The 144179-nt window shown below is 38.4% G+C and overlaps 2 protein-coding genes and 1 long non-coding RNA gene across 3 annotated transcripts; 2 read left to right on the top strand and 1 right to left on the bottom strand.

The window, feature by feature from the left end:
- Positions 1-35873: 35873 nt before the first annotated feature.
- Positions 35874-66312, top strand: LOC137045905 (transmembrane protein 164). Its single transcript, XM_067422866.1, has 6 exons — positions 35874-36855; positions 41756-41805; positions 51308-51374; positions 53192-53270; positions 59777-59877; positions 64876-66312. The coding sequence occupies exons 1-6, from the start codon at positions 36418-36420 to the stop codon at positions 65080-65082; spliced, it is 942 nt and encodes a 313-aa protein (XP_067278967.1). The 5' UTR covers positions 35874-36417; the 3' UTR covers positions 65083-66312.
- Positions 66313-70483: 4171 nt separating this feature from the next.
- Positions 70484-142417, bottom strand: ammecr1 (AMMECR nuclear protein 1). Its single transcript, XM_067422865.1, has 6 exons — positions 140881-142417; positions 119791-119901; positions 96881-96995; positions 88321-88411; positions 88086-88182; positions 70484-70907 (listed from the first exon to the last, which is right to left on the bottom strand). Exons 1-6 carry the CDS (start codon positions 141345-141347, stop codon positions 70793-70795), a joined length of 996 nt encoding a protein of 331 aa, XP_067278966.1. The 5' UTR covers positions 141348-142417; the 3' UTR covers positions 70484-70792.
- On the top strand, positions 136826-138008 carry LOC137045785 (uncharacterized). Its single transcript, XR_010898840.1, has 3 exons — positions 136826-136994; positions 137389-137468; positions 137756-138008. It is a non-coding gene; the product is annotated as an uncharacterized lncRNA (long non-coding RNA).
- Positions 142418-144179: the final 1762 nt, after the last annotated feature.

Raw genomic sequence — 144179 nt, 5'->3', positions numbered from 1 at the left:
ATGTCATTATCCAAGGATCACTGAATCTGTGGTAAGTTATGAGGAACACTATATCGAACCCAAACTTTAGTTTAAATTGATAATCGTTTGCTCAACTTGCGTTTTCCCCCATTAACTCCAGTCACGCAGCAGCTCTTCTACCACTCAGTCCTGGCTGAGGGGGCGTGTTCCGGTGGGAAAGTGACATTGTTGCATTCCCTTTATTCACTGGGTTTCTTTGTTCTCCACTTAACGATCTGGAACAGGATTCAGGTGGCACTCATGAGCCTGTCAAACAGACAGTAGGAGGAGCAAGAGCAACAGAACACAAAAGCACAGAAAACAGAATCCATGCAAATCACTAAGAAAATAAAATAGATTCCTACGTCCCTATGGACGTAACAATTGTTTGTGGGATATCATTAAGCAAGATGTAAAACACTGCTAAAAGTGATAAACATGTAAGTATATGGTGCAGGGTTTTTCTTTGTAGAGAAGTAGGGTTGGTTCTTTGCGTCCCTGTATCGACTATCGAGGGCTGAATGACATAACATTCAAGAACCGATATCTCTTGCCTCTTATGTCGTCGGTCTTTGAGATCCTACAGGGCGCAAAGATATTCACGAAATTAGACTTGCGTAATGCCTACCATTTGGTGCGGATCAAGGAGGGGGACGAGTGGAAGACCGCGTTTAACACTCCTGTTGGGCACTTTGAGTATCGCATCCACACGTTCGTCGTGTCCTGCAGCGTTTATTAGAAAACCACCTATTCGTTAAGGCAGAGAAGTGCGTCTTTCCAATCGGTCATGTTTCTCGGTTCGGTGATCTCTACGGGGGGGCTCAGCATGGACCCTAACAAGGTCCGTGCGGTTCTCGATTGGCCAGTCCCAGATTCACGTGTTGCCCTTCAAAGGTTTCTGGGATTTGTCAATTTTTATAGGCGCTTTATTCAAGGTTTTAGCCAGGTTGCCGCCCCCCTTACCGCCCTCACCTCCTCCAAGGCCAGGTTCGCTTGGTCGGAGGCTGCTGAGGGTGCGTTTAACCGTCTTAAGAACCTTTTTACCTCCGCGCCCATTTTGATCACTCCCTACCCGAGGCGTCAGTTCATCGTCGAGGTCGATGCCTCCGACATTGGGGTGGGAGCTATCTTGTCACAGCGCTCGTCCCAGGATGACAAGGTACATCCGTGTGCGTTCTACTCGCATCGCCTCTCACCCGCGGAGCGGAACTACGACATGGGCAACCGAGAACTCTTAGTGATCCATCTGGCCCTGGGTGAGTGGCGACATTGGCTTGAAGGAGCCAGTGTACCATTCATAGTCTGGACGGATCATCGCAATCTAGAGTATATCCGCTCGGCGAAACGCCTTAACGCTCGTCAAGCCCGCTGGGCATTGTTCTTCGATCGCTTTGACTTCTCTATTTCGTTTAGACCTGGTTCTAAGAACCTCAAACCCGACGCCTTTTCTCGGCAGTTCGACTCATCAGAGGTTGCCTCGACCATAGAGGGGATTTTGCCTCAGCGATGTGTGGTTGGGGGAGCCATCTGGGGAGTGGAGCAGATGGTTAGGCGTTCTCTCTTGCAGATTCCCAGACCACCGTGCGCTCCGGATGGAACATTATTTGTACCCGAAGACGCTCGTCCTATGGTTCTTCGTTGGGGGCATTCGTCGAAATTGGTCGCGCATCCCGGGGTTAGAGGAACTTTAGCGGCCATTCGTCAGAGATTTTGGTGGCCCACTCGTGAGCGCGATATCCGGCAGTTTGTAGCAGCTTGTTCTATTTGCGCCCAGACTAAGTCTAGCAATAGTCCTCCGGCGGGTCTTCTTAGACCTCTTCCTATTGCTTCTTGTCCCTGGTCTCACATCGCGTTGGATTTTGCCTTTGTCGGCTGGTAATACGGTCGTTCTCACCGTCGTAGACCGTTTTTCTAAAGCTGCGCACTTTTTCCCGCTTCCTAAATTACCGTCTGCTCTTGAGACCGCATAGATTATGGTTAATTACGTGTTCAAGATCCATGGTCTTCCTTCGGACGTTGTGTCTGACAGGGGACCCCAATTTAACTCCCAGGTCTGGAGGGAATTCTGTCGTCAGATAGGGGCTTCCCCCAGTCTGTCATCGGGTTTCCATCCGCTGACTAATGGGCAGGCTGAGAGGACCAATCAAATTCTTGGTCGCATGCTACGCAGTCTCACGTCACAAAACCTGGCTTCTTGGTGTGATCAGCTGCCGTGGGCCGAATATGCTCACAATTCCCTTCCGTCGTCCGCTACTGGGTTGTCTCCGTTTGAGAGTTGCCTCGGATACCAACCTCCCATTTTTCCGGCGCAGGAGGCTCTGGCCTCGGTCCCGTCCGTCGAGGCTTTCATTCAGAGATGTAAGCGAACCTGGAGGAGAGTGAGATCTGCATTATGTCATTCCAGGGCACGTACCCGTCGAGCTGCCAATCGTCACCGTGTTAAGTCGCCAAGTCTGTGGTCAGAAGGTGTGGCTTTCCAGCCGCAACTTGCCTATTCAAGAGACGTCTCGTAAGCTCATGCCTCAGTTTATCGGGCTCTTTCCCGTGGTAAAGGTTATCAGTCCAGTCGCTGTTAAACTCAGGCTCTCCCGTCGGTTGTGTTGCGTTCATCCAGTTTTTCATGTGTCTTGCATTAAACCGGTTATTTGGGCGCCCTCCCGTCCCTCCCTTCCTCCTCCTCCTATTGATGAGGAGGCCTCTATCTATAGAGTTTGCAAGCTCCTCGACGTCCGCACTAGGGGGCGTAGCCACCAGTTTTTGGTGGATTGTGAGGGGTACGGTCCTGGATCACGGTCCGGGACGTCCTGGATCACTCGCTGATTGATGACTTCTACCGGTCTCGTCAGGCTCCTTCCTTGGGAGCACCCGGGGGCGCTCGTTGAGTGAGGGGTACTGTCAGGTCTCAGGTTCTATCTTCTCTCATTCTCATTTGTCACACACACACACACACAGTCACACACATACTGTTTCTCTCTCTCTCGCTTGTTACGCTCTTCTCTCTACCTGCACCTGTTAGTCATCGCAATCAGCGCTCCGCTGCCATGCGATGACACCTGTTCTCACTTTGGTGTGAGTGCTTACCCTTTATCTAGTGTTTGTTCATGCTGGCCCTTGTTGGATCATTATTTCATGTCTTGCGTTACGACTGCTGCTTCTTTCATGTCTGATAAGTTTGGAGGTTGTCTTGATTGTCTGTTACAGCCTTGCGCCTAGGTTTTGCCTGCATTTCTGACCTTCATGGTCCCATACCTGGCTGTGATCTTCTCCTTAGCACTGCCTCTCCCTCTACAGGTGTCCGGTCCTCTCAGCTCTTCAAGACCGGATCAGCTCTGCTGTTTTCTGAGTTTGTTTTTACTACAGACTGCCTTGTTTTCATTCTCATTAAAGACTGTTGTTTTCCTGTCAACCTCTGCTCTTGGATCCATTATTTATATCCGTGACAACTTTTTCCCATCTTAAACTTAACTTATCTTGTAAATACTTGTTTAAAAAGTACTGTAAATAAAAATGTTTAGAACTATTTATTGTTTCATCTTAAAAGTTTAATTTGCATTACAAAAATAAACAATGCAGAGAAATAACTTTCATTTACAAATTCAAACTTGCATAACAAAAATAATGTGTAAAATGCTAATGTTTTACAAATTTTAATTTACAAAACCAAGATTGTAGTCCTTTTCCGTTCTTTTCCAGTTTTTTAATTCTCTCACGTTTTCTCTGTCTCTCTCTGAAACTTCATGTCCTCCCTCAGTCTCTCGGTCTAGCTTCCTCTTGGCTGGTACGAGCTCCTCCTCATCCTGGTCATTCACTGCTGAACTTGGCCCTGGTGTGTCCTCAGGGGTGGAGGCAATGAGGACAGGGGGGTTGTTAGAATGCCTGTCCCAACATCTCATCAATGAGGACAAACCATGGCCAAGTTTCCCAACAACCAAGTTACACAATACTTGTTCCCTCTCTCAGGGAACCAGGGTTACGTGAGTAATCGAGTACATTCCCTTTCAAGAGGTCTCTTGTATACATATCACATATGTGAACCCCTTTTAAAAACGCTGTGCATGCTTACCTGCCCCAAACTGAGGTCTGAGGAAAAAACCTGAGGCACATAGGATGGGAAACAGTGAGCCCCAAGGAGGCTGACGAAAGTGGGCCTCGTATGAGGGCATGCTACATATAGGCTGGATAGAATCGGACCATGTGAATTATAAAACTATGACCGGACATAGTCGGGCTTTAAAGTGTGCAGTATAAAAACATATGCTTGTGAACAAAGATTTGTAAGTGTTAAGTGGGATAAAGCTGGAAGTAAATTGGGCCTGAGAAATAATGACAATAACCATTAAATGGACAGGATCCCGGCTTGTAAAGCAGGGGTTTCCAAATTATAAAACCTTATAAATGTGGACGGATCGGCCCAGCCTGCCGCCACACAGATATCTTCCAAATGAATGCCACATGACCAAGCCCATGACGAGGCCATGCTTCTAAAGTGGAAAGCACTTTAGGAATATTACCATGTCTTGGTTTGAGGACGACCCTGGAGTCGTTAGGCCCAAACTTGAGACTATCTTAAATGTGAAAGTAGACATCTTTCAGATCGACTGTGAAAAATCACAGGTGCTTGTGGTCCGCGTAGAATTTAAGCTTTTGTACATTTTTTGGAGTGGTGCGCTTCAGGGTATGTAGTAGAGTACGCGCGCTACACACAGCCTACGGCGTAGCTACGGCGTACACTCGACACAGAAGTATAAATTGGGCTTTTAAAATTACATAAAACATGAATAGGAAAAACAATAGATTCACAAAATACATTATCTGTAGTATATCTGCATGCATGAATCAGGGGGAGGGGAGGAGGGAGAGGGGACAGGGTAGTCAGTACCTAGGTGTAAGACTGAAAAAACTAGTATATGCCGAAATGTCTGAATGAAGAACAAGGACTCTCTGAGAAAATAAAGGAAATTAACATCTGAACTGTCCCTCACACAGCACTGGAGACGCAAGTCTCACCTCACTATCAGCTAATCTACATCTTTCCCTTTTGACCCACTCTCCCCCAATTCCTTCCCTCTCTCATGCTGAGATCACTGAAAATACACCCCAGAATCTCTATATTACAATGTCAATCCACACGATACAGTCTTATATGTGTTTGATATCGTTTGAAATGTCTCAGTGCGACTGGTACAAATATCTCAACTCCACAGAAGTTAACCAAAAGATAATCAATGTTTTAAGAGTTTAGAGATATCTTGTCTTAGTTTGGTGGGTGTGGCTTTCAGCCATTTGGCCTTTACATCAATACAAGTCTTGATCAATGCAAATTCCCATTGTGCACTCGTGTTTACATTTGAAAGAGTTTGTGCATTTGTTTCTGGGTATTTAAGGAAATGTTGCAAAGAGCTCAGGGCTTGACACTTTAAACCGGTCAGCCCGTAATGCTGGATGTCTCTCAAGATAGCCAGCATTATGTAATTTCCAGAAGTCAGGTATATATTTCATTCTTTACTTCAGAGTATTTGATGTTATATATGGATTACCTTTGAATTGACTATGTAATTGGCTTTATACATTTACCTGACTGTAAATAAATTGTTACACTTTTATTGATTCTGACTTGCTCTGGAATTATTCAGGTTGGGTATAATTTCAACAAAGGGTTAAACGGAATAATTAAATGTGTACTTAAACTATTAAAAATGAATGACCAAATAACCAATTGGCATTCTAACCTAAATTCTAAATTATAATTAAATATGGAGTCAGATTAAGAGGAATTTGAATAAAATCCCCTTTGCCCCGCTGAAAAGACGAACGCGCAGCGAACTTCACCCGCCGATCGTTAGCCTCCATTGGGACGATTTGGGCGGCCTTACATAGGGTTGTTTGTCTTTTCTTCTAACAGAGTCGAGAAATAAGCAGATCTAGCAGTCTTTAAGGCCTTTCTGTACGTAATCATGCTCTCTTTCCGCAAAATCCGAAAAACATCCAGTTTTGTTTACTTCCAGCAGCGCTCAATTTTTCTGGCTGCTGTTTTAAGGGCCCGATTGTGCTCATTGTACCACGGGGTTGGACTATTGTCGTTGCCCTTTTTATAAAGACAGAAGACACTAAAGAGGAGTCAGAAACATAAGATCAGGAATGGAAAACTTGTATCTCTTTAATGCTCACGTTACACTCATACATTCTCTCGAGCGCACCTTGTCATCTGATGACATCACATGACTCCATCCATTACTTATGTATTAATGTAACAATGCCTAATACACAGCAACTATTTTCTTTAATCTTCTTTAAGTGCAGAGAAGCAAATGTGTCTAAAGTGCTTAAAAAGAGAAAGGCAACAGTTTCTGTTTCAACATCGAGTTCCTCTAGGCTATCTGAGGGTGTACTCACACTAGGCACGGTTGCCATGAACCAGGCCCGAGTACGATTGCCCCCCTCCCCACTCCCCCTCTGGCCTGCACTCACATAGGGTTTCAGCATTCGTGCTGGAGCATGCTTACGTCATTATGGTGCGACGGTTTCGGGTTTCAGCATTCGTGCCGGAGCACACCTACGTCATTATGGTGCGACGGTTTCGGGTTTCAGCATTCGTGCCGGAGCACACCTACGTCATTATGGTGCGACGGTTTCGGGATAAACAGGAAGAGCGGTGCTCTCTGAGTCTGAACACAATGTCCATTGCTTTGTTTTCTTTGTCGATAATTTTGTGTCGTTTGGTCCACGGTGGTCCACAGCCCTCTCACAGCCTGTTGTTAAACAGATGTGTCGCCTTAGTAGCGCGAAAATGTTTACGTAATCGTGCTACTCGTATGAGGAGGTTTGCAAGGTACCAGCTGAAGTGCAGCAAGGACTTTGCAGCTTTGATTACGGACTCCAGCACGGTTAGCGCTCACACTGCATGCGAACCGCGCGTGAGTCCAACTGAACCGTGCTCTGGCCCACCTCTTCCAAGCGGGCCAAGGCCTGCTACTTGAGCCGCGCCCGGGCACGGTTCGGAGCACTCACACTAGTCAAACTCGTACTCACACTTTGTCATATTAATGACTCACCCTAATGTTGTTCCACACGCATAGGACGTCGTTCAAGACCTCGTTCATATTCGTAATAAGAACATCATCAAAGTAGTCCATATGTGACATCAGTTAGTTAGTTAGAATCTCTTAAAGCATCGAAAATACATTTTGGTCCAAAAATAACAAAAATGACGACTTTATTCAGCATTGTCTTCTCTCTTTTTTTCAATCCTAAAATAAAGATTCAAATGGTCATGAATCAGCAGATTGATTCATGATTCGGATCACCAGTGTCACGTGATTTCAGCAGTTTGACGCGCGATCCAAATCATGAATGAATCCGCTGATTCATTTCCGTTCAAATCTTTATTTGAAGTTTCTGGTGTCTCTATTTTCACGTTCCATGTATTAGAATCGCCAATAACTATGGAACTTTCAACAGGATTCTCAGAAGGGGCATTACTGAGTGGGGAGAACCTGTTTGATGTTCTAATCAAAACCGACGAGTGTTTTTTTGATTCGCTACTATGCCGTCTCACAGTCAACCAGTTGTCCTTCTGAGCGGGCCCTGCAACCAGAATGAACAGTGTACAAAGTTCACTAAGCTAGTCACATCCAAATCAATGTCTAAAACTGCGGGCCGGTGACGAGTGGTAATGAGAACCAGTTCCGTGACGCACCGGTCTCGTCTCACGGCCAAGTGACGGGACCATAAAAGGAGGAACCAAGGCAGCGGAAGACGCGAGAGGACCAGGTCTGGACTTTATGTTTAAGTTTTATTATGTTTGTGTGGGCAGTCGTCCGTGAGGGGCTGCCCACGTTTTATTTTGTGGGTATTTGCGGGCAGTCCTCCGTGAGGGGCTGCCCGCGCTTTTACTTTCGTTTTGATAATTTATTTGTATATTAAAGTTTGTTGAACGTTCGCCGTTTCCCGCCTCCTTCCTTCCCATCTAAGAACATCGTTACACTGGTGCCAAAACTCGGGGGGAAGGAGGGACATGCTGTCGAGGAGCCCTCGCTGCTGAGGGGGATCGCGGTGCTGAGGAGGTCGGGCAGCCGTCGCGGTCCTCATTCATCCGCGCTGCCCGACCTCCTCAGCAACGCGGTCCCCGGTGAGAGGCGATGGTGCTGGAGCGAGGAAGGTGGGACAGAGACCTCGCTGCTGTGCCCCTGGGTCGAGGTGGGGTGGCTGCCGTCCGAGAGGGAGCGGAGTAGTCGCCGCGCTTGCCGTGAGCCGGAGCCTGCTGCCGTCCACCTGATAGGGGAGGAGCAGGGAGCGTGGGGCTCGCTGCTGGGTCCCTCAGTAGGAGGAGTCACCGCCGGCCGCCAGGGGCCGGAGGAGGATCGAGCTGTCCACCAAGCGTCCAGTGCCATCGCACAGCACCGCGAGGAAGAGCCTCTCGGCGGGCGGAGGGCCGAACGGCAGTGTGTCTGCGAACCGGACCAGATTTTTTTTTCTTTCTTTCTTTTTTCCCTCTCTCCCCTCTCTCGTTCTCTTTAGCTTGCGGGCCTCCTCTTTCTTCTTCTCCTTGGCAGCTTTGGCCTCTTGTTTCTGGCGTTCTTTCTCTCCCCTCTCCCATTCTCTGGCTCCTCGTGCTCCCGTCTCCATTTCTCTCGCTTCTCTGTCCTTACCCCCAGGTGATCGCCCCCATCGGAGTAGAGCGCAGTCTCGGGAGTGCCCCCCAGCCTGCGAGGGGCGATAGGGGTATGTGGTGTGGCAAGCAGCGGGGCGAGGGACCGCGAGAGCGGGCCGGTGACGAGTGGTAATGAGGACCAGCTGTGTGACGCACCGGTCTCGTCTCGCGGCCAAGTGACGGGAGCATAAAAGGAGGAACCAAGGCAGCGGAAGACAAGAGAAACATAAAGTCCAGGCCTGGTTCTAAGTTTTATTATGTTTGTGTGGGCAGTCGTCCGTGAGGGGCTTCCCACGTTTTATTTTGTGGGTATTTGCGGGCAGTCGTCTGTGAGGGGCTGCCCGCGATTTTACTTTCGTTTTGTTTATTTATTTGTATATTAAAGTTTGTTGAACGTTCGCCGGTTCCCGCCTCCTTCCTTCCCATCTAAGAACATCGTTACAGTAACGCTAATCATTTAACAGGCAGTGAAAGTGACAATAACAGTTGACTTTTTTTTTGAGATTTGTTGACCAATCCAACTCACCACAACTGTTTGATGGACTCGAAAAAGGCATGAAAGAGAGAAACAGGAGACCAGGGTGGCAGGCTAACAGGCCAGCGAAATGCTAACAGATTGTGATATTGATTTGGATTAAAAGTTAGTGTTGACAGATTTAATGTGATAGGCAATAGAAGACAATATAAGTTTTAAGCAAGTTATATTTAGCAGTATAAACAACTGGGAATTATATCCAATAGTGATTCAAAGTGAAGTTAATAAACGTAATTTCGGGAGAAGTACACCCATCTAATCTTTCAATTACAGTTTTTCTCAATTGCTTAAACCCTATTTCTGAAACCTTGCTCCATTTTCTGAAACCATGAAACACAAAACCTCCTCTTCAAGCACATTTCACAAAACCTCTGACTCCTCTTGCAAAATGAAACCAATCTCAAAATGAAAATCAAACACTTCTCTCAAATCATAAACAAAGTGATCAAAATGATAAACACTATCAAGCAGTCAGTAAACAATACAGCAAAAAATAGAAAACACATTGTTCAAAACATAGTCCTCAGGCAGAAGTACATTTTTAATCTGAAAACAAATTTCATATTTTTCTGTCTGTGGCAAGGGGGGCGTGGTTCCGCGAGGTCTGCAGCGGGAGAGAGAGCCGCGGGACGAGCGGTAAGTGAGTGGGTTGGACGCAGATTAATAACACCTGTCTCTTGTTCCAGTAATGAGCGTGGAGAGGGTATAAAACATCGGTGGAACCGGAGACCAGGGAGAGAGAGAGGGACTGCTGACGCGACACACACGGACACTGAGAAACTGAGCACGTTGACCCGGAAGCGGATGTTGAACTGGAACCCGGAAGTGACTGAGAGAAATACACACTCGCTGAGAGTGTACAGAGACTGAGTTTTGTTTTATAAATAAAGAGCGTCAGCAGTCAAGCCGACCCCCTTGTCCTCTTCCTTCCTCACAAAACAAACTTTATCACACTGGTGCCGAAACCCGGGAAGGAAGTAGGACCGCGCCGCCGCCATGCAGACGCCCTCCGCCACACCGTTTGCGGACATCATTACCTCCCTCGCGGCCCTCCACCAAGACCAACACCAGGCGATGCTGGACCTGCGGGCAGATCAAGAGCGCCGCTTTGAGGCGATTGGCCAGCAAGAAGACCGCGAGAGGTTCCGGAGCTGGATGGATCGGGAGGTTCGCGCCGAGGCCGCCGGGCTGGCCAGCGCACACCGGTGCACGTGCCCCTACACAAAATGGGGCCAGAAGACGACCCGGAGGCCTTCATAGACTTATTCCAGAAGGCCGCGGAGGCCTGCGGGTGGCCCCGGGCACAGTGGCCGGTGCGCCTTATTCCATTACTATCAGGAGAAGCCCAGGCGGCCGCACAACAGCTGCCGGTGGCGAACCTCCTGAAGTACGACGACCTGAAGAGGGCCATCCTTCAGCGGGTCGGCCGGACCCCGTAGCAGCACCGCCAGAGGTTCCGCTCCATGGAATGGGGCGAGGCCGGCCGACCCTTCGCAATGGCCCAACAGCTCCGGGACTCGTGCCGCAGATGGCTCTTGGCCGGCGGAAGCGACGTGGACCATATCGTCGATCTGGTGGTGCTGGAGCAGTTTATCACTCGGCTCACAAGGAAGACCGCCGAGTGGGTCCAGTGCCACCGGCCCACGTCGCTGGAGACGGCCATCAACCTGGCGGAGGACCACCTGGTGGCGTGCCCGGGGGTCGGCGAGCCCCCATTAACTTCTCACTCTCTCTCTCCCCCCTCTGTCTGCAGGGGCGGCGGGTAGGCCTGGGCTGGCCTGCTGGCGGTGCGGTGATCCAGATCATTTTGTGGACCGATGTCCGATGATGGACATCGGAACAATGATCCGGATCCCGAACGTCCAGCGGGCCACCCCTGATCAAGCAGGAGAGTACCAAATTCCTGTGAGTATCAAGGGGGGTACATATCAGGCTTTGGTGGATTCAGGATGTAACCAAACCTCGATCCATCAAAGCCCGATGCAGCCTGGGGCATTGGATACAAGCCGCATGGTTAAGGTGCGGTGTGTGCACGGGGATGTGGTGGAATATCCGGTTGTCCCAGTCACGATACAGTTTCGGGGAAAAAAAGCATAATGTAGAGGTGGCGGTTAGTCCCCACCTCCGGCATCCGCTAATTCTGGGGACGAATTGGCCCGCCTTTCCGGCTTTATTGGGGTCGCTATGCGCGGATGCCGCTTGGGAGAAAAAGGTGAGGAGGGGGGCGGCGCGAGTGCAGCTTGGAGAGACTGAGACGGGACCCTTGGGGACAGCTTCAGAGGAACAGAGCGGGATCGAGAGACTGATTCTCTCGGACCGCGATGACTTTCCTCTGGAGCAGTCACAAGATGAGACCCTCAAAAATGCCTTCCAGCAGGTCCGATCGATTGACGGCCAGCCTCTCCAACCTGCCTTGCCCGTCTCGTATCCGTATTTTGCCATAATAAAGGATCGGTTGTATCGAGTGGCCCAAGACACTCAGACAAAGGTAGATACAACCCAGTTGTTAGTACCAAAGAGCTGCCGGGAAATGCTTTTCCAGGCGGCTCACTCTAATCCAATGGCGGGCCACCTGGGACAGGCGGCCACGCTGAATCGCCTCATGACCCGATTTTTTTGGCCAGGCATTCATGACAATGTGCGCCGGTGGTGCGCGTCTTGTCCAGAATGTCAGTCCTGGCCCAGGAGGTGGAGGGGGGAGAGCGGCCGGTGCTGTACATTAGCCGCAAGCTCTCAAAGAGAGAGGCTAAGTACAGCACCATCGAAAAGGAGTGCCTTGCCATCAGGTGGGCCATTCTCACCCTCCGCTACTACCTTCTGGGGCGGGAGTTCACCCTCTGTTCGGACCACGCTCTTCTCCAATGGCTCCACCGCATGAAGGATACCAACGCGCGGATCACCCGTTGGTATCTAGCTCTTCAGCCGTTTAAGTTCCAGGTGGTCCACAGGCCGGGTGCTCAGATGGCTGTGGCCGACTTCCTCTCCAGAAATGGGGGGGGGGGCTGCAGGCCGGACGGCTCCCCGGCCTGAGTCGGGCGGTGGGGGTATGTGGCAAGGGGGGCGTGGTTCTGTGAGGTCTGCAGCGGGAGAGAGAGCCGCGGGACGAGCGGTAAGTGAGTAGGTTGGACGCAGATTAATAACACCTGTCTCTTGTTCCAGTAATGAGCGCAGAGAGGGTATAAAACATCGGTGGAACCGGAGACCAGGGAGAGAGAGAGGGACTGCTGACGCGACACACACACGGACACTGAGAAACTGAGCACGTTGACCCGGAAGCGGATGTTGAACCGGAACCCGGAAGTGACTGAGAGAAATACACACTCGCTGAGAGTGTACAGAGACTGAGTTTTGTTTTATAAATAAAGAGCGTCAGCAGTCAAGCCGACCCCCTTGTCCTCTTCCTTCCTCACAAAACGAACTTTATCACACTGTCATTGTCTCGTGATCATAGTAGCTCAAAATTGGTCAGAAATTATTACTACTCTGCTTTGCTTTGCAATTTTTTGTTCTTATTCTTGCTTGTAGCCCTATTTTTACCAACTCATTCTCATGAAATGCATATACATCACAAATTGTATTTATTGTGCGATTTATACGGCACAATTATTTTTAATGTGCATATGATTTGCATTGTCACCTTATTGGGTAGGTTGAGTTGTTTGGAGTATGTGCACATAACACAATATAAAGTACATATCATATGCACATGAAAACTGCATGCGTAACATATGCATATAAAAACTCATTTTGGCATATAAATCGCACGATAAAAACAATTTGTGCTATAGATATGCATTTTCATTAGATTAGGCTGATTTTTACAAACTTGTCCTTTGTTGATATGAACCTGCAACCAGTCAAAATCTATTGAGCAGTCAGTAGCCTACTGTAAACAACTGGAAAGCAACATGTTCAGGGCAATACGATTTGTTAATTGTACAGTATACAGCCTACAACGCACTGTACTTATATTGGTTGTGTCTCATCATTTGAAAAAGATTAAATCAGTTTTGAGTGGTTGTTCAATCAATGACATTGTGTTCTCCATTTGTATTTGATTGTTGCCACTTGTGTTAACCCGTATGAAGGCATGTGCATTAGAGAGCAGAATGTGTCTTGACAATGAGAATGTGTTTAGAGTTTAGCTGAAAAGCCTAAGCGAGATCTGAAAATTGTGTTTTACCATGTGAAATGGTTTAAGGTATTGACAACAGACTGCACAATTAGCTAAATGAGTTCAGGCAACTGAGAAATTTGTTCAGCTGATGGGTTTTAGTGTTTTAGCAATTGAGAAAAACTGTAATACCAAGGTATAAAACCAGCAACTTACCTCTTCCCCTTTTTAGTTCCTGAAGCATGCCTCCTCCTCCCCTGCTCCTCCTTTTGTACAATTTTGTGCGTCACACTGGTGGTGGTTGAGGAGAGATCCCCGACACAAGTGTAAAGTGCTTTGAGTGTACAGTACATATGAAAGCACTATATAAATTACTCATTCATTCATTATTTTATTCATTCAATTTGCCTGTTATAGGGGGGCAATCGGAGCTCGGGTAGAATATCCTCTCCGAGCCCCTCTATAGCAGACAGCAAGCCAAATCTGTTTACCACTTTCACTAAGATTATATGGGCACACAAACTCCTGAAAGTAAAGCTGTATGGAGCTATGGCAGTTGCTTCTCTCTCTTGCTCACTTGTTCTAGATTCCAGGAGATTTTAAAGGGGTGATGAATTGAGAAATCAACTTTCCCTTGAGCTTTTGATATATAACAGGTCATGGTAACATAATATTATCCTGTAAGTTTCAGAGCTGAAAACTTCCTTTTTAGTCAAAGAAAAGCTTTTATAGACACCAGGCCCAGAAAACGATTGTGAGCTTCATTCTTACATCATCGTGCGATGAAACACACCTCTACAGAATGTCTAATTCAGTAGCCCCGCCCACCGACTCATGGAGCTATTCTGATCACTAACCAGCAGCAATAAACATGTAGAAGAAGATAGCAAGATATTGTGTAAGAACACAGGCGCATAAGCTTCCTTCGGATCATAATATTAAGAATATGTGATCCCAGCTCACGTGGGGAAGACGTATACGTGTTTTCGCTTCATTTCACCTCATTTCTATAATGGATCCGACAGGAATGGTGCAACAAACTTATGTGAGTAAAACGTCTTTTTTATGTAGTAATTGTAATCCGGGGACTGTGTGTTTTCCAGATGGGCTACAAAAAAGTACGCCCGTCAGCAGAAATTCTTTCTTTATCTGGTTGCGCACGTGTGTGTGTGTGTGTGTACACACTCGGTTCACAATTATATTAACCAATCCTGCGGGCCATGTATTGCAGAAATTATATTTCAATCAATAGCGGGTGGATGAGAAATAAATCATTGTGTTTGCTTGATAAAGACATTTATGAGCCCTGTGGTCGAGATAATCTTTGCAGTTGCCACTTTCAAACTAATTTCTCCCTCATGTGAACTGACAGGGGCATATATATGACAGCGGAGCTGAAGCTCATTAAATATGCAAATCATATCCAATCCTAGCAGTGGGCTTTTAGTGCGTTAAGGCTCAAGTGCGGCACACCCATCAAAACCCAGCGTTTAGAAGACAGCCTTAAAACCAGTGTAGAAAATAGCATATTACTTATTAGTTATGATGTTTTTGAATGTAAAAACCACTCGAACGTCATTATTTGACCTCAGACAACAGTATAAAAAAAAGGAAAAAAGCCAGTTCATGACACCTTTAACTTATTTGTGGGCATCGAGGCGCTGCTATCAATATGCAAGAGACTCCAGTAACTTCCGGGAGACTTGGGATGTCTAATAAGGGCTTTGGTGACAATATATGCTGTGAGTTTGTGAAGTGGGATAGCTTTGGGAAAATGGATTGCAATGCACAAATGGTTAGAACAAACTGGTTTTCAGATTTCTTTTTTGGCAAAGGACCAACCTAGTCAACAAGAATGTGTTTAAACAGTTCACCAATCACAGGAATGGGTACAAGCGGAACTGGGGTATTACCTGATTCGGCTTTCCAGTCATTTGGCAAGTGTGGCATGTGTGGCAGTACTCAACTAGAATTTTTTTTTTTTTTTTTTTTTAAATAGTATTCAGTTATAGGCCTTTTTAATTCTCAAATGAACTGACAAATGATAGTAATGGGCACACAGAACCTGCAGTTGATAAACATTAGGCATGGCAATCTGATAAAGAGCCCTGCAGTCTAAATCTGTAACACTGCATAAAGCAAACCATAAATAAACAATCCTTAATTTACTTAAATTAGGATCTTTTTGTTATGCTGTACTCACTTGATCTCGAGTGACAGCTAATGATAAAGAAAGGGCTACCTGACTGAACTTTTGGTTGGAAAACTGAGGCAGACAGAGTAGATAAATATATTGTCATTTCGTCTGCAAACACAGGAGCAATAAAAGAATCAGATAAGGCCTTTTCGTCGCCCAATCTATGCAACTGTGCTCATGTGACAGCACATGCTGAGAATATCTCAGGATAAGATTCAGTTAAGACATCTGGTGAGGAAGACAGTATGTCTAACACTTCTAAAATGGGCATACCTTTCCCTCCTGCCAAGTAATTTACAACTATAAGAGTGACTCCCCTAACAAGTAGTAAAGGGCACACCCACAAATTTCACAAAGCCTGTGACTAGATTGCATTTTAAATGTACAAGTTGCAGTTTCACGCATTTCAAACTTTTTACCAAAACCCTGGCAACACAATATGATTACTCTGACAAGGACAACACATCAGAAATAATAAAACTCTGCATGGCACCAGTATCACACAAGATTTGAACTTCCTTCTGATAATATAGCTTTCCTGTCAAGGAAATTAAACCCTTCATTAAAAACAGCATAAAGATCAGAGTAAAAAAAGAATAAAGAATGGTGGGGAAAGAATGAAGGATCAGAGTAAAAGTTAAAGTGAAAAGATTATTATAAAATTATGATGCTTTTAAAATCTTGTAGAGGGTTCACCCAACTAAAATGCTTCCATGGAAATAGAACACGAGCATGCCAAGAAGGAATGAGAAGGAACACCCTGTTCCTTTCACACAAGGCAGTGTAGCACAGTGTTCCAGAGTAGTTACACCCACCCTAACCCAAGAGCGATTTCATAAGTTGATCCTTACCTTCATCCAAGGACTGCATCCACTTCACACTGTGGAGAGACCAGAGTACACAGATTTGTACAGAGATTTTACCCTTGAGGCATTCGATGTCCAGGAGAACATTATCAATGTTATCAAGTATATCAATGAAAAGCACACTGTCTAAGATTTTGTCCAAGCATATGTGTGTGCCATAACAGAGGTAAGGTCATCAAACAACAGAAGCTTCCTTAGTGCGACTATCCACTGGATAAACCAAGAAACATTAAGCATCTTCTCTGGGGCATTAGCTTGTTGCAGGATCATAGGCTGCCACACATATGATGTTTTGGCTGAGATGTTGGAAGACATGAACAGAGATTTTAACATAAAAGACAAGGAGACCGTTACAACCACAGATAATGGATAAATGGTTATATAATGGTTATAATAATGGTTAAAATTTTGTGAAGGCTTTCATTGTCTTTGCATAAGTTCAAAGAACAATTAAAGACAGAGAAGAGGAGGAGGAAGAAGAGGCACAGACATTTTTAATAAAACAGAAGACGACTACAGTCTCCTACCTCATCAGTGATGAGCCATGAAACAACAGACCTCACCTTTATACAGTGGCCTGTTGCACAAAGCTGGTTTCAGTTGTTACCCAGGTAAGTTCGATATAAGTTTGAGAAAACTCTGGTTTTTCGGGCTCAAGAAGGTGGATTGTTTTTTAATCAGTGTTCATCCCCATGGTAACTTACACTAGGGCTTTTCAAACCATTTCTGGAGCCTCCCCAGCACTGCACATTTTGGATATCTCCCTAATTGGACACACCCAGCTCAGGTCATGGAGTACTAAACTAATCAGCTGATGAGTTAATAGAACTGTGTTAAATAAGACACTCGTTCAACATATGCAGCCCCCTAAGAAATGCATCTCAATACATATGTTTACTTGCACTACTTTTCCAATCCGATTTCAGATTCTTAAAGGGTTAGGCTTCTGTGATATGATGGATGGGTGTCTTATTTAACACAGCTGTATTAACTCATCAGCTGATTAGTTTAGTACTCCATGACCTGAGCTGGGTGTGTCTAATAAGGCAGACATCCAAAATGTGCAGTGCTGGGGAGGCTCCAGGAATGGTTTGAAAACCCCTGCCTACACCACTAACCTGTTCTGGAGCAGGTTTTATTCTAGGTTAGAGATCGCAAATCCAAACTGGACCAATCAGCTGCAAGTAAAGATGCAATAAAGCCACACACCCCTGTATCTCTCATTTCAAATTAAAGCAGTTTATAATGAAGAAAAAAAAACGTTTGAAATAAAATTGTGCATCTTTTGGTGATAATTATTTATTATATTTATATTATATAAATTATAAACACTTTGAATTCATATAATATGTTCATATAAATATTATGTTAATTGACAAGTAGCCAAAAATGTATATAAATATAATGCATTCATAATTATTTTAAACAAGGTGTATTTATTTGAGCTCTTTGTGAACCTATAATTATTAGGCATATTTCTTTGATTTACATCATGCATTGATATAGTCAGAAATTCTTTCAGCTGCCTTATCAAACTGTCGCTGCAGCAGCAGTGTTTTTCCTGCCTTGTAAATGCATTTAATTACATAATGGTTTTCAAAACCATCTCTCAATCTTCTGAAGAGAAGAGAATCAAACAGACACTGTGATCCACACGTGTCACACTTTCAGGTGCATACGCTTCAGAGTAAAGGCTGCAACCAGGGGCGTAGCCATCTTTTCAGAAGTGAGGGGGACAGAAATGTCGTAATCCCCCCCCCCCCCCCTTTTGGACCAATATAATTTATCACATCTCTTGCTTTTAATTGGACAAGATATCAAATACACTGCTGAACAATAACCACTAATTAATATCTATAATATTATTCTCCTATTTTTTATGCCAATTTTATGATTGGTTTATATACTACAAACAATTGTGCATTAAGATTCCATAGATTTTATGCAATGTAAAAAAATATAGATATATTCTGATGTAAACCAGCTGTTCTCCATGTGAATATATAGTAAAGTGTAATTTATTCCTGTGATCAAATCTGAATTTATAATCATTACTCCAGTCTTCAGTGTCACATGATCCTTCACTAATCATTCTCAGATGAGGATCTGATGATCAACACACATTTATGATTATTATCAGTTTTGCTGCTCAAGGTGCTGCTTAATTTTTGTGGAAACCATCTAAACATTTGTGGTAAAATTAAAAAAGAGAGAAATTAGTACTTTTATTGATCAGGCATGGATTAAATTGATCACAAGTGATATTTTTAATATTAAAAAAGATAATGTATTTAATAAATGCAAATAAATGCTGTCCATTGAACATTCTATTCATTAAAGAATCCTGAAAAATAACATGTAGGCTATCGTGGTTTCCACAACATTTTTAAGCAGCACAACTGTTTTCAACACAGATAATAATTATAAATGTTTCTTGATTATAAATTATTTTTTATATCTTATATCTTGATTATATCTTGATTATTATATCTTGATTATAACGATTAGTGAAGGATCTTGTGACACTGAAGACTGGAGTAATGATTATAAATTCAGCTTTGATCACAGGAATAAATTACTATATATATTCACATAGAAAAAAAGCTGTTTTAATTTGTAATAATATTTCAAAATAGTACTGTTTTAACTATTTTTGATTACATAAATGCAGCCTTGGTGAGCAGAAGATACTAAACATTAAAAGCTGCATTATTCATATAGCCTACTTTATTGCCAATAAATAGCCTACATTGAGATGACTTGAAAAACACACATAAAGCATATATTGTCGCAATCTTCTGATTGTCGTCGTCACGTTTCATCATCATAACGATTATTTTCCTTCAGCTGCAGCGCCAGCGTGACAGTATTACCTCTACGAATCCGCTTTTGGACTTTCTGTGAGAGGGCGCCCTCCTCATATTTAGATTCGAATAAAATTACAGGTCCTGCATAGATAATTTTTTGTCTCTGAATTTAAATCTTGATGTATTCACTTTGGTTTCTATGTAAATACATTTGCCGGTGACCTCAAGAAGCGCGCTCTCAACCAAGATTAGAGAAAGCTGTTTTTTAGCGTCCCTGTTAACTTGCCCGCCCTCGCGCAGGTTCGAATCCCGCTCGGAGCGGGTCGACTAGGATCGGTGAGACCCAGTAAAAGTGCGGGGGACGAAAATACATTTTATTAAAAGTGAGGGGGACACGTCCCCCGCGTCCCCCGCGTAATCTACGCCCATGGCTGCAACATACTTCGCAAGAACAGAGAAAAAAGTTCTCGCTACCAGGGCTGCGTGAACAAGATTACGTCATTTTGTTCTTGCAGCCCTGGTTTGGGAGTTCTCGCAGCTTGTTCTCGACACATCGCCTGAAGCTTGGGACATACTCTGCAAGAACAAAGAAATTTGTTCGTTTTCTCGAGGTGGTAAGAACAAGAACAAAGTTCGTTCTTGCCAGTGCATTCATTAGCCTGGATGCCATCCGAACTTAGTCCCGTCCACAAAGTCGGGCAGTTCGGTCTGGCCTTGCTCCATAGAGGAGTAATTATCTCCGAACAGAAACTGTTCGAACCAATGAAATCATCAGGGCGGGCTTTAGACGATGATGGACAGATGATCAACAGTAACGTAATTATGCACGTCATCAAAGGGGCTTGGATTATATTTTTTCGAATCCTAAATGGAGAGCTTGTTTGAATATGCATTCATCTTCACAATTTCTCTCAGAAATGATGATCATGTTGGGTAATTACTCTGTGTATCATTAAATTATTTTATTTTTTTACAACACCGGCAAAGATCGTGTATTCCCGCCTGATTTCAGCGCGTGATCAGACAGGGTTGCCAAGTTTTTACAACAAAACCCCGCCAACTACACTGTAAAAAATTTGTGGTGGTTTTTGTTGGTTTAACTTAAAAAAGTAAGTAACCTGGTTGCCTTAAAATTTTGAGTTTATTGAAATTAAAAATTTGAGTTGATACAATGAAGGAAATTAGTTTAATAAATAGAAACTCAAAATATTTTTGTATCTGAACCACATAAAAAATTTGATAAATCATGAAAATAGCACAATTTAGCATGTTTCACTGCGTAATCAGAAATAACACACAAATTATTACCCAATATGCTTATAAAATCTTTTAAAAATCTTTTAATAAAGGTTGTCGAATCTCAAAAAATGTTCATTGTATTAACTCAAAATTTTAATTTCAATGAACTCAAAATTTTAAGGCAACCAGGTAACTTTTTGTCTAAGTAATTTTTTACAGTGTACTAGCCCTAAACAATAGCTTCTCGGGGGGTTCTCCGGGGGGGAAATGGTGTTTGGGGTAAAATGTGTGTTATTTTGGCAAGGATGCCTGCTAAAATTCGCACTCATGGGTCTATATATCACATAATCGTTCCTTCAACCCGCGGACATAGAAAACAACCCGCAGAGAAAAAACCGCGGTCTTGGCAACACAGTGCAGTTGACCTCTGCTGACCACAGAACCAGGTCCCTTTTGAAGTTATAGTCACACTGTTAAAAATTACCAGCATTTCACAATAATTAACAGTATTATTTTACAGTAACTAGTTGTAACTAAGTTTCCCTGTAATATCCCAATTAATACCTGTAAAAACTACAGTATCCTTGGATTTTACAGCATTTAACTCTTATTTTACAGTAAAATATTTTAATCTAAAACCTGCTGTTATATCGCAACAAGGTACAAAACAGTAAAAAAAAAATTAAGGATTTCACAGCATTAGACAGTATTATTATTACAGTGAAATATTGTATTGAAATATGCCCTGGGAAGTCACATGACATAACCGACCAGTTTTGAACTGAAGGCATGTCATCGTATCCCTCTTCTATTCCAGGCTGAAGGAGAAGGTGAGCAGCATGCATGTTTGTAGCACTTACACCCATGTTATTTTAATATAATTATAATATTTATTTTCAAATAAACGTTTATCACATGACACAGTTCACATTTTGTTAGCAAGTGCCCAGAATTGATGAAACTTCTCTCACAGCATCTGCTAATAGTAATGTTAGTAATGACGAGAGTTTAGCTAACGTTCTAATTTTTCTGATGATTTAGTTATCAACAAGGAACTGACAACACCTGATATCACTTTATCTTTGCTTTCTCAGCCGGCACTATTTTGTTTCACACACACAGTTACAGCAGCCTAAGAAAAGCTAACACACGTGAGGGGACCAAGAGCCCAACTAAAGCAAATGCTTCCCTCCAAAATGGTGACTACAAATAAAACATAAATCCTCAACATCTAAAGCTCCGTTTATTTTGTTGACATGGTTTTTGGATAAACACACATTGTCTGTGAGTTGCTTTGCAATTACAAATAGAAAATATGTCCACAATGAGCACATTTGTTTAACCTTGGTCCATGAGCGTCTATATCAGACGTGCAGATCACGTCCAAAACAGACGTCATAAAAACTTTCATTCTGGCTCCTCAGTGGACGTCTTTTCAAAGTCTGCCTCTAGTTGCAAAGATGTTGAAAAGACGTCTTTTGGACATAACTTTGCTTTGTGGGATTAAACAACTCCACAAACAGCATTACCAGCTTCACACCAGACTGACTTTATTTCTGTCAGACGTGTACAGAAGCTCTTACTGAGAATTAATAAATGATGCTTTATTGTTTCTTCTGAAGTTACCATTGTGGTGATCAGTGTTTGCTTTAGTTGGGCTCTTGAACCTTGACATAATAACATATTTTTTTCTTTAGCTGCTGTAATGGTGTGTTTACAATACATTTGTTATAGCAAGCAAAGCTGGAAAAAAAACATGAGTAGATTATGTTGGCTATTTACAGTATTTCTGAATTGCTAAAACACTTTTTTTTAATGTTTCTCTCGCTTCCTCAAAACCTTAAACACAAATCACAAAACTTAAGCTACAGTGTCAAAATATTTGACTTGTCTTATTATATCAAACAATTGCTTCAGAACTATGTTATCTTAACCCAAAACAAAACACTGTTTTCAAATAACACACACATCCATCTAATGTATAAACACTACTCAGCATTTACACACTACAGAGATAAATGCAAAACACTGAACTCAGGGCAGAGCAGGGAAAAATATAAAAATATTTTTATTATCAAGTGCTTGCACACATAAAATGTAGTCACAAACCAAATATGCAACAGACCTATTGTAAGCAGTGTCTTGAAATCATTCTGCTTCAGCATCATGCCTCTGGCCATGGTCAGGCCACAGGACCTCATTGATGTCACAGGCAATCCTGTCCCTCGCTAAACAACAAGGAAAGAATCCTTTAGCATGCCGAATCCAACCTTGAATTGCTTCCAGTCCAATGTTGTCACATGCTGCATCCATTGACTGAAGGAGATTTTCCTCTGCATAAGGATTTCTGTCATAGACCTTCCACCTCCATGCAGAAAAAAATTCTTCAGTGGGATTAAGGAAGGGCGAGTATGGTGGGAGGCACACAGTTACAGTTTTTTTCAATTGTTTACACGCAATTTTGAAAACAGAGTTATTTTTGTCAAATTATAATCACAATTATCCAAACAGCCCCAATCAATCAGCAAAATTCCTAAGATTGTTTGCAAAATGACACACTTCAGTCAAAAAATACACACATATTTGTGAAAATGCTATTTGTTTTGATTTATCCAACACAGTCAATGATCATACACTTTTGCAGCCAGTTTCACACTGCTGTGATTAATAAAAAACACATTTGTAAAAAAAAAAAAAAAAGTTTGGCCAGAAATTCTTACTGTATGTAAGAGATAATTTAGGTGACAAAAAATTCATGATTTGTTTTGAGATATAAGGAGAATGTAGACAAATACTGTAGGCCTACTATAACCTTACCAAGCACTCCACAACACTTGATGCTGCAGACTGAATATTTCAAGTATTTATTTCAATACTTACAGTATTTCTTACCGTAATCAGTTACAGTAATCAAACAACAATGATATCAATTACTGTAAACAAATAAAATCTATAGACAAATAAAAATAGCTAACTATCCGTCTCTCCGTCTGGCTGGATCAGGCCATAAGATTTCATCCACATCACATGTCTTTATTGGCAATTCACCGTTGGAAGAATCGCCTTGTGTGACGAATCCACCCCTGCACTGAAGCTGCTTCAATAAGATCACATGCCTGTTCCATGGCCTGAATGGGCAAACGATCATAAGGCCGCAGGTCATATACCTTCCACCGCCACTATTTTGTGAGAAAAAAATTCTTCTATAGGATTCAGGAAGGGGGAGTACAGGTCCTTCTCAAAAAATTAGCATATTGTGATAAAGTTCATTATTTTCCATAATGTAATGATAAAAAATTAAGCTTTCATATATTTTAGATTCATTGAACACCAACTGAAATATTTCAGGTCTTTTATTGTTTTAATACTGATGATTTTGGCATACAGCTCATGAAAACCAAAAATTCCTATCTCAAAAAATTAACATATCATGAAGAGGGTTCTCTAAACGAGCTATTAACCTAATCATCTGAATTAACTAATTAACTCTAAACACCTGCAAAAGATCCCTGAGCCTTTTAAAAACTCCCAGCCTGGTTCATTACTCAAAACCGCAATCATGGGTAAGACTGCCGACCGGACTGCTGTCCAGAAGGCCATCACTGACACCGTCAAGCGAGAGGGTAAGACACAGAAAGATATTTCTGAACAAATAGGCTGTTCCCAGAGTGCTGTATCAAGGCCTCCATAACATCTCAGCAGTGCCACAGGCTGATTGCCTCCATGCCACGTCGCATTGAAGCAGTCATTTCTGCAAAAGGATTCCCAACAAAGTATTGAGTGGATAACTGAACATAATTATTTGAAGGTTGACTTTTTTTGTATTACAGTTTTTCTCAATTGCTTAAACACTATTTCTGAAACCATTAAACACAAAACCTCCTCTTCAAGCACTATTCACAAAACATCTGACTCCTCTTGCAAAATGAAACTTTCGCTTCAAAACAGTTTTACCTGTGTTCAAAATCAAACACTGCTCTCAAATCATAAACAAAGTGATCAAAATGATAAACACTATCAAGCAATCAGTAAACAATACAGCAAAAAATAGAAAACACATTGTTCAAAACATAGTTCTCAAGCAGAAGTACATTTTAATCTCAAAACAAATTTCATATTTTTCTGTCATTGTCTCGTGATCAAAATTGGTCAGAAATTATTACTACTCTGCTTTGCTTTGCAATTTTTTGTTTTTACTCTTGCTTATAGCCCTATTTTTACCAACTCATTCTCATGAAATGCATATACATCACAAATTGTATTTATTGTGCGATTTATACGGCACAATTATTTTTTTATGTGCATATGATTTGCATTGTCACCCTATTGGGTAGCTTGAGTTGTTTGGAGTACGTGCACATAACACAAAACTGCATGCGTAACATATGCACATAAAAACTCATTTTGGCATATAAATCGCACAATAAATACAATTTGTGCTATAGATATGCATTTTCATTAGATTAGGCTGATTTTTACAGTACTGTACTCTGCATCTAACAAACTTGTCCTTTGTTCTTTGTTGATATGAACCTGCAACCAGTCAAAATCTATTGAGCAGTCAGTAGCCTACTGTAAACAACTGGAAAGCAACATGTTCAGGGCAATTTAATTTGTTAATTGTACAGTATACAGCCTACAATGCACTGTACTTATATTGGTTGTGTCTCATCATTTGAAACAGATTAAATCAGTTTTGAGTGGTTGTTCAATCAATGACATTGTGTTCTCCATTTGTATTTGATTGTTGCCATTTGTGTTAACCCGTATGAAGGCATGTGCATTAGAGTGCAGAATGTGTCTTGACAATGAGAATGTGTTTAGATTTTAGCTGAAAAGTCTAAGTGAGATCTGAAAATTGTGTTTTACCATGTGAAATGGTTTAAGGTATTGACAACAGACTGCACAATTAGCTAAATTGAGTTATGTAACATTATATATAACATAATTATAGCAATTTTCCAAAGTTTTTTCCAGTGTATAAATGTTGTCTCTCTGTTTATCCCGAGGTTTATCCCGGATCTGGGCCCTGTCCGGATTGGATGGTGGACCTGCCTGGACATGACCAGCTCATCCTGGAGTGTCTGCTGAGCCGTGTCAAATGGTGTCTCCTCCGAATTTGCCTCACTGGCACGACATGCTCAAAACCCGTCTTCGGCGCAATAATTCCGATCTTTCATGTCTCCGATCATACTCTTGTGTAATCGACGCACCATCCCATCATTTATTTCCAAATAAATCTGTCTCTTCCGTTATACCCTGAAATTTTGAATATTCCAATCTAATATGATTTCTGACCTGTAAGGTTGCCAGTATAATAATCTTACACGGTGTGTTAATAGGCCAGAGGAGAACTGGCACCCCGACTGAGTCTGGTTTCTCCCAAGGTTTATTTTTCTCCATCATGCCCTGATGGAGTTTTGGTTCCTTGCCACTGTCGCCTTTGGCTTGGCTTGCTCAGTTGGGGACAATAAAAATATGATTAAAGTTATTCAACTTATTATACAAATAAAATGTATGAATTAGGTCTTATTTAATTCTATAAACTTAAATACTGATCTGCCAACATTGTTGCTATATGATAAATTAAACTAAGCTGATAACATTACTGTTTTCTCCAGTACGACTGTACAGCCAAATCTAATTTTGTCGCAATATTATCCTGTTTGACACTGTGAAGCTGCTTTGACACAATCGTGATTGTAAAAGCGCTATATAAATAAAGTTGATTGATTTGTGTCAGATATGAGAGGCTTCAACAACATTACAATTTTACAGTTGGGCATCTGCAAACAATATTCCCTTTGCTCTTTGAAAAGCTTCATGATTGTTGTTTTGTTTGTTTTATAATGCATAAGGTTGACTTAAAAGGTTTTGAGTGTAAATAACATCAATGCCGGTGCTTAATTCTTTTGAGTGATCTGACTGGCTCTGTTGCTCTCAGAATGGTTACACTCACTGATTGGACAGGGCAAGCCACTATAGAGGCCATAGATAGTCAATAACAGCTCACTTTGTGAGTGGCCTTTTCAGTGATGGCCTTCTGGACAGCAGTCAGGTCGGCAATCTTACCCATGATTGCGGTTTTGAGTAACGAACCAGGCTGGGAGTTTTTAAAAGGCTCAGGAATCTTTTGCAGGTGTTTAGAGTTAATTGGTTGATTCAGATGATTAGGTTAATAGCTCGTAATTTGCAATCCGGTGCTTTGTAATTACAAGGAAGTAACCTCACAATCCTTATCTGTGTCTAAGGTGTCAAAATGTGTGTAGAGTTTTACAAATCACTGTGTGTAATGTTTTGCAAAAAGGGTGAATTAGACATTGTGTGTAATGTTGTGCAAATCTGTGGAGGTGTTTTGCACATTGGAGTAGTAAACAATCGTAAAAAACTGTATAAAAGTGGGTTATTTTCAAACCACTCATGAATTATAGGACCATGGTGAAAGTTCACATTGTCCCAGATTACCACATACATGGGATGCTCTGCCTGCTCATCGCCTCTCTGTTCACGTCTCAGTAGTGCTTCCTGTAGAGCATCCACAAATGTTAGAAGATGGGCAGTGTTGTAAGGCATGTGGCAGTCTTTCAGTTCTATCAAATAAAACCTCTTGTTAGAATTGTACAGACAGGCCTAATGCATTAAAATGTCACCAAAAATGTACAATACATAAAATACTATTATATAAGTATATCACTGCAAGAAAAGGACCAATTTTTAGAGATATGTTACAGTAATTTACTGAGATATTCCACAACTGTACATACTGTACTGTAAGTTTGAGGGACCACAAATGATAGTACACTTACCTGTTCTCTTCTCTGAATGTCCTGACTAATGGAGGCCACAGAGAACCTGCTTATATTTGGTTGAACACGCAGCCCTGCTTCCCTCATACTCATTCCATGAACCAGAACATGGTGTATAATTATTGCTCTAATTTCATTGGAAATGATGACTCTTGTTCTTCCTCCTCCTCCTCGATCTCTTCCTCTGTCTCTTCCTCCTCCATGAAAAAATGTACATAAATATAGCTATGAAAGAATAAAATAAAATTAAACTAAAAATATATAGGAATAAAATATAAAAAGATACTGTAGAATTAAAGGAACTCTATGTAAGAAATGTATTTTAATTAATCATTAAAGGACACCTCTGGGGAATTTTTTTTTAGTTAATCTTGATCGTCATACCTTTTTGAGTACAGTCTATAGAAGAAGAAGAAAAAACGAATTGGTGCTTAAATGGCAGCTAAAATGGCAGCTATGGGGGCATAAACGTAAAGGGTGTCTTTGTGCCTTTTAACAGAGAAAAAATGCAATTAAAATGTCTGTCCGACATGAACAGGGCCCTTACATGACAACAAGATGCGTTTAGCCACTTAGCCATAGTTTAAATTCACCTAAATAGTGTTTTAGACGGCAAGCTTAATCTCGCGCTGAAGTCCCGTGGGAACTCCGTTATAGCCGCAAAAAAAGGCAAATAGTTCAGTTGGGAAGAGCGTTGTGTGTGTAAAGCATGATTATTTTATTACTGCACATCTTCCCTCAAGCCGTGTGTGCCCAAATGAAAGGATAAATAAAGTTTGCATTACCTCCACAGTGGTTGCACCCGTCTTCGTCCACGGAAAGACATTTTTCTTCAACTGCCCACTGTGTTGTGTCTGTGTAAGTTAGTTATCCTTGTCTCGCTTTCACATTCTGTTGCCAAAATTTGGAAAGGCACATACATGAACCATTTCTTCTTCACTTGTGAGCCTGATCGGATCATCACTCTAGTGATGTCCGGTTCATGAACAAATTGTTCTTTTTAACCAGTTCTTTTTAGTGAACCGGTCAAACCAGTTCACCAAATCGGACTGAATTTTTCTAAACAGTTTGCGTCTCAAATCAGTGCTGATCACACAAGTTACTTTAGTTTCTCACTTTTTGACATGAGTGACAGTCCCTCCGAATTAGAAATAAACTATGTCTCTTCATACACACAATGCTCTTCCCAACTGGACTATTTGCCTTTTTTCCGGCTACAATGGAGTCTCTTCAGCGCGAGATACAGCTAGCCGTCTAAAACAGGTGAATTTAAATAATGGCCAAGTGGCTAAAATCATCTTGTTGTCATGTAAGGGCCCTTTTCATGTTGGACAGACATTTTAGTTACATTTTGTGTCTGTTAAGAGGCACAAAGACACCCTTTACGTTTATGCCCCCATAGCTGCTGTTTTAGCTGGGTGGGGGCTCTGGACATTAATTGTCCTTGCAAGCACCAAAACGGTTCTTAGGGAACAGTATTTTTTTAATCTTTAAACAAAATACAAACAAACTATTTGTTTATTGTACAGTATACAGCAATATAATCAAATTCAAAAAGGAAAGGAAAGGAGTAAATGTAATGATCATTGTGCTTCTTGTCTTTGGGCTGGGTTAGGCCAGCGCACGTCATCGACACAAGCAATATTGTCCCTCCTGAGGCAACGGGAGAAGAAGCCTCTTGTGTGTCGTATCCAGCCCTGATATGATTCCTCACCTATATCACCACCATATAAATCCATGGCTTGCAGCAGATCAGTCTGTCATAAACTTTCCATCTCCAAGAGGAGAAAAACTCCTTAATCGGGTTCAGGAAAGGTGAGTATGGAGGGAGGTTCATAAACTGCCCATTGATGTTAAACAATTTCCTTACCTGAGCAGCTCGGTGGTGTTACAAACCCAATTGGTCTAGGGGCGGAACGCAGCAGAAATAAATATGGTTGGTGGTAAATCAATGTGCAACAGCAGAGGAAACCCCATCTCCCAGCCCAGAATGACTACAATAAGCCCAACAACCAGTCAGATGTAACATAAGAGAAGTTTATTTACATAATTAAACAAACAAAATAATAAAGAGGGTATCAGCTTCAGAAGGGGCCAAGGCCAAAACAAACAAAGCTAACTCCTACCTAAAAATCAACTAACTGCTACAAAATAAAGACTAAACTAACTCCCAATCTAACATAACCAGGAGAAAAGAGGTAATACAAAACAAAAGAGCAACCACCTTCCTACTAACCCCAACAAAGGAAAAGAAGAGACATTATAATAAGGCTAGATCAGTATTTACCTTAGACAACTCAAATTAGGGGGTTACTTCTCTCTTTGAAATCTCAATCATATATGTAAGAAATAAGACAATGGACAGAGGTTCTACTTAGGCCCAACACAATGAAGACAGACACAGCAACTCAAACTAAAAGCTTGATCACAGCCAAAGTCAGTCTGGAGATGAAGACGAGACCTCACCCATTGCACACCATCAGGACACCACCAACACTGTTCTAGCTGCCGTTTAAATATACTCTCCTCTCTTCCATCATCCAATCACAGCAAGTCTCCAATTAGTAGCATCAGGTGGTGATAATGTTTCTGCAGGGAGAAAGAGAGACAGAAAGAGAAACAACAAGAGCAGAGTTTGGCCCAACAAAAGAACCTTACGGCTCTGGACGTAACAGTGGAAACTGACATTATCCCACACTATCACATAGGTGGGAATGGGATTCTCATCTAGCTCTTGACCCTGCTGCTCTTGAACATGCTGCTCAAAAAAAATATCTCTAAGATATTTCAATAAATCTCAGAAGAAGCTGGGTATTATATGGCCCGAGTGTAACATGGTGATGCAGAACAGCATGGCTGCTGATAGCAGCACAGATAGTGACATTGTCACCTCGTTGACCAGGGCCTTAAACAATGGCCCGATGTCCAATTATGTTTTGGCCTCTCCTTCTCCTCTTCGTTGATTGATACTTCATCGACAAAGATGAACTCATGGGGTCTGTTCAAGGATTCCAAGTCAAATATTGTTTGTGTAGAAATAGAATATACTGTATTTAGAATTGTGTAAGTTGTACAGAGACAGTGCTATACTGTAGGGTACAATTAGGCCTACTGTCTGATTCACATACATTGTATGTACTGAAGAGTAATGTCATTCACACAGTATGTGTTAGTAGTACTTTAAAACATCTGAATTACAGTAAATGTTTCTTACAGTAATGTACACTTACTTGCACATACTGAGCTCGCAGTTCTTTCACCCTTGGTGTGTTGCACTCAAAAGGTACTCTGTATACTTGTTTCATTTGCATCCTGATTCTATGGAGGACACGTCAATTATGGAAATGCTCACACTGTTGATTCCCTGGAAGTGCGTGTTGTCTTGTATCACTCGTTCCTGGATGCCCATGGCCACTATAATAGCCTCTTTTTCCTGAGTGAGTCCTTCCACCTGCATGTGGCAGCCTTGCAATTTTACAAAAAGCAGATGTGCAGTCACTAACAAATAATCATGCAGTACTATATACAAGGATGAATTTTACAAATGTCTATTGAAACAGCTGTGTAGTACAATAAATTTGCAGTTAGTAGTGTACTGTACCTGTTCTGTTCTCTGAATGTCCTTACTATGGTGGACACAGAAAATCAGCTCAAATTGGTTTGCTTCCCTTATTGCCAGTCCATGGACAAGAACATGGTCTATGACTGTTGCTCGAAGTCTTTGTCTTCCTCTTCCTCTTCGTCCTCCTCTTCCTCTTTCTTGCCGTCCTCCTCCTCCTCTTCCTGTTGCTTGCTCTCCTCCTCCTCCTCCTTTCTCTTCCTCTTTCTTGCCATCCTCCTCCTCCTCTTTCTCTTCCTCTTCCTCTTTCTTGCCATCCTCCTCCTCCTCTTTCTTGCCCTCCTTCTCCTCCTCCTCTTCCTCTTCCTTGCCCTCCTCCTCTTCCTCTTTCTTGCCCCCCTTCTCCTTCTCCTTCTCCTTCTCCTCCTCCTCTTTCTCTTTTTTGCCCTCCTCCTCGTCGCCCCCCTTGCATATGCACTCGTCCTCTTACATTGTTTCTTCTATCAATTTTCAGAGTTTCTTCTTCCCACCTTCAACAAAGCTATCTGCTATCTGATCTGGCTTATATTGGTTGTGTCTCATCATTTGAAACAGGTTAAATCAATTTGAGTGGTTGTGTTCAATCAATGACAAATGTTCTCTATTTGTGTTTGATTGTTGCCACTTGTGTTTACCAGTATGGGTGGCTGTGCATGGAGAGCAAAATGTGTTTTTAGAATAAAAATGTGTTCAGAATTTTGATGAAAAGATTAAGTGAGATCTGCAAATTGTGTTTTACCATGTATAAATGGTTTAAGGTATTGACAACAGACTGCAGAATTAGCTAAATGAGTTCAGGCAACTGAGAAATTTGTTCAGCCAATGGGTTTTAGTGTTTTAGCAATTGAGAAAAACTGTAATGCATATTAGTGCACCCATATTGTAAAGTTTTACCGGCAATTCTTTATGTATTATACTCAGTATACATAAAACGTTCGTACAACAACACAAAACACAATTAAATAACACACAATTATTATTGATCATTTAAAAACATAATAAGAGCAGGTATGAAGGAATTTTTGTATTTATTAGATTTACCCAATGGAAGCAGTTGAAATTCAGTGCACAATGGGTGGGTAACATCAGAAAGGATAAGCTGGCCTACCCTCATAAATTTGTGTAATGGTCCTTAAATCAGTTCCAACACTCTTATTTTACAATTTTACACTAACACTTTATGGAGAATACATATTCACTATTAACTACGAATTTTGCCTCAATAAACCCCTAATTTACTGCTTATTAATAGTTAGTAAGGTAGTTTTGTAGCATTTAAATTGGATGGGATTAAAGGATTAAGGGCAGTAAGGGATGTAGAATAAGGTCATGCAGAATAAGTCATTAATATGTGCTTTATAAGAACTAATAAACAGTCAATCCTAGTAATATGCATGCTAAGCAACTAGTTAATAGTTAATAACTGAACCTAAAAAAAAGTGTTACCATTTTTACAATACTTATCAACTTACTCCTATTCCTGGCATTTAAATTACCATACCAGCAAATAATAGAGGAACTTAAGACAGATTAAATAAAACGGCTATAAAACATTGTCATAAAAGAAACAAAATTTAAAAAAAAAAAAAAAAATTCTCAAAAAAATACATTGAAGAACTTTTCCTCTTATAATAGCATTATTTGCTTCAAATTTTAGTTTGTCATCAAGCACAGTCTAAAGGTATTTATACTGCTTGACCACATTTACTTGATGTTCCTTTATAACAACAGACAGCACAGGTACAGAATTATTCTTATGGAAATCAATGGACATCTCTTTAGTTTTAGAAGTATTAATGCTTAAAAAAGAATCTTCACACCATTGAATAAAATGATCAACCACTGAGCCATGATTCCCATCTGACTCAGTGAGGAGAGGCACAATCACAGTTGACTGCGAATTTAACATTTCTCCCTTTAAAAACATTCCCACTCTAGCTGTTCATCAGTGTGTAAGGAAAACAAAAGACTATGTTAGTTAAGAAATTCACCAGCCAACAAACAATGCTTAAGTCTAAATGAATTTAAAAAAAGTTTCTTAGCCGAAATAGAGGGCTGAACACAATTAAAAGCAGAGGAAAAATCAACAAAGAGCAAACATATATCATTTTTGTGTGCCTTCTGAATGTTTTAAAATCATATTTAGTAGGGTACAAATGGCATCTTCTCCTCTACCTGATCTATAGCAAACTGCATAGGATGAAGGGATGACTGACTTAAAGCTAAAATTTCCTCCCTTACTAATTTTTCAAAAGATTTAATAACCAAAAAAGTAAGTGCAATAGGCCTATAATCATTAGGAGAAATGATTTGTTTTTTTCACAAATTGGCACTACTATTATTCATCTACAGTACTATAATAATAATTCCTCAATCCTCTATAATTCTAGACATATGGCTATTAATTTGGTAGTATATACTGAAATATGATCTGAAAATCTTTTTGCAATTTTGACTTTGAATGTGGGTATATGCATAGCTGCTGCTGTTCTATTTCTTTAAAAAAAAACTCATACAAAGACATTTTTTGCCCCATATCTTGAATTTTGGGTGATTTTAATACATTTTCAGGTGAAACAGCAAAGGCTGCTACTGTTAAAGTTACATCTCTACACCTACATCTCTTTGTCTGTTTTCCATGCTTGATGACTGATGATCCGGAAGCTGACCTATAAAAAAAAATAACAGCTGAACATCAGTTCACAAAGAAACTATATTGTTTAAATTATCACTGCCTTTTAGTTTCATTTCAATTTATTTATAAAACATAATTAAAAACAACTATTGTTAGTTATTATTTAAATGCTAAACTTTGACTAACTAGGGCCCAGGTCAGGAAGCAGACAAACATGGCTTACCTGACCGTCTGCTAGCTGTCTCATGTCACCGGAGTCTGATAAATCTCTGCACATAGAGACTCTTTCACCTATATATTATCACATATATACTGTGTCTGTTCTTCGAATTAATAAATACAAAAAAATATCAAAACCATTCACCAGTATAAAATTGATGTCAAATAAACAACAGAAATAATACAGATGAACAATTGATAAAGCTCGGGTTGCTAAATATTCAATTCCATTTCCCAAAAGCGCTTATTGATTACAGATAATAATCTAGATGTGCTGTGTTTGACAGAAACCTGGCTAAAACCTGTGGACTACATTACTTTAAAAAAGCTCCACTAGTAGTAACCTAGAATACTGTCTAACACTTGATGACTGCTCTGTCAAGCCCTCGTCGTCAGTGAGGAACCTGGGTGTGCTCTTTGACACCAATCTTTCATTTGAAAGCCAGGTTTCTAGCATCTGTAAAACTGCATTCTATCATCTTAAAAATATATCTAAATTATGGCAAATGCTTTCAACACAAAATGTTGAACAATTAATTAATGCGTTCATGACCTCAAGGCTAGATTATTGTAATGCTCTACTGGGTGGTTTCCCTGCTCGCTTAATAAATAAACTCCAGCTGGTCAAAAATGCAGCAGCTCAAGTTCTTACTAGAACCAGGAAGTATGATAATATTAGCCCATATTATTGAAATTAGCTGGATGACATCACCACTTTCACCAGAGTGGCTGTACAGCCGAATCAAATTCTGTTGCATTATCTTCCTGTTAACACTGTGAAGCTGCTTTGAAACAACTGGACTTGTAAAAAAAGCGTTATATAAATAAAGGTGATTTGATTTTGGGGGGAAAAATAGAGTGAGATTGATAATGGCAGTGAAAAGAGAGAAATATGTAAATTTTTGCCATCATCAGATGCTAAACACCCTGGCAGCGGTAACTTGTTTTTGTAATTAGATGCAAAAGTAATATAATACAAAGAGTATTAGTGTTATAATTGCTCATCCATTTAAAATAAAAATAAAAATAAAAAATACAACAATTCATATAGGCTATACTGACAAATCTAGCCAATATAAATGTATATGTTTATGTGTAAACTATGTCATATGTGTCACATGACATATGTCTTTGTATAAATGTGTAATGTAAAAATTATAAACAATATACATGTATGTCTAATTTTTACATATATAATTATTATTATAACTATAATTATTAACCTACACATGACATCTTTGTATGGGTACAAAAGCAGTAAAAATACTTGTTTTTGGAAAACACCACTTTTGAAGAAAAACATGCATATTGTTATGTAGTGTGAAGTCTGATGTTTGAGAAAATATAAGGGGTTTGTCCATTTTTTTCACAGTTTTTTAAACATTTTAACTGAAATGTGTCCTATAGTATAATTTAGAAATAATTACGCTGTCACACCAAAGGACAACAGAAATGAACACATTTGTAGTGGTTCCAAAAAAGTTAAATATTTGAACAATTCTGAGAGAAAATCTTACCTTGTAACATGTAACAGGACCTTGAATGGGGTTCTTCAACTAATTAAACTTGTCAGTGGAGTTGCACAGGATATGGTGTCAGACACGGTTTTCAGTGACATAGTGTATCAAGTTCCTATGCTTTTAGAAATATATGAATGAAAGAATTTACTAAAATAGACACTTGTAAAAGGAATTTTTTAACATGTTTATGCTTTTCTTTTTAATTTATAAAAATTAAATGAATAGCTCAAAAAATAAAGCAGTTATTATATGAATAGGGCATGTAAGAAAGAAATGTTTAACCATATACAGTGTTTTAAAAGATGACAATATATATATATATATATATATATATATATATATATATATATATATATATATATATATATATATATATATATATATATATATATATATATATATTTTTTTTTTTTTTTTTGTGTGACAGTGAAATGTCATGTCATGGCAACAACCCATGAACCCATGAGGCTATAACATACAAATACAATACAAATACTTTTTATCAGGCTACTCTCTTGTTATGTCCATATTTTTATTTATGGGAATACTGTATCATTTTATAAAATGTGACCAAAACAAGCACACATACATCGGCAATGAGAGAGTTAACAAGTACATTATTGTGAAAAGAAGGAGGGGCCACCGCGCTCGACCAGTCCCTTTCCAGGAAACGCTCGGCTACATCATCAGTATGCTGATGGTTTTCGGGGGAAACTGAGCGCGCAGGCGTGTTGCGGTGTGGGTGGATGCGGGGGCCCGCGTGAACAGGGCGGCGTTTCTATGGTTTCTCTTTAATACGACGGCACATGGACCTGATCACATCGCATCTTCTGCGTCTGCTTTTAACGCGTTTTATCGGATGATATGTTGCAGCAGCTCGCTACACCGAATTGTCACATATCGGCCTCGGTCGTGTTGTTGATGTTTAAGGCCTCTCGCTGTTGAACAAGAGCCTCTTTGAAGCATTTATGTAATGGTCCGCTCTGGCCAGGAATATTCTGGACTCTCCTCTTAGCGAAGAATACGTTTTCCAGTGAAGACTTTTGGAAATGCGCCTTCCTCCTTGCATACAAACTAAAGCCAGGGACCATCTGTGAATAACACACCGCATCAGTCTGTAGGTCTCTCCCACAGGTGTCTTTTACATAAAGGATGCCGATCTGTTGAAGCGACAGACTCTGCCCACCTTGAGCATTTCATTATTCTTACACCGAAGACAGATTTGAAGTTAATGTTTCGCCAGGAGGTTGGTGTCCTGTCCTTTATACCGTCTTGTTCGTACCTTTTTCAATACGAGCAGAGGAACATGTCTCGGTATAATATCTACAGTCTGCTTGACTGGATATATGGAGGCGTGGACCCCATGTTTGAGGGCAACGGAGGGCCAGAGTGTGCAGCCTTCCTCTCTCCACATCAGAGAATATGTGAGACTCTGATCATTGTATTGTTCTCTATTGTGGAAGTAGTGGTGGCCACCAAGAAGCTCAATGTCCCTAAAGAGGTCAGAGATGTTGGGAAAGATGGCAGGAGGAGTAAGGAAGACAGCTGGGGCAAGAACCTGTTGCTTGTGGCTCTGTGCATGACTTTTGGAGTTGAGGTTGGGTTTAAGTTTGCTACAAAGACTGTGATCTACCTCCTCAATCCATGTCATGTGGTCACAATGGTGCAAGTAAGTATATTTATGATAAAAATCAAACAATTATTGTGCAGACGTGGAGCTGCGTTTATTGCAGATAAGTTTGGGTTGTTAACTAATAGCCTAGGGTGTAGTTTAAAAATTCCAAAAGGTTGGTTCACTCACCACTGTGGCCTTGAACAAAACAATCAACTTCAGGTCACTTGACTTATTTGAACCCATTTTCAGTATGTCATAATTTGATTTGGGTAAATGATTTTAAAGTAGTTAAGGTTTGCGGCAATATTTCCTTTGGTTTCAAAGCTTTGAATGTCATTGCATGCACTGCTAATTTTCATTGCATACCACCAGGTAACGGAGCAAATCAGAACTTGTTTTATCATTTTCAATGCCTCTCCTCACCCTGGTTCTCAAAACAGAGGAAGGAAATGAGAGCTGTCACATTTAAAACAGATCAGTTTAAAAAAGGAGGAAGTACGTACATTTTTTGCACCGCTTATTTACAGCTGTTCAAACTGGTGTACAATTTCTTCCTTAGATATTGTACTAGCTGAATGAAGAGGAATCAGTTTTGCATTTAGTTTTGCATTCCGTTTGTGTGTGTGTGTGTGTGCTTTTTTTATTCAAAAGGATTAAACTTGATGTATCTGCTTACACATTTGAATGAAAAATTATATCTTCAATATTTTTACTACGCAATAACTACTGTCCAAAAGCAATAACACTCAAGACATAACTATATTCGTGCATAATTGTGCCTCTCATTCTTTATGGTTATAATAATACTCTTTCATTTAAAGTTTTATTTTTCTTCATTAAAGGGATAGTTAACCCCATAATTTACTTCCCTTCAAAGCCATCCAAATTTGTAGACCAAAAAAGGTTTTATCCATTATTTATAAAAGTGATCAACACAGCTCCGGTAGGTTAATAAAGGCCTCCTGATGCGAACCGATGGGTTTTTGTAAGAATATATACAAATATATTTTATAAAGTTGCAGCTTCCGGCAAACCGCCTTCCGTATTCAACTTAAGAAAAAAGCATAACTGGCATGGCGATGACGGTGGATGTAGCGTTAGCATTTTAAACTGCGAGAGGCTTTATACTTTCTTCGTAAGCTGAAACAGATGGCAGTCTGCTGGAAGCTAGATATTTTTAAATGACTTATTTAAAGTGTTAAATATGGATATTTTTCTTACACAAACCTATCGATTCGCTTTTTAAGAAGGCCTTTATTAACCCCCCAAAGCCGCATGGAGCACTTTTATAATGGATTGATACACTGTTTTTTTGGTCTACAAGTTTCGGGCAGCCATTCACTGCTATTATAAAGCTAGGAAGAGCAAGGACATTTTTCAACCAGCAACTGGTTGTATTTATCTGAAAGAAGAATGTCATATACACCTAGGATTTTTCGAAGGTGAGTAAATTATGGGGTAATTTTTATTTTGGGTGAACTATCCCTTTAAGAACAAAAAGAACACTGTACATTCTAAAAATATTATTATAACAATAAAGAATGAGAGACACTTTTATTCACTAATATAGTTATGTTCTCTTATTATTCCTGGTTTCTAACAGCACTCACAGTGTTCGAGATAACATTGTGCTTTATGTTTTTCATCTTTACATAATCTTCAACCAAACTTGGGTCTCCAGCCAACAAAGTTTAAAACCCATCTGGCTAGTGTACTTCTCACAATGTTTACACATTAGGTTAGCAGGCGGTCTTTAGCTATTCGACCACATGATGCTACAAAAACAATCCAGTCGAATGCGTTTTCGACTACCTCTTGTAAGTGGTCAAAAGTGGACAAGCTCAAAACATTTTATACCCCATTTGCACCTGTATTTAGTGTTTACCACTTATGAGCGATCGACCAAAATTCATCCGAATACTATTACCATGTGTAAACAGGATCTAACAACTAGATATCATTCCGCTTTTAGTGTTTTTTTCCCCGTAGAGCTCGCAAGTGTACAAAAACACCAAGTCATGGCATTTAGATTTTTAAATATAGTAATACTATTAATAAATTGGTAATGACCAATAGCTACCTATATATAATAGCTATCTACAATATATTTTTATCTGTAGACTTGTTATATGGGGTGAACAACTATGCAAACAAATGGTTACAGAAACTTTTCCTATACTAAAATTGTTATTAAAACTTTAACACATGCCACATGGATTTTTTGCCACATGTGCAAAAAACAAGTTTTGCTGATATCCATATTATTACTAAAACATTTAGATACATTTTAGAACATATCTCTGTCTTGATGTTCTCATACTGATCACAAAGATTAGGAAGACACCGTTATTAGGAAATTTTGTGCACATCAGAAGCACCATCAAATTCGAATTGTTCTCAATTTTATATCATCAGCCATATCAGGTGTAAATATTTAATATGTTGCCCAGCCATACCCAGACACAAGCATTTTTATTGTAAATTATTAGTTTATGATAATATGAGGCTTTCTTTAATATTGAGCAACTCAATCAATAAATCCTTGTTGTATGTGTACCAGGTTGCCTGCACGCTATGATGCAACTCTACTAGGTCTCCGATATTTGAACACAAGTACCTCGTAGAAACTCCCTAGTTCCACTTAAGTCAATAAACTTATTTGTACAATTTCTTACAGTATTTGAACAAGGTCACAGTCTTATCATCTGGTAAATAAAAAAAGCAGCGTATTGTAGAGAATTGTAAACAGAATCAATGGAACACACGCGCGCGCACACACACACACACAAGCACTATTTGAGTGTTAAACCAGTAATACTGTATACACAAAGACTAATGGGAAAATAGCTTGCATTATAAATTCTTCTGTGCATACAGCATGTAACCTAAAGTCAATTATTTCAAGTAGCTCCTTCCTGCAAGCCTTATTGTCCTGATATTTTCTCGTCCCGTGAGAGCATTGAGAGTTTTCTATTTTAGTTAAAAATGGTGTCGTGTAACTGCCCCCCCGAAGTAAATAACTAATGATTTTTTTTTTTTTTACAATGGAAATGAATTAATCAAAAACTTACTTTAGCTGGACTTAAAAGCAGAATAAAATAAAGCAGAATTATACTAGCTTCAGCATAGTAGCATTAATAAGTGCTGTATATAATCGCTTTGTGTTTTTTCTTTTTTCGATGAGATCAGTATGGTGTACAGCATTAGCTTTGTCAATCTCTTCAGTAAGACAAAACAAAATAAAAAGCTTGTAAAACTGGTTTGTTGCCCAGATATGCTGAAATATGTGTATTTTGAATGTCAATTTCATGATCAGTGAGATGACACGCCAATGATGTTTGCATCTATTTGAATTTGTGCAAACATGATGGATATTTCAGAGCTTTGATGAAGGAGAAGATTAGATGTGAATAGTGACAAGAAAGTTATCAATAGCCCTGGTCTACATTCACTTTCATTTTATGGAAAAGAGTATGCAGATTCTGCTAAATAAATTTTGTGTTCCGGGCAAGAAAGATAAACAACAACAAAACATGGTTTGAGGGTGAGATTTGAGAGAAATGATGTTTCAGATGTATATGAGGCTTGTGATTTATGAGACCTGTATGACTGCTGTATAGACCCCCCATTTTTTGTTATAGGCTGTATGAAAGTATTTCCTTAAATAATCTAGGTGTAACTCAGTTTAGTGTTTCTACAATCTCCCTTATTACACCCAGAGGAATTACATAATACTTCCTTTTTTAAATTCATATGTAATATATTTCTTCAGAGTAATGCTATTGTTGCATTAGTGGAACAAAAAAGAAGGAACAAATTGCAGATTGCATCAAACAGTTACATGGTAAGACGTAGTGAACAGAAAGTATTTCCACATAATCAGGACACGTTCAAATTACTGTTAGTTTTAAAGGCATTTCCTTTGAAGCTGTTCACTGGGGATTTAGGACATTCATGAAACTGAGGCATATAGAAACCACTCCAAAGCAAATATTCTTCAAAAAATGTCTAAATCAAGTTTTGGCTATGATTGAATTCAAAATAAGCACTTGAAAAATGTCAAAGGAAGTGGAAACATTTTTTTTTATGATCATCTTAATTGGAGTATTGCTGTAACCGTGTTATCCAACTTGTTCACCCCATCTCAGGATGAGCATATTACACAAGAAAGTAAAAGCGGTATCATCCTGTTACGTGATGTCATTGTGCTATAGTTTGCTTTACCTGGGACGATGAATCTGCTGACAGGATTCAAATTCCTTTCTTCCTTCCTTTCTTCCTTTCCTGTCATCCTCCTAGACTGATCTTCATATCCAAAGAGGGAAATGTTGGCTACCCTCCCAAAAGATACTAAACAATGTCAATCTGTGATCTCTTTAACCCTGCTGTAGATGCCTTAATCGCTGAAAAAAAAGACTGCATAGCGTTTGTAACCAAAACACTTTTTTTTTTCATTTTGACATTTACCTGAAATGTATAAATGAACATCTGAAATAATTCTTAAAAATATTGTTTAAATGGCTCAGTTACAAATGCAATTTATATTTTGAGATCTGTCATTTTAACAATGAATGATGGTGTTGATGAATCGGTGTGTTTTTCATTGCTACATAAACTATATAATTGCTACATAAAATAATAAATACCGGTAAGTAAAATGAAGATGATCAGAGGATGTGTAGGTATATTTCTGCCATAATCAAAGCGCCACATAATCCAAGTTGGTTTGATAATAGTTCTAAATGCAACACTGAACTGGTCCAAAATGGTGGTTATCTTCAGGGATCCATTTTTCACATTTCTCAGTGTCTCTGATTAACACCCAGCCACTGAAAACGTGATAAATTTGTTCTGATAACAGCTTGGCCCATGGTTCAAAGTTTGCATTTATCTATTTATATCCGCTTTGTCTGTAAAAGTCGGTTATTGAGCTTTATCACTTCCTCTTTTGCAGATCTTCCTGCTTGCATGTCCCCCCTGTAAAACTGCCATGGTTATCTTTAGGTAAGTACTCAGAAAGAGGTTGCACTGCAGAGAACTGTGAGCTCTCTTTGTCACCATCACTCTTGGTCTTGTGCAATTTGAGTCTAGTAACTAATGTAGTGTTTGGCCTCTTCAGCTTATGAGGAATTCAAACCAGCCTATTCTTAAAATAGCCTTTGCAACTTTCAAAACCTTTTTCTGTGAATGCTTGGGATAGTCAGTTAGCCATGTCAGAATGAAACAAATAACAAATTACTACAACAGAGCATGAAAAACCCCTGATTATTTCTGTAGCAATATTACATATGTGTTAAATATCACTAGTAATACCAAAATTATGAATTATATTGGTGTATATGGTGTATGATGAAACCCCAAAAAATGCTCATTAACTGGAGCAGTCAGTGTAGGGCTGCAACTATGATTATTTTAATGATAAATCTGTCGATTCTTTGTCCGATTAATCGGGGGAAAAATACATATTATACATTAAACAAAAATTTACATTAAAAATGAAATACATTAATGTATCTTTTTAGGCTATACTGTAAATTATAAGTGGGAAAAAGGTTCAAATACATTCTAAAACTAACATCTAAACTGATTGGTTAATATTTTAAAGCAGAATTAAAATGACTCAATTAAAAATTATAAACAAAGACAAAAGCACAAAATGTTAAATTGTACGAACAACCCACATTCACACTTATAAAAAAAGTAATTATTTAACATGGGCTATTCCAACAGTACTGCTCATAAATATGATTTCTTGTGTTATATGTATATTTTTAAAGGCACTCTTAATTTCAAACCAAAAAATATTTTAGCAATTTATATTTTAGTCAGAATTATTGCCCTCCTATTCTACTGTGCTCTCTGATTGAAACGCATCATTCATTGAAGACTGAAGGGTTTGTTCACCCAAAAATTACAATTCTGTCAATAATTTGTGTTCCACAACCATAAGACAACCAAATTGTTTTACAGAACACAAATGAACAGACCATCATTTCTGTAGCATCATTTTAATCAAATCTGAGAGGTTTCTGTCCCTCCATAGAAATCCAACACAACGATCACTTTCAAGGTCCAGAATGCTAGGACCGACATCAATAAAGTATTCTATGGGACTCCAGTGGTTTAAACTCAGTGGTTTAAACTCAGTGGTTTTCAAACTTTTTTAAGAGTGACCATCTTTTATTTTATTTTATTTTTTAAATTGTCGTGACCCATATATAGGCCTATGTAACCCCTACTGTTCGGACCGGGACTCGAACCCGGGACCGCCGGCATGAAAGTCGGACACTCTAACAAGGAGGCTAAAGGCTGCAACCTCTAGCGTCAGTCGCTAGAGTTGCTGTGCAAGTAAACCTCACTCCTCTGACCTCAAGAGACTTGAGGTCAGAGGAGTGAGGTTTACTTGCACAGCAACTACTACTAGCTGGCCTCTGTTACACTCACCCCCCTAAACCTCACTCCCATCCGGGTCACGGCACCAATGTAACCCCCTACTGTTTGACCGGGACTCGAACCCGGGACCACCGGCATGAGAGTCGGACGCTCTAACAAGGAGGCTAAAGGCTGCAACCTCTAGCATCAGTCGCTAGAGTTGCTGTGCAAGTAAACCTCACTCCTCTGACCTCAAGAGACTTGAGGTCAGAGGAGTGAGGTTTACTTGCACAGCAACTACTACTAGCTGGCCTCTGTTACACTCACCCCCCTAAACCTCACTCCCATCCGGGTCACGGCACCAATGTAACCCCTACTGTTTGACCGGGACTCGAACCCGGGACCACCGGCATGAGAGTCGGACGCTCTAACAAGGAGGCTAAAGGCTGCAACCTCTAGCGTCAGTCGTTAGAGTGTCTCTCGAGGTCAGAGGAGTGAGGTTTACTTGCACAGCAACTACTACTAGCTGGCCTCTGTTACACCTACAACCATTTACTTTCAAACAAGTCAGGCCAAGCTCAGCACTTTTGCACACAACCGCAGTGATGCTCCATCTGACATACTAGCATACGACTAACTTAAACTAATTTAAATACTTGTATATAAGTTACAAAGCTGTTGTCACTTTAAGGCCGAATGCACGGATCCAATACACTGATGCACATCTGATATTCTCCCAACTTTACCATTCTCTTTCTCCCAGACGTTTATATTTTTTATATTTTATAAGACACGCACCAAGTGTATGCCAACTAAACAAATCTTGATTTAAAAAAAAAAAAATGAAACATTTGAAACAAAATGAAACAACACTTCCATTTTGCTATGAACAGATCAGTGTTCAAAAAAAGTTCGGGAAATGTATATGACCCTATAAGAGTGATTCCTGATAGACTGTCTGCAACAACAACAACAACAAAACCTTTTAAAGAAGGAAAATATCATCCACCGACTTTCAGAGCTGCAACAGAAACGATTTTCGACCTAGATAGAAATGTAGTGGAGTAAAAAGTACGATATTTGTCTTTCAAATGTAGTGAAGTAAAAGTCATAAGTTTCCAGAAAAAATAATATTCCAGTAAAGTACAGATACTCAAAAAGTGTACTTAAGTACAGTACTCAAGTAAATGTACTTAGTTACTTTCCACCTCTGGATCTAGCTATATATAGCTGGTTAACTGTTTACCAACAAGAATTTTAACAAATCAATTGTTTGCTGCATTTAAAAAAAATACACTACAATATATAGTAATATATAAATTGGGGCTGTCAATAGATACATTTTTTTTTAATTGTGATTAATCGCAGGAAATAATTTTATTTATATGTACTTTAAAAAAAACTAAATGCATTCGTGACACACTACAAATTGGTATACTTAAAGTCTGTTAAATTGGTAAAACTAAAAAAAACTTTTGTACTAAATGCATTTTAGTTGTACAAAAGCAGTGCTAAAGTTCAACTAACGTTGTATTAAATATACTTCTTTGTGCTAAAGTGGAACTACTCCAAGTATACTTAAGTACAATTTATATATACTCTTGTATAAATGCAGAATTCACTCAGCATAAATTTCAAATGTACATTACAATTACAAGTAAATTACACTGTAAGAGTGTTGAATATTATAATGGAGGCAATGGATGCAGAGTCGAACTGGTGAAAAAACTAAGCCAAAATGTATTTAAATAGACCTACATTTATTTCATACTAACTACTACAAGCCCATTAGTTTATTTACTGACATATCGCTTGAGTCTTACTGATATAAATATTATAATTAAACTTTATTTTGGAGTTCTTTTTTTATTGCACAATGCATTTTTATATATTAAGCCTAAAATGTGTTTAATGTCACTATTACTAAGGATAGTATGATCACTATCATTTAAATACAATATATTTAAAGTTTACCTATAGTACATTTGCAATATTTCCTCCGCCCTCTCGTTTTAAGTGCATGGACTTCACTGTATACTATATGTGAGCTGCTTCCTTTCCGTGAGAAAATATCAAGCACTTCCATTTCAGAGTCCCTGTAATCCGATCTGTTGAAGATGCTGTTCATGTTTGTTAGCCCAGGACATTTTACAACACAGTAGGCTACAGTTAGGGTGATATGACTTAACCCGTGATATTAGATTTTGGCCATATACATATCCAAGTCCTTCATCACAGACAGTATCAACATCAGTAGGCTATACTTATTGTATTTCGGTAATAATTAAATGTATAAAATAAATAAATGCATAAATAAATATATGAATAGATAAATGTAGAAAGGAATAAATGTGGAAATAAATAAAAATAAAAATAAATAAATGTAGGAATAAATAAAATAATAAATTATATATATATATATATATATATATATATATATATATATATATATATATATATATATATATATATATATATATATATGAAAATAAATGTATAAATAATTATTCATTTTTGCTTTTCTATGTATATTTATTTATACATTTATTTATATATTTATTAATTTATTTTTGCTTTTTGACATTTCTTTGTTTATTTATTTATTTATTTTTAATATTTGACATTCCATAATTTTCAATACATTTAAGAAACACTAGTCTCTGAACAAATAATGACACGTCAGTTTAACACATAAAGAATAAAGCAGTTACTTTTCGCCCAATATTCTTTGAATTGTTAGTCTGTTTATTAATTTACATCATTCTATTTCGTGTAGCAGAATAATCTGTTCTGTTGTACGGTTGTATGCGTGTCCTTTACATTTAATTGAAGATGACGTGATGAAATATGTGCCCATACGCTGCTGGTTCATGTTTAGAGCACTAGAGTATATGAAACCGGTCCATAAAAAAACGTAACCGCATTTGCTCCGCTCTGATTCTGATCTGGAGACCGTTGTTAATCTCACCGCGGCTCTCTGAGCAGAAACTGCATGAAGTTTGAATTCTCTGCTGTAATCAAGGGCTGAATCCAAGGGCTGGTGTCCGCGACCGTAGTGGATGTTATTCAGTGCACTCATTCAGTCTCACATTGCACCGTAATAAAGAGTGTATAGCCGATGTACAGACAACAGCTGTCCGATTAAACACGCTCGTTTTCATTCACTCCTTCAAGCGAACAATATAAGTGGATAACGTAGGGAATAGTAAATGATGCTTCAGTGGGCCATTTCGGATTCAGCCTTGTGATCTCAGCTGTGCTCCCACAACAGTGCAACAGTGAAAAGCGATCCCTCTATAAACAGTCGCTGCGCCGCGCTCCTACCGTTGTTTAAGCGACATATGAATTTTAATGATACCGCAATACAATATCATAAAAATAAATACCGTTATTGGGTATGAACCGGTATAACGCCTAGCATTAGCGCCAGGTGGATAGGCCAGGTGTGATTGGTCCCTGCAAATTTGTAACAGAAGCTGGATAAAAGTATGTCCAGGTTTCCAGCCTGAGCTGCAAGGCAAAAACATATTGCCGGCAGGCAGGGCTGGGTTGACCTAGTCTACAACCACGCAGTAAAGCATTACAATAATGTAGCCTTGTCATGAATGCATGAATGCATATGACATATGTCGCACAGAGCATATGCCATAATTTAGATATATTTTAAAGATTGAAAAAATGTGATTTTAAAAATTATAGAAATCTGGCTTTCAGATAAAAGATTTTTAGGGTCAATGGAAGAGTTTGCAAGAGTTTGGCCCTCCAAGTAGGTTCAAAAACCTATTCTATGCTTATTCAAAATTCAAAAACCTATTCAAAATTCTATGCTTTACCTAAGAATATAATTTTTGGGGGAAGTTAATGCTTTTGTATTTGTATTTATTATGTTAATAAAAAAATATTTTATTGTCTTGTGTTTTTCTTGTGTATGCTTTTGACCATAACCCTAAAACTGACCGGCGGGAGAATAATTACAACCACCACTCATGCTGATAGGATTACTTAATTCCTTTTGGGGGTTTTTTGAGCTTGGAGCCATGCAAATGACAAATAATTGGACAAATGCAAATTAAATAAAATATAAAAAATAAAAAATTCAGCTACTGTAGGTCTATTTAACAGTAGTATTCAAATAAGAAATTGAATAATCAAATGTGTGTCATGACGGTATCGATTTCGTCTCCATACCAGTGTGATGAATCCAATCTTCAAGCAGAATGAACTGGATTAAATATTTTGAGTTCTACCAATTTGATTGCACCGATCTTCTGACTTGTGAGTCAAGTCAAGTCACCTTTATTTATATACTAAATTATTAATATAGTTCATTAAGTGATTTACTAATCCCCTTTTCTAATATTTTCTATTTTTTTATTGAAAATAAATACCTTTCCGATCTGATATGTGATGGGGAAAGGGAGTAGAGCGAGTGTGGCAAAAGGCGGATTCGAACCTATGCTCGATATGCGTCAACTTGATGCCATGCATCTTACCCCTACTCTATAGCCACGCTAAATAATTTGGTGATTTCTGTAATTTTGTCTGGCCCAATCAATCGTTTAGTAAACGGCACGTTTTCTGTCTGGACACGGAGCATAAAAAACATGCAACTTGTTCATTATCATTATCTGTGAAACTGTTGATTTCTATGGCAGTTAAATGAATATAGCCTTTTTATTAGACTATTGGTATTGACTGGTTTGAGGTCTTTTTTGGTATAGGGGGATATGGCCTAAAATGCACCATAATGCAGGAAATCACATCTATGAAATAATTTTTTTTAATCATATTTTGCCTTAACCGCTACTGACCCACCCACTTTTTATTTGCTTCCGGAGCCCATGCAATATACACATGAAAAAATGTACATAAATATAGCTATGAAAGAATAAAATAAAATAAAACTAAAAATATAGGAATAAAATATAAAAAGATACTGTAGAATTAAAGGAACTCTATGTAAGAAATGTATTTTAATTAATCATTAAAGGACACCTCTGGGGAATTTTTTTAGTTAATCTTGATCGTCATACCTTTTTGAGTACAGTCTATAGAAGAAGAAGAAAAAACGAATTGGTGCTTAAATGGCAGCTAAAATGGCAGCTATGGGGGCATAAACGTAAAGGGTGTCTTTGTGCCTTTTAACAGAGACAAAATGCAATTAAAATGTCTGTCCGACATGAACAGGGCCCTGACATGACAACAAGATGCGTTTAGCCACTTAGCCATAGTTTAAATTCACCTAAATAGTGTTTTAGACGGCAAGCTTAATCTCGCGCTGAAGTCCCGTGGGAACTCCGTTATAGCCGCAAAAAAAGGCAAATAGTTCAGTTGGGAAGAGCGTTGTGTGTGTAAAGCATGATTATTTTATTACTGCACATCTTCCCTCAAGCCGTGTGTGCCCAAATGAAAGGATAAATAAAGTTTGCATTACCTCCACAGTGGTTGCACCCGTCTTCGTCCACGGAAAGACATTTTTCTTCAACCGCCCACTGTGTTGTGTCTGTGTAAGTTAGTTATCCTTGTCTCGCTTTCACATTCTGTTGCCAAAATTTGGAAAGGCACATACATGAACCATTTCTTCTTCACTTGTGAGCCTGATCGGATCATCACTCTAGTGATGTCCGGTTCATGAACAAATTGTTCTTTTCAACCAGTTCTTTTTAGTGAACCGGTCAAACCAGTTCACCAAATCGGACTGAATTTTTCTAAACAGTTTGCATCTCAAATCAGTGCTGATCACACAAGTTACTTTAGTTTCTCACTTTTTGACATGAGTGACAGTCCCTCCGAATTAGAAATAAACTATGTCTCTTCATACACACAATGCTCTTCCCCACTGGACTATTTGCCTTTTTTCCGGCTACAATGGAGTCTCTTCAGCGCGAGATACAGCTAGCCGTCTAAAACAGGTGAATTTAAATAATGGCCAAGTGGCTAAAATCATCTTGTTGTCATGTAAGGGCCCTTTTCATGTTGGACAGACATTTTAGTTACATTTTGTGTCTGTTAAGAGGCACAAAGACACCCTTTACGTTTATGCCCCCATAACTGCTGTTTTAGCTGGGTGGGGGCTCTGGACATTAATTGTCCGTGCAAGCACCAATCCGGTTAGTTTTTTTTCTTTCCTCTATGTACTCCCAAAGGTATAACGATGTATAACAAATGTATAAAGAAGATTAACTTAAAAATTCCTTGGAGTTGTCCTTTAAGACATCAATGTGTTGCCATGAGCCACATGGCATGTTGCCATGTTGCCATATGGATATGGATTTAAATGCAGTCATATATAAATGCAGTCCATTTACCATTATTGAGGATGACGTGCCCGCATGTACTAACTGCATGTGCCCTAATTTAGATATATGTATCACCTCTCCCCCTTCCCCCGACTCGAGAATGCAAGATAAGATGCAGGATAAGCTGCAAATGCTAAACCACACCATTTGTATTCCCAAAGTCCCTCCTTTGAGAGTTCTAATAACTCTTCACACTATGCAAATTTAACACTATGCACTCAAAGCGCTTTACATGTAGAAGGGAGGGATCTCCTCAACCACCACCAATGTGCAGCATCCACCTAGATGATGCCATGGCAGCCATATTGTGGCAGAGTGCTCACCGCACAGATTGGTGGAGAGGAGACCAAGTGATTAAGCCAATCGTATATATGGGGATTATTAGGAGGCCATGATGGACAGAGGGCAATGGGCAACTTTGGCCATGATGCTGTGGTTACACCCCTACTCTTTATCGAAGGACATACTTTTAGGATTTTTAATGACCACAGAGAGTCAGGACCTTGGTTTAACATCGCATCTGAAGGATGATGCTTGTTACATTATAGTATCCCCATCACTATAATTGGGCTTTAGAACCCACACAGACCACAGGGTGAGGGCCCCATGCTGGCCTCACCAGCAGCAACCTAGTTTTCTCAGTTGGTCTCCTGTCCAGGTACTGACCAGGCTCAGCCTTGCTTGGCTTCAGTGTGAAACCAATGCAATTTTCAATGCAGAATTGCTCCGTTGATTCTTTTTGTCCCTCATGATGCTTGATCATGGATGTCTAATGTGGTATTCTACCTAGGTAATCAACCTCTCTTAGGGCATTTACATTTTTGTTTGTTCTCTGGGTTTGCTTTATTCAAGGATGGTGCTGCAGTCTTTACTTTTGCTTTAACATCTCTTTCCCAAGTAACCAATTTGAAGTTAGTTTGTGGATTTGCTACAAAACATGCAAGGTTTATGAAGGACAGTGCATTCTGTACTCTGAATCTACATCAAAACAAGTAGAGACAAATAGTTCCATTGACCATTGTCAATAGATGTGTTTCCACTATTGGGCGAGTATGCTAATGTGTGTCAGGGTTCTTTTGTTTTGTTTTTTTGACATTATCGCATGAGTAGACATTTTTCATTATGATAGATAATCATAATAGGTTTAATTTCTTTAGGTTCCTATGGTTTAACCCTTTTAGCGACGTTTTAAAACCTATAGTCAAGAAGATATAATGTATTTGTTGTCGTGTCTAAAATCAGGGGGTTTGCTTCTGGTTCTAGAGTTCTGAAGTCTTACCTGTTGAAATCGTCATCGGGGAGCTTGCAAGCTAGTCTGCCTAGATCACTAAACCACTCCCCATTGCAACAATAATGTATTCAATCATCCCGGGCAAAGCAGAGGTTAAACTTTATTTACTGATGTGCACTGTAACTGCTGTTAACCTTCTCTGGCAAAGCAGAGGATCTATCACCATTTCTCATTTTATACCACCATCTTGAATATATTTCTAGCTGAATTTTTTAATTTTAACACCTAGTTGGTCTATCACTTCTCTGTGCAGGATGTATATTTTGCTGCTTCAAGATAGCATAATTGTGCTGGCAAATTGTGTTTAAATATTTAAATAGGTTTGTTTGTGATTGTATTTTTGTGGTACTGTTGCTTCTGGCCTATCATAGCTTCAGATTTTGAATGATATTTCTGATATTGTCAACTTGATATTTCTTTATGTCACTGTTTTCCCTTGTTTGATATTTAGAACTGTGTGATCATGTAGTCTTGTTTTAGTTAGTGTTGCTGTGAGCCTTCTACTGTTTTCCTAATGTCTAACAATCTTTTTTCTATTTTGAAGACTCCAGGTCCACATGCTGAATGGAGCCCTTCTAGCTCTTCTCTTTCCAGTAGTCAACACTAGACTGGTGAGTATATTCATGGTGATAATATAAACGGATTACAAACTAATGTAAAAGTAAATTACACTAATTTTAAAAGTGGTTGAAAACCTAGCAATTGTCAAGTATTCCTCACTGTACACTGGAGCACGATGTTAATTTGTAGGTATGCTTAATGTTGTCATGTTTGATAACAAGAATGGACATGGTGGCAACAGAGACAGCCAATGAGCATAATCTGTTTATTTTACATGAAATTCTACATTATTTTACCAGGCATTTATATTCATCCTCATATAAAACATGATATTTGTTTTGTGGCTAGTTTTCTTTTCAGGATTATAATGTTGGAGGAAAGATCCATCCTGAAGAGCACTAGATACATTTATTTTTAGTTTTTGTTACTGTTTTGGATATTTTTATTGTATTATGTTTAATGTTGCAGAAACAAAGAAATGTGGGAGGACCCTATTTTTTTTTTAATAATGAGACCTATTATACCCCTGATTTCCCCTCAAAATCCACACATTTTTATTGCATGTTAAAATTGCCACTTTTTGGAGGTGAGCAAAAACACATCCTTTTTGTGTCCCTTTAAATGTAAATTAGCTGTTGCTCCTGGCCACCTTTTAATAATGGGCGTGGCTTTAAGATCTCATGCTCCAGTGTCAGGACAATTTCACACAATGAAAATGTCAGAAACTCAATAGCTAGCCTATGTTCGGTTCGAACGCTGAGTCGGACAATGAAGCCTACAGAGTCAGAGAATAAATTGTGCATGGAGATAGAGCAGGTATAGTTTAGTTTAAAATTATGGTTATAACCTATCTTGTCATTTTGCTTTTATCCACTATTAGTACAAGCCTGTTGTAGAGGATCCCGTCCGAATGATGGCCAAAATGTAATGATGAGTTTTATCAAGTAACGGATGAAGCGTCTGTTTTCACTCTAAAAAAAAATCACCATAAGAGTTGAATACACAGTACAAGTGCACATTAAAGTCTTGTCCATAAACTCGCTCTCCCTTGCATTATCATCAACATACACAGCGAATACTGCTGTGACCAGCATCGCTATAAGCTGGATCAGGAACATGCTAATGCGGCAGCAGTTGGCTTGCGAACGGCATGTTCTGTGATACTGCTTATGATTTATGCCCCTTGAAATACCTCTACATTTTTAATCTTCCACCTGCTTTCTTAAAAGCATGTGTGTGATTTTTGTACCAATGTGTGGGGGGTTTCTCTTTAACTTTCTTCAAACAGAGGGGTGCAACACTATCCAGAGTGTTGGAGAAGGCTTTATGCATAGTTTCTATCCTTACATCAAGTTCTTCAGAGCTTGTGGGCACTGTACAGTAAAAAGTAAGCACACTTCAAGCACTTCCATCACTGTAATATTTCACTGTGACAGTAGTCAGAGAGATAGAATCTTGTGTATTCACTGCCATGTGGCAGCGGTTAAAGTATTTTGGTTGACTACCTACCTACTGTAGGTTAAATTGGTGCTGTATGTTTGGTGTTGGGGGCTGATCACATGTTTGCGGATATTGTGGGCAAAGGTCATAGTGCCAGCAAATGGTAACTGGTGATAGCAGTGTTTTTTACCTGACATTTATTGTTTTCCTAGAGATGCCAGCTGCCACCTTAAGTGCTCGAACCCGTCATCACTGCTAGTATCGATACTATATTTGCATGGTTTAGGTGCTTTGTTGTTTAGGTGCTATGTTTAGATGCTTATTGCATAAGCATATATCGTAGTGACACATGCTAACACCAAATAAGAATCAAATGCAAGGCTCTCTGTATGATGATGATCTAAACATACTTTCCCCCCCATCACAGCTTCCATTTGAAAAGGAGATCTACTATATTCAACACTCCATGCTGTATCTTGTGCCAGTCTACCTCTTCAGAAAAGGAGGTGAGTTTTTGAAGTTTGGTCAAACAGTAGTCCTTGACCTTTTACCCCACATTGTCCATATGCGCACCACAATGTAATTTCAGCTTCCCCTTTTCCAGCTTCTGTTTCAGTTAAAAAAGCGAGCAACGTAAATACTATTAAAATCAGTAGCTCTACCAAACTGCAGATTTCCGCCACTGTTCAAAAAACGGCTGAAAACTCATCTCTTCTGTGAGCACATAACTGCAAGTCTACTTAAAAAACAAATATCTTTCACTTTGTCTATGCTCTCACTATTTCTTAATCCTTCCCTTATTCTAGCTTGTACTATCACGAACAATGATTGAAACTTTGTATTACTAGCATTGCCTCTTTAAGATAAATTAATAAATGTAAATTCAACTGACTGACAATTTTGAAATGACAGTTATGTTGTTTTTAGAACAGCACTTCATGTGCCCAGGGTAAAACATACATGAGTGAAGCAATAATGCTTATAGAGAAATAAGTAAACCTATAGTGTCACCTAATGTTCAGACAGGACAACTACAGCTCCACATTGGCCTAAAAGAAAAGAACAAGAACAAAGATTAACATGTCTAGAATTATTATAAAAAAATTTAGTTGGGTAATTATGAGGATATGCCCTTACAGAGTACAGATAGTAACAAAATGTTTTTGAACAAAGTGCAAGGTTCTTAGTATTTGAAATCTGCATGAAGTCTGGTCCATTTTACAGCTTATTCTAGTCAAGAACTGCCCGTTAAGACTGTCTAACCAACAGAAAGCGCCTAATAAATGTTTTTTGTGAACATTTTGCTTTTACTTGTCATTTAGGGGGTGGATAAAATGTGAATGATAGGCACTTAAAATAAAGTTCTGCTGCTACTTTGTCTGCAGCTGACTGTAGGCTTATGTAAAATAGTAAATACATTTTGATCATAATTTCAGTCAGACCAGCAGATCCATCAAACCGACTATTATGCCTGCCAGTCTCCCTGCAAAATAAAACATGGGCTTTATGCTTACAAGTGAAAAAAATGAACACACAAGTATTGTAATTTGACTGTTAGATATTTTTTATGCTACAATTCAGTTGTATTAATAATTAATAGTGCCCTCCACTAATATTACCATACTTAGAATTCCCAAAATTCTAAACTTTAATTGAATTAAAACAATTGAAAACTCACATTATGAAAGAAAATGTAAATAAATGTACCAAAGTAGCCGGAGCAGCTGTTCTCTATTTACAGTTTGACAAGGCGCGCACGGGTGAGTGACATCCATAAATTACCTGCGAAAACCATCCTGCTTGATCTAAATAATAAACACTTGTAATAGGCTTAGCATAGTGAATCAGTAGCTGCGTTTACATGGACCCTTAAAATCCGATCATAACCAGACTATTAGCACAATCGGAATAAAAAAGTCACATGTAACCACGTCAATCGGAAAGAATTGACCAGATCTGATGAAAATTTAATTTGGATTGTAAGGGGTGGATTTATTAGGGCCTGAGCAGCAATGTTGTGAGGACCCTATTGGAATTGCTCCATTTATTCCTTTTGTAATCCGATCAAGAGGACATGTAAACATTTGATCGGATTGAAAGCTGAAACTGGACTCAATATGTAATATGAAATGGCATAATTACGCATGACACGCAAAACGAGCTGTTCTTCCTGTTGAATAAAGTGTCATAAACTATTTTATAATAGTTTCCTTTCCTCGTCATGGACTCTTACCTACCTCTTACCACCTAATAAGGACCTGAAATAGAAAAATATTATGTCAAAAAAAGAGAAGAAGGTAAGTATGCATCAACAGTGGGAAACTATATATTCATGCAGTGTGCGCATGTCAAAAGATTAAAACTTTACTTTTTTATTTATTTTTTAAAGGGTATCATTAATTAAAAATATCACATTTAATATTTAGTTGAATAATGAAAGATATATCAAACAACAATCAGAATCTTTTTCTTTCGGCTGTTCCCTTCAGGCGTCGCCAGAGAGAATCATCTGCCTCCATCTAGTCCTATCCTCTGTATCCTCTTCTCTCAGACCGACTACCTTCGTGTCCTCCTTCATTACATCCATAAACCTCCTCTTTGGTCTTCCTCTAGACCTCCTCCCTGGCAGCTCTAACCTCAGCATCCTTTTACCGATATATTCACTCTCCCTCCTCTGAACATGTCCAAACCATCTCAACCTGGTCTCTCTAACTTTGTCTCCAAAACATCGCACATGTGCTGTTCCCTCTGATGTACTCATTCCTGATCCTATCCATCCTCGTCACTCCCAGAGAGAACCTCAACATCTTCAGCTCTGCTACCTCTAGCTCTTCCTCCTGTCTTTTCCTTAGTGCAACTGTCTCCAAACCATACAACATTGCTGGTCTCACTACTGTCCTGTACACCTTTCCTTTCATTCTTGCTGGTATCACACAACAGACCTGACACCTCTTTTCCACACTCCCAATTGCTCTGGACTGTTGACCCTAAGTACTTAAAATCCTGCATAGGGATGTTCATTTCGGTCCATTTTCCCGACCAACAACCGATGCTCATTAATCAATTATTAACCATTAATTGATAAGATTATAATATTGAATTGGCATTACATAAAAATGCAATTGATGAGTGTCTGTGACCTGTTAAAAATACTTTTTTCCACGTGTTTATTTTATTGTGCAAACAGCAGAACATACAGAACAGCTCAACAACAGAACCTAGATTCATACTAGAGCACTGCATTTATGCCTGACGGGACCCGACTTTTTTACTCCCCTATAGGGTCGGGCTTTGGGCCAATTTTCACGTCATACCTAAACGCTTTCCGGGCTTCTGACCTTTTTTTAAGCTTCTCCTTCGTTTTATATTTATTTTATTATTTAAAAGAAACAATGTGCTGCGCTGGTGGAAACAACATGAGACCATAATAACTTATTCAACTGTCAAGACATGGCTCGCACATAGAGTCCAGCATTTCAGACAAAACCGGACAAATGTAAATGTATCTGGTTGTTTAAACCACGTGTAAATTTTACTCCTGGCAAATGGTTAAAAAAATAAACGTGTGAGAGCGTGTTTTGTTGTAGTCAGATAGATATGATGGTGCTGCAACACGCATCGCCGCATATGAGTAAAGCAAACCAAAGCAATGCTGTAAATGAAACTTAAAATAAGTCTTAGATGCTCAAAAACACAATGATCTTCAATAAAAATGTATAAATGATCTTACCAGTGCTTAGATCGCTCTTACATTATAGACAAGTCGAGTTGATTTGAAAGGCTAAATAGATTAAACATGTGCTTAACTCACTGTCGGCCGCTGGTCGCTTGGTCGTCACTTAAAAAAATTAAAACTTTAATTTAACAAACAAAAAATTGCTCTAAACATTTTTCTAACTTACCTTAACAAATAAACAAAACGAAATAAATATAACTACTTTGACATTAAAAACAAAACTGAACTATTTTAATGGCTGCAACAATGTAAGTGAAAAAAAAAAAAAAAACACGGGCTCCAGTCAGAGCCGATCCTTGATGCAGTCTCACTTTCACCGTGAAGTCCTTCATCTCGCCTACGGCACACATTACCACTGTCCTACTGCTCTCATACATATCCCGTAAAACTCTAACATACTTATCTGCCACTTCAGACCTCCTTATACTATATACCACAGCTCCTCTCTTGGCACTCTGTCATATGTTTTCTCTAAATCTACAAAGACACAATGCAGCTCTTTCTGACCCTCTCTGTACTTTTCCATTATCATTCTCAAAGCAAATATTGCATCTGTAGTGCTCTTTCTTGGCATCAAACCATTCTGGTGCTCACAAATTTCCACTTCTCCCCTTAGCCTTGCTTCCACTACTCTTTCCCACAACTTAATTGTATGGCTCATCAGCTTAATACCTCTGTAGTTTCCACAACTCTGCACATCTCCCTTGTTCTTAAAAATCAGCACCAAAACACTTCTCCTCCATTTCTCAGGCATCCTCCCACTCTCTAAAACCCTGTTGAACAACCTAGTTAAAAACTACTGCCATCTCTCCTAGACACTTCCATACCTGGTACACTGGTATGTCATCAGGACCAACTGCTTTTCCTCTCTTCATCCTCTTTAAAGCTCTCCTAACTTCACCCTTGCTAATACTTTCTACTTCCTGGTCAACAATTTGCCTCTACAACTCTTCTCTCCCTGTCATTTTCTTCATTCATCAGTTCCTCAAAGTACTCCTTCCATCTTTCCCTCACCCTCCTGTCACCTGTCAAAACATTTCCATCTCTTTGATCATTCTAACCTGCTGCACATCCTTTCCATCTCTATCCCTCTGCTTTGCCAACCAATAAACATCCCTCTCACCTTCCTTACTATCTAACATTGCATACATGTCCTCATACGCTTTCTGTTTGGCCTTTGCCACCTCTATCTTAACCTCACGCTGCATCACCCTATATTCCTGTCTACTTTCCTCCGTCCTCTCACTGTCCCACTTCTTCCTAGCTAACCTCTTCCTCTGGATACTCTCCTGGACTTCCTCATTCCACCACCAAGTCTCCTTGTCTTCTTTCCTCCTTCCAGATGACACACCTAGCACCTTCCTACCTGTCTCCCTGATCACTTTATCTGTAGTAGTCCAGTCATCTGGAAGCTCTCCTGACCACCTAAAGCTTGTCTCAACTCCTTCCTGAAAACCACACAGCACTCTTCCTTTTCCAACTTTCACCACTTTGTCTGTTGCTCTGCCTTTACTCTCTTCCTCACCACCAGTCATCTTACACAGCACCATCATTTGCTGTCTAGCTACACTCTCACCTACCACTACTTTACAATCGCTAATTTCCATCAGATTATAGCGTCTACATAAGATCCACTTGTGTGCTCCTGCCACCACTCTTATATGTCACCCTGTGTTCCTGCCTCTTCTGAAAGTATGTGTTCACCACAGCCATCTCCATACTTTTAGCAAAGTCTACCAACAACTGTCCTTCTGGGTTCCTTTCCTGAAGACCAACCCTGCCCATCACTTCCTCGTCCCCACTATTCCCTTCCCCAACTTGTCCATTCAAATCTGCCCCTATCACTACCCTCTCACCTCTGGGAACAGTCTGCATCACTTCCTCCAACTCGCTCCATAATCTGTCTTTCTCATCTTGCTTACAACCTACTTGTGGAGCATAGGGACTAACAACATTCAACATCACACCTTCAATATCCAGCTTCAGACTCATCAACTTATCTGACACTCTCTTTACCTCCAGAACATTCTTCACAATCTCCTGCTTCAGGATCAGGATTCTTTTCTTCCTGTCCACACCATTATAAAACAGTTTAAACCCTGCTCCAATGCTTCTAGCCTTGCTCCCTTTCCACCTGGTCTCCTTGACACACAAGAATGTCAACTTTCCTCCTCTGCATCATATCTACCAGTTTTCTGCCTTTACCTGTCATTGTACCAACATTCAAACTCCCTACCTTCAGTCCTAAACTCCTGCCTTTCCTCTTCTCTCTCTGCCTACGGACATGCCTTCCTCCTCTAACAAACTTTCCTCCTCTCCTTCTTTGACTAACAGTACCTCAATTTCCAATAGTGCCCTGTAGGTCAACGGCACTGATGGGGGTTGTTGTAAACCCGGGACCCAACCGATCCGGTATGGTAGTCATATTCATGATTCGCATAATGAAGTTGGCAAATATTTTACGTCAGATGCCCTTCCTGACACAACCCTCTCTATTTATCCGAGCTTGGGACTGGCACAAAAGGTACACTACTGGCATGTGACCTTTTGTGGCTAGATTAACAATCAGATTAAAGAAGATTAATCTGAATTACATTATATAATTATATTCAGGCCTTTATTTTTAGTTGATGGGATTATAATATAGTAGACAGTAGACACTTCTGATTAAATGATTCTCCTGTATTGGCCTTTAAGTTATGATGAACAATATATGCGATACACTTGTAATTGAATATATATATAATATTATACTTATACTTATATATATATATTGCTGCAATCCAATTGAGGCAATAGTAATAATTAATGTATCTTTAATAACAAAAAAACTAAACAAATGTAAAAAAAAAAAATTTAATCTTTATTTAAATATGGCAACATTTTTATTTTAAAATATTTCTTTGAATATGGCAATATTCTTATTTTTGAATATAGCAATATAAAACCTCAATCAACAAAATATTTCTATAATTAAATCACTGACAGAGATCCCTCCCCCAGCAGCCAATCACTGTGGTCATAGTTAGTAAGTGTGATCACATCATCCGTAACTAGAGGTCAGCCTCGCCCTTACACTTAGCTTAAGACTTCTCACTATTCCTTAGTAAAAGTTGCTCAGCAGCTTTGTGAATAGGTTTTAAGAGAAAACTTGTAACTAAAAACTTTTACTGCCATTTAGGAGAACTCTTAGTAGTAAGATAAAATGTTGTGTGAATACAGCCCCTGGACTTTACATGCATCATTAACAACTCTGCCATGTGTTTTGTTTGTCAGGTGTGTATAAGCCAGAGCCGCTTGGTGACATGTGGTGGGCGCTGCTGTCCACAGGAATCCTCTTCCTCTACCACTTTGTATTCCTCCAGGGCCTTGGAATGGTACGACAATCAAACATTATTGCAGAATTCAGAATAACATACTGCCCTTTGTTTTTCTGCCTTTCAAAGATAAGGTAGCTATGTTAAATATAAAATACTAGCTTGATATATATATACACACTCACTACTTGCACTGTGTGCTTCCCACAGTATTTAAGTGAAACAGCAGACATTATTCCACAACATCTCACTACAAAGGGAGCAAGGCTAGAAGCAGGGTTTAAACTGTTTTATAATGGTGTGGACAGGAAGAAAAGAATCCTGATCCTGAAGCAGGAGATTGTGAAGAATGTTCTGGAGGTAAAGAGAGTGTCAGATAAGTTGATGAGTCTGAAGCTGGATATTGAAGGTGTGATGTTGAATGTTGTTAGTGCCTATGCTCCACAAGTAGGTTGTAAGCAAGATGAGAGAGACAGATTCTGGAGCGAGTTGGAGAAAGCGATGCAGACTGTTCCCAGAGGTGAGAGGGTAGTGATAGGGGCAGATTTGAATGGACATGTTGGGAAAGGGAATAGTGAGCACGAGGAAATTATGGCCAGGGTTGGTCTTCAGGAAAGGAACCCAGAAGGACAGAGGTTGGTAGACTTTGCTAAAAGTATGGAGATGGCTGTGGTGAACACATACTTTCAGAAGAGGCAGGAACACAGGGTGACATATAAGAGTGGTGGCAGGAGCACACAAGTGGATCTTATGTAGACGCTATAATCTGATGGAAATTAGTGGTAGGTGATTGTAAAGTAGTGGTAGGTGAGAGTGTAGCTAGACAGCAAAGGATGGTGCTGTGTAAGATGACTCTGGTGGTGAAGAAGATGAAGAGAGTAAAGGCAGAGCAAAAGACAAAGTGGTGGAAGTTGGAAAAGGAAGAGTGCTGTGTGGTTTTCAGGAAGGAGTTGAGACAAGCTTTAGGTGGTCAGGAGAGCTTCCAGATGACTGGACTACTACAGATAAAGTGATCAGGGAGACAGGTAGGAAGGTGCTAGGTGTGTCATCTGGAAGGAGGAAAGAAGACAAGGAGACTTGGTGGTGGAATGAGGAAGTCCAGGAGAGTATCCAGAGGAAGAGGTTAGCTAGGAAGAAGTGGGACAGTGAGAGGACTGAGGAAAGTAGACAGGAATATAGGGTGATGCAGTGTGAGGTTAAGATAGAGGTGGAAATGTATTGACAGGTGACAGGAAGGTGAGTGAAAGATGGAAGGAGTACTTTGAGGAACGGATGAAAGAGGAAAATGACAGGGAGAGAAGAGTTGTAGATGCAAATATTGTTGACCAGGAAGTAGAAAGTATTAGCACGGGTGAAGTTAGGAGAGCTTTGAAGAGGATGAAGAAAGGAAAGGCAGTTGGTCCTGATGACATACCAGTGGAGGTATGGAAGTGTCTAGGAGAGATGGCAGTAAAGTTTTTAACTAGGTTGTTCAACAAGGTCTTCGAGTTAAGAGGAGGGAGAGTGAATATATTGGTAAAAGGATGCTGAGGTTAGAGCTGCCAGGCAGGAGGTCAAGAGGAAGCCCAAAGAGGAGGTTTGTGGTGTGAAGGAGGACATGAAAGTAGCCAGTCTGAGAGAAGAGGATACAAAGGATAGAGGCAGATGAATCGCTGTGGCGATCCCTGAAGAGAACAGCCGAAAGAAAAAGAAGATTTTATGTATGACAATTTGCAAACTGTGCATAATATACAATAGTAACTAGTACAGTGTGTTAGTACAGTATAGGTCTGATTATAGCCTTCACTACTGAATTATCTGTCACAAAGCAAACAAGCTCCTATCAAGTAAATGCTTCCAGTATATAAGCTGAAAATGTCCTTAAATATTTCTATTGCTGTTCCTGGTTATGAACAGAGAATAAATGTTGGGTGTTGTGGCAGAAGTAGGTTTTATGGTCTCACTCCGTTTGATTATTTTGACTCTTGATGCATCCGAAAGGTGCATGTGTGCTGTCATCATTATAGTACCGTTCAAAAGTTTTGTATGATTATGATTTTTAACTGTTTTCTACTTTAGAGTATTTTTAACCTAGGCATTGTACTGAATGCCACAGGATTGTGTAATGTTGAACTTTCACCTGTGCATTTTTTATATCTAGGTAATAATAGGTATGTTTGTATGCCTTGCTGTGTAACAAACAGCACTCATTGGGCCTCATTCATGAAACTTGTGTAAATTATATTAGCAAATTCAGAGTAATTTAGATGTAAAATGGACCTTTATGAAAACTCCTTCAGATTCACAAACACTTCCATGAACTATGTTTAGTTTATCGTGTGTATATTAATGAATTTCCAAACATTCGTAAATAGAGTGCGCGTTCATGTTAATGCATAATTAGCTTAATCCCCGGCCATGAGTTACAACTACAGAAAAAAACAACAACTGGCCATATGCCTAACAATAAATATTCAATTATCATGTGTCTGCCAGAACATTTTAAGCTAAATTGCCTGGTGCTCTTCTAAAAAAACTGCCTGCTGGTGGTGCTTTGCAAGCACGTTGCTATAATACAGAATAACCATGACAGCAATGTGTTACTAGTATCTCATTTAGAATAATATTACTATATATTAGGGATGCAACAATATAGTTAGTCCAGGGTTCAATACATACCTCTGTTTTTGACCACGGTTTTCGGTTCTATTCTTAGGTGAACGGAACAGAGAGGTTAAGGAGAAAATTCTTTATTTTACTTAAAAGACTTGAAACACTTTATTTAAGCTTAAAAATATACTTTAAAAAATCCTTGTACACATTCTTAGTGTATTGTATAATATAATATTTAATATATATATATATATATATATATATATATATATATATATATATATATATATATATATATATATATATATATATATATATATATATATAAGGATTTACAGTGGCAGTTATACAGCAGCATTTAAGTATGTATGAATAAATGTAAGTATGAAATTGAATGAATAAATGTAGGCTAAAATTAAAACTACATAATCTTCAATAGACAATATACATTGATTAACAGCTACTGTATTAAAGTTTTTTTTATTCAAGAGCAGTGAATGATTTTCTCTTTGTCTTTTGTTGTTTTATTAACATAATTTTAGAGCTGAACTCTCCCTTTGAGGACAAGTGTTCGCTAGGCTGCGCTGCTGTCAATTTAAGACCTGCTCGCATCTCATATGCACACACTTGATTTTACTTTTTACTTTGACTGTTTTTATATATGTTAACCTTGTGTGTATTTGACAGTATTAGCACAGTAAGACTACTTAGTCCAGTAGTTTGACAGGCTATTAGTGCACATGCTAAGAGCATCTAAAACAGTGCATAAGCATGTGAAGGAAATGTTTCACCGGCAAGGCTTTAAAACGCATACAAATAATGAACTTTCGTGATTGTGAATAACTACAGTGTTCCGTGAGTTTAACTCTCTGACACCAGCATTTCAAGTGTGGCTAAACACCCCCTAACTTCAGCTCATATGATTTGGATATTTGCTCATATCAGCATGAAGACTCACAGGCACACTCGAACAGAGACGAAATAAACTGAGACAAATATTTAAAACGGAGTGAAATAGAAAAAAATAATGAAATGCAAAACCGATATTCTCAATATTATATTGAGAATTGTGGCATCCCTACTATATATAAAAATGCAGTTAACACTAACCAGCAATATTAACTCCTTCACTGTTGTCCACAGACATTGTACAAGAAGGATGGTTGGTCGTGTAGTATTTGTCCCACCCTTCCTCCACTGTGATTTTGGACGGCTGGGTAAAAAGTGACAGTGCCTATTACCTAAAGTTGAACAGTAAAAAAAAAAAAAAAGACAAGGCAAATTAAATTAAATATTATTGTGGTACATAATCACATAAACAATAGGAGCAGGTGTACATTTCTCTCGTACCAACTAACAATTTACAAATACGAACATTTTCGCGAATCTGAAAATTTACGTCAGAATGGCTTTACGAACGTTTTACACAAAAATTTGTTCTGCTTGTGTTTCATGAAAAAAGCCCATTAAGTGTATACAGTTCCGTTAGTGGAAATGGAAAGGATCTGCTCCATTTTGGTCTATCTTCTGTGAAAATCTGTCCTGTCTTTGTGGCTGAACTTGTTTTTCCTCGGAGTCCTAAGGAATTTTCAATCATTCACATGTTGATAAGAATGAGGGAGAACAAAGCAGTTCCTGTGATTGTGCTGGTCACTCTGTGAACTTAAGCAGACAGTTTCACGAATGGCTGTTATTGACCATTATAACAATCTGCATAAAATTATTGTCCATGAAACATTAACTTTGAAATGGAGAATACATTTCAATATTTCTTGATTCATACCCTGATACAGGCTAGAGTGGAAGTTATTTTAAGTTACTATTTGAGTTTTCTACTTTTCAAACCTGAGATTAGGCCTGTAACGCACTTGTGACAGTGTTGAACATGCAACTCTGCATTATGAATTGCATCCTTGTAAATTTCTTAAAATGTGACCCTGGACCACAAAACCAGGCATAAGTCACTGGACCAGATATATTTGTGGCTGTAGCCAACAATACTTTGTATGGGTCAAAATTATTGATTTTTCTTTTATGGCAAAAATCATTAGGATATTAAGTAAAGATCATGTTCCATGAAGATATTTTGTCAATTTCCTACTGTAAATATATATCAAATGTATTATTAGTAGTAATATCCATTGCTAAAGACTTCATTTGGACAACTTTCAAGGTGATTATATCAATATTTAGATTTTTTTTGCACCCTCAGATTCCAGATTTTCAGTAGTTGTATCTCGGCCAAATAATATGCTATCCTAACAAAGCATACATCTGATTAAAAAAAATGTACTCATATGACTGGTTTTGTGGTCCAGGGTCACATTTGAAACATGAAATTAAGCACATTCTGCTAGAATAATCTGCGTTCATGTACCTCCATATATTTTGGATATGCATGGTTTGACTGTGCCTTAGTTATTGTGGTCCTATTCTAACTCAATCTTGCATTTTGCTTCCCACCAGTTGACAGAAGTGAATTTAAACAACATGCTGTGTCCTGCTGTCTCTGACCCCTTTTATGGACCATGGTATCGAGTATGGGCAACGGGCCACCAGACCGCCTTGACTTTACTGCATGGCAAAGCTTTGACCATCCTCTCGCAGCACACTGCTCCCACATGCCGGTATTTACTGGATATAGCACGTCTACGCAACAAGAAGATGGACTAGTGTTGTATCAGCACTCTTAGGTGGATGAAACCTCATGCTCCTGAACTGAATCTTGTCCCGCATCCTAGATAAAAGTGTAACTTTAGTCAGACCTTTACTTTCCTATCAGTTGTTGTTTGGTCCAAAACCAAAAGATAATTTTTACACCATATGAGCAGGGGACAGCAGGACTCGAGCAACATAAAACCTTGCCTTTTTCTTTTTTAGTTTGAATGTTTAGCAAAATGAAGATTCAGTGAACTCGTAACAGACATAAACTTTCTTATAATGTTGCCTTCTTTAGTTACGCTCATCGAGCGGTGAAATGGGGCCAACCCAGTTCCTTTTACTCATAATCTGAATAGCTGTTGCGCAGTTCCTCACGCCTTGCAATTGTAAAAGATTGTCTCAAAATTACACTTTTTAATTGTTGACCTGTTATGGGAAGCATAAATGTGGTTGTACTGTATGTCTAGATTTTCCAGGGCATTTCCAATCCTCTGGCAGTATCTTTCTTTGATACTGTTATGTAAATAGTCAGAATTCTACATTCTAAGCTGAAGCCATTAGCTGTTGGCTGAAGGTGTCCGTTTGATTCCATTAGCAACTCTCTACTGATGTTATTCAAGGGAAAGGACAGCATTGTATCATAGTGAATTGACTGTTGTTTGTAGATAGACAGAATGACCATTTTCAGGTTAGTTTTAAATTTTAACTGATAGTTCTTTAGATGTTTATTGAAAAAGATTCAAACTCATCTCCCCTTATTTTACAAACATATTTTTTACGGTCTCAATATTTAGCTTAACTCAGTTCAGTAAAAAATTATTTTACAAACATCTAAATAGACTAAACTTGAGCATGGCTGTTTCAGACTTGAATTAAAGTGTTTACCTTATGCTGTACATGAATGAGTGTTTACCCTATCCATGAAAACTATGTATAAAAAAAGCAGTCAAATATGTAGCCAAAAAAAAAAGTTCCATTAGGAGGTTCTTTTGGTCCCAGAAACTGCTCAGCACTTAAAGTGTATCCCATTATTTCACGTCAAGGGTCCAAGCTTAAAATCGAAGTTTGTGGTCGTTGCGCTAATGCAAGAAATACTGATTGCAGTCTTGTGAATTGTGGGAACACTCATTTCAATGTATGCAACTTGACTGAATGGGTAACATTAGTTCTGATCTCCAATTTTGTACATATGTTTTTATGAAATATGGTCTATATTAAAGGTCTTCTCCAATGTGTAGCATCCATGATTGTCTTGGTTTCACATCTGTTCATCAAAAATGAAGCATAAAGACACCCAATGCTTGTTCTTTCAGATTTTTTTTATTGGATAAATGATTTAAAAGGTAATAACAATAATGTTTTAAAACTACATTATCATTGCCACAGCCATAGCTCACATACCCACATCTAACCCCCCTCCCCTCCCCCTCCCAACACTTTTTTTTTGTAGGTTTTGTCATTTTTGTCTTTTTTTTGGAGCCATACTACCATATTCATAATAAATGCCCATTTCAAGTCTCATCACTCTAACAGCAATTCAATGGGGTAAAGGATCTAGTTCTACAGGGGATTTTTTTTTTTTTTTTTCACAAAGTCATTACTTCAGCAATTTCAAGTTTGTAAAGCAAGAGAGAATCCAAACTCAGAAATAGAAATAAAACAAAGTGGTGGGCATAGGGGGCTACTCCAGGCAACCCCAGTGCCCCCGCAATGACAACACTGCAAGATGTCCATCATCGAAGGGCACGTTCAAAACTCGTCTTAAAGTTCCAGAACATAGAAAACCACTAAAATAATAATTAGAAACTAGGTCCAAAATATTTTTTTAAAAGAATTAACTTGATGTACAAAAACAGTCATTATGTTTACTTTTTTCTTTTCTTTTTTTTTTTTTTTTTACAAAAAAAGTTTTCAAACAAGTTTATTGTAGTTCTTACATTTATTTTTATCATCATCATCATTATTATTAAGTTTTCCCCCCCTTATGTCTATCAGTGCGATTGTATGCCAGTGCAGCTACTGGGTCCAGAGTAAAGAAAAAAGGCTTTTTTTTTTTTTCTCCTTAAATGGCATTTAAAAATAAGGATTAGCTCATCTTTTGTATAAAGTATAACTGCTGGTCTTAGGAAAAAAAACACATTAAGAAACCCATAAATCTAAGAGGCACGCTATGGGGTTTTCTTTCTTTACAAAAATAGATAATAACAATGATGAAAACAAAATAAAAAAAGTGCAACCTAGTATTACGGCCAGACACCGTGCAAGGTTTCAAAAACAGCTACAATGAAGATTCATTGAACTTAGGTAGCTAAATACCTAAAACAATAATTAGAAATTGTACAAAAAAAAAAAAAAAACAGAAACAAAAAGACATTTCTCTTGCAGGGAAGGTTTTTGGAAGGACAGGAAGGCAGGTCTGTAGAGCAGCATTTGGACATGGCTGGAGGCATCTTTGGTTCGGTTGAACACACAAAGGTAACATGAGCCTAACTTCCAAATGACTATGGTTTTAACAGTAAACGTGAAGCTCGTATGTAGGTGTTACAACCCAACATTTATGCCTAAAATGAGCATTAGCTATACTTACCAAACACTAATCCCAGTTGTTAAGTTACAGAAAATGAAGGACAGTGTAATGAGAGAAAAAAAAGGGCCATGATGAGCACAACTCATAACTGTAGGACAGGTGCTGTTTAAATGTGCCATAAATTGCTAAAGTTAATGTCTCCAAAGTGCATGTTTAAACTACACTAGGAATCACAAAATACTTTAAGCTCCATTTGCAGTCATTTCACAATTAGACAGAAAACTTTTTTTTTTCTTTCCAAAACCTTGCTTAAAACTTGTAGATGTATACACGTAGCTCTATGAAATAAATGAACATGTATTTTATCATAGCATCAATTGCAACAAAATGAACCAAAGATATTTGAAAAAAACATTGTTAGGAAAGTAAACTCAGCACATTGAACATTATCGCTTTGGCCATGTATCGGCAACAGCGTTCAGCTAGTTAAGCCAGCTGTAGTTCAAAATGGCAATGTTAATGAACGCGAACATCGACAGCATTCAACGACGGATACAAAGAGTGAAACTCCAGGTTAATTGTGTATTGCGTAAATGTGCACATCTATGACAGATGATATAAGCATATGCCCGTATCCCCCAGGCCATGAGGGAAAGATGGGGTTAGACTCGTCACTACTTGTCCTTTCAAACCTGCAGGAGATTGTTACACTGGTAGGAAAAAAAAACACCTGTAAAACAGATCTGCATATATTGAGGATAATAAAAAGTCTGATATGATCAATGAGTCCGCATGACCAGTCACATTTACTGCGACCACCCCCAACATGAGGTCCAATAGCACCATTTTATAAAGTCTGTTTTCTCATTTCTATATAGCAGTGAAACAAGCATGCCATGTTTAACGGCCTCCTATTCATGCAACAAATGTATTGCAAATTTGTATACATCAAATTTTCTCAAAATGCAAAGACTTGGTTTTGCAGCAGAAAAAAGGAAGAAAACAAATCAGTTTGTGCTGTTTTAATGGACCAAAAATGAGGCCCTGATTGTCCAACTATAAAACAATAACTGGGTTCAAAACTGAGGCAGTAAAGTGGAGATATTTAAAGGGTTTTTAAAGACTGAGACACTACAAATGTGTCACTATTGGTAGGTACAATTTAGATAAGTAGGTACAATTTAGATTTTTTTTTTTAAAACAAGGTCACAACTAGGCAGTGGAGGGCCACAATAAAAAAGAAATAAAGTAATAAACAGCTTTGCTCAAAAACTTCACACAACTGCTGAAGTCGCTGGTCAAAACCTTCACGTTGTGATGCTGGCCAAAATAACATGTCTTAACCTAGTTGAGCACTCTGGGCAACATTTGCTGGTCCATGTCATAACCATTTTTAAGGCAACACAACTGAAATCAGGTTTTTTTTTTTTTTGTGTTTGTTTTTAGGTTATAGTAAACTGGATTATGACTGTGGATGGAACCCCAAAAGCCCTTAACATTTTGCATATGAAAACAGATGACAGGAAATAGTTTTCCAATTTTCAAAAAAACCTCTCAGATTTTTTCCTCGGTTAAAAAAACTGGAACTCAAAAGCTAATTCACTGCATCTACAGATAAGATGACACCCGATTTAAACAAGAAAAGCACACTTTTCAGAACGGACCTAACACTATGACTGGAGAGAGTGGTTTATAAATGATCTTCCTGTGACACGGCAGATCCGACAACATTATTCAAACAAACAAGCAAGATGTCGAGGGGATTCAAAAGCCACAATAGCATCTGTATCTGCTCAATGATGATCTTAATTACAGCAAATGTAAATATAGTGGCATTTGTATAGAGATTAACATTGTAAACATTGTTGCCATGCGAGACAGAAATTAACATACTTATGCATGAAACCAGATCACTTAAAGCATCCTCCTGAGAGCAGAGTGAAGATTCCTGTGCCAGGAGAAAAAAATCATTAAAAATAGCCATTTAGAGCAACCACCCTGCCACAGCCTGCTTTTTTAAATTTATTTTTTTAAGGAAATAAGTATGGCTTTTTTAGCTTGTCCCTGTCATTTGACCATGGTATCTCAGAAGGTTTTCCTCTCTGTGTGACAAAATAGGAGCAAAACAAAAATTCAGACAGCTTTCTGACCACAATGTCAGTTGTGAGCCCAGTTGACCTTAACTCATTTAAATCTGACTATGAATGTCTTTATTTACTCCCTTATTCTAAATACAGACCGGCAATCTCACAAACAACACTAACAAACACTAATACAACACGTCAACATGAGAAATTAAATGAGATGGATTGCTAATATACTTTTTTTCACCCTAAAAGTACCAAATCTACACAAAAAAAGGCTAACTGACTGTTTTTCCAAGTAAATTCAATTCAAATCAACACCAATAATGCCAAGGCCAACATGCCTTTGCATTATGGTAAATATTCTGTTATCCCAACAGCTAATTTAATATAGTGGTTTCAATTCTGATGAGATCGAGTCAACAGGAAAAAAACAAGACTTAACTAGTTCTTCTTTGCCTAATTCCACCAATAACCACCAAACTGCATAACCCTACAACCCACAACATTTACCCCAAAAAAAGGAAAACAGAAAAATCACCCTTCATAACGGAAAATGATCAGAGGAATTACACAGAGAGGAAGGAACATCCCTTAAACCCTGTGGTTGCATACATATGATAAAAAGTCAAACTAATAAGAAACAATGAAGGGGGAAAATTGCGCTAAATAAAGCAAGTCGCTCAAGCTTAGCATAGATAAAATCTGAGCAAAAGTATACTAGCTTCAAAGCTAGCCCATCATTTAATATGACTTATTTCCATCCACAGACTGATTAGGAAAATTTGTTGAAACAACAAAAAAACATAATATTTGTTTATTTGCTTAAAAAAGGAAGGGGTAGATATATATATATATATATATATATATAGTTATGTATGCTGCAAAAACTAAATTAATACAAATAAAAATGTCAAAATGAATATTTCGCTTTATAATCACCTAATGCTTATTTGCACCCGCTGCCATGCCTCCATCTGACTGTAGGCATGGCAACGGAAACTATCATCATAAAATGGTACAGTAGTACAGATAGCTAGACCACGAGGAGGCGGGCTCTCCTGGGAAGATGTCCGCAGAAAGGTCCAGTGACTGGTCATGCGGCTCGCTGTCAGGAATAATGGTTGTATGGAGGGAGAGGGTGCCCGATGCCATTCTGGTAGTGATGATGCTGGCGGTGGGCGATGTATTCTGCGTAGCTCATTGTCATCTTTTCACTACGGTACCTAAAACAATGGTAAAAAAAAGGGGTAAGCATCAGAACAGTGGAAGACCGTCAAAATACTGTTCACAACACAGGCCTGTCGATAAAATTACGTACTCAATCACCTTCATGATTCAAACATTAACTTTCCTCTGTGGAACACAAAATGAGGTGCTCTTTTCTATGCAATAAAAATGAATAATAACATAAGTTGCGTGCGTTTCCACCGCTGGAACTTTCTCCAGTAACTAGGGACTTTAGGGTGGTACTTGGTGTGTTTCGACAGCAAAAAATAGTCCCGGCCCTTCCTGGTATAGGTTTCCCCCTCAAAACGGCATGGTTTGCGATGTGGTAGTAATTGATCAAAGTTCGGGAACTTTCGGGGATGGGATTTGGGCGCTGAACATGCTGATTGGTTGAGCTCACCCAGCATTGTATTTCAACCTTAAAGTCTGTTTCTGTCTGTTGGTGTGTGCAGTAAGGCTGGCTACATACTGGCTGCGTGCCGTTTTGCGTTTTATGTCTTTGCACACCAGAAACTTGTCTGACACGAAGCTGCTGCTATGTGTATGTTAAACATAAATATATAGCCTACTGATACAGCTAAGACATCGTCTGCAATATTGCCAGCAAAATATGCTACAGAATATTTCATTCTTTGTTGACAGGTGGAATATTTGAAATATTTTTTTATTACAATTATTAAATTTTTTATTACAATTTATTACATATAAATGCCTGTATCTGCATTTATATCAACCTAGAGACTTTCAAACATCAGCATGTCTTTTTATTTATGTATTCGTGTCAAAATGACAAACATCTTTTCCTATTCTATATTTTGCCTGGAAATGCTTTCAACACACTTGCGTGTCGGGTGAAAAATAGACGATGGTTCTATTTCTAACATGCACACGTTTTTGGCGCAGATCGAGCAGGCATTGTGCAAAATCTAACCTGTTAATATGGGAGCCGAAATAAAAATGGACACGCCACACAGCCAGTTTTGGTATTCAACTCAACAATGGGTTCAGACTTTATTACATTTATTTGCGGAGCAAGAAATCCAGAGGGAAATGTAAAGTCGATGTGCGCAGTCCTACGTCACCGGAATAATCTTCATGGTACTTTAGACCGCGGTGGAAATGCAGACATTAGGGGATAAAAAGGGCCTGGGAAAAAAAGTTCCTGGTACAATTTGTTCCAGGTAATTATGAAACGGGGCTATAGTCTGTCAAGCACCAAAAACACAAAGATTAAAAAAAAAAAAAAACTTAACTTTCCAATAAGAATATTTTATTAAATTATATTGTTAAAAAAATATGAATCACACTTCTCCATTTAATCATGATTAATCTAACCAACATTACAAATTGTAATCACATTAAATCTCTAAATTAAAGTGGAAACAAAGACAGAATTTTTGATATATATATAAAAAAATAGTTTAGTGGCATTAGTATATTTGAAAGCCAGCCCTAAACTGCAAATTAAGATATTCATTAAAGAAGAAAAAGCAAAATACATATAAAAACTTGTTCTTACTAGTTTCTGACCCTTAATGAAAATGGGCAAATTATTAAAGTGGTTAAAAATTCAGTGTTTTTCACAAACATCATACAGTGTGAAATGGCCTGTGTTTGATACCCACAACAAAGAGTTTTCTCTGTTCGTAAAAATCAAATGTGAGTGTTAGACTTTGGATTGATCAAAGAGAAATAAAATGTAAATATACATTTCCAAAACAGCCGAATTTTCCTACATGACCATAAAGAATTAAACAGGGTGCCTTCTAATATTTTACACTTACTTACAGAGTGAAGAAACCATGGGAAGCTCCATTATTTACCAAAACGTATATAAAAAAAATATACAGTGGATATCAAAATTAGAGAACAACATACAATTTCCTAAATTTCAAGGTCACTGCTTAGTCCTTTTTGAAATCATCCTAACAGGAGCAGAAGGTCCGTTTTTTTAAGCATTTCACAAGTTAAATATATTCTAAAGTACCGTATACACAACTTAAATAAGACAATTGAAAAATAACGCTGGTCAAAATTAGAGAACACTTTTAGATACCTTCAAGCTTTGGGTGTTAATCTGGCACTTGGTGCTCATTTCCGTAATAATCTGGAAAACCCTATTTAACTTGAAGCAAACTTTCCAATTTTCACTAACTTTGCAAGGTAGCAAGCCACTCTAAGGTTATTGAAACCCTTCGACACCAGGTTGTCGAGATGAAGGCCAAAGGGATGCCCTTTCAGCTATTGCAAAAGAAGAATTTCAAGAATATTGAAGTTTTACAAAGACACTAACTCATTCAAGTAGCCAAAAAGATACGCAAGACCACTGCACGAGAGGACAGGACAATGCAGAGACTTTCAATGGGGAATCAGTTCAACACTGCAGCTGGAATTACTCGCCAGTTCAGAGATGAACACAGTAAGGTCATTTAAGAGAATTCAGACTAAATGCAGCCTCTCATCAGCAGAAAGAATCAAAAGGCTAGACTAACCTTTTCTGAGGAACATGTTCTGTGAACAGAGGAGAACTGGTCCAAAGTTCATTTTAGTGATGAATGCAAGTTTAATTTATTTGTGTCTGATGGGAAACATTATGTTTGGCATCAAACTGGGGAAAGATTGAACCCAAAGTTCCCAAAGAAGTGAAAGATGGAAGAGGAAGTGGCATGGTTTTGGGGAGGTTTCTGCAGCAGGAGTTGGGCCTATTATACAGCTACATGGCAGAACCTCAGAACCTGTTTATCAGAACCTCCTTCGGCAACATGTGGTTCCTTCACTGCAATCATCTCCCAATCAGCCTGCAATTTTTATGCAAGAAAACGCCCCCGATCACACTGCAAAACGGGTAAAGCGGTTCCTTGAAAGTGAGAACATTGAAATAATGAAATGGCCAGCCCAGAGTCTGATCTAAACCCCATTGAAAATCTATGTAATATCATTGGTGACAAAGTTATGGCTAAGAAACCCACTACAGTTACTGAACTGTGGAAGAGACTGGAAGAAGAGTGGCCACAGATGTGCTGAGCTCATTTGAAGCAAGGGCCTCTATACTTTCTACTAATATTTGACTACTGTAAGCTTCACATTTTAGTTGTAATGCTTCTTTGTGCTGCATTGGTTATTGTTCTCTAATTTTGATCACATGTTTTTGACAAAATAAAGGTTTTGTTGAAGTACCTTGGTATTTTGTAAAACATCCAAGCAGAACACAGAACTCAAACTTCAAGCTATGAATATCAACAATATTTCTGAAAAAAAATCAAATGTTTCTAAATTGTTCTCTAATTTTTATTTCCGCTGAATGTATGTGTGTGTGTGTGTGTGTGTGTGTGTGTGTGTGTGTGTGTATGTGTGTGTGTATGTATGTATGTATGTATGTATGTATATATATATACACACACACACACACACACACACACACACACACACATAGAGAGAGTTGAATACCATACATTTTGGTAAATGGTATGGAATGGCATGGAACTTATACATTAACTTGAACTGAATTTTATTATCTTATATTCACAGAACATGCATGTACGTTTATCCCAAGTTTTCCCATGTTTTTTATTAAAACCCATTTCTTCTTCCCAGTCATGTTTTATTTTCTCTGTGTTGTTGTCCACCTTTTCTAATAATTTACAAAAGTTTGATGTTACCACTAACTCCAGGGTGTACAATAACAATTCTCTCTAAAATGGAATTCAAACTCAAAACTTCGAAGTCTGAATTGTGCTTTCTAACGAAGTCTCTATTTGAAAAAATGTGCAAAAGCATAATATTGTCTTAGCTGTTCAAAATAACTAAATGTAACTTCCCTATAAAGAAACTGAATTGTTACTAAACCCATATGTTTCCACTGAGAAAAAAAAACGAGTTATTACAAAGCAGAGAATCCATTTATATGTCTGGAAATATATATGTCAAATAAACCTTTATTAGTTTCCACACTTTAATTAAATTAGAAATATTACAAATTCCAATAATATATTCTTGGATTAATTAATTGTCACCTAATTCTACTAAACCGATCTTTCTCCACCACACTAAAGTACTTAAATTAGCTGCCCAATAATATTTAAAAATGAGAAGCCCAACCGCTCCTTGGACCTTAAAACGTATGTATTTTTTATTTTATTTTTTTATACTCCTACGTAGTTGTATTGTTGGCCAAAAGGAAAATGGTTTTAATAGTTTCTAGTTGTTTAAAATGAATGGGGGGATAAAGAAAGAAATAGCTTGAAATACATACAAAAATATTGAAAGAACACCCAGTTAATCCTGCCAACCATGGACATGGGGAGTGTCTTCCAAAAGACAATATTATCTTTACCTCTGGTGCTCTTCAGTCATTTTTTTACCTAAATGTTTTTTTTTTTAAATTCTTAATCTGAATGTTAAAAAATTGTTGGCACTTGCTATGCGAAAACACGGATAAAGTCATTATTTTGATTTTTATTTTGCGCACAAAAACTATTCTCGTCGCTTGGTAAAATTATTGTACAGCCACTGTAGTGAGATGGACTTTGTAACAAAGTCTTTAGTGCCTTTTATGGGTCTTGTGAATGGGTCAGTGGAAATGTACTGAATGCCAATGGAGGCCTCTCTGAAGCCTTTCTAAGCCATCAGGTTTCAACAAAAATATCTTCATTTGTGTTCCGAAGATATAACGGATATAACGTCTTATGGGTGTCTAATGACATGAGGGTGAGTAATTAATGAAATTTTCATATTTGGGTGAAATAACCCTTTAAGTTGGAAATTACATTTTCAAGTCTATGCTAAAAAGGTGAATAAATACAACAAATTTAGTGCCATAAAATCCCCTAAAAATAAAAAGTATTCCATAAAAAACATTTTTGAACTAAAATGGTCTTTTGAGCGACATGCAAAGAACAAGTAAGAAGTAGAAGAGGAACACTAACGGATATAATAGTTGCCTTCTCACATTTGTTGTTTGGACATGGATGAGAATCCATAAGAACATGGATGAAGAAAATAGGTGATTGGTAAACTAAAAAGAAGAAAGAACTAATGGATAATAGTAGGGGTGGGATGAGATCTCAACTCATTATACAAATATACACTAAATATACAAATAAAATTAATTAATTAGGTCTTAATTCTATAAACTATAATACTGATCTGCCAACATTGTCGCTATATAATGAATTAAATAGGCTGATAACATCACTGTTTTCTCCAGAATGACTGTACAGCAATTCAAACTTTGTTGCAATATTGTCCTGTTTAACACTGTGAAGCTGCTTTGAAACAATCATCATTGTAAAAGCGCTATATAAATAAAGTTGATTGATTGATTATATTAAATGTGTCATTATTTCTTGTTGCGGTGAAAAGCCAAAACAAGATGATAGAGTTGAGTTTGTGACAAATCCACAGTGCTTACAGGTGTGCTTACTCATGTGCAAGACTATGCTTCTCATGCCACAAAAAGCTAAGCAAAGAGGTCAAAACCATTGGTCAAAAGACAGGACAGAGCAGGTTACTTTGTGATATGAAAACATCTCAGTGGAGGTTGTGGACATATAAGTGGACATTTAAATTAAATGTTGTTTGGCCAATATTAATCCAGTACCTGGCCTGTACACCTGTTCGCAATTTGGTGTTGGCGGAATTTCTCACTTGAACTGAGTTAGTGGGTCCCTAGACATGAAAAATCACAGAGGTGCTCATCCGCCATAGTGCCATGAATGACGTAGTGGGCAAATCAAATATGGCTGCCATCGGATGATGATGAAAATCCAACTTCTATGTTTCTGAATGTATATACACATGTAATACCTCCATTTAGACTTATTATTGTTAAGTGTAATTAATTTCGGTAATAGTTATGACTATATTGGGTGAATTTTCACCTTAAAAGGGAAGGGTCATGGTAATTTTCCTATTCTAAAGACCTTGGCCATAACTTGGCCATTATTAGGAATAAAAAACAGATGCAATAAGTTTAATTCTACTAAATCTGACATTTAACATTAATTGCTTATATTGTTTTTAACATTAAGGATCATCGTGTCATTGAAACATCACTGACAACATTTTTCAATAATCTGATTAAGACAGATTTTTTTCTTTATAGTCACTTTTTTATTGTATTTTTTTCCACAATGATTTGTTTTAATTATAACAAGACATGAAGAGAAGAAACAAATATAAACATCCCCTTTATTGTTTATAATTTTATTTTAATTGGGCGTTACTACAATGATATAAAATAAAACAATTGGGTGCAAATAAAACTATGTAGCAATAGCCTGATGAAATGTTGGGTCTGTGAACTCACCATTTGCAGGACTCAATCCGAGGGGTGGGATAAACGGTAAGATAAACACATCTTCCCTTCTTAAGAATGATTTCAGTGCCATTCTTTGTTCTTTTCTCAAAGAAAAGCTCAACTCCGAGTCTTCCAGAATCGCGGCCAAAGCTGGTTCAAAAGACCGCCGTTTGCCAGCTTCTGTTTTCTAGTAGCATGCGGAATCTCGGAAACTCTGCCGTCATTATGTTAAGCCCGCCCACCAACTCTATACACAATGTGACTGGCCTGACCAGAGTTTGGTTTTTCCAGCTCACAATCCAATGGAGAGTTGCTAGATGACCCTGGCTGCAAGTTACATTTGCTGCCACTAGGGTCCGTCTAGATTTCTAGGCTAATGTAGCAATAAAACTGATACAAATGACATCATATTAAATTAACTAAAAGAGCACCATATAGCCTGATTTCTCTCAAAGTGTACTGTATGTGTGCATGCATGATAGTGGGATGGTTTTTACAGGATGGTTTTTCCATGGCAGAATACGGTGCATGAAACTTCAGCAGCACAACAGCCATATCGGCGATTGTCACACTTGCCTGCGCACTTACATACTGTGAGCAGACTTCAGACATTTTTATTTTTTTTTTATGGCAGGGATGTGCCAAAGTGCTCCTTCTATCCATGTTCCATTGGCTCTAGTCTTGCTTTGGGGTTGCAAGCAAGTGGCATGCCGAATGAACCAGAAAAGCTCCTTGTTGGATGTGGCCTCTGAACCCACTACTTGTGGAAGGAAGAGCATCAATTCCAGAACTTCCACTGGTGTAGATTTCTATTTGAAATCTTCAAATGCCTTAGCCAACTTTGAAGAGGCAAACACATTGAGGTAAGTATTGGACGGGGTCAAAAGCTATAGCAGCATGTTTAGTCCCCACGTTGCTCATAAAGTCATCTCCAGTCAGGATGTGCTTTAATCACTTGACAGTAACGCTCCAAGACGAGAGACTGCTTGATGGAGTGAAAGCATTTGCCACCTTTTATCAGTGCCATACTGCTGCCAGATCTCCTTCATCCCAAGTTCTTGGATGTATTGGCTGTAGCGGAGAAGCAATGCAGATGTGTCTGTGTCACTGGAGACTATGACAACTCTCTTACACTGCTTCCCACAAATAATTCACTCAACATGCACCAGCAACCTGGCATCAGCCTCCTCAATCCAGTTCAAGAGGTTTGGGATCTCTTCACCACCAGCTGCCTTTACTGGTAGCACAAGTCGAGGCTCAATCTCACTGAGAAGTTGACTTGTTGACATGAGCTGGAAGGTCACCATCAAATAGGGGAGATGCTGAAAGCACATCATGAGAAAGTATCTGCCGGATTCTCATGCCCCTCTCCTTAGCAATGTTCATACTCCTGTGTACCTCAGCCATGTCTTCAGATGAGACTAACTTCTGCTCCTTTGTACTGACTGTCGTCTCGGTTGTTTGTTGAACTGAGTTGTGCTCCTTTTCTACTAACCTCCCTGCCTGTATGAGCAGTAGACATGCTTCCCTTTTTGGAGACAGCTGAGCCAGCGAGGAGCAACACCGTGGTCAACAGCCTGCTTGATGAGCAGATTGTGCATTGGAACAGGCACATTGAATGTCACTGAGTATGAAGTCCAGCAGCTTTGAAACATTTTGGTTAAATGTAAGGCGGTGAGTGGTGCGCAGTGCACCCTGGAGATGGCCTTGTCTGTTTCAAAGTGTGGTAGTTGGTGAGAAAGTTGAGGATATCAGTGATCCACCCAATCTCATAGAACAAGAGCTCAAACTCTGTTACAGCATTTGCATTGTGTGTGGCTCCTACTACATAGTGACCTCCCTTTGACACTTGCTGAATGGTCTGATCAACCATTATGTCACCTCCCACAGCTCAGAATCAAGGTGTGCGATCCTGCACAACCCACTGGCCTATAGAGAAGTGCCGTTAAAGCTCAGAATGAGTGAACTCTTTGGTATCTTGAACAAATCAAGGTGCTAAAGAGTTCAAACAGCCCCAGATCCTGATTTCAGGATCGCCCAGGTTGATTCTGGGCTGTAAGAGGTGACAGGATGGTTGAGCAGACTACAAAGGTAGTTTATGAAGTCACATTCTGCAAAGACTGGCATAGAATCCTCTATAGTATCCACGTGTAGGTTCCAGTTTCCTCATTATTCTGAGACAACAGCATTTTTGATGACTGCCACCAATTCCAGCCAAACTCCAAACAATTGGCAGAGCTCTGACTTTGCTTCACACTCCTTGAAGAAAAAAAAAGAAAAAAAACCTTTTTTCTGTGACCTCTGTCTAATGCTGTACAAATATACAGTATAAGGGCAGACTGTAAATTTGAGTTAGTTCTCATGTACATGTGTAATGCTCACTGTTGATCAATTGGTGCGTTAGATGAAAACTTTAGGAGCCTTGTAAATCTCTAGATACTCCTAAGCCCCTTTCACACTGCACGGCGGACCCGCAATATTCCCGGAACATTGCCGGGTCACCTTCTGTGTGAAAGCAACCACGTCCCGGGATTGATTACCGAATTCGACCTGGGTCGGGACCTAGTAATATTGTGTGGTAGTGTGGTATTCGACCCGGAACGAGCGCTGTGTGAACAAAAGCCGTAACATATGCCGCAACGTGTACGTAGTTATCGTGCGACTCCTAGAGGTTGTTTTTTCAATAATACAACCCTGCAGTGCCAGAAGAGCTAGTCGGTGTTTTAAACGCAGAGTGTTCGTATACAAAAGAAACTAAAATTAAACAAGCAGAAATGTGTACAAACTGGACACAAGTCGAGACCACGGAGCTCCTTATTATCCGCGCTGAAGATTACACGTCACATCAGGATGTCACGTGTCAACTCGCCCCGGGACCGTTAAGCGTTGTGTGTGAAAGCGCACATATTACGGCATTTCGCTGGCTGTGTGAATGGACCAAATCTAGCGGCCCGGGAACAAATGCCGGGTCGCATTATCCGTGTATTTGCCGGAATCGCAGTGTGAAAGGGGCTCTAGTGAAATACAAGAAAAGTTCAATCTTGTCCTCTTCTGTGAACTCTATCTAGTATTGTATATACGAGCGTTTCCCAAGCGGGGTGCTGCGGCACGTGAGCGGGGGTGCCGTGTAAAAGGTGCCAGTAAGCACTTGCACCGCGGTTCATCTCACATCTGATGATGCATCTTTAATATGGGTTGTAACTTGAAAAACATGCTTTTATGTATGTTTCTGTCGATGAATACCGGTGGTGGCTCAATGGTGATAGGCCTACAACAGCGATAATAAAAGAGAAACATGCAAAACGGTCTCTCTTTGTAAACTGTGTTCAATGCATGCGAGTGCTGCCGTATGACCAGTCATTTCACCGTCATTACCCGGGTATATTCGCCAGAAGAAGCGAATGAGAGCGAGCATGCGCACGTGCTGTGTGAAGATCTGTCTCTGCACTCATCCGAGAGCGCGCATCTGTCTCACAGCGCGCAAATATTGAGCTCTCTTTCAAGTCTTGCGCATGAACGGACAAACTCACATAAAAAGTATGTCAACATGTCCATCTTGATGAGTATCCAAGCAGACAAAGTCTGAATATGCCTTAAGTGAACTTTATACAGTCGAGAAAGACGACGCATATCCCTATATTAGGTCTTAAGGGGGGCAGCAACCTTTACTCTTTTTAATGTCAAAGAAAAGATAAGGACATCACTCACTGCTTTTGATTGAATAGCTTGTGTAAGTTTAATAAGGATTATTATTTAATTTAAACATAACATAAATGCAAATTACATATGCAGTTATTTTACATTTGATTATTTATTCAATTTCTCTACCTAAAAACTAATGTTAGACCTGCCTGAAAAACATGAAAAGCATTGTTCATTTTATCAGTATCTTTGCTCAATAGTATTTATTTGTGCTGCTGCTTGTATTTAAGTTATTAATTCTTATTTTCTTTATTTTTATTCGTCCTTTATTCTCAGAACATTGCAAATACCGAACCGTACTGAAACGATGAACCTAAAACATTATACAAACCGACTCGTGAGCAATCTGTACCGTAACACCCCTAGCGTAACGTATGTGAGGGGGTGCCACAAAATGTTGAAAATGTTCAAAGGGTGCCATGACTGAAAAAAGGTTGGGAAACACTTGTATACACAATACACAGTATAAGGGCAGACTATACATTTTGTTAGTTTGCATGTGCATGTCTTTTGAGATTCTTCAGAATAGGAAAATTACCTTGACCATGCCATTTCAAGGTCAAAATCACCCAATATGGTCACATCAATGGCAGAAATGAATTACACATACCAAAATTTGTCAAAATAGAGGTATTGCATGTGTATAAACATTAAGAAACATCAGCTGCCATATTTGATTTGTCCACTACGTCATTCATGGCACTATGGCGGATGAGCACCTTTGTGATTTTTTATTTCTAGGGACCCACTAACTCAGTTTAAGTGAGAAATTCCCCCAAAACCAATTTGCGAACGGGTGTACAGGCCAAGTCCAGGGTCATATTAAACAAGGATTCAACAACAATCAGGCCATTGGAGTTTTCGGCAAGCATTTGTTATAATACATATTTGTATATGTTGAATATTAGTTGCACAAGTTAAATATGATTACATTATGTACACTCACCTAAAGGATTATTAGGAACACCTGTTCAATTTCCCATTATTGCAATTTTCTAATCAACCAATCACATGGCAGTTGCTTCACTGCATTTAGTGGTGTGGTCCTGTTCAAGACAATCTCCTGAACTCCAAACTGAATGTCAGAATGGGAAAGAAAGGTGATTTAAGCAATTTTGAGCGTGGCATGGTTGTTGGTGCCAGACGGGTCGATCTGAGTATTTTACAATCTGCTCAGTTACTGGAATTTTCACCCACAACCATTTCTAGGGTTTACAAAGAATGGTGTGAAAATGGAAAAACATCCAGTATGCGGCAGTCCTGAGGGCGAAAATGCATTGTTGATGCTAGAGGTCGGAACAGAATAGGCTGACTGATTCAAGCCAATAGAAGAGCAACTTTCACTGAAATAACCACTCGTTACAACCGAGGTATGCAGCAAAGCATTTGTTAAGTCACAATACACACACCTTGAAGCGGATGGGCTACAATAGCAGAAGGCCCCACCGGGTACCACTCATCTCCACTACAAATAGGAAAAAGAGGCTACAATTTGCAAAAGCTCACCAAAATTGGACAGTTGAAGACTGGAAAAATGTTGCCGGGTCTGATGAGTCTCGATTTCTGTTGAGACATTCAGATGGTAGAGTCAGAATTTGGCATAAACAGAATGAGAACATGGATCCATCATGCCTTTTTTACCACTGTGCAGGCTGGTGGCAGTGGCGTAATGGTGTGGGGGATGTTTTCTTGGCACAGTTTTATTAGGCCCCTTAGTGCCAATTGGACATTGTTTAAATGCCACGGCCCACCTGAGCATTGTTTCTGACCATGTCCATCCCTTTATGTACCCATCCTCTGATGGCTACTTCCAGCTGGAAAATGCACCATGTGACAAAACTCAAATCATTTCAAATTGGTTTCTTGAACATGAAAATGAGTTCACCTATACTAGACTGGCCCCCACAGTCACCAGATCTCAACCCAATAAAGCATCTTTGGGATGTGGTGGAACGGGAGCTTTGTTCCCTGGATGTGCATCCCACAAATCTCCATCAACTGCAAGATGCTATCCTATCAATATGGGCCAACATTTCTAAAGAATGCTTTCAGCACCTTGTTGAATCAATGCCACGTAGAATTAAGGCAGTTCTGAAGGCAAAAGGGGTTCAAACACAGTATTAGTATGGTGTTCCTAAGAATCCTTTAGGTGAGTGTATTTGGTGCTGTTCAATAAAACAACATGATTACTTACTTTTGAAACTTTATTTGAAACAATTATTACAGTCTCATCTTTATTATATATGTACTTAAAGTAATTTTAAAGGTTTTTGTTCACTTAGGTCCATTTTTATACAAAGAATGTTGATTACTAGCTTAATCGTCAAAATAATTGAACAATTACTTGACTAGCAAAATAATCATTACTAACAAGCCTAAATTAGTTAAAACTTTTCAAAATGTTTGTGACTCAGTCAAATAAAATACTTTTTCCAGTCATATATTTCGTCACAGAGGATTTCTTAAAAATAGTATTAAAATATTATCTTGTTCTCGTGAATCATATTGTGAACCACTTATCGTCTTGAGAGCTAAGCGTATCGTCACACCCTTAGATTCAAGGGCTGTCAAAATGGCTGAAAAACTATTAATTTTATTTTTTAATTATTTGAATGGCAATGAAATGGGATGATTTTGAATGGGAATGAAAACATGTAAAAACTGTTTGACTTCCTTATATTCGTACATTATTATATTTATCATTTTTTTTACGGGTAAAAAAATAACCCTTTTTTTTTTTACAGTGCCTTGCGAAAGTATTCACCCCCCTTGAACTTTGCGACCTTTTGCCAAATTTCAGGCTTCAAACAATGATATGAAACTAATTTTTTGTGAAGAATCAACAACAAGTAGGACAATCATGAAGTGGAACGAAATTTATTGAATATTTCAAACTTTTTTAACAAATCAAAAGCTGAAAAATTGGGCGTGCAAAATTATTCGGCCCCCTTAAGTTAATACTTTGTAGCGCCACCTTTTGCTGCGATTACAGCTGTAAGTCACTTGGGGTATGTCTCTATCAGTTTTGCACATTGAGAGACTGAAATTTTGCCCATTCCTCCTTGCAGAACAGCTCGAGCTCAGTGAGGTTGGATGGAGAGTGTTTGTGAACAGCAGTTTTCAGTTCTTTCCACAGATTCTCGATTGGATTCAGGTCGTGACTTTGACTTGGCCATTCTAACACCTGGATATGTTTATTTTTGAACCACTCCATTGTAGATTTTGCTTTATGTTTTAGATCATTGTCTTGTTGGAAGACAAATCTCAGTCCCAGTCTAAGGTCTTTTGAAGACTCCATCAGGTTTTCTTCCAGAATGGTCCTGTATTTGGCTCCATCCATCCTCCCATCAATTTTAACCATCTTCCCTGTCCCTGATGAAGAAAAGCAGGCCCAAACCATGATGCTGCCACCACCATGTTTGACAGTGGGGATGGTGTGTTCAGGGTGATGATCTGTGTTGCTTTTACGACAAACATAACGTTTTGCATTGTTGCCAAAAAGTACAATTTTGGTTTCATCTGACCAGAGCACCTTCTTCCACATGTTTGGTGTGTCTCCCAGGTGGCTTGTGGCAAACTTTAAACAACACTTTTTTTCTTCTTGCCACTCTTCCATAAAGGCCAAATTTGTGCAGTATCAACTGATTGTTGTCCTATGGACAGTCTCCCACCTCAGCTGTAGATCTCTGCAGTTCATCCAGAATGATCATGAGCCTCTTGGCTGCATCTTTGATCAGTCTTCTCCTTGTGTGAGCTGAAAGTTGGTGGTCTGATACTCCTTCCATTTCAATATTATCGCTTGCACAGTGCTCCTTGGCATGTTTAAAGCTTGGGAAATCTTTTTGTATCTTTTTGGTTTTAAACTTCTCCACAACAGTATCTCGGACCTGCCTGGTGTGTTCCTTGTTCTTCATGATGCTCTCTGCGCTTTAAACGGACCTCTGATACTATCACAGTGCAGGTGCATTTATACGGAGACTTGATTACACACAGGTGGATTCTATTTATCATCATTAGTCATTTGGGTCAACATTGGATCATTCAGAGATCCTCACTGAACTTCTGGAGAGAGTTTGCTGCACTGAAAGTAAAGGGGCCGAATAATTTTGAACGTCCAATTTTTCAGTTTTTGATTTGTTAAAAAAGTTTGAAATATTCAATAAATTTCGTTCCACTTCATGATTGTGTCCCACTTGTTGTTGATTCCTCACACAAAATTACAGTTTCATATCATTATGTTTGAAACCTGAAATGTGGCAAAAGGTCGCAAAGTTCAAGGGGACCGAATAATTTCGCAAGGCACTGTATAGTTCACCCAAAAATTTAAATTTGATGTTTATCTGCTTACCCCCAAGGCATCGAAGATGTAGGTGTTTGTTTCTTCAGTAGAACAACATTTTTAATTTTTAACTCCAACCGTTGCTCGTATAATGCATGTCAAAATATACAATAAGGCCTCACTAGTTAATGCATTAATGTTAACAAAGAGCGAATAGCAAAAGTTTTACAGAAGTTATTCTTCTTTGATAAGATTAGTTTTTTTTTTTTTTAAAGCATATGTTAGTGTTAGCTCAGGTCCATTAAAAAATACAACGTTTGATTTTAATAATGTGTCATTAAATGCTAAAATTTACATTTAACTAAGATGAATAAATGCTTTAGAAGTATTTTTCATTGTCAGTTTGTTAATGAATGAACTTATGTTAAATAATAGAGCCTTATTGTAAAGTGTGTGACTGAACAACAAAGAATCAGAACATATTCAAACAATATCTAGGGCATGTAATTTAGTCCAGATCAAAATAAAAAATAAAAAATAATAACCTTCATTTTTGAAGTATTAAGTATTTGGTTATGTGATGAGCTGAGCACTGTAATTAATACAAAATGGCTGTGTTTAGTAGCCCGAGTGTTTTGTTTACGTGGATTGCTGGGGAAATCAATAATAACTGTCTGCAGAGCCGCAGTTTCACTAAAGCGGTTTTACCCGCGCATGCGCAGTTTCACTACAGCGGTTTTTCACAGCACGCTGATACATTTGATTTTTAAATCTTAATTCTGTCCTAAAACTATCTATTGATTATTGTTGCTCCTGCTGTTATTTTTTTGCATCTGCTTTTGCCCAGAGGCCTTCAGGCTCCTTTACTGATATAAAACAATGCTGTCATGAACACTTAAATATTCCTATTACGCTTCTTTTTTTCTTTTTCTTTTTTACGAACAGCCTGGTATAATAAACACCATGCATTTTCAATGCCTGGTATAAAAAAAATGAACTTTCGAATAGACATTTCAAAGGTTTCTATAATTATTAAATTATCAGTCTAAAGTCAAGATAACTAATTCCTCAAGTTGATTAATTCTGCCTGGGTTAAATGCATAAACTTGAACACGAATAAAACGTACTTTCAAACAGGCTGAAAGTGTGAGCATATTATTAATTTGTTGGAGACATAACCAAGAAACTAATTTAATTTACATTTATTTAGGCCTGTTACATTTACAATTTACATTTTAAACATTTCATTATTTTACCATTACAGTTGATCACTAACTAATAACTATAAAATCAAACAAGTGCAATTACAATAAATAAATAAATAAAATTGTAGTTTTATTCCCTTCCAGTGCCGTAACATGCATCTCGAATACATAACGACGCAATGCGCATGCGCGGTCAGAACTGCTGTGGTAAAACTGTGGTTGGGGTAAAACTGGCTCTGTAGCTCTGCAGTCAGACCCTTCTCGGGGAAATGGCTGCATTTCTGCTGTTCCATCAGCGCCCTCTGCTGTCACAGAGTGAATGTGCGTCTCTTTCACTCATCCCGCCATGTGCTGCTCATACACGTCGATTCTGTTTACATCAGTGCGCATTCCCCTTTGACATGTTGTTCATTTTAAACAGTTGATGGGTAAAGCATTCTTGAAATGCATTCTAAAGATCTGAATGATTCGTAATAAATAATTATTCATAGTATTTTGAAGTGTCCACTTTAACAATATTGTGCATGTTCATTATTGTGATATATTGTATTACCGTTTACGGGCACATGTATATGTGCAGCAAAAGATTGCTGAGCTTCACAAATTAGAAAGTGGTTGCAAGAAAAAATCTAAATCATTGAAAATTCCCATTCCCACCATCAGGGCAATAATTAAGAAGTTCAATCAAACAAAGATGTTATGAATCTGCCCGGAAGAGGAGGGATATCGTCCTAATGCACAGCGAGGAGGTAAGTCTGAGTGGACAAAGACTCTCCAAGGATGGCTGATGGAGAATTGCAGAGATTAGTTGAGTCTTGGGGTCAGAAATCTTTTTTTTTTAACCTACTACAAATCACCACATGTTGTTTGGGAGGGTGACAAAAAAAATCCTTCTTGCTCATCCAGAAAAATTACTGCATATTTAGCTGTCAGATACGACGAAATTCAAAAGGGACCTAGTTCTGTGTTCAGAGGAAACTATAAAGAGAGCTTTTTAGCAGACCAACCAAACCAAGACCAGACCCACCAGAAAAAAAGTACCCCATGCCTGCTTGTTGGGTGTTCATCAAACCTGTCAGGCATTATAGAGGCGTTATCTTGTCAAAAGGAGGTTGCAAAAAAGTATTTAATAAAAGGGTGCCAATAATTATGGCCAAAGTGAAGCTGGAGAAAAAGCATTTAATTCATAATATAATTTACGCCCATTTTGAATTATTTTACTTTAATGAAAAGTTAGATTTTTGTGATTTTTTTGGAAGATAAAAAAAGTATAAACAATGCCAATTTATTTTTACAGCCATCTTTGATCATGTTTACCAGGGGTGCCAACAATTCTGACCACAACTGTATAACAGGTCCACATGGAGATGCCAAAAGACGGTTCAAAAGAAACGGATCCATTCAAAATTACTAAACACACACACACACACACACACACACACACACACACACACACACACACACACACACACACACACACACACACACACACACACACACACACACACACACACACACACACACAAAACAAAGAAAAAAAAAGTCTAAATCTGCTATCTATGAAATTCTGTGTAGAATTCCCTTAAGGGAATTGTACCATTAGACACAAGCACTAAAAGATTCACTTGCACTGTATATAGCCTTGTATTGTAAAGTGATAATTTTTTTTTAGAAAAGGCAATTCTCTCACCTGGTCAATTTAATAGTCTTCCTGAAGTCATTTGTGATGGGAGCTTTGTAACCTCCCTTTCGAAGTAAGGAATCTATGGTCTGAATGTGGTCCCATCCTATGGAGAGAGAACAAATTCAATCCTGTTTTTTCATACTGATTAAGTGTTATCTTTTGGCCTATTCTTCATCTTGTTTCTGCTGTTACATTGTAACTGAAGACAGACAAAACTCAGGCAAGTGTACTTTTTTCTCACCTTGCTCCTTCGCAACCTCTGGCAGGTAGGTGGCGGTGCGCTTTGATCCTTTTTCATTAAAAAATTCTATCCTAATGCCGTGAACACCCACCTAAAAAATAAAAACATTTTAAAAAATCGTTCTTTTTCCGGTTTGATCTCCATGTAACTGATAAATACAACTCTGGTTCTGACAATGACAAACATGGTAAGTTATCTTGTTGTGAGGGGGGGAATTGAATCTTAAAAAGATACGCAGTTTCAAGAATAATTATAAGGCAAAGATGAGTCATCAATGATGTAAGAAAACATTGACACAAAGACCATTTTAACATGAAAACAGCACAAGAAAGCTTCAAATTAGTTCGTTTTCTTATATAATTAAAAACAACGATTGGTGACATTGTCTTCTATGATGTGCAACACATGACTGACGATAATGAACATGATGATGATTAACATTTCAGAAAATGTAGTTTAGTGTTTCATGACCCATAAAGTTAATCAAATAACAAAAGGAAAACAAATAACTGAATAACATTTTTAAAGCTTCAATACAGCAATTTTAATTCATGTGATAAAGACTGTTTTATTCTCCATTTGATTACATTTTTGTAGAAATATATTTTTCTATACTGTTAGACTTGCATGAAAAACTCAAATACTGTTTATTTACTGTCAAATTTGTATCCTTGCCACTGTCGCCTTTGGCTTGGCTTGCTCAGTTGGGAACAGTAAATTTCCAACTAAATATCCAAATAAATAGAATTACTAAACTAAATGTAATATGATATAATATAATATAATATAATATATGATAATTGAAATGAGCTAGATGACATCCACGTTTTCTCCAGAGAGGCTGTACAGCCGAATCAAAATCTATAGCATTAGTTTCCTGTTTAACACCTGTTTTAAGCTGCTTTGAAACTATCAGCATTGTAAAAAGCACTATATAAATAAAGTTGGCTTGACTATAATATTAATAATGGACCCACTTTATATATGGGGGCCTTAACTACTATGTTCTAATATTTAAATGAATAATTTTTTACAATACACTTATTGTGTATGTTTTAAAGGGGTGATGAATTGAGAAATCAACTTTCCCTTAAGCTTTTGATATAAAAGGTCATGATAATATAAGATTATCCTGTAAGTTTCAGAGCTGAAAACTTCCTTTTTAGTCAACGAAAAGCTTTTGATAGACACCAGGCCCAGAAAACGATCGTGAGTTTCCTTCTTGAGCTGCATTCATTTCGTGAGCTTCAGGACAAAACACACCTCGGGCAATGTTGTGCCTTCTATATTGGATCCGACTGGAACGGTGCAACAAACTTACGTGAGTAAAACATCTTTTTATATGTAATAGTACTAGTCCCGGGGCTACCAAAGCGTACGCCCGTCGGCAGAAATGTTTTCTTGATCTGGGCGTGCGTGCGTGCGTGTGTGTGAGAGAGAGCTTGCGGTTCACACTTATATCAACCAATCATGCGGGTGTGGGCCATGTAATACAATCGCGGGTGGACGAGATATAAATCATTGTTTTTGTTTGATAAAGACAAGTTGCAGTTGCCACTTTCAAAATAATCTCTCCCTCATGTGAACTGAACTGACAGGGGCATAGATATGACAGCGGAGCTGAAGCTCATTAAATATGTAAGTATTATCCAATCCTAACCATGGGCGTTTACTTCCAAGTCTCCAGTGCGGGACAAAACCCAGCGTTCAGAAGACAGCCTCAAAACCAGTGTCGAATATAGCCAATTACTTATTATTTATAATGTTTTTGAATGTAAAAAACAAAAACAAAACAAAACCACAAACGTCATTAGTTGGCCTCAGACAGCAGTAGTAAAAAAAGAAAAAAAGCCAGTTAATGACACCTTTAACATTGTACTTACAGTATAAAAATTACCTGTTGATACTTCCCTTACACCTAACTCTACCCTTAAACGTACCTATACCACCACACCTGTCCATAACTTTATCTGTATCCCGCCTCAATTTCAGTAAGTGTTTTCCAATACAATATGAATACAATAAATATATTGTACTGATGTAAGTACATAATAGTTAAGGCCACCTAACAAAGTGGGACCATAATAATATACCTATTGTCTTATTCAGATACATAGAAACTGGAATATTGGATTCGGTTGGTTAGCTAATCAGGTCAATGCTTGTACATGACACTTACATAAATCGCAATATGAACATTACACAATAAATAAAGGATATTCCTCTGCATGTAAATGCAGCCATTGTATGTCTATGGGACTTTTCGTCTGTTGCATCACACCTTAATTGTTTGTTCTAATCACTAACCTTAGGTATGAGCAATAGTGATGATTGCATTCATCAATCCCCAGCAATAAAAGACCACTAAAGCAGCCGCTACACTTTGCTTCTAGTGGACTATTTTGCCTCTAGGTTTGTGATGTGTTAAACACAATCTAGCTCTAAACTGGGTCACTGCTGACAAAAGGTACAGATGCATATGGAATAGCAGCAGAAGTACACAACATGAGTTTGATTCTAATTTCCAGGATCTGAACAAAATATGTTTTTGTGAACAGATGGGAAAAGAATGCGGAAATCATGTGGCAGGGATTAGTGACTGGTACCTGCATTACACACATTCTATCAAACTGTCATGCAATATTTATTTTTATTTTTAAGGAAAGGCAGTGTGAGTGGAGGAACAAAAAACAAATCCATTATTTTTTGGACAAAATTAGTGTTCTTGACAATTATAAAAATAAAAATAAGTACTGATTTTGATCTGGATGCAGCTGTTAAACGCCTGCAAACCAAGATTAGAGGAGTTTGGGTCAGAATACAGTGAGCAAAATTGAAGGTGCAATATTTGAAAAACACTGTTTGAAAGTTTGTTGACCGAAACAACAAAAAAGTTGCAGCCAGTCAGCATTAGGTGGCTTATGACGATGGAGGAAAGAGAACGAGCAAGAGGGAGATTTGAAGAAAGACTGTTGAAAGAGAGATGCCTGAGAGACATTGCAAAAGAGAAAAGCTAATAAGACGGTTAGGATTGGATAGTGAGCTTTGGAAGCGGAGCAGTGAAGAAAAGGATGTTTGTTTGGGTAGATTTCAATAATTAATGTACAGCAATGACTTAGAAACATTGTTTACCCTACCTTTAACAGTTTCCCCCCCATAAAACTCACAATGTACATAATAAAAATTATATCCACAACAATACACAAAACATGCATGCACAACACAGATGACATTATAATCAGATTTCAACCAGGGCACATTTTTGTCTGCACTTTTTGTCTAAGGTTACGCTTTGTTTGCATGTCCTGAATCATTAAGATTCCACAGTATGCCAGGCTAAATCTGTGGCATACTGCTTCATTCTAAAGTGAATTCTGTGCTAAATCTGTTCAGCCCAGATTCACTCTGTGATCTTGCAATTTGCAAGCTGCCCTTCAACAATCTGCAGTGGCCAGAGACCATGTCAAAACTGAAGGCTGTGGGCCAATCGCTTTTTGTGCGCATGTAAGCAGATCTTAAAAGTGTCTCATCCCTGAAGGTGTTGTGAGTTTCATACTGAGCTGCGGTGCACTCTAAGGGGAATACTAGCTTGAAAAACCAAAGGTGGACTTTATATGAGGCTTTACTAGGGATGTAAAACGTTTTTTTTGTTTAATTAAGCCAACACTAAAATTGACAAACAATTTATCTGTCCACGCCAGACAAGACTACGATATGCGAAAACAATCCATTAAAACCCACAGCTAATCAGAAAAGTGTGTGGGCGGGCTCTCACAGAAAGTGCACGGCACCCGAGATAAACCTTGTTGGCACTCTAAAAGATATGGATAACTACATAATCAAATTCACAAATATTACTACATTTAAACATTAAACATACCAATTAAACAAACAATCTTTGTAACAGAAATACACTTGTTTGTTTACAGTTTGAACGTTCTTGTTGCCATTTGTTTAATTTCAAGTTCTGAGGTAAATTATCCATTGTTGCTTTTAGTACGGCTACAAAGCTAGAAGCACTAAATTATATTCCAAGTCACATTACTAACTTTTAATATTAAATAAAGCACATAACAAACATTATCTGAGATTATAATTGTCATACGTTGTGTTGTTACAGCGGCAAAGTCGCAGAAAAATAGTTGGTTAGGACAAACCCTCTGATTAACATGGAAAAGATACCTTTTATCCCACATCATATTACATCATGTTAGGACACTGTGTAACAATACTAATTGTATTAATACAGAACAAAATTTTAATAGCATGCATTTGTGAACTTATTTCGAAAAAGACTGGAAGGCTAAACATGGCAGCATGAATAAATTTGTTAATATTTATATATTTTGTAGATGGTTGCAAAGCTGACTACTGTTGTAATCTCGTTCTAATGTTAGTAAATTTGGAGTATTCAATGAGCAAGCATGTGCACCAGGTTAGTAATTAGCATAAAACATGCCCAAAACCATCTCCATTTAAAGGCTTTCTGCTGCACAACCTTTCCTTTACAGACTTTTGTCAATAGACCTTACATTTCTCGCCAGATCCTCAAGCAATCCCAAGTGTGTAATTCTCAAAATAGGTTTAACTTCAAACACAAACACCTTTTATATAGAGCTCTTATTAGTCAGTTGTGTATATGCGTGTGAATTGCATTTTTCAGAGAAACCCAGCAACTGAAGCTATAACGCAGCTTTTCTTACTCTTTTATCGTATATGATGAAATATATATAACATTAAATTAAATCATTTATTTATAATATTATTTATATGAAATATAACTTCTTAACATGATAAGGCCGCAGAGAAAGTGCTTATTGCGTAGGTGTGGTTTCAGTTGTTCCTAAATAAAAGTGTACATTTCGAATTTAGACATAGAAAATGTCTGTACAAAAATTTCACTCACAAATTTGTCGTTGTTTTCCACAAAAGGCTGAGAAAAGAGACAATAATGCATGTTTTATGATGTCTGCACTAGAATTGGACTGGAATGAGGTACGTTTTGTAAAATAATGAAACAAATGCGTATTTTCAATTAAAATAATAAAATTCAAAAACACCAGTTTTCAACAAGAAAAATCACCTAAAAAAAACTGTTTACATTTTACGATAATATTTTATTATTGTAGATCGATATAATTTCTGGACAACAACCCAACCCCTAATTGTTATGTTGCATCCTGGTGAGGTGAGAGAAAAAAAAGAAAAGAAAAAAAAAAACAAGGTATAAACCGTTGAAAAGAATGATGTACCCTCAAATAGAGGACCATGGTCCTCAAAGACAAAATGTCAGCTGTAACACCAGTTTACTGTTTTTACATTTTCAGTCAGCAGCAGGTCAAAACAACAGTTGTTCATACTACAAGCGATAGTCATTGGTGTTACACTTTCGCACAGTCGGGGGTGACTGTGGGCAAGTGTAACTGCCCAAACGTAACTGCCCAAGTGGGTAAGTGGGCCAGAGTCTTTTGATTTTTACACTATTTTAAGGTGTCCTTGTTACAGTGTTATTATACATTACTATACATTACAGAGTAATTACACGCCATGGTACGGAGTAATATTAATTAACTATGTACTTACTATAGGGTTATGGTTAGGATTAGGGTTGTTTTAGGGTTAGTTGCATGTAATTATGCATAATGTATAGTTATTACTATAGTAACTAAATGTAACATTTAACAAGGACACTGTGAAATTAAGTCTTACCATTTTTATAGTACTACAAATCATTTAGTTCAGTTAGAGAACAGACACTACAGTTAACAAATTGAATGTGCCTGCTTAACTCAGCTTGAGCAGAAGAGCACAAGGCTGCATTTCCCAAAAGTTGATTACAACTGAAAGTTGAAAGTTAGTGGCAATTGTTCGACGATTGACTTGGGCTTATAATGCTTTTGGGAAACAATGCCCTGATCAGTAGTAGGAATTAGATTGAATTAATCACATGACAAGAGGAAGGCATGCTGACTGACAAGATTGCTGAAGATTTGGTTTCAAAGCAGATTGTAAAAGCGCATATTTGGCAATATTTAAACCCAATGCTAATAGGTAACCTGCGAACTTTAATGGGGCAATCTGTAAACCTTGCCTGAAGAAGGCGGCAGCATCTGGAGGTAACACTTTACACAGACACCTTTAAGCTATAGCTGCACGATTCTGGGTAAATTGAGAATCATTATTAGTTTGTTTGTTTAAAATGATTTTAATTATGATTATTTCACAATTCTGAAGAAGAAACATTAGACAACTTACAATAGCATGTAATTTAATACAGGTTGTAACAAAATGTTAATTGCTTCGGTCTACATATATATATATATATATAAAAAAAAAAAAAAAACATTAATTTGAATGAAACAATTAAAAATTAGTTTTTTCCGAATTTCCATCTTCATTGTCAATGGACTGACACCAGTTTTGAAAAGACAAGCTACTTTAGTTGAACAATCATTTATTTTATCATGTTACATTATCTGAAAGACGCATATTGTCTGCACTGCCAATCATGAGATTAACGTGCAGTACACAGCTCAAGTTACTGCCAGAGTTAAAATCAGACTGACTACATTTTATTTTTAATGTTATTTTTGCATTATATTACAACCCTTTTATGTCTACAGTATTATGCTATCCAATCATTGCACTCAAACATGGAGGATATGACTCTTTTACAATGATCAAATCAGTGAGTTTTTTGTATAATTATACATGGGCTGGAAGTATCCCTTTATTTTAAAAAACTTCAATTTGATCAAATTATTGATGATTGCATTTCAAATAAGTGCATGAAAAAATGCAAACATTGCTTTATACAATAAGTTTCCCCCTAAAGCTTTCATTTAAACTCCCCATATCATCATTAATATTTTAATCTGTTTTATTCTAATGCTTTTTAAAGTGATATGTTGTCTTTATTGTGTTGTTGCCAGGGGTGGAAATGGGAGGGTACGCGGGGGGACGGAGTCAGGGGAGTGAATTTCAAGGGGGAACGGAGTTCCAGTTGGAAAAAACAATGGTTAGGTTTCTTTTTTTGTGTGGAATTAATTAAAATATTCTAGTCACTCAATAGTCTACATATAATAGGCACATAAACATAGCCTAATGTATAATAATAAAAACTGTGGAATATTCTGTGATAATGGCAGTGCAATGTCGACTTTTGTGATTGGCCAATACCGGCAGACTGCAGCCGATGGAAATAATTATCCATATGTGCGCATTTTATTCGGATTATTCCTCACAGAACCTCAGTTCAAAACAGAACGCCTGAGGTGAATTATCTGAAATGAATTTGACATCTGAATAGAAAACATTACTTTAAATGGATAAAACTCTGTTAAGGCAGTGCTTCCCAAAAATATATATACCAATATATATATATACACGTTTTTAAATAGTAGCTCCAAGGGTTGATTGTCAAAGTAAAGTAAATTTGTCAGTTATTGGTATTAACCCAGGGTTTTTCCTACATTGAAAAATGTTTTGTCGGCCGCTAAAGCAAATTTTTGTCCCGCCAAAGCCTTATTTGATGGGTTATTGTGATTTATAAATTGATGTAGATTACTAATGCACATGCTCAAAAATCGCACCTTTTTTAACAGATGTTTTGCACACGCAGCTGACATGAACCATACTTTCAAATAAACTGAAAAATATCCTTATGAAGTGTTTTCTGTGATCAACCTTTTGCGTTGTTTTAAGAGTCCGGGTTTCACACATAATGTGTCCGCTTTTGTCCGATTCGCGAACTAATGACTCATTTGAACCGATTCATTTTTTATGAACTGATCTGTCCAACACTAAACTGATGAATCGGTGTGTAATCATTTACTCACAACACCTCTGAAATGAGAATGCAAGAGTGCTTATCCCATTAAACAAGAGGGGTTAGTAAGAATTAGTCTTAATAATCCACAGTATTTTCATGTATTTATTTTGAGTATTTATATTGATAATGTGTAGTAAATTACCACAAAAAAAATAGTTTAGACTGGAATAAGGTGAAAGTAGAACAACGCAAGTTAAATTGTTTATGGCAGAGAATTAGACTATTTGTTATTACATTTTTAATGCTGCTTTTTAATAATTGTTGCCAAAATAATGAATGAAAAAGTAATGTGTAAAAATGAGGAACTGAAGAAACAAACATCAAGACATCATACATAATGAGATATCAAAATTAGATGAGCAACGAAAAGCAAAAAAAAAGTTTGCATTTATTTTACATTTATTGTCAGTATTGGGCTCACAGATCACGCGGGTAGGTACTTTTACTGTTGGGGTGTGTGTGCATGCGTGTGTGTGGATGACCATGACTGGTCAGCCACCACCGAAGACCATTGCTGACCCAGGAAAAACCCTGTAACCATAAGCTATGAATTATCAGATACTGGTGGCCTGAAATTCCATTTCAGTAGTAATTTATTTTTAAAATGTTTGCAGCAACAAAAAAAAGTGTACAAATAGTTTTTGTTTGTTTAGTTAATTTTGTGAATAAATGATAATATGCACAGCAACCATGTATTAATAACTGGTAGTAATTGTTTTATGCTCTTACCTCCCAGTCTAAGTAATCACCGACATCCTCAAAGTTGGTGAGCAGAGACACTGAGCAGAAGAGGCGCGGCAGCTCATCCCTCGTCATGGGGGGAAAGCGACTGTCTTTAAGGGCACTGTGAAGGGGACATAAAGATGTGATTTAAGACAAAGCATGTCATGGGTACAGTATGACAACCCCAAAAGTCTAATTTACAGCAAGGTAACAATTTTTACTTCATTTTTATTAATTTGTTTGTTTTATGCCTGGGTGCCCAATCTTGTTCCTGGAGATCTACCTACAGTACCTGAAGAGTTCAGATCCAGCACACTTTTCTGGAATTATCTAGTGCTCCTGGAGATCTTAATAAGCTACTTCAATTACATTTGATCTGGGTTGGAGGCTTGGAGCTGAACTTTTCAGGAAGATCCCAGGAACTCCAGGAACAGGATTGGGCACCCGCTTTATGGCCTCTCAGCATCTAATGGTGGTCGCACACCGAATGAGAAGCACAGAGTCCCATCTAGGACAACTCAGAGGTACCGCACAGTGAAAACTCACATTCTGCTGTCAGTTTGTGGTCAACAATATTGCAACGTTTTACAGACATCATGAAATTAAAATATCTATACTGTATGTAATGTATTGTAATGTACTATGTACCAGGCAAATGTTACAATGCTTTCGCACAGAGGTTGGTTTATAAAAAATATTATAACAAAAAAGCTAGTTATATATTTTTCCTGTATGCTTAAAAACAAACTGCATCTTCGAGCACTGGGTGAAGTTAATGGCGCTCTAGATTTTAAATAACCTCCTAAATTGTAGCTGGGCACAGCGGACAGAAGCTATGTGGTGTGTGTACAATCATAGAAAATACGCTCTCAAATTTTAAACAGAGCGACGCAACAAAACGCTTCTCACTCAAACACACAAAATACAAATTAGCTTTAGTCTGCATTGTGTGTGTGTGTGTGTATAGACTATACACCACTAAAAGTTCTCTTATGTCTATGTTAGTTTTTAATTCATTTTAATTCATTTTGACTAATAAACAGTCAAAATGACAAATGTGGAAAATAGTGACATAGGATAACAAAAGTCAATGTTACCTTAAAGGCATTCACTGTTTTTTTTTGTGACACATTTAGGTTTTACTAAATTATTGTTTCTCTATTACTGAGGGCTCAACAGTGCAACCATTTCAGTCACAATTACTGCAGTACATTCAATGCTCATATGAGGACAGCAAAGCGTGAAAATTTCATCACATGGTTTTAGGTATTGGCCATAATTTTACTCTTCCCTGCAAGCTCCGCACTTATAATTCAGAAATTCACACAAATATTAATTTGCTTTATCTAAGTAAGCTTAATGAGTAAATTAAACCACACACATCTATCAATCTTTTGTAATTTCACAAACAGCATGAGTGAATCAGTGCTATACTGTGTCTCCTATCTCTCTTAATACGACAATAATTCTAACAGGGAAGAGAACAGGAATAAAAAAAATGTGTTTATAATGCTAGAACAAAACTATGGAGCCTGATATAAAATTAAAAAAAACGTTTATTACTTACTGGTTATACTCTGCACAAAGAATGAGCTACCAATGCAAAATTTCAGGTAAAATAAATGAGGTCACAAAATAATAATAAAAAACAACATTAATGAATTAACATACTTGATAACAATAGTTACTATATCAAGCCTATTATGAATAGAACAAAAGAGCTCTTCTGAGTTCTTTATAATATATTTGTAATCATCTGGATGTACATCACAAGCCTACATTGTAATTGTATTAAAATAGAGTAAACCAAAAAACGCAAACTCTGAATTTAGAATGTTAGAAATTATAAATGAGCCCTAAATTTCCCAAAAAGAGTAAAAATGTTTGTCTTATTGGTAGTGCCTATAAGGTTTTTAATGAATAACAAAAACGTAAGCTAATTTGTCCAGGTTTTTTTTGTTTGGTTGTTTTTGTTAAAAAAAAGTCAATTCAATTATGATGTCATGTCAGCCTTCTACGCCGTTTACATAGTAAACAGTGCTGCGCTTCTGGGTTTTATGTCAGAACTCCGGCTCATTATTGGCCGATGCTGTTCACGTGAACACGACACGTGTGAGATACTGACGCAGGAGCTGGCCAATAATGAGCCTTCATTTTGACGTAGAACCCAGAAGTGTCGCACTGCTTACTATGTGAACAGCATATGAGACCTACATGGAAGAGAAGAAATTGATGAATAAAGTCGATATTTTTGTTTGTTTATTGCACACAAAATATATTCTCATCACTTAAGAAGATTAAGGTTGAAGCTGTAGTCAGATGGATTATTTAAAGATGCAAGGACATTGCTGCCTATGGATGGTTTAGAAACCTCTCGGATATCATCAAAAATATCTCAATTTGTGTTTCAAAGATGAACGAAGGTCTTTCGGGTTGGGAACAATATCAGGGTGAGTAATTAATGAAAGAAATTTCATTTTTGGGTGAACTAACTCTTTATATTGTCAGCAGGCACAACTGAAAACTGAAAAGTGGTACAACAATATCAATTCTTGATTTAAACCACCAAATAATAGGTCAAAGTGAACAAATGGCTGAAAACTAGACTGTGTACTAATTATTGTATGATTTGTTTTCTTTTTCTGTTATTAAAAGTAAAATCGGATGCTACAGATACAAAATACCTGGCCACTAAAACATAATTATAAATGAATATAAATAAAATACACAACAAAATAATAATGTGTTAGACACTGTAGTAAAATTTACTTTAAGGGTAACTAAGGAATTTCACTTATAAATAAAAGTAGGAATATATGTTTACAAATATTTGGCTGTACCACCTGAAAACTGTTACTGTATTTGTTAATGAACATACATTTACATTTGCATCCAAACTCAAGCTATTTGTATTAACTCAATTGTCAAATGTGCATTTCTAGGAGACAAAACATGTAATATTAATATTGCAGCCGGCACTGCAAACCCTGCTGAAGGTAGTCAAAGTCAAGCAACAAACATTTTCATATCGTTTCATGACTTGAAACAATATTGCCTGCATTGCACGCATCAGAAGATTATTAGGGAGGCAGCTGACTTTGATGGAGGTATTTACAGCTTTACTCGCAAACTACAATTCATTTTCATCAATAAGGTGATAACCAGGGCCGTTATAAACCTAAATATACTTGATTTAAACGAAAAGTGTATCCAATAAGTAATAGTTTGTTGTTTGCTGTCATGATGACAGTAGTGCACATGTTTCGTGCTTTGGCCAGGGCACGGAACGGAGCACTCACACTTGTCAAACAAACCAGGCTTTGGGGGTCAGGCATGGTTAACAGTGCCTAGTGTGAGTACACCCTAAGAAAATATTTTTTATATTAAGAGAATTTTTTCAGGAAAAATGAGTGGATGTGTGAAAAAAATTCAAATATGTTCACAATGTTCTGTCAATAAAGAGTAGTTTAAAACGACAATTAACAGTCTGGTTTTTAGAACTTTCAATTAAGAGCAAGAATCTGCCTTTAAATTTGAAAGAAATTAAGGTTTGACATTCGTTTTAATTATCAATATTAACTGATATAAGAATTTATTGTGATCATTTTCTTAGCAATATTGTCCAGCACCAAGCAGCAAAAATGAAAAATCGTCCACACTCTCCTTCACCAAAGACAGGATAATGGCTGTTCTAATGGCTCCATATAGATGCCTATCTGCCTCCGTAATCATGCCTAGTAAAATTCTCTTAAGATGACATGCAAAAAAAAAAAAAAAAAAAAAAAAAAAAAAAAAAAAAGATGTTTTTTTTTTTTTAAGTCTGTGTCCTAATATTTTAGACATTGAGGAAGTTAGCATGTACTACAGGATGTATCATGCATTTTTGGTGATTTAAACAATTTAGACCGCATTCAAAGTCAATCTGAATACAAATATATATCTTGATATAATATAGATGGTAATGTTAGGTGTAAAGGGGGCCAATGTTTGTGTTTTGCACTTATTGTACTATTAATGCTAAATAGGGTTATACTGGTCAGAGCAGTGTAAGCCTGGTACACGTGTTGTCTTTGATCTACTTAGGCTTATAATGCTTTTTTAAAATACAGCCCAGGTTGTTTAATCAGCCAGTGAGAGAGCATTTGGAGATAACCGGTATTAGTTCATGGTTTATTCATGGTTGGCCAATCAACAGCAGTGTTATGAACTTAAAAGTTTAAAGGTTTCCATTAAAAAAAAAGTGTTAATTGTATTTGCTAACACTAATTGTATTTAGGGGACAATAGAATAAACACATGAATAGTCTACATTGAGAGCACACTAAGGAATATCAAAAGTAATGATTAATTAAATATCCTCAAAAATTGGGGGGGAGGGATATGTTTTATTATATCTTCCAGCCTTAGATGAAACCTTTTCCCAAAAAAACAGCAGAGGGGTCTCGTCTTTCAGTCTGGTATATTTCTTTTTACCTTACATTAAAAACAAAGTTACCTTAGCCATAAACATTTCGGGGCCTTCATCATTGTCTCTTTAGCCCTGACCACTTGCACATTACATGGACAGACAAAAATAACTAAGACTACTACAACAACAACAACAACAACAGACTGCTCATTTAAAGGGGTCATGAATGTGATATAAAATTTTCCTTGATCTTTTGACACAAGAGGTCTTTGTACTATAAATATATCCAGCAAGTTTCAGAAGTCTAATCTTCCTTGTTCATCCGAAAACAGCTTTTTTTGAAACCAAGATCCCAAAACAACTCGGTATGACAGTGTGACGAAAGACAGCCTATGCAACAGACGATCAAAACCTACTTTAACATCATTGCCTCTTTAGCCCCACCCAAATTGTCCATGTCATGTAGAGCCGCGTTTCCACCGCAGGAACTTCATCCAGGAACCAGGAACTTTGGGGTGGTACTCGGTGTGTTTAGACCGCAGGAACCAGGGTCTAAATGAAGTTCCGGGTAAATATGTCCCCCTCCAAAAGGCCCTGCTCGCTAGGTAGTACTTTTTCAAAGTTCAGGAACTTTCGAGGGCGGGACTTGGGCGCTGAACATGCTGATTGGTTTAGCATTTTATTTCAACCAGCATTTTTAAAAGTATTTTGCGAGGTTCGTTCTGCGTTCAGTAAATATCAGTCTTGCTCTCTGTCTGATGGCACGCGTTCGTCTCAGCCATCTCTTGTTCAGTGTCCGTAATAGCTATTAATAATATGCATTGTCATTTTAAATCAAGCTTTACTTGTAAGCTTTCTGAATATGCTAGTGCTCTTTTCTGTCGTTGTTAATTACCTCTTTAGTAAACCTATACATAACCAGCAAAATCTCTTCCATACTCGTTATTCATTTTTTTACAGTCTATTTTTCACCATGTAAACGACCTGACCGATTACTTTTAAATGTGCGTCCTTACATGACGTGACGCCGCACTCATGTTGACAAGAGAGGAAAGTTAATTTTTCTGAGGGGTAAACTTTTTATTTCGTAAGTTATGAAGATAATGTTGGAATAATGATAGCGTATATTGCCCCAGGTAGTTTTTACTTTAGCCGTAACTGCGCCGACAGAAGAATTATCTAAACTTAACAGAACTTTAGATCGCGGTGGAAACGCAGACAGTTGCAGGTCTAGGGGGAGAAAAGTTCCTGTAAAAAAAAGTTCCTGGTACAAATTGCTCCGGGTAATTTTGGTGGAAGCGGGCCTTAGTAGTACATTTGAGAGTGATGCAAACAGAATAACTTGAGGATTTTTTTTTAATAAATAAGATCTTTGCATTGCCATCCTAAGCGTGCACACTTTATTGCCAAATGTATTGGGACACTCCTCCAAATCATTGAATTCAGGTGTTCAAATCACTGCCATGGCCACACAAACATTTGTGAAAGAATGGGTCGCTCTCACTGAATTCAACCATGGTACCGTAATAGGTTGCCACCTGTGCAATAAGTAAGATGGTTATTAATTAGAATAAATTGGTGGTTTTATAACAAAGTGTAAGCAATTGGGAACAACAGCAACTGTGCATGGGGTCAGTGCATGCTGATGCACACAGTGCACAGAAGTCGCTAACTCTCTGCTTAGTTAATAGCTATAGACCGCTAAACTTTGTGCAGCCTTCAGATTAGCTCAAGAACGGTGCATTGAGCGCTTCATGGAATGGGTTTCCATGGCCGAGCAGCTGCAGCCAAGCCTTAAAATCACCAAGCGCAATGCAAAGCGTTGGATGCAGTGGTGTATAGCATGCTGCCACTGGACTCTAGAGCAGTGGAGATGTGTTCTCTGGAGTGACAAATCACGCTTCTCTGTCTGGCAATCCGATGGACAAGTCTGGGTGGGTGGGGGGGGGGGGGGTATGGGGGGGTGTTTGGGTTATGCCTCTTCCTGTTCCAACATGACTGCGCACCAGTGGACAAAGTATCGGCCCATAAAGACATGGATGACTGAGTTTGGTGTGGAGGAACTTGACTGGCCTGCACACTGTGCACAGTGTCCTGACCTCAAACATATAAAACACCTTGGGGATGAATTAGAGCGGAGACTGCAAGCCAGGCCTTCTCGTCTGACATCAGTGCCTGACCTCACAATTTTAATTTCATTGTATTTCTCGAAGAATGGTCAAAATTCCCTTAAATACACTCCTACACCTTGTGGAAAGCCTTCCCAGAAAATATGAAGCTGTTATGGCTGCAAAGGGTGGGCCAAATCCATATTAAACCCTACAGATGAAGAATGGAATGTCATTAAAGTTTATGTGCATGTAAAGGCAGAAGACCCAAAACTTTTGGCAATATAGTGTATATATAAACTTATATATACAATATTTATTTAACAAAGTTGACTTTGTTAAATAAATATTAAATAATAAATATTAACAAAGTTCCAGATCATGTCAGTAAACACGGTTCGTTTTTTCGCTTAATTTTACCAAAGATATATTTTAAATGAGGCACAGTTCGACACAGGCTTTTCAGAGACTAAACGATGATGCAGTGCCGACTATTATTGGATCCGACAGTAATGCGAGTATAAATGTTTTACCATAAGTCACTATTGGTTTGTCTGTTACAGATCATTTGATATGTACTCACTTTGGTTACACTTTACTAAAAAGGATGAATGATGAATATAAGAATGACAGTGCGACAAACTATGGTACATTCATTCATAAGCTTGTTTACACAAAACACTGCAAGTTATCCTGTCAACTATAACTGTGGTAAATCCAAGTACTTAAACTTTATTTGTATAATGTATATATAATAATGTAATAAGTATATGTAATATACGTATAATATGTAATATACGTATAAGTGTTAACAGTTGGCAAATGTTTCAACTATGTCTCAAAATAAACACCTTTCTGTAGCGTTTTCGTTTTAACACTAATATAATGTAATAAAATACAATACTACCTCACAAATACATAATGAATAAATATAAATAAAGATGATTACCAAGCTGTCGCAGACTGAAGTATCCTTGGTATTTGGGGTGTAGGTTCGTCTTCTGATTTGGGTTTAGACTCTGGCTCCAACATGTATGGCAACATCGGAAGTTTTCAAAATAATTCCACACGTGTAGTGGGGATGTTGAAAATTATTTTAATATGCAAAACTGTTACCCAATCAAACCAGCGGGCAGTTACTTCCAAGTCTTGAATGCGGCACGCCTATCAAAACGGAGTGTTTCAAAGAGAGGGTCAAAAACAGGATAGAAAATAACCTATTACTTCTAAATTAGGATGTTTTTTAATGTAAAAATCTTGCTAACATTTAAAGTGGACCTCAAATAACATAAAATAAAAATGCAGTTCATGACCCCTTTAAATAAGTGTTCAAATCAGAGGGCTTAAATCAAAGTAGAACAAAGTAGGCTTTTTATTTCTAAATTATATTTTTGGTCTAAAAATCCAACTAACATAAATGCACCTCAGGAAACAAAATTAAAAAAATGCAGTTCACAACCCCTTTAATTTATCAATCTAAATACACTGAAGAAATTGAAATATTGGTATTTTCTTTTCTTTTTTTTGTGCGTGTTTCTTTTTTAACATTTTCCAAAACAACATTGGACCCCCATTAACGTTTTATTGTATGGACAAAAAAGAGACAATTGGATACAGTAAACAAATGCATACAGGTAAAGATAATGTAATTTTTGGGTGAACTATCACTTTACAGCAAATGATATGTAGAAAGACATGCAACGATTGCAATTAATTGAAAGGTTTGTGGCAGCAGCACCTGTGACGCTAAATTCTATCCACTCATTACTATACTCATTACTTTAAAAAAAAAAGAAAAAAAAGAAAGAAAGAAAAGAAAACAGACAGTGTTATTGGTTATATAAGCTGCTTCAAAGTTAATGAGAAAATGGAGAAGTGGGAATTTGGCAGCGAATACTGGGTTGAACTGAGCCAAGGCACAAGCATCTGCTCTGGTGTCTCCGTCCCTGCTGCGGGAAGAATGTGGCTGTAGATCTACAGATGGATGACATGGAAGCAAGGTCAAGCAACTGCTAGAGATGTCTAAGGTGTTCTTAGGCAATGCATGTACAAGTGTAAGTTATATGCACAGGCAACTTCGAATCAACCAACTTGAGGTTCACTTTCTCCTGAACATGGAAACACAGACGTGTCTAAGGCAGCATGTGAAAAGTCCAGTCTGCAAGATAATTTGGGGGGTTTCAAAAACATGGCACTCGTAATTGTTTTTAATAAAGCTAACCGCATCAGCATTTTCCACAGGATTTTGAAAGACTATGAGAGGTGATCTATTGGGTTCTGAGGATATAACCCCCAGGAAGAACATGTTGATGTTTTAATGCAATCAGTTGTAATGCATTTTTTTTTTTTTTTTTGAGAGCAAACTCCTAAATTCAACACCATGATCTGTGGATACATGAAAAAGTTGTGAACAGCGGCAGTTACAGGTCATGAGATCTGAAAATTATATTTTTGCTCATGACTTTTACATGTTTTTGTCAGAAAATCATATCGTAGGGCTCTGCAGATTTCTTGGGTCGCGTTGAAGTGGTAAATGCTGATTTGACCAGGATCAGACGAACTGCCTGTCTGACATTTTGAAATTTGTCAAATTGTGATTTTTAAGCTTTGACATTTTGCCACAAACACTTTTTAGGTCTTTTTACGGAATAGCTTTTGAAAACTTTGTCAAATTAGTTCTTAGTGCCATAACCCTTCTTGGTTTATGCAGATTCTGATTATACATTAAATAGTACTTGTTACATTCTCTAAGTCAGAATTTGATGACAGAAATAGAGTATAAAATTATTTTATTTTATACTTCAACTGTAAATTTTATATATAAATATTTACATTTTAATTTCTTCATTTACAGAAATTAAACCATCAAGCTTATATTTTGGTGGATAACTGCAGGGATTTATTAAAGCATGGTTAGCTAACCCTGCTCCTGGAGGATTACCAGTCTGCAGACTTCAGTTCCCACCCTGCTCCAACACACTTACCTGCTATACCTTGAACACCTTAATTAACTGGTTTGGGTGCATTTGATTTGGTTTGGAGCTAAACACTGCGGGATGAAAAACCTCGAGCAGCAGGTTTGGAGACCCCTGCCTTAAAGTGTCATAAAACCCCTGTTTCAGCTATAGACCGTTTCAACAGTAAATGCCTTTACAAATGAAAAAGGTGCTTGATTCTGGTTCGGATATGAACTTTGACCTACATGGTGACTGTTAAACTCATTGTGGTGTTCAGCACAGAAAACACTCATGCTTGTTACATATGTGTACATGTGAACTGCTTTTTACAGACATATATTCTGTGTTGGTAGGTAGCCAAATGTACGCAAGGGAATGCAAACAACGCATTTTGTTGAACGCAAAAATATCCATATTTAATCTTCCTAAAGTAAAATATCTAGCTTCTGCCATTATGCCTTCCATATTCAACTTATGAAAAAAACATAACTGACGCTACATCTGACTAGGATGTAGCATAAGCATTTCAAACTGCGAGATGGAAAATGGTCAGGCTGAAGCTTGATATTTTACTTTATTAAGTTTTAAATAAAACTCTGATAGTGTTCATCAGAAAGAAATTGATATACACATAGAGGTATATATCATAAAGGCTTGAGGGTGAGTATATCATGGGGTAATTTTTATTTTAAAGTGAACTAATCCTTTTAAGCGGTTCACCCTTTTACAACTGATTTAGTTCAAAAACAACTAACAGTCGTGAACTAAATATGATTCATTTACAGTAATAAATGATAAAATTCAGCATTAATAACTTAGTAACTCAAGCTTCGAGGATCTCCTGCTCTAGGATCATTTTGACTCAGACTTTTGAATTCAGTTAAATGTTTACCGAAGACTCACTCTGACCAGATCATTTGCATCAGTGAGTCGCTGACTCAAGACTCAAGAACAAATGCAATCGGATTGGTCCAATTCCCAAATTAATCATTCAGTGTGCTTTGCGAACCGATTTAACAGGTTAAGAATCAGCTTGTTCAAGAATCGGACACTGCTAATGCATTTAAGAGCTGGTGACAATTTATTCAGTTCAAAATAACGAGGAACGACATGTTTTAGGAAATGTAAAGGAGTAAAAGCACAATATTACACTTTGAAATGTAGTAAAGTAGAAGTAAAGTTTCCCAAAATAAAATACTCAGATAAAGTACAGATACTAGGAGTTAATATGCATTTAAAGCGAGTAAATATAAAATAACTATATCAAAGTCATTTGAATACGCCACATTTACTGCAGCCAGCTTCAAGTATGACCACAAACAACAACCACATCCATGAGATAAATTAAATTTGGATGAATTTCATATCAAAGGATGTCATTAGGGCTGGGCGATATGGAGCAAAAAATATATCTCGATATACGATATATATCTCGATATCTTTACAGGTAAAATAACCCCCTAAAAACTACAGCAAAAACAAATATGCCAAATACCACAAATTCTTTTTTTTTATTATTGAAGTGCAAAGAGGTAGTCAGTTCATGTAGGAACAAAGTGCTTTTGCAACATTAAAAAAACCTCCCTGATTACATAAATAATAATAATTTAACTGTAAAAGAAAATAAATAATATTTCCTTCTTTTCATTTATTTCATGCTTTCAAAAGATGAATCAAAGACTCCTTTTTTACAGTTAAAGTAAACAGTAAGCATTTTGCAGAAAGATGGGGGCATGACTGAGATATAAATAAACTGATTTTGTATCAAAGTTCAAACAGTGATGTTTGTCATGAGTTTGACAAAATTCAAACTCATCATGCAGGCTACACATGAGCTGAATTTCACTTCTTTTCCAGTTACAGAAAGAAATATGAATGTCAGAAGGTAGGCTATATGATAATATGATACAGTACAACTGACAGAAGAGCACTGTGTCTCAGGACACCCGGGATGTCGCGTTTTTCCCTCTTGGTTAAAACATGAATAGACCTATTCATCATAATCCCGTGATAAAGCTGACAAAATAATAATAGTAATGATATTGCAATACTTTATAAATGTTTTCAAATGATTTGCGATCATTTTGATATTTTAAACGAAAAAACCATGCGATCAGTTAGACACAGATCATAAACTGGCATGATTGCGACCGCGTCTCGCACCAATAGTGTCAATCACCTGACTGTGGGTGAAACTTGCGCTTTGAACTATGATGAACATTAATATTTCTTTATGAATTTTAGCAAGCAGTTGTGTTAGAAGGAAAACATGGTCTCTAAACTGAGTCCCGAACAACGCGCGCGCTTGTCAACATGACAACTAATCCTCACCTGGTTGTGGAAGCAGCCGTGTTCAATGAGACAACACGCGAGGGGAGGGGGAACAAAGCAAGAGGCGGGAGGCGCGCGAGCGGGGGCGAGCACAGCACAGGGAAGGCAAACAAGCAAAGTGGCGGAATCAGAATTAAATATAAACAATATATCGATATATACGATATGTCCAAATCCATATCGAGTTGAAAAAATATCTCGATATATTTTAAATATCGAGATATCGCCCACCCCTAGATGTCATATTGTAAAGTTATAATTTGCAGCTCATTACCTAGGGGTAATTAACAGATGGTTACCGAGTAGATCGTTCTCTGGGATGCGCTTTCATGGAAATCGAATGTAAAGAGTTTTGTCTATGGGGCAAAGGGTAAATAAAATTAAATCGCTAGTTAATACCACTAACAAGGCTAAAAATAGCCTCACACTAACACGGTAGCATAATGAGGGTCCCTACATGCAAACCGAAGAATTGAGAACTTTGTAAGAGTACAAACAGTTTATTAAGAAGATACTTTATAATGACAATGCAGTACGCGTTTACCGTCAGACGCGTCTCGACTAGTCGATCCACGAGCGCTGTTCTAAGAGAGCTGGTCAATAGGAATTAAGTTTGTGAAATCTTTTATTTGTTTATTTTCTGTGTTGCTTTCTTCCGGAAACAACGGACCATATGAGATTCCAAGTCACAATTTTCCAAGATGGAAATTTTTAAAAATATTTTTAGCAGTAATAATAATCATAATTATTATTATTAGTCACATTAATATAAAAACACAATGTTATATCCACACACTTTTCATTTGTAAAAAAATTATAACAGGGTATATGCAGGAATCCTGAAGTTAATTTCAATACCTTTTTAAGACTTTTTAAAGACCTTCTCAAAATATTTTAAGACCTCATCGCACTTCAAGTTCTAATTGGCAACAAACCTTTAATAAACACTTGTAGTCGAATGTAGACTTAAAATCTCTATCATAGGCCAATTTTGTATCGTTTATATTGCATATCTGTTTCGCAATGTTTTTACCAGCCACTTTTTTGTTTTTAACTGACAGTGTGTAACTGCATGTGAAAATTAATACTACAAGCTCTACAATACAACAGTTTATTTAATCTCAAGCCTCAATGAAATACTGACATTTTTACGATGATTTGGGGTCTTTTATGGCTTCCAGTTTTATGGTTTTTAGTCCCAAGAATGAAACTATTCGTTTTGGCATTTTTGAAGCGTGTGGACAACATACCGAGCAGAACATTGTCAGTAGGGGTGCACCGAAATCTAAATTCTTGGCCGAAACCAAAAAAAGAAGAAACCAAAGCTGAAAACCGAAAAATTAAAATCAAACTAAAATGTTTAACTCGACCACACTCATGTTTACATTAAATAATAATGCACATGCCTACTGGCCTGCAGAAAGGTACAGAAGTTGAATAAAGTAATCAAATGTAAAATAACTGCATATTTAACTGTTTTGATGAAAGATTAATCCTTATTAAATCTACAAAAGCTATTCAATCAAGAGCTTTGTTTAATGTCAAACTAAATATAAGGACATCCCTCAGGAAGCTGTAAAGGCTACTGCGCCTTTAAGACCTGAGGCAGGGATATGCTCGTCTTTCTCGACTGTGCACACTATACAGTTCACTTAAGGCATATTCAGACTATGTCTGCTAGGATACTCATCAAGATGGACATGTTGACATACTTCTTGTGTGAGCTTGTCCGTATAAGCGCAAGACTTGAAAGAGAACTCAATATTTGCGCGCTGTGCGCGAGTCTCACAGCGCGTCTTCACGCGAGTGATGACGGAGAAAACGGCTGGTCATATGCGCACATACGGCAGCACTCACATGCATTGAACAAAGTTTACAAAGAGGTGAAACAGCTCGGTAGGAGAAGCGAGTTTACCCGCCACAACTCTAAATCAGCCGCATTTGGCTGGTGGCGGTGCTAATTTCCATCCCTGGCGCGCGCTCCGAGCCGATCTCAGACTGTTTTTTAATACTTATGGTGATGAAAAGAAATATATTCATAAATACTTTTTGGAGTCAAACTCTTTTGACAAAGCTTGAACAAAATACATTCAAAATTTAAGACTTTATAAAGCCGTGATAAGACTTTTTAATACTTTATAAGGGTCTTAATTTTCCCAAAATTGATTTATCACCTTTTGAGACTTTTCAAGACCCCGCGGATACCAATCGCATTTTAAATCGCAATTTTACCCAGAATAACCGCAATTATATATTTTCACCAAATCGTCTTAACAAAACGTTTTCTAAAATGACAAGTCTCACATTTCAGCCTTTAAGAAAAGGAATGAGTCAAAACGATCAATTCTAGCGCATATAATCATATATTTTAAATGTAATCATAATAATGTAAATGTGAGATGTGTGTCTATATTTTCTGAATGCACTTTCTTTTCGATCCACCAGTTAAAAACTGTGTGTAAAGGGCTGAATGAATATGCAAATCCAAGCAGTTATGGAAAAGCAGAAATATAACGTTACCCTGGTAACCCCTGTTCACAAATCACCTGAGCTTATTATAAAGGTTAATTTCTCTGAAAGGCGACGAGTTTGCAGGTAACACCATTGTAAACCATGTTCAATCAGTCTTGCTAAAAGTAACTTGATCATCACCATATATCTTATAATGGCACTGCCTGCCAAATGTTTAGCGTAGCCTTCTCTTGTCAGTGGCAAAGGTTTCACACAAGATAAATGCAGGGAAATAGTTAGGATGACAAAGAAGATAACAGAATTAAAGACACGCTTTCAAACTTTAAATGGGTGATAAGAAATCAAGGGCTTTAGATATAGTCACTTTGGATGTGACCATAGACAGTAAAAGAAATGGACGGAGCGTTCCCATTGATGTCAACGGCGAAAGAATGAAGTCAACCTAGGGGCTCTCACTTCCTGATGGCTGAGCGAACTGCGCAGGCTCAGACTGAGCTTGACGACATAGATGTGACGTGGGCCTCCTGTCTGACAGCTGTGAGTCTTCTAGTAGATGTGGAAAGCCAAATCTGAATCACGTTGTTTAAATATTTTCTCCCGTTGCTTTTGGCTCACTATGGGCTTTTCCCCATTCTTCCCCCTTGACTTTATCAGACTAGTCTCCAGGACATGTCTCCACGTCCCCCCGACTGTCTCATAGACAGTAAAAGATTGCCTGCGAGCGTCTCCTCAGGTCTATACGGTAATTTCTCAACTGTGCGACAGAGTCGCGTTGGTTATGACGCAATCGTTAGCCTATTTTTACAAAAACAGCTTCTGCGGGGCGATAGTATAAGATACAAGGTAATGGAGCCTTTTATACATTGTCGTGTTTCTTTAGAAATAAACAATGGACAAATGGAGTCTTTAAACGTCTCAGATGTAAAGTTATTCACTGTCAAAGTGACTCAAAAATGAATGGGAGTCAATGGGATGCTAACAGCAGGTGATGGCTTGGTTAGCAATGGCAGCCCCTGGGGGTGGAACGCTTTCCGAGCGCTAGATTACCCCCTTGGATGTGACTAGGCATGTGCCGATATCAATTTTTCATGTTGCGATTAATTGCTGACGTTTTATCACAATATACGATATTATCACGATATTGAAATAAGTTGCAAAAAAAAGTGTTGCCATAGCATAACAGCTTTAAGAACTATTTTAGTATAACTGAATGTTTAAATACAATAATGCACCTAAAAATATATACAGCTCAGGAAAAAAATTTACGAGAAATCAATGTTAAGTGGTCTCTTGATTTTTTTAGAGCTGTAAAAGTACAATTTTCAGATTAAAGATTAAAGTGCAAAAGAATTAGGCTATAAAGAACAACAGGTAACAAATTACGAAAAGGTCTCATTATTTAATGCATTAACTAAGACTGAGCAATAGCTACATGTGTTATAGAAAGTATAAGTTTTTGGTAATGTTAGGAAATACTGATCATTGTTAGCTTTATCTTAAGTCCATTAAAAATGTTATTTTGATTTTGATGTTATTAAACAGTAACTAAGAAATTAACATTACTTAGAATAATTAATTCTTTATAAGTATTTTTCATTGTCAGTTTGGTAATAATGAATTAACACGTTAACTAATGAAGTCGTATGTCTCAAAGTTTTACTGAACAATAACAAATAATTAGAACAGTTCTAATCATTATGGCATGTTGTAGTCCAGATTAAAACAAAAATGTTTAAGCTTGAAAATAAATAGGCTATTAAGTCTTTACAAAAAACGAATGGCTGTTTTAAAAACTCCTTCACTAGCATGCTTTTGTTTGCTGGTTTCCGGGGTAACCGTTGCATTCTTCCGTTCCATCAGCGCCCTCTGCTGTCACTGAGCGGCACTTCAGCAGCGCGTCTCCTTCACCTGTTCAGTCATGTGCAAAAGCATGTTGGGCTTGTTTACATCTGAGTGCGTCCATTTGACGCAGAACAGCGGTGTTGAGCATTTATACGGTTGATGGGCAAAGTATTCTTGAGTGCATTATAAAAAAAATATTAATTGTTAATAAATTATTCTTTACGATATTTTAAAGTGCCCACGATAACAATATCGTGCATATTCATTATCGTGATAAATCGCATTATCGAAAATCGGCACATGTCTAGATGTGACTAGCTCAGCGAGCACCATACATGGTTTGCTTCTGGTTGCAGAGCACCTGGGTGACTGAGATTTCATAGTCCTGAGACAAAATAAATGATAAAAGATTCTTGTTCACATTGGTGCTAATGATGTCCAGAAGACAAACGTTTAACAAACGTTGAAACATCCATTTTCTCTGAAATGCTTCAAATCTTTTTAGGGATGCAAAGATACCACTATCGAGCCCAATTCTATACTGTACTTGTGTACTTGTAGCCCTGCTGAAGCACCTCTAAATATGCAGTGCTATTAAATGGAAGATAAATAGCAATAGAATGAACAGTTAAAATCAACATAAGCTTGTACAATACATTTTAACAGGCATAATTAAAGGGTTACTTCAGCGATTTGGCATTAAGCTTTGAATCAGTAGAAACACAGTAGTATATTCAAATGCTTATACGAATATTCGTATATACGAGACGAGTGATTTATGTATTTTATGTCTGGAAAAAAGGAGGCTTTGGAGGCTTTTTTGGCCAAAGGCTTGAGACTACAGCCAGTAGTAGGAGCTAGTCTGGCATGTTTTCAACCCGCCCATAGGGGATGGGATCTCACTCACAGAATGTAAATGCGCAAGCAGGTCCCAGTGGTGAGTATGAAAATAACTGAAGAACTGTATGTTACAACATTAATCCGGTGACAATTACTTTATTAAACTGAACTTTTATTTTGACAGCTTGCCGTGAAGAACTTCAAGTTCCTGTGTGTGTGTTTATGATACGACAATAGAGTTTGTTTAATGAAAAGGTAAAATGCTCATGAAGTGACTGGAGATGCATTCATGTCCTCATATTAAAGTGGCAGAGGCTGAAAAACACTGCAAGTTTCAGTATGTCCGTGTGTTTCATTCACACAGAGACACAGAAACACGCAGAAGTCATATAAAACAGTCTTTTTGCGGCTTAATATTCACAAACATTAGTATATCACGATTTGGTTTAAGTTTACTGACCTATATTTTATTTATTCATCAAAACTTTGACAAATTTCGTGGCATTCCACTATGCAGTAAATTCTGTTTTTATGACTGCATTCTGTCTGTGGTCCGCATCGCAAAATTAATCCTTATGGAAGTTATAAAAGTTAATTCAAATCTTTTTTTTTTTTGTAAATTAACATTATAACACACACAGCAGCACTGCAGGAATATCACATTATTATCTTGGATAATGCAGCAGACATACAGCTCAGTGCCTTCACGCAGTTCATAAATAAACCATCTGTAAATTGTATCGCCAATTTCATGCTATAGCCAATGAAAGGGGCTATAGCCACTACACAATGGTTGTAAATTGATTTAAAAAAATAAAATAAAAACGGCCAATAAAAATCAGTGGCCAATACATCGGTGCATCCGTAGTATCAGTGCATCTCTAAATCTTTGTATTACTGTCAATAAGGTACACAAATTAAGGAATTTTTAAATCTCTTCAATACTGTTGCCATGGCAACAAACATGTATAACTTTTTTATGTATATTAGGCATTATGTCTTTTTGAGGTACTTTGAATTGGAATTTTCATTATCTTTTTAACTCACATCTGACTCATATGCCATTAGATCTTCATCTTCAATTTCTCTTGTGGTACCTCGGATTCGACTAACAACCATGGGTGTCAGATCATTTAGTTATGCAGCCCCCCGCTTATGGAACTCCCTTCATCTTGATGTTCGTAACAGTGATTGTTTATTGACTTTTAAAACGCGTCTTAAGACATATCTTTTTATACAGGCTTTTTTATAATGTGTTTTAATGAGTCTTGACTGCACTTTTTCTGTATATACGGAGTGTTTGTTGTGTGTTTTGTGTAGCGATATGTTTTTTTTTATTGTGAGGTGACCTTGGGTGTCATGAAAGGTGCCATTAAATAAAATGCATTATTATTATAATTAGGGCTGGGTAATGTTTCATACATGGGCGTGTAGTGGTTACTTTATAGTCAGATGAATCCTTTGTTGTTATTATTACGAAGGTGCGTAGGCACCTATTAGCCACTTTTACACTGTCAGGGCAGTACGAGACAGGGCTTTCAACAAGGTGGGCTAGGCTAATAGCTTCAAACCTGTAGAATTTTTTCAAAATCACTGTGTGTTTCCAGTCGGACTAGAAGATCCATTAAAAATTTCATTAAAAATCGCCTGTAACAAGCCACTCTGGAACAATGTCACACAAACTCCATTTCATCAACAAATGGACGTTTTATCAGAAAACTATTCAGAAAACACTGGTAACGAACATGGTAAAAGCGGTCATTTGTTGCCTTGTTTATTTAAAGATTTAAACCTAAGCGTCAATGTTTTACCACAGGTTTAAAACAATAAGTGATATATAGATATATATATGAATTTAATTATAAAGATTGCACATTAGTCACAGAAAGAAAATAGTAGGCCTATTTACCGTTATTTCCAGAGTAAATTATTTCACACAAGAAAGAGGACACGCGTACTTTGTCGCATCTGTTTCTGTTTATTTGTAGTCATAGGCCATGGTTTACATCACATTTTGAAAGAATTATTTCAACAAATATTCCACCAAAAATATGACCTGAGAAGCTTAAGCATCTCCACTTCAAATAGTTATATTTTCATTTATTTGTGAAGAACACATGTCCCAAGATGCTGCTCAAACTTGGCGTCATCAAACTACGCCTTTGTTTTGAAAAGGCGCCCTCAAGTGGACGGTAAGTTGCACAATTAACATGTTAACTATTTTACTATGGTAACGGTTAGAACAAAGTCTTTTGCGTCACTATTTCTGGCTTATACATTGATCAAAATCCACATCGGCCCACAAACAGAAATCATTTCAAACACTCGCTGCTGTCTGAAAGTGAGTTGAGCTATAAATTATTTAAAAGGTTGTCAATGCTGTTGAAACAACTACGGTATATAAAATAACTGCTGTCTCCAGACTCGCACTTCTCAAGCCCAAGCTGACCCACTTTGAACCAAGGTATTCGGCGGGTATTTTTACATGAAAACATGCTTATCGTGATTTGGCTTATCGTGATCATGAAACTGCAAAGGCTGCGATGATCTTTTATTCGCAGTTTGTCAGTGTAGGACCGCTCTGTGATCAGTAGTAAATGCTGTTCCATCTGAAAGCATTGCAAGTTTGAGTTGCTTATAACATGCATTTGAAAAAGCAACACGTGTCAAACATCGTTCCAAACATGAGAAGCAGTCATGTTTACTTAAAGCGTTTTAATACGTTTATTCAGCTCACCGATAGTATGATGTTCATAGCTATAGCGATTTCCGTGAATGACGTGAGCTATTGTACTTCTGTGGGATATAGTTGGAGTTCCCTGCGCGAGAGTGCCCTCTGGCGTGCGGAGCAGCGTTTACTACTGATCACAGCCGTGCTGCTCTGAGAAGCTGTGCATGCAATTATCGAAGCTCTGCCAAATCACGTGCGACATTATTACGATTTAACGTGCAACCCTACGAGGCACGATCCAGTCCTGGAAGTGACAGTGGAAACGTGACTGCCCCTGGCACACACTAGCACGCCCGCTTTTGGCCCGACAGTGGAAACATGGCTATACTTATTGTTGGTGTTCTTTTTCCGCTCTGGAAGTATATGGCAGCCTAGGGCTTGTGATAAAACAATTACGATAATTATTCCGATATTTTCCTAAAAAAAAAAAAAAATGTTCGATATAATGTTTATAAGCCAGAAGATATATGAAGATACATGTCAAAGTCAGGCAACACAAACCATTTGAAACCATGACCAGTTACCACATGCAGAAACAAATAAATTAAGATATTTATTTTGTTAAGGAAAAATGACTGGAAATACGTAAAGAATTCAAAAATGTGTTGTTTGTCATGTTGACAAAAAGAAGTTTAACATAAACTAACATATTAAATTTCACTTAAAAAATAAAGAAATAAAAATTTGACATTAATTGTGATAACTATCAATATCGACTGATATGAAAAATTGTATCATGATAATTTTTTTCCCCATATTGCCCAGCCTACAGACACAATTTCTAACCAGCATAAGTCAGCCGCCAATCGGTCTGTGCAGTGCTGCATGAAGTCGAAAACAACCCTAAAATCTCTGCAACACTTTAGCTTATTCAGGGTTTTTGCAACATCAAAAAAAAATTGGCGGACGGCAAAACTAATTTTTGTCCCGCCAAAGCCTTATTTGATGAGTTATTGTGATTTATAAATTAATGTAAATGACTAATGCATGTGACAGGACACACGTTAACTGAGTGACAGAGAACGACCAGAGAGCCCGAGCACGCACTCTGAACTGACTGACACAATGCTAAAAGGTCAGAAAAGTGAATCCATGTTCCACGTGGCTCGTTCGCACAATATTTTCCCTGAATTACTGCTGGATGTGAAATGTGCTTAAAAAAATGCACTACTTCTGACAGACGTTTTGCACACGCAGCTGACATAAATCATACTTTCAAATAAACTGAAAAATATTCTTATGAAGTGTTTTCTGTGATGACAAATCTTTTGTGTTGTTTTAACAGTCTGTATTCACACATAACGTGTCCGCTTTTGTCCGATTCACAAACTAATGACTCATTTGAACCGATTAATTTTTGTGAACTGATCTGTCCAATACTGAACTCACGAATCGGTGTGTAATCATTTACTTGCATTCTAATCATTTAATCACTAATCATCTTGCATTCTAATCATTTACTTGCACACTTGCATTCTAATCATTTAGAATGCAAGTGTGCTTACCCCATTAAACAAGAGGGGTTAGTCTTAATAATCCACAGTATTTTCATGTATTTATTTAGATTTATATTAATAACATGTAGTAAATTACCCCCCAAAAAATGTATAGACTGGAATAAGGTGAAACCAGAACAACAAGTTGTTGATAGCCAATATATTTATTAAATTGTATATGGTAGAGGATTTGACTATTTGTTATTACATTTTAATGCTACTTGTTGCCAAAACGCGTGCGCGTTGTCAGAGACGTGACATGGCTCGGCGCTTTGTGTCACAAAAAAAAGCTGAGCACTGAACGGATACATTTTCCATATTGTTGTTTTTGATTAATGCACAATCACTTTAAATATTCAAGCATTTACTTGACAAACTTTATGTGGACAAAAGTGAAAGCGTTCTGGCTTAGGGGCTTCCGCCGTCTGTTTGTGTGTGGCAGTGCGTAGGCTATAAGAATGGCAATTAACTTACCTGTATAAACTGTGTAAAACATGCAGTTACTATAGTGATTCTGGACATCTATAAACAAAGATAACTGCTGCATCTCTCTGTGGGCTTGCAAACTGCACTTGATGTGACTGACGGGGCGGAGTCACAAAACCAAAACCGAAATAACCGACATGGGAAAAATACGTTGGGTAGAGGTTCTGAATTTCAGCTTTGATTAATCATACAGCCCTAGGCTTTGGCACAGCACCATGATCAGGAGATTTTAAAATTATCATTTTGCTTTAACTTCTTACAAACAACTCCTCCTTGAACATTGGTCCGTATTTCACCAAAATTGGTTCAGACCTTACAGGCCAAAAGTTATTAAAAGCTTTTCGATTGACGAAACCGTTCTCGAATAACGCATCAACATATTTGAAGGTAGGGTGCCAAGCTGATTCTGAGGATGTAACACTGCAACGCTTTGCCATATTGACACAAAATTTACATGCTTCATTGTCTGCTCACACATTACCTGTGATTGTATTTGTGATTTTTCAGTAATTAAAAATATAATAAGCTAAAAATGTCTTTAATCAATCAGTTGCAGTTGCTCTGAAGCTGCCAGTCTCGCTTGAATGTCTCTTTGTTCCTATTGTCCTTGGCCCCGATAAATGCTGCTCACAACTATATTTATTATTATTATTATCAGTAGAGAAGGAGCACAATTAATGTGGAGATCTGAGTCACAAATATCTGAATTAGGCCACTATGCCTGCAGCATTTGAAGGGTTAGTTCACCCAAAAAAGAAAATTCTACTCACTCACCCTCATGTCGTTCTAAAGCCGCACGACCTTTTTTCATCTTCTGAACACAAATTAAGATATTTTTGATGAAATCCAGGCACTCTCTGGTCATTTTTATTTTTATTTTATTTTTATTTTTGGGGGTGGGGGGTGGGTGAACTAACCCTTTAACACCCTGGTGTAAACACTGTGGTGCTTTCAAAACATTATATTTCTAAATCTAAAAATTCTGGGTCAACCAATATTTATTAACAAAAAAAGGAAAGGGAGCTGGCCTAGTGCTGCAGTAAAAACACAACTTTTAAAAAGGACAGGTCCTTTAGAGAAGTTTTTCAGAAATTAAATCAAGAACCCTTGTAATACGTCTAATTAGAAGTCCATATAAAACAAAAAACCCAAAAAATAAATTAAGAAAGCTTGATTAAGTAAATTTTATGATATGAATGAAGATACATTTGATAGAGAAAAGCAGATTTTCAAAGATGTGGCATACCTAGTAAGGGTGTACTCCCTGAGTCCTGAGTGCAGGTTCATGGCAGAAAATGTACCTATACAACCCCTTAACCGCTTGTCCCGGCCGATTTTCCAAGTGACAAACAGTGGGCTGTTGGAAAAGAAAATAACACAATCTGTAACATCATGGCTTAAACAAGAGACCATACAGTATGACATTAAGTATGAACATTCTACAAACATAAATATATATGTATACTATATATGTATACCAACAAAACAAAATCTAGAAATCACAGAAGAAGGAAAAACCAATTAATAATTTAAAAGCCAGTCTGTTCCACTAAAATTACATACAAAAGTGCTTTGCACCCCAAAATAAGATTGAGATCCAAATCTTACATAAAACAAATGACACTAGCTCAATTCTTGCTTAAAGGGTTACTTCAGCGGTTTAGCATATGGCTTTGTATCAGTAGAAACCTGGGAGTATATTCAAATGATCCCCCTGAGACGAGAAATGTATGTATTTTATTTCTGGAAAAAATCCTCAGATGACGCAAATATTGTCAATTTGGCTTTACCAAACAGAAAGGCTCTAGTCAAACTGACGCAGTGTATTAACGAAACGTTATTGGCTGTTTCAAAAAAGGGGATGAGCTGCTAACAGCTGGAGCTGTTTCATGGGGAAATCACGTCAACACATTGAATAATGCGGCGCCTTTCAAGACACTTCAGTGGGCCTTTATATAGAAAGCTTAATGCTAAATCACTGAAGTAACCCTTTAATACATTAACAAGACACCAAGGAGACAGAAAGAGATTTTATATAATCATGTTATCAACTACAGAGGACACTGCATTAAAGGTGCAATAAGCAATTTCCAAAAAATGCTGTTAAAAACTGAAATCAACAATAACAATTTTGTTAATATTTGCTAGATATCTGCTCAGTGTTGCTCAGAAAATATTGTGCTTGTACTTAGTCATGACTGTGTAAATAGAAGAAAAAACAAAGTGGATTGGACACATAGAACATGTTTGCATATATTCAAGAAAACCATAAAGGTATTTCCTTTTACGGTTGTATGGATTTCCGCGATGCAGAAGAAATCATGGAATCCAGTCATGAAAATGGAATTTACAGTAAAGGCAGTCACTAAAACACTCCTGTAGCCAATTATTCACAATACATTTAAATGTAATAATTTAGCAAACGCTTTTATTCAAAGCTAATTGCAAATGACAAGAACAATAGAAGCAATCAAAACATAAGGACAAAAATATGTAAGTGCTGTGAAAAATCTCAAGTTAGTCACAACATTTGTGTGGTTTGTCGTCGTTTTAGCTGTGGAGACATCTGCAGAGAAGCAAGAGAGGAGTTATGGACACAAACTAAGGCAATGGGCAATTAATAAAAGGAGCATATGCGAGCGCCTGGTGGCCGGGCCTACCCCCATGGCTCTTCGAAAGAGCGAAGTGGGGCTACCCTCCTGTGGGCCCATCACCTGCAGGAGGGATCATAAGGGGTCGGCGCATAGTGGCATAGTGGTGAGGCCCCCGACGACCCGATCTCTATACATGGAAACTGGCTTTAGGCACGTGAAATGTCACCTCGTTGACGGGGAAGGAGCCTGAGCTTGTGCGGGAGGTCGAGAGATACCGACTAGAAATAGTTGGGCTCACCTCCATGCACAGCTTGGGCTCTGGAACCACACTTCCAGTGGTAGAGAGGCTGGACTATCTACCACTCTGGAGTTGGCCTTGGTGAGAGGTGGTGGGCTGGAGTGGGTTTGCTTATAGTCCCCCCGCTCAGCCGCCATGTGTTGGAGTTCACCCCGGTGAACGAGAGGGTCGCTTCCCTGCGCCTTCCGAGTCTGGGATAGGTCTCTCACTGTCATTTGTGCCTACGGGCCGAATGGCAGTGCAGAGTACCCGGCCCTCTTGGGGTCTCTGAGAAGGGTGCTGGAAAGTGCTCCGACTAGAGACTCCATCGTTCTACTGGGGGACTTCAATGCCAACGTGGGCAGTGACAGACACACCTGGAGGGGGGTGATTGGGAGGAACTGATCTGAACCAGAGCAGTGTTCTGTTATTGGACTTCTGTGCTAACCATGGCTTGTCCATAATGAACACCATGTTCAAGCATAAGGGTGTCCATCAGTGCACATGGCACCAGGACACCCTAGGCCGAAGGTCGATGATCAACTTTGTGGTCGTCTCCTCTGACCTCCGGCTGTATGTCTTGGACACTCGGGTGAAGTGAGGGGCGGCGCTGTCAACTGATCACTACCTGGTGGTGAGTTGGATCTGATGGCGGGGGAGGAAGCTGGACAGACTCGGCAGACCCAAACATACTGCGAGGGTCTGTTGGGAATGTTTGGTTGAACCCCGTCAAAGAGATCTTCAACTCCCATCTCCGACAGAGCTTCGACCGGATGCCGAGGGAGTCTGGAGATAGAGTCCGAATGGACTAGGAATGAAACCGATGACCGTTTAACCGATGGTTGACCGTATCAACGTTAACCGATCAAAGTTGTCGGTTAAAAAAAAAAGTTTTAAATTAGGCTATTATAGACAGTGGATTAAACGCTACTACAGTCAGCCATCTCATTCCAAAATCTTTTTGTGTGAAGTGAACAAAACCCACAGACTCAATTTTTCATAACTTGCCTGTTTGTACTTAATAAACCAATACAAACATTTGGTGCAAGGTCACAGCGTTTGGGTTTGCGCTCACAAGGTTTGCAAAAAAAAAAACACTCGAGGTTAGAGCCAGGGCAGACGACAGTATGAAGCGTCCATTCCGCATAAAATGGGCTTACATTTGGAAATATATTACATCTACATTTCAGTGGTAAAACATAAGGTGATCGATCATCATCTTTCTTTATTATTGTTAGCACTACCTCAAACTAAAGCAACTCTTCGGAGCTGTCATTTTCTTAAATGAGCCGCGGCAATGTTTCAAATGAGCTTCTTACGCTAGACAAATGCCCGATCACCTTGTACCCAAACCATTTCTAAACTAAGGAGTAGGGGTGTGCCATATCATATCGTCCGCGATAATACCGATATAAATTTTTGCATGATAAAAAAAAAAGTGTCATATCGCGATATCAATGATATAGCGCCGTGATGATGTATGGCATATTTACTTTCCCTAGTGCGCACAATAACACCTGTTTAAGTGAGAAGAGCAGCATGTCAGCCTTCGATGATGATGATTTAGTACCTAAAAGGAAGCTACTTGGTTACAAGAGGTCAGCTCTCTTGACAACTGACATAACTTGAACAGCTTATGGCTGATTTTGAAAAAGTAAGTAGTGTTTAAAGTAATACGTTTATTTGAATGAATGGATTATAGCATTTATTTTAATTAGAGAGAGAGAGAGAGAGAGAGAGAGAGAGAGAGAGAGAGAGAGAGAGAGACAGACATGCGTGACTGTGTCTGTTTAGCATCTCTCTTAACAATGCAGATGTGCGTTTATTACTTTAAAATGGCGAGTAACCCCAACATTGCTGAGAAATATAATGTAGTGATCCAGTAGCTTAGATATTTTGTTGCTAAAAGTCGTGGGGTGGCGTTGATAACTAGCTTCTGTGCTCCTGAATCTGCAGCGCGATCTCTGTTTGTGAGTGACGTGGGTGTATGTGCATGCGCATGCTTGAAAACGGCACATACAGAACGGTATTTTATCTAACTTGGAATTACCTCCAAGTTACACTATATATATTATATATGTAGTGTTATAACACTATATATATATATATATATATATATATAGTGTTTTCACTGGAAATCTTTAGTGTGTATATATATATATATATACCCGGGGTTGGGGCTCGTATGCGAGCGCCTGGTGGCCGGGCCTTCCCCCATGGGGCCCGGCCGGGCTCAGCCCGAAAGAGCGACGTGGGGCCGCCCTCCTGTGGGCTCACCACCTGCAGGAGGGATCATAAGGGGCCGGTGCATAGTGGATCGGGCGACAGTCGAAGGCGAGGCCCCCGACGACCTGATCTCTGGACACGGAAACTGGCTCTAGGGACGTGGAATGTCACCTCGTTGGCGGGGAAGGAGCCTGAGCTTGTGCGGGAGGTCGAGAGATACCGACTAGAAATAGTCGGGCTCACCTCCACGCACAGCTTAGGCTCTGGAACCACACTTCTCGAGAGAGGCTGGACTCTCTACCACTCTGGAGTTGCCCATGGTGAGAGGCGGCGGGCTGGAGTGGGTTTGCTTATAGCCCCCCAGCTCAGTCGCCATGTGTTGGAGTTCACCCCGGTGAGCGAGAGGGTCGCTTCCCTGCGCCTTCGAGTCGGGGATAGGTTTCTCACTGTCATTTGTGCCTACGGGCCGAATGGCAGTGCAGAGTACCCGGCCCTCTTGGGGTCTCTGGGAGGGGTGCTAGAAAGTGCTCCGACTGGAGACTCCATCGTCCTACTGGGGGACTTCAACTCCCATGTGGGCAGTGACAGAGACACCTGGAGGGGCGTGATTGGGAGGAACGGCCCCCCTGATCTGAACCCGAGCGGTGTTCTGTTATTGGACTTCTGTGCTAACCATGGCTTGTCCATAACGAACACCATGTTCAAGCATAAGGGTGTCCATCAGTGCACTTGGCACCAGGACACCCTAGGCCGAAGGTCGATGATCGACTTTGTGGTCGTCTCATCTGACCTCCGGCCGTATGTCTTGGACACTCGGGTGAAGAGAGGGGCGGAGCTGTCAACCGATCACTACCTGGTGGTGAGTTGGATCCGATGGCGGGGGAGGAAGCTGGACAGACTCGGCAGACCCAAACGTACTGTGAGGGTCTGTTGGGAACGTTTGGCTGAACCCCCTGTCAGAGAGATCTTCAACTCCCACCTCCGGCAGAGCTTCGACCAGATCCCGAGGGAGTCTGGAGATATTGAGTCCGAATGGACCATGTTCTCCACCTCCATTGTCGACGCGGCCGCTCGGAGCTGTGGCCGTAAGGTCTCCGGTGCCTGTCGAGGCGGTAATCCCCGAACCCGGTGGTGGACACCGGAAGTAAGGAATGCCGTCAAGCTGAAGAAGGAGTCCTATAAGGCCTGGCTGGCTTGTGGGGCTCCTGAGGCAGCGGACAGGTACCGGCAGGCCAAGCGGACGGCAGCCCGGGCGGTTGTGGAGGCAAAAACTCGGGCCTGGGAGGAGTTCGGTGAGGCCATGGAGAAAGACTATCGGTTGGCCTCGAAGAGATTCTGGCAAACCGTTCGACGCCTCAGGAGGGGGAGGCAGTGCCCTACCAACACTGTCTACAGTGGAGATGGGCAGCTGCTGACCTCAAAGGGGGATATTGTTGAACGGTGGAAGGAATACTTCGAGGATCTCCTCAATCCCACCGACACGTCTTCCTTTGAGGAAGCAGAGGCTGAGGGCTCGGAGGGGGACTCGTCCATCACCCGGGCTGAAGTCATCGAGGTAGTTAATAAGCTCCTCGGTGGCAAGGCGCCGGGGGTGGATGAGATTCGCCCTGAGTACCTTAAGTCTCTGGATGTTGTGGGGCTGTCTTGGCTGACGCGCCTCTGCAGCATCGCGTGGCGGTTGGGGACAGTGCCTATGGACTGGCAGACCGGGGTGGTGGTCCCTCTTTTCAAGAAGGGGGACCGGAGAGTGTGTTCCAACTACAGGGGGATCACACTCCTCAGCCTCCCTGGGAAAGTCTATGCCAGGGTACTGGAGAGGAGAATTCGGCCGATAGTGGAACCTCGGATTCAGGAGGAGCAGTGTGGTTTTCGTCCCGGGCGTGGAACGCTGGACCAGCTCTATATCCTTCACAGGGTGCTGGAGGGTTCATGGGAGTTTGCCCAACCGGTCCACATGTGCTTTGTGGATTTGGAGAAGGCATTCGACTGTGTTCCCCGTGGCACCCTGTGGGGGGTGCTCTGGGAGTATGGGGTCCGGGGCCCCTTGCTTAGGGCAGTACGGTCCCTTTACAACCAGAGCAGGAGCTTGGTTCGCATTGCCGGCAGTAGGTCAAATTTGTTCCCGGTGCATGTTGGTCTCCGGCAGGGCTGCCCTTTGTCACCGGTTCTGTTCATAATTTTTATGGACAGAATTTCTAGACGCAGCCAAGGGCCGGAGAGTGTCCGGTTTGGGGACCACGCGATTTCATCGCTGCTCTTTGCAGATGATGTTGTCGTGTTGGCAACCTCAGACCGGGACCTTCAACATGCACTGGGACGGTTTGCAGCCGAGTGTGAAGCGGCTGGGATGAGAATCAGCACCTCCAAGTCCGAGGCCATGGTTCTCAGTCGGAAAAGGGTAGCTTGCTCACTTCAGGTTGGTGGAGAGTTCTTGCCTCAAGTGGAGGAGTTTAAGTATCTTGGGGTCTTGTTCACGAGTGAGGGAAGGATGGAACGGGAGATTGACAGACTGATCGGTGCATCATCTGCAGTAATGCGGGTGATGTACCGGTCTGTTGTGGTGAAGGAGCTGAGCCGTAAGGCAAAGCTCTCGATTTACCGGTCAATCTACGTTCCTACTCTCACCTATGGTCATGAGCTGTGGGTCATGACCGAAAGGACAAGATCCCGGATACAGGCGGCTGAAATGAGCTTTCTCCGCAGGGTGGCTGGGCGCTCCCTTAGAGATAGGGTGAGAAGCTCGGTCACTCGGGAGGAGCTCAGAGTAGAGCCGTTGCTCCTTCACATCGAGAGGAGCCAGCTGAGGTGGCTCGGGCATCTATTTCGGATGCCTCCTGGACGCCTTCCCAGGGAGGTGTTCCGGGCACATCCCACCGGGAGGAGGCCCCGGGGAAGACCCAGGACACGCTGGAGGGATTATGTCTCCAGGCTGGCCTGGGAACGCCTCGGGGTACCCCCGGAGGAGCTGGAGGAAGTGGCCAGAGAGAAGGAAGTCTGGGCGTCTCTGCTTAGACTGTTGCCCCCGCGACCCGGCCCCGGATAAGCGGAAGATGATGGATGGATGGATGGATATATATATATAAAGGCCAGGACTCGATTAAAAAAAAAAAAATCTAATTAATTAGAGGCTTTGTAATTAATTAATCGAAATTAATCACATTTTAATTGCATATAAATATTTGACCTGAGAACAATGAGAAGTAATTTTTCACATGTATTTTTAGTATACCATTGAATAATGACTGATTACATAAGCTTAATCAACAAAATATTGTTCATTTATTTCAGTACAGCAGACCAGCGCAATGTTTGCCATTAAGTGTAGCAAAAGCATATTTGTGATATTTGAGGCTCGATGTGCTGCGGTGATACGCAAATTCCTTGTTGTATAGCTTGCACACAACCCTGCTCTTGACGACGCTTCCATTCTTTCGTTTTTTAAAACAAAATTTCCCATCCACGGGGCCAAGCAAAGCAGTCTCATCAGCTTCTTCGTTCATGTTCACTCATGCCCTGCATCTCAATCGGCTCCCTAGTTCACTAGTCAGGGCACTGATCAGGACATAAGTCAATGGGCTGACTCCCTGATCCGTGTCCTGCTGACTGAACTAGGGAGCTGATTGAGACAGTTTGTTGGTTTGTTGTTGTCGTTGTCGCGCTAGTTGGTGTTCCAGTATAATCGGTCCGTCGAAACTGATTCATTGAAAAACGTTCCGCGGTGCAAAAATAAATGCGGTTAAATTTTTAATTTTTTTGCGTAATTAATTAACGCGTTAAAGTCACGTAATTAATTAATCTTAATTAACGCGTTAAAGTCCTGGCCCTAATATATATATATATATATATATATAAATCTCAAAAAGTACCGATAAGAATACTGCTAAAGTACCGGACCGATAAGCAGTATCGATAAGAGTAGTAATACCGTTAAAACCTTAACGATACCCATCCCTAGTTGTAGGTCTATCCAACTGATGTCTTTCCTAGTTCGGTTGAAACACACCCCATAATCACAGCCCAATGGAGCAGTGTCAGGCTACAATTGTTTACTTGTCTTCTGTAACTCTTTTGAGGACTTTTTTTTACTTATGCTGGGTACAAGATATTCAGACCAGTTTTGGGCCGATTTTCCCCTTTCCGACAATCCTTACATTTTGTAAAAAAAAACATGCTGCAACGTTCAGTTCACAATGAAAAGCAATAAGCGCGTCCGTTTCTGGCTCAGCGACACCCAAAGTAAAAATAGCACGTTTGAATTTAGCAGACAATGAATTTCTAATCACCAGTGTGATAATACGTGGCAAAAGGGTTTAAAAAAATAAAAATAAAAAAAAATAAAAAAATCAACCCTGTTGACAAATTGAAAACTGAAATCTGAGGGTGTAATTTTTTGCCCCCTCGTGGCTCGTCCGTCAGTGGTCAAAATATCAATGGTAAACTGAAAGATTTTTGGTCTCAACACTAAATACGCGACAGAGTAATACACTAGGCTGCAGTAGGGGTGGGCGATATCTCGATATTTAAAATATATCGAGATATTTTTTCAGCTCGATATGGATTTGGACATATCGTATATATCGATATATTGTTTATATTAAATTCTGATTCCGCCACTTTGCTTGTTTGCCTTCTCTGTGTTGTGCTCGCGGAGCCTCGCGCGCCTCCCGCCTCTTGCTTTGTTCCCCCTCCCCTCGCGTGTTGTCTCATTGAACACGGCTGCTTCCACAACCAGGTGAGGATTAGTTATCATGTTGACAAACGCGCACGTTGTTCAGGACTCAGTTTAGAGACCATGTTTTCCTTCTAACACAACTGCTTGCTAAAATTCATAAAGAAATATTAATGTTCATCATAGTTCAAATCGCACGTTTCACCCACAGTCAGGTGATTGACACTATTGGTGCGAGACGCGGTCGCAATCATGCCAGTTTATGATCTGTGTCTAACTGATCGCATAGTTTTCGGTTAAAATGTCAAAATGATCGCATATCATTTGAAAACATTTAAAAAGTATTGCAATATCATTACTATTATTATTTTGTCAGCTTTATCACGGGATTATGATGAATAGGTCTATTCACGTTTTAACCAAGAGTGAAAAACGCGACATCCCGGGTGTCCTGAGACACGCGGTGCTCTTCTGTCAGTTGTACTGTATCATATTATCATATAGCCTACCTTCTGACATTCATATTTCGTTCTGTAACTGGAAAAGAAGTGAAATGCAGCTCATGTGTAGCCTACATGATCTGCATAATGAGTTTGAATTTTGTCAAACTCATGACGAACATCACTGTTTGAATTTTGATACAAATTTAACAGGAAGTGGTGTTATGACAAAATCAGTTTATTTACATCACAGTCATGCCCCCATCTTTCGGCAAAATGCTTACTGTTTACTTTAACTGTAAAAAAGGGAGTCTTTGATTCATCTTTTGCATGAAATAAATGAAAAGAAGGCAATATTATTTATTTTCTTTTACAGTTAAATTATTATTATTTATGTAATCAGGGAGTTTTTTATTTTAAATGTCGCAAAAGCACTTGACTACCTCTTTGCACTTCAATTTAAAAAAAAAAAGGTTTTTGTGGTATTTGGCATATTTGTTTTTGCTGTAGTTTTTAGGGGGTTATTTTTCCTGTAAAGATATCGAGATATATATCGTATATCGAGATATAGCAAAATATATCGAGATATATTTTTTGCTCCATATCGCCCAGCCCTAGGCTGCAGTTAGGGCCGGGCTGTAGTAATGTGTGTTTAGGTTCATTTTGCTGTGCAGAAATTTGTGAACAATACACTTACAGGTGTGCCATCACCATTTTGTGATGATATTGTATGTTCAGGAAAAACTGAAGTTGTAGGGTCAGTGTCAGTCACAGAACCTTTTTATTGTTTGTGATTTGACAAAGATTAATATACAAATGAAGCACTGGTTGTACTTTTGTAAAAAAAAAATAAAGAAAACAAACAGGATAAACTTTCTGTGTCTCGTTCTTTCTAAACTAGAGTGCATCACAAAACCGAACCGAAACTCTGCATAGGCTATTTGCCTCAGACATGAGAAATAACTCTATAGAAATCTTAAAACGTCTACTTATACTATCTAATTATGTAATCCATATGAAAGTTGCATGACCTTTTAAAGGTGCATCCATTATTCTGTGGAGATAAGTCAGTTTCATCTTTACAGCCGACACAGACTCAGAAAACACTAGTTTATTTATAAATAAATAAAATGACTTTTTTTTGCTGATGTTTTGCTTTATGCGTGTGCTTGAGTGCTGAATAGACTAAACTATGCTTATATAAGAATTTTAAAAGGCCCATTGTGTTTTTTATATTATAATTATATTAATTAAATATAAATGTGCAATTAGTCAACTAATGGCTGAAATGAACAACTACTAGTCGACTAGAAAAATCTTAAGATGGGGTCACAGACACTTCAAATGAGAATAATAAATCGCATTTATAATTTGAACAAAAATATCTTTATTATAAGATAAGCCATTATCATGCAGGCCTAACATGAGCCATACATTTCCGTTTTGCATAATGTTCCGAAGTTAAAGGGCAATTCCGGTGAGAAATGAACCTAGGGGTAATTAACAGATGGTTACAGAGTAGATCGTTCTCTGGGATGTTTTCATGGAAATCGAATGTAAAGAGTTTTATCTCTAAAAACAGATTAGCTTATAGCGCTTGTCTATGGGGCACAGGGTAGACACGGTGGTAAAATTAAATCGCTAGTTAATACCACTAACAAGGATCAAAATAGCCTCACACTAACACGGTAGCATAATGAGGGCCCTACATGCAAACCGAAGCATTGAGAACTTTGTAAGTAGGGATGGGTATCGTTAAGGTTTTAACAGTGTTACTACTCTTAACGATACTGCTTATCGGTCCGGTACTTTAACAGTATTCTTATCGGTACTTTTTGAGATTTTTATATATATATATATATATATATATATATATATACACACACACAATTAACAAAGATACACATTATATAGGCCTGCACAGTGCTTTAATTTCAGGAAGAATTCTAGTAGGCTAATCAAATAACACTGCATAGTTTATCATAGATAGGATAAATTAATGATTATTAAAGCTGAAGTTATTCATTCAAGAGCTGTGAGTGATTTGCTCTTTGCATTTGGTTGTTTAATTCGCAGTAATTTGTCAGCATGTTTATTTACACTGCTGCCTCTTTAAGACAGACGTGCAGATCTATAGGCGACTGATAATAGGCAGATGCACTACATTTTCTCCCAACTATCCATAATAACTACGTCCATTTTAGACACAAACTGTGTTTAAGAGACTCTCCAAGCCGGTCATTTTGACATAGATATTTGTGTACATTTGATCGTTTAGACGCGAGTGTGAAACCGAAAGTGTAATTTGCTCGTCTCGTTGTGGGCTGTTTCGGAGCTCGCGCTGACTTGGGAACAATCTCTTGCACACATTTTTGTGCTTTTAATCGCTCTTTTTATTATTAAACGCGTCCCACAATTTACCAACAGTAGCTAGACTGTATTTTACAACAATCACCGATCGTGCTGATTCTGTCATTACGTTTGAGTTATATGGAGAAATGACAGCGTAGGCAACTGCTCAAAGGGGAATTAAGTTGCGCTAGATATAAATATCAAAATTATAATCTTTGCCAAAGAAGCCAAAATCTAAAATAAAATCACATTATCACAATCTAGTGTAAAGTGAAACTAGGCTATATTTGAATGTTTAGTTATGTCCTCCGTGGGCTGTCGTTTCTCTCTCTCTCTCTCTCTCTCTCTCTCTCTCTCTCTCTCTCTCTCTGTCCATTTTCAAAAGTACCAACAGCAGAACCGATAACGTCCGAGCTTATCGATACAACGGTCTTTCCAAATTCAGCCCCGGGGCCCGTTTAATACCGGGTTTCGGTACCCATCCCTATTTGTAAGTGTACAAACAGTTTAATAAGAAGATACTTTATAAACACTGTGCATTACGTGTTCACGGACAGGCGCCATCTTGGAAAACAGTCTCGACGAATCGATCCACGAGCGCTGTTCTAAGTGAGCTGGTCAATAGGAATTAAGTTTGTTAAAAATGTAATAACATGGACATTTTTATTTATTTATTTTCTCTGTTGCGTTCAGTGATTTCTTCCGGAAACAACGGACCATATGAGATTCCAAGTCACATTTCATCACTTAGCACAGCATTCGTGGCTTGACTCGTTGAGACTTTTTTCCAAGATGGTGCCTGTCCGTGAACGCGTAATGCACTGTGTTTATAAAGTATCTTCTTATTAAACTGTTTGTACACTTACAAAGTTCTCAATGCTACGGCTTGCATGTAGGGACCCTCATTTTCCTATTGTGTTAGTGTGAGACTATTTTTAGCCTTGTTAGTGGTATTAACTAGCAATTTAATTTCACTACCCTGTGCCCCATAGACTAGTGTTATAAGCTAATCTGTTTTTAGAAATAAAACTCTTTACATTCGATTTCCATGAAAACACATCTCGGAGAACGATCTACTCTGTAACCATCTGTTTATTATACAGTCTTCATTTTTAAAGAACTCCGTCATTGAAGATGCCCTTTGAAGCTAAACACAAATGTTTATGTTGCAAGTCATAGACTGGAGTAGCCTGACAAGCCAGACCCACATCAAGATGTTGGGTCTGGGAAATCAGGGCTCAATCCAAGGGGCCGGATAAGCGGTTGTCTTTCAGGGTGCTTTCACACTAGCACTTTTGGTGCACACCCGGGTTCGACTGATGTCAGATTTTGTTTGGTTTGGATGATGTGAACGCGGTCTTCCGAATTCGGGTGCGCACCTGGGAACCGTACCCGAGTTCGTTTAAAGAGGTGGTCTGGGGTTCGTTTCATGTGAACTCCGGTACGGTTCGCTGCTGATGTGAACGCAATCGTACTAAATTGCGGAAGTGAACCACTATTAATGACATATGTTGATAAAAATGTGTGTTTTGTGGGTGTTTCACTCATTTACCTGACGAGCGTCACTGACATACTGCAAGCTCTAGATCTCATTTCTGCTCGCAAGTGCCATTACGTACTGAAGCTTTGGTAACAAAACCAACAGTGAAAAATATATATAAAGTGAAGGGAGCAAATCTATGCATTTCACCGGCTTCATGCACACTGTCGTTACTAAGTAACCGGGTAAACAGCTGCTGCTTTGATGACGCAAACGAACACTGTTTCGAACCCAAAAAATATAATATGAACACAGTCCAGTGGGGGCAGGGGGGATCAATCAAACTCTGGTTCGGTCCAGGCAGTCGAACTAAGTGTCAAAGCACACTCAAACTCCCTCTGCACGCAACTGGATAGCGCTACAACTAGGGCTGGGCGATATAGCCAAAAAAAAACATCCCTGACTTTTTCATAAAAAATCAGATTTACAATTTTACTTTATTTTTACCCCCTGCTACTTAAAATCAACCTGGCTGCTGATGACAAATAATCTTTCAAAACAAGTTAACTTTATTTTGTTTAGGTAAAATATTTGCGGCCTGGTAGCACCTACCTGGGATCCAAAACTTTCAACATGTGAATAAACCCAGACTATTCCACAATCCACATTATAAATGGGCACCATATATTTTGCAATATACAGCATACATATCAAAGGTTTATTAATTGATATGCAGATAAAATTAAATTATACAACAGTAATGTGCAAAAAAGGTATAGGGAAAATCTTAATATTATGCTCTTATTAAATATAGATTACCTTTGTTTAATAGCCTCACACTGAACGGACCGACAGCTTCAGTGATTATTAAAGGAGCTCTTTACTTGTTTTCTGTGTAATTTCTGCAATTTGAAGAAAAGTTTAGTTTTTCATGAGACTTTGTGACTTCCTACTTTTCTCCATATATTAGAGAGTTGAAATGGCTAATAAATCAATAAGTGCTTTTCTGCTGGTTATAGTGGTGGGCATTTCATATATTTTTGTTTGCCACAAAATGGATTACACATAAAAACAAACAAATTTTTTTTGACTATTTCTTCCACAAGACCCCTTTAAACTTTTAGTTTCAAACCATCACATTAAAAATAGCATTAAAATGGGATATTTAGAGCTTTGAAGTGCTGGAAATAAGTGTGAAGCTCTTGGAAACCATTGGAAAGTGCTTGAATTTCAATCTCAAAAGGTTACGAATCCTGAGATAAATTCATGACAACAACAACATTAAATCCATGTGGTGTTACTGCAGTAAATCATGGTGTATTTTGGTGATTTGTGACTGAAACCCCTGACTTTCGCTCATGTTGTCTCAATGTTTCTCCTGGTCTCCACGTCAGCTCTGCTTGATCTGATATCTGTGGTTCATAAAAGAGAATTCTGCGCCCAAACGCTTCCACTAGATCTCGCAGTAACAATGTTTATTAATGCTGTGGTGAATTTAAACGCTCTCACTAGATCGCCAGCGCTATGTAGGCTATCAGTGTCTGTCACAAGATCGGCCCGTGTATGAGCTTGCGCTGCAGCTCAAATGAGTAGCGCAGTTCCATTCAGACATCAAACACTTTGCAGCAGGGTATTGTTAATTGTTCTGTGAAAAACTGAACCAATTACAAATGACACTACACTGTAAAAACTAAAGGTGCCTCAAAAATCCTATCGGGTGCTCAAGGAACTTCAAAATGTATTTTAAGTGCCTCAAAGCTCTTTCTCCTATAGTAGGGTTACTTGTGGAACCACTTACAGTCGTTACGGTTCTTGCAGGAACTTTTGGGAACCTTTAAGCACTCTGTATTCAGTCATGAGGTCCTTGAGTAACCTTTTAACTACCATGAGACCTTGAAGTGCTTTAAGGGAACTTAGAGGAACTCAAATTCTATAAAACGGTTCTTGTAAGATCTGTAAACATTTCAGTGGTTCCTAGAAGATCTCTTTTGTAAAAGCCAGCATCTGGTGGAACCTGGAAGTTCTGTGAGGCCATATTAAGATATACCTGTTGTCTATATATATATATATGATCTGTATCACTGATCTGTAAACATTTCAGTGGAAATTTCCTGGAAGTTCTGTGAGGCCATATTAAGATATACCTGTTGTCTATATATATATATATATATATATATATATATATATATATATATATATATATATAGACAACAGGTATATCTTAATATGGCCTCACAGAACTTCCAGGAAATTTCCACTGAAATGTTTACAGATCAGTGATACAGATCATATATATATATATATATATATATATATATATATATATATATATATATATAGCCTATATATATATAGCCTATATATATATATATATATAGCCTATATATATATATAGCCTATATATATATATAGCCTATATATATATATATATATATATATATATATATATATATATATATATATATATATATATATATATATATATATATATATATATATATATAGGCCTATTATTATTATTAATAATAATAATAATAGGCCTATGTCTTGGTCTGTTTTTACCGACGACAAACAGTACAAATGTGACCGCTAAATGAACAGCATTTGATATTTTGCATTTTTAAATTCTGAATTAAATAACTTTCAGGACAATAGGCTAAACTGTTCAACTAATAGGAAGTATTGTTATGTTGTTATTGTTTTCAGTCAAGTGACAATCGCGGAGCCTTGGAGGGCAAAACCGCAATAAAACTGCAGGACAAGCCTTTCAAATTTCCATCTTAAAACAAAAAATATGTGAACAAGATGCACGTTTTGGGTACTTATGATTCATATAGCGCAGTATTTTAATAACTAAAAACAGCGGGACGTTTTTAAAACGCTTAACGTGAAAAATACTAGTGTGAGTTGCACCAATAAGGATTCAATTAACGCTAATTAAGATTTGTTGATATGGGTTTTATTTTAAGTCTTGTTGCACCCTATTTTTTTACAGTCTATGGTTGCACCACGTAATTTTAAACATACATGAATTACGCAATAAAACCGTTATAGAGGCAGAGCTGATCAAGCAGCAGACAGAGGTGAACCGAAAGAATCCTTATCAGTGCATCCCACCATTAAAACAGTTATATTAAAATATGTTGCACTAATATTCTGTGTTCTGCTTTCCTGTACAAGTGCCATATCAATAAGGTGTATATTGTATTTGGTATTTTAATATCACTGTCTTACTGCATTAATAACCTAACCTGGTAAAAATGACTGGCAGGCAATGGAGGAGTTTCCCTCAAGGTGGGCGTTCCTATAAGCCTGTGACGACACGAGAAAACTATGAATGGCCAAAATGAAACTTAATACAAATATAATATTTCAAAAGGTGTAATTATTATTATTATTATTATTATTATTATTATTATTATTATTATTATATTGGGCCTATTGTAACATAACTATAATAATAATAATAATAATAATAGTATTATTATTGTTATGATAAGTAATAATAATAATAATAACAACAACAACAACAATAATAATCCGAAGAGGAAAGAAGGAGAAGAAGACGACGACGACGAGGACTCTCTGGCGTCCTGCGCGCGCTCAACGCAAGAAGCGGCGATTCAAAAAAAAAACGGACATTTCTTCAAAATAACTGCTTCATATGACTTTTCAATTTAAGGTGAGTAAAGTCGCCAAAATAATTATACAAATTAGATACAATGTGTACACACAAGGCCACACATATACGCTTAATTGCATGGCTGTGTAAAAATGTCTGTTTTATACTTTTTTTATGTTTTAGTAAAAGTGAAGACTAATAAGCATTCGTATAACACCAGTTTGACTACAAATACCATAGTAAAATTGTTAGTGTATCAAAACCAGGGTTAATTTGACGTTACCATGATTTTTAATCGTTTTTTAGTACGGTTTTTTTTTTTAGGAAAACGATTATTAACCTTAGTAAGGGTTCATAAAGGTAATGATTTGTATAACGATACTGTGTTATTTTAAACTGCTATATTTTTGCCCTAACTCTAACCCTTTCCTTTTATATTTTTTTCTCCTCTAGTATATCTAGTATATTTAGCATTGATCTGGAAAAAAAGTGTTCATTGAGCAAATGTAAGTATATTTCTGGACTTATATAAAATAAATAAATAAAATGGTGTTTGTCAGTTAGGCCTCATATCTTTGGTAATGTAAATTCTGAAAAGATCTTTTTTCAAATCAGATTTTTTCAGAAATGAAAACAAAATACAATACTGATGTGGACAGAAGAATTTTGACTGGATTTGGGACCACTGCAGAAAAAATTGTGACTGAGGCACAAAGAAGAGGTGTGGCTAAGGATCTACTGGCTATGTACAACACTGCACTTCAATCACATGCTGAAGAGGCACACAAAGGTGAATATTTTGTATTGCTTACATTAGATAAGCAATGAAAGTTTATAAGTAAAATTATTTGTTTCTGTAATTGTGAACCCCCTCACACTCAGCATAAACATGCATTCAACATATAATTTGTACAGTCCATATTTTTGTCCACAGCTACTGTATGTGTTTTTTCTTTATATATATATATATATATATATATATATATATATATATATATATATATATACATATATATACACATATATACATACATATATACATATACATATACATACATATATATATATATATATATATATATATATATATATATATATATATATATATATATATATATATATATATATATATATATATATATATATATATATATATTAAATCATTATTTTCTTTACATTTCTAGGCCTCATGGTCATTGCAGGAATCCTTGTCTTGCCGTACCTGTTACATGATGATCCTGCTGGACTGTATGTAATAAACAAGGTCAGTTTTTAATTATGCAAATGTTTTGGGTCATTGATGATTCAAATAATCAGCTTAAAGTTATGCCAGTTATTGATAGAGATTTTGTGCAATTAGCCGCTCCACAACCTTAAAGCCACTGCTACAAAGAATAAATGGCGTTGAATATTATGTATATTGTTAGCTTAGTGACCAGCTAAATTTGCTGTTCCTTATTTTTAAGTCACTTTGGATAAATGTGGAAAATGAATACATGTTAAAGTTTTGTAATGAAATTGTATCTTAACCCCTCTTTTTTCAACCAACAGCCTCAACAGAACCTCACACCAACAATGGTGATCACTGGCAACCCATTTGGTGAAAGCAGCATTGCAGTATTTCTTGATGGTGAAGAACTGTTTGCTGATGAACCGGATGACATAACCATGGGAGTAGGCCTCACTATTAGTGCCTACTTCCTATTCAACATACAATACAACAAACCAATTAAAAATACACTTACTTTTCTGCAGCATCTGTTAGGGATTCAGAAGGAGAGCATCAAGCTACCTATAATTGTGTTAAGGCTCATAAATTAATTAAAATGCCAAGTGTGAACATGTTACAGTTGACTGCATTTTACAATCTACTATAGTAAATTTGAATTGTACTATTTGTACTATTGAATTGTATATATATTTTAACAATCATATTTATCTTTTATAAATATGCATATGTATATGCATAGTTTTTCATGTGTAAACTTTATGTATAATGTATTAACATTATTCACTTCACTGAAATAGATGTTGATGTAGCTATTGACTGTTCAATGTAAATATTTATTTAACTTTTTATTTAATCAATATTGTTGTTTATTAATAAAAAAATGTTTGCTTTGCATTTGGTTTTAGTTTTTCATTTTTCAATCAAATAAAATGTAAATAGATAAATGTTATTTTATAGTAGATAAAAGTACGTTATAAATACAATTATTATTATTATATGGGGGGGGGGGGGTAGTTACATTGGAAAATGGTGCCTTGAAGCACCCTGGGTGGTTCATAAGGAAGGGTTCCTCAGGAATCCTGGGTGGTTCCTCAGAGAACCGCCTCTTTTGAAAGGGTGCCTAGAGGATCTACAGACGGTTCCGCCGGTGTGGCAAAGTGAAGAACCCCAAAAGGTTCCTCGAGGCACCTTTTATTTTTACAGTGTATGTTGTAAGACACTATCCTTGTTGTTTGTGTATCTCTGTGGCAAACGCGCACAGGGAGGGCTGAGCCATTACGGGAGCCCAGAGGGAAGCGTCGACGTAAACTACACACTCAAATTAATTGATAAAAATCGATTTATCGCCCAGCCCTAGCTTCAACCAACCAGAGGAACGTGAAGCGGAGCTAGTTGACAGATTAAACTTTCGCCATATCCATGAAATGAATCCATGCCATGAAAAACGAGGATTGTGAGATACACTTGTGTTTATATCTTGCAATTATGAGAGGGAAAAAAACAGAATAATGAGTCTCTCTCACAATTCTGTCTATCCTTTCAAGAACTGCGAGCTATAAACTTGGATTTGTGAGGGAAAAAGTCTGAATTATGAGACAAACTCTAAATTAACTTTTTTTTAATCTTTTATTGCGTGGCTTCCATAGAACTGTCATTTTCTGCTACCAGGTAGGCTCTGCCAAAAACAAAACAAAAAGTAATCGCTGGTCTATAGACCTTGAACTTAATTTTATGTCCGAGTATGTCATTTTATGTTTCCTATTTGGATTTGCACTAGATTTGACACATTGCACTTTTTAACACAGAAACATGAAATACTTTCTTGGCGGTTGTCAAGCTGTCATCAAATTATTGATCTCAAGTGTAAACCCACACACCCCCCTCCCACATTATTTTATTTGATTTATTTTTAATCTAAAGTGTACTTTATTTGGTGTACTTATGTCCCAATTGGAATACAGGGTGAAAAATGTTCAGAGTTCAGTTAAATGCCTGTGTTATATATTTTGGTTACATTTGTAAAATAAATAAATAGTTTAAATTACAAAAACAACAACAACAACAGTTATTTTGTAAAATAAGGCACATACTGGTCAGATCGGCATATCGATAAATATACTCCAGATTCAAATCAAATTGCATCAATCTCAATTTTTGAGGTGTCTGAAAATCGTTGACTATGGCCAAGACAAATGTTTCATATTTTTGTAACGCAGCACCTTATGTAAATATGCAGTTTGTATATATTGCCTCAATGCGTGTGTGTAACGTTAGTCCATTTCGGGTTAGTGTCGCTCTCAGCAACAGGGAGGAACTGCAGTCAAGACATCCATTCATTACCTAGTTCGACGAACCCTGACTAACCGGATAAGATAAACATTCCTTTAACGTCGTTAACTGAAAAAGTTTACGAACTGTAGCTCGATTAAAATTATCCAAAATAATAAAGATTCGGTGTTTACCAAGTGACAAAATACCAGAAAATTAAACTGTTTGTGATTTAACAGTTAACATGTGAAATGTTGTTGTGTGCCCTGATATAAATTGTGTTGCTTTATCGCTTACAGTATTGTTTTTAACTTAAACAATACTGTAAGAGCTTTCGAATGTAAATCTCCGGGGGAAACGTAACGAACTCTTGGGGTGTTAGCTTACTAACGTTAGCTCACTTCAGCTAACCACTAACAACAGCTTCTAAGCGAAATATTACTCGTTTTTTTAAACAAAAATCTAACGAATTAAGAAAAGAAAGGGAACGGAGTATAAATAAACAGAAATGGGGCGAATATTCGCCGTGATGTGAATCGTGTAAGTTGGCTAACATCGCTTAGCATGTTAGCTTGCAGATAAGCTTGAATAAAGAAGAGCAGGCTAACACCCATTTAATCTCTTTCAGGGAAAAAGAAAACATCAGCTATTCCTAATTATCGGACTCATTAATCGCATTATTAATCATACATTTAACTTCTAGTCTTCTAAATCATGCATCCTAAAACCAAATATTTGCCCTCATATATATATATATATATATATATATATATATATATATATATATATATATATATATAAATAATGTTTAAACTACAGTGCTTTAACTATCAATAAAACGCATCTTTTACGACTGACGGTAGACTAGCGGGTGTTTATTAATTTTTACCTAAAACACCTCTGAAACTTCGAGTTTGGAAACATGATAACAGCTCTTTTCTGTTGTTTTGATGGGGAGGGCTTGGGTTAATAGCGAGTAAACTATAAGTGAGTGCATTTGATATAGACACAACAAACTAAGTAATAACATGGGGGGAAAGATTAGACCAAGATGAGCAGGAGAAAAACTTCGCCGAGGAGCATAATACTCAACACATCGTTGTCACTGCATAGGAAAGGGAAGCACACCATCTGTTGTTGAGGGAAACCAGGTCAAAATAGCCATCTTGCTACTTACTAGGGGTCGTTTGTAAACCTGGGTGTTCGAGGAGGCTGGTATCCGTATAGATGGCAATAAAGCACGTCGAAGCAAAAGCAACACATCTCCGCCGAAACGACCATTTTCCTGCCTCCTGAGCCAGGCCCGGGACTGAGAGTCGGGGAGATGCCAGTTGAGTTGTAGCCTCCCGGGGTCGGGGACAGAGCATTGGTGTTGTTGCTGCTGCCGCTGCTGCTGCTGCTGCTGCTACTACTACTACCCCCTGGACCCCCCAGGCCGTTCATCCGATTCACGTTCCCGGCCACTACAGTCGACGACGACCCGATCCCCAATTCCGATCCACAATGTCCGGTCCCGGCTACCCCGCTCCCCGCCCCGCCGGGACCCCCCGCTCCGGGGGATCCCGACAACTTCTGCTTCTTCACCCCGCAGCACCCGGCCGCCATCTTCGAACAATCTGCACCGACACACCGCTTCCGACCCATCACCGTCACCGCGGGAAGGGCGGGTCGAAACGCAGACCACACGTAAAAATCCCACTGCGTCAGCACGTACGACGGACAATGCTCCACCTTCCCTTCTTTTGACAGACGTAATAAGCGAGAATAGCTTACGTTCTATCTCCCCGAGAGAGGGGAGAGACTGCAATGTCACCCAATATTATTTCTCCGAAAAGACGTAGCGTACGCTGCAGCCTTACGCAGTGTTCTTAGGGAGACAGTTAGCAAATTAAACACTTCGACGGATCCAATGTATATTTGCTATAGTAAGAGCCCCTCCTTGGGATACTCTGTGCCAGCTGCAACGATGCACGCAGGATTCTGTCAAAGCATGCACGCGTCCATCCATACATGAAATGACAGTCAAGCTAGGCAAATATATGGCCCGTATAGCAGCTCGGATTCAGGTCTCCCTATAAGGGAGTGGAGATCTTGAGAACGAAGGACCCACACACGCCTCATGAACATTAGCCGACCAGAGAAGAGACGCAGTCAAAGTGGCTTTCAATCGATGTAGTACGGCGGCATGTGTGATAGCACCATGCTAGCCACAGCTCCCAGGGATCCTGTTAGCCACACGACCTCCTTTTATTGCAAGCCCACCGTGTAAACTGAACCCGAAAGTTTTCCTTCGACGGATCGGAGTGCTGTCATCCGATTATTCGGGTACATTTCCGAGCGACATAATGTGGCCTCCGTCAGAAATCCACCGGATTCCCCCGTACTCTCTGAGTGTTCAGCTCACGGCTGCTAACATAAGCTCGGCTGAGGTTGAGAAAATATCCTATGCGATCATTTGAAGCACTCGTATTCTCCACTTTCACACCAGAGTACAGAGCCCAGGACGTATTTTACGACAGATTCCTGCGTATAATACGCATTCTCCGTATTCACAAACTTGTACGTGATCACAGCGTCGTTTCTTCACCGAGGGGCACAGGCATCCTGCATTTGTTATGCGTTGAGACGCATAAATCCGTTTATCCATCCTTTTGTATTGTCATCATTAGTTTAAGTCTTCAGCCTAATGGAGAAAGAATAGCAGTTAGAGAGTATCATTACCCAGCATCCAGCCTGTCTGACTGAACAGTGTATAGTCACTGAAACGAGTCCAAGAGATGTCGAGTCTGCACTCAGTTTATTATTCTCAATCTCACCAAATAATTGGAAAACAGTCTGATCACCCCTAACTAAACGTCCTGTGTTCATATGACTATAGAAACAGAATTTTAAATGAGGCTTTTCCATGCATGACCAAATTAATACCACCTTAAAATGACATGAGGATTTTTATAGTGCTTTTATTGATATATGAACATTCGTTTTAGTGTCTGTGCCTTAAATATTAGACAGGAAAACAATGAAGAAGAAAATAAGTTAAAGATATTTTGCTTAGGCTACTGTGAAGGGTGTGCCATCGCCCAGGGTATTTCTGGCCAATTATCTTCTGATTTAACTCCAGGTCTATTGCAAATTCCAGTTTTAGTTCATGCCTCAATTTGGAGGATTAGAAAGGTATGGAAAACACTCAGCATTGTGTCATTCTGATTTCAGGTATGCATCTTTTCCTCTTTATTTATGAGCCTTTGATGTTTTGTATTGTTGTCTTTAATTGATTAATTGGCACAATACATGTTCACCTGACTGATAATAAATTGTTACATTCAATTTTATTCTGACCTACTCTGAAATAATTGAGTCTAGTAGCCTACCACTACTTCATACTTCATTTGTCCCTTCAAGGGAAAATAGTTTATGGCAATACAGGAAAGCTGCATCATAGTCGGGTCCTTTGAACTAGAGTTTAACATCATTGGAACCAAAGGAACAAAATATTTTTTATAATGTTTGTGTCTGTAGATTATGGTAGTAGTAAATGTTAAATTATGTTAAATCCCTGTTACCACAAATCTGTGATCCAATTATTAACTACAATCCAGTTTTGGTGAAGCATTGTGGCACAAGCTCTGCATAACAATGTGGCATCAGTTAAGTGCACTTAGTCTGCAAAAGCAAATGGGTATATATCTGTTTTGAACAACAACTAAAAAGCTTGGCCATATTAGTCCAGTTCTGTCAACACGGTACTGGCTCCCTGTTACATAATATATAGTGGGGCAAAAAAGTATTTAGACAGCCATGCATTGTGCAAGTTCTCCCACTTAAATAGATGAGAGTGGCCTGTACTTTTCATCATAGGTACACTTCAACTATGAAAAAAATAGTTGAATACAAATAAAAATCCAGAAAATCACATTCTGATTTTTAAAGAATTTATTTGCAAATTATGGTGGAAAATTAATTATTTAGTTACCTACAAAAACCTACAAAAAAATACCAGAACCATGCGGGGGACCTAAGACTTGCAGAGAGCTGTGACCAAAGTAACAAAGGCTACCATCAGTAACACACTATGCCACCAGGGACTCAAATCCTGCAGTGCCAGACGTGTCCCCCTGCTTAAGCCAATACATGTTTGGGCCCATCTGAAGTTTTTAGAGAGCATTTGGATGATCCAGAAGAAGATTCGAAGAATGTCAGATGAAACCAAAATAGAACTTTTTGGTTAGGGCTGGACAATAATTCAATATCAATATATATCGCGATATAATTTTTTTCAATAACGGTGATATGATTTTTAAACACATTTCCAATATTTCGATAAATATATTACAGCATTCCTCACTGACTGACGTTCAGGGTGCAGCTGTCAGAAAGAGCAGAACATGATTGGCTACTTGCGCGATGACGTACACCACAGAAACGCAGTCAGTGCTCAGCAGTAGCTAGTAGGCTGATAGATCCAACGCAGCAAGT

The sequence above is a fragment of the Pseudorasbora parva genome, chromosome 18 (assembly GCF_024679245.1).
Source record: "Pseudorasbora parva isolate DD20220531a chromosome 18, ASM2467924v1, whole genome shotgun sequence".
NCBI lineage: Eukaryota > Metazoa > Chordata > Actinopteri > Cypriniformes > Gobionidae > Pseudorasbora > Pseudorasbora parva.
Note: the sequence above shows the minus strand (reverse complement) of the source record. Positions and strands in the feature narration are given on the sequence as shown.

Bases quoted from the DNA above. Each gene is read 5' to 3' on its own strand.
- LOC137045905 (XM_067422866.1), top strand. From the start codon at position 36,418: ATGTTTCGCCAGGAGGTTGGTGTCCTGTCCTTTATACCGTCTTGTTCG. The intron at 41,806-51,307 runs GTAAGTACTCAG...TCTATTTTGAAG, and splicing joins ACTGCCATGGTTATCTTTAG to ACTCCAGGTCCACATGCTGA. The intron at 53,271-59,776 runs GTGAGTTTTTGA...TTTGTTTGTCAG, and splicing joins CTACCTCTTCAGAAAAGGAG to GTGTGTATAAGCCAGAGCCG.
- ammecr1 (XM_067422865.1), bottom strand. From the start codon at position 141,347: ATGGGTCGGAAGCGGTGTGTCGGTGCAGATTGTTCGAAGATGGCGGCC. The intron at 96,996-119,790 runs GTATGCCACATC...TCCCCTTCACAG, and splicing joins AGGGAGTACACCCTTACTAG to TGCCCTTAAAGACAGTCGCT. The intron at 88,183-88,320 runs GTGAGAAAAAAG...CTCTCTCCATAG, and splicing joins AGAGGTTGCGAAGGAGCAAG to GATGGGACCACATTCAGACC.